This window comes from Stenella coeruleoalba, assembly GCF_951394435.1.
Source record: "Stenella coeruleoalba genome assembly, chromosome: 1".
In the NCBI taxonomy this organism is placed as follows: domain Eukaryota; kingdom Metazoa; phylum Chordata; class Mammalia; order Artiodactyla; family Delphinidae; genus Stenella; species Stenella coeruleoalba.
Window position 1 is genome coordinate 161,350,530 of NC_137169.1, and position 140,447 is coordinate 161,490,976.

Here is a 140,447-nt window from a genome sequence, read left to right on the forward strand (position 1 = left end):
TTCTGGAAACCTCTCTGATCCCCTCAGTTCCTCTCAGTTCTCTGTAGCCAGTAAGGATGGGGCACCTCTGGGTTACACTAGCAAAGGCTGACACTCGTCTCATCAAATACTAACTGCAGATTTAGTCCCCGGCTCCCTTCCAAGGCTGCAGCTACTGGAGGGCAGGAATCCCAAGTCCAGGACCACGCCAGACACATAACTGGAGTTCAGTGTCAAACAATGCTTTGCAGTAGCTGACACAGTCAAAGAGCCAGAAGGGAACTTTCCTGGGATGTAAATTTAGGAATATTCTATGCTCATTGCACGTTAGGGAGCCCTTCCCAATCTTTCCTTGCTAATTCTCATACTCATTCCTTGGGAAACAAAAGGAATGTTTGGAGCCCTCCATCTTTCCAGGTTTGACATTCTGAACCCCTACACAGTACAGAGCAGCTGATTTTCTCCCCTTTCCTATGTGCTGTTCCATTTGAGGCAAGGCAGTACTGTGGTCACAGGTTTTAGAATCAGATTTGGTTCAGTCACTTACTAGCTTGTGCCCTTGGACAAGTTATATAACCTCTTGGAGGCTTAGTTGTTTCATGTGCAAAATACGAGGATACTGCCTTCTCCACAGAGTTGATCTGAGGATTGAAGCAGGTGCTTTGCCAACTTGTGAGATGGCATTGTCATTGCTTTTGTTTTACAGATTGGGAAATGAAGACAAGAGAGGGGAGGGGCCTTCCGGAGACGGACGGGGATGAGAAGGCCTATGGCAGGCAGGGAGGGGGTTGAGGCCCGGAGCCAGGCCATCGGACCCCAGATCCTGAGCGACCTCTGCAGCACCATGAGGTACAGCCATGAGGTGTGCCGCTGACACCCCCTATTTCCCTCGCTCCTCTGTGAGCCACACCCAAAGTCTTCCCAGCATGGACCTCCAAGAGGTGAGTCCTCAGCAGATACCAGCTTGAGCCCTGAGCGGCCCTCACGGGTTGCAGCAGTCAGTCCCCCATTCTTATAATGGGAAGAACCTTTAGGGCTGGCTACAGCCCTAAGGTACCCCAACTATTTAAAATGCTTCAGTCCCATCCACACGTCTGCTGCCATTTTGTGTGCTTGGAGAGCCTCCTACACACAAAGCTAGGCTTCCTGTTAGAAGGGGTGGAGGCAGCCCATTCGTAAATGCCTTTCTTGGGGAGGGGTTGGGGAGCGTGGGAGCAGGCAGTGCAGAGACAGAAGTGGAATGGAGGGCTGGGCTTCGCGATGCTTCCCCTAACATGCTGCCCCAGCCTCTCTTTCTAACAGTCACTTCAGGGGGCTCAACGGAAATGGGCTGGGGGTGGGGGTCTGGAAGCAGTAGGGAAGGCCTCTCTGCAGTCTGCTCCGTAGGGGGCACCCGTGGTCACAGGATGCCAAGGTGGGAGGGAAAGGCTGGGTCAGCAGGTGGCAGTGTCCTTCCAGTGCCCAGGTAAAGAAAAAGATCAGGTACGAGAGAAAGGGAGGCAAAATGACTGTCCCGTAAAGACCCTGGTTCCACTTGTCTGTGAAGGTCCAGTGGAGGTGTTACCTCCTCCAGGAGGCTCCGTGTGACCCCTCAGACGGGTGTTCCTGCTTCAGGAGAAATAATCGTACCAGCACGTGGTACGTGCTCCCTGACCTCCCCCACCGCCCCTCCAGGGCATGTATTTTTTTCATCTTTGTATCCCCCGTGTTAGCACAGCTTTTAAAAATAACTTGGAATCAGAAAGCAGTGCTATACCAGCTAAAAGGAGGCACGTCCTTCACGTTTTTACATTAGTGAGCAATTCCCTTTCTACTGTGGGCAAGACAGAAATGAGCTTGAGCTGAATGAACTGAGGCCAGTCACAAGACGTAACCCAACGAAGAAGTCAGTTAACGAGTGCAGCCTTTTCCCAACACGCCTGTGGGGCGTCAACGCGCAGGAGACAGAAAGTGGGCTATTTTCCTAGGAGTGAGGTGACTGGTCAGGGCAGGGTGGTTTGAAGGTGGAACCTCCTCAGAAGGAACAGCCAAGAACAAGTGGTCCCTTGGGGCCCCGTTTAGCCTGAGAATGTCAGAGGGACTGTTTCATGCGGTCCCCTCCGCATATCAAGACACCGTCCACCCCACCCCTGCATCAGGGTGCCAGAGAAGATAGGAATATAGATTTTAATCATTGTGCTGCTGCTGTTAACCAGAGTGCAAGTAATCCACCCTTTGTGGATTTTGATGCCACAGTGTAAATAAGAAGGTTTCACACAGAAACACTCTGGGGCTGTCGGTGATAAAGGGGAGGAGTGCCTCTGTTGGGGAGGGGTGACCGAAGCAGAAATGAAGTGAGGAGAAGAGTGGGGAGCAGACCCTGGGCTGGGAGTCTGCTCCATTCCCATCATTACATTCCCATCAGGACCCCGAGAGGCATGGGTCCTTCCTGGCCAGGGCTTCTGACCTGGACCAGTGCACGTGAACCCGACTCCCCTTCCGAATCAGCCGCCTCCAGCTTCAGGGCCAATTCTTGCTGAGTAGATGAGGTCCAGGGCAGGCCCACAGTTGGCCACCAAAGGGGGAAGAGATGTAGACCAATGGAGAGAAGAGGGGTTGGGACCCCGCAACCCTTCTCCATCTTCCATCCCAAGAGACCTTCAGACTAGCGCAGATCCAGGGAAAGGATACCTACAAGTAGCTATCCTCTGGGTCAGAACTGCCCTGCGTACCCCCTATCCTGGAGATGGGAGAGGTAAACCCACAGGAAGGGAGGGAGCATATACTCCTGCTACCTACCTTGCTCTGCCTGAGCAGTAAGTGAGAACTCTCCCCAGAAGTCACCTGAGCCCCAACAGGGGAAGGGGGATGGCAGAGTCATCGAGACTTCTTACAGTTTTCTCGGATTGGTAGGGTTTGGAGGTGGAGAGGTCACCTAGAGCCCTATGGCCTAACCCCACTGGCTGCTGACAGGAGCTGGCGTCCGGGGAAGCAGCCCAAACTACTTTGATGAGATCATTCCTCTTGTCCAGAGTGGGGCGATCCGGTCCAGGACACGGTGGCTGGGCCCAGAGCCAGCTAGGAGTCAGAGACACACAGGGCTTCCACCGCATCGCTCAGACCCTGGTTGACGCCCCCCACGGCCAGGAGGCAGTTCTTGACAACGATGCTGGAGCAGGCACAGCGGGGTGTGGGCATGGCGGGGAGGACCTCCCACTTGTTCTTCCCCGGGTGGAACGCCTCTGCCGTCTCCAGGACAGTGGGTTGGTTCCCTGAAAGTGCCAAGGGAACCGGACCTTACAAAGGAGTCCAGTCACCAATCTGCCCCGGGAAAGTCCCCCCATCTTGCTCCCCGCCCCCCTCTGGAACCACAAGCAGAAGCCAATCAACCTCAACTTCCTTGGCTACAGAATTGCTCCTTCCCCACCCTTTTGTCAAACAGCTGCTTTGTCCTTCCTGCCTTCTCTGTCTTTTCATCTCAAGAGTAACTTTCTTTCCCCACCGCTGCTTTCACCAGAAGTTTCTAGACACTACTGCCTCTCTTCTGCCCTTTACTGAGAAAGCTGCTCACATGGTCTAGCTTACATCAAGCTGCTTTCCTGTGTGGGTAAACAGGGTGTCTGTCCACGCTGAGTAAACTCTGGGTTCCTGGAAGCTCTGCTGCCCATCTGTCTCTCCCCTGTTGATGTTGGGGTCCCGCCTTCAAAATACCCTAATCTCTGGGAGGTCTTATACAGCAAATCCTGAATTCATTAGAATAACTGATTTGATCAGACTGCTTTTCTACTCCATGACAGAGCTGGGTATCCAGCGAGAAGAGAAAGAGGACCAAGGCCAATCCCTGCCACACTTTCACCTCCAGTCATTCCTGGACAGGGGCCCAGGGACCTGTGCTTGGCAAGCCTGTGTCACATGGTTATCAGTATGTCCCTTATGCTCTCTGGGCCTCAGTTTCTCCTCTGTAAGAGGACAGATAGACCACAACTGAGGCCCGTCCATGGAGACACGACATCTAGGCTGGGAGGAGGGGAGTGCTTTGAAATTCTTTGGGCTAAAGCAGTAGGCAGGTGGTGTGCAAGGAGCCAGCACCCTCTCCTGCTCATGCAGAGTACCTAGAATCCACCAAGCACCAGACCACAGTGCCAGCCCGGAAGATCTATCCTTACCAAGTCCTCCAGCCACTATGACCCGTCCACTCAGAGAGCCGGCCACAAAGTCTGCCCGCCGCTTCTTAAGGAAGAATGAGCGCTCCATCTTCAGCCATCCCCCTACAGGCCATGGGTGATGGCAGGAGATACACAGAGAGAATTAGATGCTGACCACCCGCCCCTCCAAATACACATGAGTCCCAAACTGCTCTCACCCTAGGCAGCATCTCCACTCCATCTACCCTGTGTGCTCAGCGCATATACAATGTCTCCTGCTGTTTGAAATGATACTCTACCCTCTCCCATGCTTGCTGTAATCCAAGGAACCATAATCTCTTATGACAAATCACCTTGTTCCACCTCTGTTCTCAGGGGCTTTAAGCTGGAAAGGAGGCTGACTAGAGGCAGAGAGCGTCAGAGTCAGGATCCTTCTGTTTCTCCACGAGTAAAAAACAGGAAAAAGCCCTTCCTCACCTGGCCCTGGCTGGACGTTGTAAGAATGGACAATAGGTGGAAAAGGCTTTGATAAAAACAACTAACCAATCAAAGGGAACCCTGTACAGATGAAAGAACTTGATCCCAAGAGTAGCCCTGAATGGAGAAGGGTGTTCAGACTCTGAAAGGCTCACCCAGCTGGGTAAGTGAGCCTGGGTGGATGGTGGGGGATTCAGCCAGAAGGGAGGTGCGCAGCCGGGGACTGGCGCCCAGCTTACCCTGTTCCATGTCGAACACGTCCATCGTCCGGAGGAACTTGGGCTGCTGGTAGAGCCGACCCTGCCGCAGGCCACCCAGGCTGTACAAGCGGTCGTCTAGGGTCACAAAGCTGGAGAAGGCCCGCTTGCAGGGAATGTTGGGGAACTTGGTCCAGGAGCGAGTCTCGATGTCAAAGACCTCGAAGGCGTTGACCGCGTACTTGGACTGTCGTCCCCCTGGAGGCCAGAGTAGGGCGAAGGTTGGGCAGAAGAGTAAGTCTCTGAGGACTGGGGCTGGGTTTCCCCTTCTGACTGTTATCAGATCATATAGGAAGCTCCCTGAGGGGTGGGGCAGCGTGATTAACCCCCAGTGCCCCGGAGATGCTCAGCACACAGGCACTGCTTCCAATAGGAACTGACCCGGGGGAGGGAAGAAGGGCCAGACATGGGCCAACAACCATGGGTCCTTACCCAGCACATAGATCTTGGAACCTCGGAGGAATGAGGTGGCAGCATATCTCGGGGTGGGCATGGGTGCTAGAGACACCCACACGTCCTTGAGCATGTCATAGTGTTGGAGGTGGTTGTGTGGACGGAGGTCCAGGCCCATCCCGCCTGCCGCGTACACTCGGTAATCTAGGGAGAAAGGCCATACAGCAGACACTATGAGACAGGCCCATCGTACTCAGCTCCTACCATGGCCAGGCTCTGTTAACCCCTGGAATACAAGCACTGAAGCCCGGCTAGGTCCCAACCACCGCTCTGCCCGAGAATGGGCTGGTGGCACCATTAAAAGTTCCTGCCACAGTCGAGCCTGGGTCTTCTTGAAGCCGTGTCAGGCCTACATGCCTTAGCCTTCCTTGGTGGCTGGCCCTCGGTTAAACCCGAAATACTAAGACTTTCACAGAGGTATACTGCAGTGGAGTCTAGGCCTGGACACCCCTTTGCAGGTCTTATCCCCTCCATTCTCCTCCTTCCTGGGCAGCCAGAGGGATGCCAAAGAGAAGGGGTATTCCTCTGATACCCTCCTCTGATACCCTCCTCTGATAGCCTCTTCCTCAGGAACTCCCAGATCAGAACTCTCTAGACCTAGCAGGAGCCTTTGGAAATGAGGTCAGCCCTGCTGTCATTGGCCTCGTGGGACACTGGCTTGCTGCCATCTCTTTCTTGTCCGGATAGGGGAAGGCTATCCTCCTTCATGCACAGGAAAGCTCTGGGCTCCAGGAGGCACCCTGCACTGAATGCGCTAGGGGTGAATGAGGGAGAGGCTTTGGAGGAGAGAAAACTGGCCCCTATAAGAAGCCCTGCCCAGAGAAGTGAGTCCCCCCCACTCTCTACTGCTTTTGGCTGCAGGTGACAAAGTGCAGCAGAGAGGATGGGCAACGCCTCCATGTCTCCCTGGGCCTCACCCCAGTACCTCACGCAGCCTGTTAAGGACACAGCACTACCCCCAGGGCCCTCTTTTTCCCAGGGACTCACCCCTACCCGGGATTCTGTCTCCTAGTAGCCAGTCCTCACTGCTTCTGGCTCTATGAGACTTTCATTCTTCAAGGGGATTGCAGGGATGAGTACTACTTCTTTCTACTTTTCAATTTTACTAAAAAGAGGGAAAACAAATCCCAACCCTAGCCTGTGGCTGGGAGATGGGGCCTGCTAGTGAGAAATTTACCTTACACAAACTCCACCTCTTCTATTCCTGTTTTCACCCACACACCTCCAGCTGAGAACCCTCACATCCAGTCCACACTACCATTCCTGCACCCAATTCTTACTTATCCTTTCAGAGTCACCTGGGTGTCCCTGGACTGCAAGGCTGGGCTGAGAGCGGCGGCTCAGGACCTCCTGTGGCACCTGCATCACCCTACTTGCCACACGTTACTGAAATAACCTTTGTATGCTTCTTTCAATAGATTGTTAGGTTCTTGAGATTTGTTCATCTGTGGCCCCAGCATCTGCTAGAAAGCGTGGCACACAGGCGTGTAAATTCTTAGTAAACTAACTGTTGAACCCATTCAATGCCATAGTTAAGAGCACAGATTCGACCATCACCTGCTGGCTGCGTAACCTTGGGCAAGTTACTTAACCTCTCTGGGCCTCACATTGCTTCTCTCTAAAATGAAGATAGTAATAGCACTTAACTCATCAGACAGGTTGTGAGGGTCAAAGGGGTTCATACCTATAAGGCACCTATGGTAAGGACTCAATAAATGTTGGTTCTTAATCTTTCAGCCCCACTTATTGAGATCTGCGGATAAAGGACTACCCTTTCTCTCTCTATTTCCCCATGGGCCTCCACGCCTTCCATCTTTCTTACTGGGAGTTCAGGAGGCCCCATTGGCTACTCTGCCGTCAGGGATTTTGAGTTAGAGTTTCTCTCTCTGACCTTCATTGGTAAGACCTGGGCTCCTAAAGGCAGGGATCAGATCTTCTGCCTCTTTCCCTCCTCCCTGGGACCTAGAACTGTGCCAGGGACAGAGCAGGTACTCAAGAAACACTGGTTTCTGATCTACAGGAGACCTGACAGGCAGCTGAAATGGTTTTGCAAGAGAAGGAGAGAAGGTTGCATCCCACTAAGCCAGTATGATCTGAACTTGGGGTCTCCTAACTCCTGCTGGGCCATTTTCCATAAAACCCTGTGTGTTTTAGCAAAAGAGCTTTCAGAGCCCCCTCTGTGCTCTGGGCTGTACCAGGCCTGAAAAGAAAGAAATGATGGGCTTGGAAAAAGCGAAATGAGAATCAAAGCTACGTGATCAGCACACGCATGCCCTGAGAACCTAGTGAACCTGGGCAAGATGCCCCAGAAGCACGACCCTCAGGAACATTATGGTGTCCACTCATCAGTGTCTCTGAGATTAGGAAGCAGATGGTGGTGAGAAGGTCCTGGAATCAGGTCCCAAAGCCCTCCCAGTGGGGCCTAGTGATGGTACGAGGATGGTATGAACATCCCCAGGGCCCCAAATATGTGTCTGGAGGTCGTGGCACTTGCAAGGAAGATTTCAGGGGATTTGGTGCTGTGGGTGGAAGGCCCAATCACTCCGCTGAATGAAGGGATGTACAGGGACATTGCACTAGCCCCCTTTGGCTCTCCCCTCTGGCCCGGCCTGCCCAGTTTGCTGGGAGGAACCTGGTGGGGTGGAGTGGAGCTCTGGCATCATATTGATTTACTAGACACTTCACTTGCTGAGCCTCAATTTTCCCATCTGTGAAATAAGGCCAGCGGGTCTCTAGTTTCAGTGTCCATTGTAAAGATCAACTGGGGATCAGGAATGTGACAGTGGCCTCCAACTCAGGGTTGGCTTCCATCCCTTTCCCCGTGGCGCCCCACTCCCTTCTCTCTGCCCGCCCTCAGCCTTGGCCCCACTCGCCTTTGGCCGTGACAGAAATGCCCATGGCGGCCTCACGCAGCATGCTCCTCTTCTTCCACTTGCCTTCATCGATGTTGTACATCTCCACGACCTTCAGAGGCAGCTGACTGGTGCCCACACCCCCGATCACCATGATCCGCTTCCCCAGGGCGGTGACAGCCACCCCGGCCCGGGCTGTGGGCAGGGGCCGCAGGTCGGTCCACTGGTCAGCCTCGGGGGAGTAGACCTCAAAGCAGTCCACGGGGACGCCGTTGTCGTCACATCCCCCGATGGCATAGACCTGCCCCCCGGTTTCCAGCAGGGAGCAGTAGACCCGGCGGCTGGGCAGTGGCGCCAGGCGCTTCCATTGGAAGTCCTTGACGTTGGGCACCTCCATGGCAGCCCCGGGGACCCCGCCCGCCGCGCCCCCGCGGAGCGCCGTGGGAAGTGCGAGCCCGGGGGTCCGCCGGCTACTCCGCGCCCCCTCTCGCCGCCTCCATCTCGCTCCGGTTCGCCTGCTCCCGCCCGACCCCCAGCAAGGGCCCCGACGCCGGCCAGCGCTTCACCGTCCCTCGAGACTCAGCTGTCCGGAGGCGTCCGAGCCCGGCCCTGCGAGAGGAATGGGGCGAATCAAGGGCAGCCGGGCCCGGCGCCCTGGCCTCCTGGCGTGGGCGGGCGAGCGGGCTCCCAGCCCCCCGCCAACTTTCAAGGGAAGACGCGGCGGCGAGGGCGCCACCCCGCGGCGGCATCAAACCCGCACCGCTTTGTCCCCCGCCGCTCCCAGCCAGCTGGTCGGAAACCCGCGGAACGCGTAGGGGGCCGGGGGCGTTCCGGGGTTCATTGTGCCAGGCTGCCTCCCGGCGAAGCAAGGAGTTAACACCTTTCGGCGCCGCCGCCTGCCTCCCCCGGCTCTCCCTCCCCGCCAACTCCCGTCCCTGCCCCCGCGCCACTTACACAGTGCGGCGGCGAGGCGCAGGCAGCGCATTACCCGAGAGCGGCGCGGGGAGCAGGGGAGAGGGCGCTCTGTCCTTCCTCGGTCCGCACACCGCTGTCACACACCCAGAAGAGGAGAATAAATGAGCAGCAGGAAGGAGAAGCGGAGCCGCCGCCGGAGGGTGGGGTTGGGGGGAGGCCGGCGAGCCGGCTCCACGCACATCCCCACCATCAGCCGCCACACCTGTGCAGGAACCCGCGTGCGCCCCGCGGCGAAGCGAGCCCTGACCTCTTTACAGAAGCCCTGGCTGCGCCCGGCCTGCGGGGGAGGGAAAGGGCCCGGCGGGAGACGCTCACCTTGCCCACTGTTCAGGGAAAGCGGGGCACTAGAGCCAAGTACCCAGATGACGGGGACTAGACTCCCTCCAGTGTGGGGGTGGGCGGTTTGTGAGTGTTTGTTTTGGATGAGGAGGCAGAGAGTCCAATTACCCAGTTTATCTACAGTACACAGACCCAGTTCGCGACAGCCTGGCTCAATAGTCGACTTTGCTTTGGGGGAGATATTATCAAATGGTTTAACCTAATAGAAACAAGTTATGTGGGTGTGACACACGCAGACCTGACACGGGTGCATCCAATGTACACACCGACCTGCGCACATGTGCATAATTTACACATCACCTCACCCTCCGCCCGGAAATGCTCATATCTACGGAGAAACTGACAGAAAATGCACAGTTATGCGGACACACAGCCACAGACAAAAGTGGAAAGGCAAACACGTGAATGGTCCCTCCCACATCACACCTTAGGAAGGGAAAACCTGGTTATCAAATCTTGGCCCTCAGCACCAACCCACAGGTCTTGCCAGATAATTCTTTCAAGCCATTCTGTCATGGCCTTATCAGGACAGTAGTCCCCAGTGACAAAAGTGCCCATGACACCAGTGAGCCACCTGGTGTGATGAACTGCAGGCTTGTGGGGTCCTTCCACATGGTTCCCTTGAATAGAGCCAAGTGTTGAAACGCTCAGGCTTGGGAGTCTGACAGAGCTGGGTTTGAATTCTGGCTCTGAAATTATTTAACTACTCCGAGGCTCAGTTTCTTTATTTTATTTAGATTAAACTTTGTATTTTGAGATAAATTGTGGATTCACATGCAGTTGTAAGAAATAACACCTTTTACCCAATTTCTCTCAATGGTAACATCTTGCAAAACATGTAGTACAATAATATCATAGCCAGGATATGGAAATTGATCAGTCAAGATTTAGAATATTTCCGTCACCACAAGAACCCTTCATGTTGCCTTTTTTTTAAATTGAAGTATAGTTGATTTACAACACTGTGTTAGTTTCAGGTGTACATATTGCCTTTTTACACCCATACCTTCTTCCCTCTCACCCCTCTCTCTCCAACTCCTGGCAACCACCAATCTGTTCTCCATTTCCATAATTTTGTCATTTCAAGAATGTTATATAAATAGAAACTTACAGTATGTAATCTTCGGGTATTGGCTTTCTTTGCTCCCAGCATGATCCTGTGGAGATTCATCCAAGTTGTTGCATGTATCACTAGTTTATTCCTTTGTATTTCTGAGTAGCATTCCATGGTATAGATATATCCTTGTAGATTTTTGTGAAGATTAAATGAGATGATATTTTTGGGACTTCCCTGGTGGTGCAGTAGTTAAGAATCTGCCTGCCAATGCAGGTGACACCAGTTCGAGCCCTGGTCCGGGAAGATCCCACATGCCGCGGAGCAACTAAGCATGTGCGCCACAACTACTGAGCCTGAGCTCTAGAGCCCGTGAGCCACAACTACTGAAGCCCGCATGCCCAGAGCCCGTGCTCTGCAACAAAGGAAGCCACCGCAGTGAGAGGCCCGAGCACCACAACGAAGAGTAGCCCCTGCTCGCCGCAACGAGAGAAAGCCCTCGTGCAGCAACGAAGACCCAATGCAGCCAAAAATAAATAAATTTATTTTTTAAAAAAATGAGATGATATTTGTAAAGTGTTCAGTTCAGCTTCTGACACACAGCAAGGGGCTGGTAAATCACTATGAAGACCATTGCTACTACAACTACTATCAACAAAACCAAGAAAAAGAAAAACTGAGAACAAGCACAAACATTTTGCCCCTCACTTAGAAATGACTTCCTGTGAGAAACAGAGGTCACAGTACCTCTTAACAGCTCATAGGCCCACCGTAACATCTTGAGTTCTTGGCTTAGAAATTCCACTGCTTTTTAGTTTGAATTCTCTGTACTTACATAGTAAGTACCTCTAAGAACCTTCACAGAGGACAGTTGTGTTGGGGCTCAGAGCAGGCCACCCCAAGGTATACCACAATGGCATATTGATTATTTTAAGTTAAAGTTACTTGAGAAACAGCCGTTGGGAAAAAACATTTGATATTAAAAAAACACTCTGTACCCCTTCTTTCCCCCGAAAGTGGGAAATAAATCTCCCATGTGAAAGTATCCTCCCCATATCAGGAGAGAGAAAGCATCCTTACTTATCACCACAGTTAGGGAATTCAAGGCTAAGAAAACTGTATAAACAGATTTTGTTACTTCATTAGTCTGTACCTGAAGTGCAAGCCCCTTTGGTAAGTCTTCACAAATAATTGTTTGTCTAAAAATGACCTATAGGGCTTCCCTGGTGGCGCAGTGGTTGAGAGTCCGCCTGCCGATGCAGGGGACACGGGTTCGTGCCCTGGTCCGGGAAGATCCCACATGATGCACAGCGTCTGGGCCCGTGAGCCATGGCCGCTGAGCCTGCGCGTCTGGAGCATGTGCTCCGCAAAGAGAGAGGCCACAACGGTGAGAGGCCCGCGTACCGCAAAAAATAAAAAATAAATTAAAATGACACATAAACAGCCTGCTATGGCACTGCGGGGGTCCCATTTCTATGGGACCTCTGTGCATGTGAATGAAATTGGTTTGTTTTCCCCTCCTGATAATCTTGTCAATTTAACTATTAGACCAGCCAAAAGAACTCAAGAGTTACGAGTAAGGGAGGAAATTTCCCCCTCCCTGAAATTTGTGTTCTGTTTATTCAATAAGAACACAAATTCCAAAAAATGTGGTCTGAAGTAATGAAGTTGCACAGGAAACATCAAACATTTCTCTTCTTCCTGGAGATCACAGTCTGCCCAGAGGAATAGGGAACAAACCCTCAACCATCAATTTAAACTGTCTTCACAAAACCACGGCAGGGTGATCAGGAGGATTAAAAGCCATACGCATTCCTCAGAGGGGCTTGTTGAGGGTCCACCTTCAGCCTCTCTTGCCCATGGAGCCTTCTCCCAAAGCAGTGAGGCAAGGCTTCTTGTGCCTCCACCCACCCCAGCTGGGACAGCTCAGTGAGCAGGTATATAAAGTTCATACTACTTTATGTTTGCGTAACTCGAGCTAAACTAAGCCCTCGCACATCCGCTTTCTCGTAATCTTAAAAACCCTAGGAAAGGTTGTCAGGCAGGTATTAGCACTCTTTTTTACGGATGAGGACTCTGAGACTTAGTGACATGAAGTAACTGACTTATGACCGTGTGAGCCGTTCAGGGTGGGTCTAGTTTGTGAATTCCAAATCCAGTGCTCTTTCGCTTTATCATAATTAAATCACAAATGAAAGAATTGTGCATTATTAAGGACATCAGACTTCACTACTCTCACCTGGCTTTCTGTCCAATTACAGTGAAGGAAGGGGCCCAGACCTCAAAGGTTTCAGTGACTGTCCTCTCCCCGTTGCCATACTGTCTGTGCCAGGCAGCATAGCTGGGAAAAGACTAGAATCCAGGCCCAGAATAGGCCCCATTCTAACCTAATGTTCATGTCCTGCAAGCAACACCCTCTGTGAGGACTATGGGACTCAGACCCTTGGAAAAGTACTAAGAACAGGATGCCTTCCAGGCCATGGCCTAATTCCTTGTTTTGGAAGTCCTGGCTTTTCTCCATTTCCCCCACTCCTTCCCCCATAGCTCTTCCTCCCAGCCAGGTGACATCCTTTAGTCTTTACACTGAATGCACGTTGAGGAAGCTTGTAACCTAGCAACCACCACTTAAGATTCCCTGAGTCACCTGCGGTTTCCATGCCTGGGCTGAGTGCACCAAGCTGGGGACTTGTGGAGTGCCGAGCAGAGGTGGGGAGTCCAGTGACCCCCTTTAATTCTTCACCAGCTCGTTCCTGTGGGTAACCACTTTCCCCATCAGGAAGTTCTTCCTCATGTCAAGCCTAAATCCTTCTGCGTTAAAACCTTGTGTTGCATCGGGTCTGGGTTTCTCTGCTCTCTAAGAAAGTGTTTGAGTTTTTGCCTTGGTTACAAGGTGGTACTGGGAAGGTAGGAAAGTGGGGAGAGGAAAGTTCATGAAAGCCTCTAAAGATGAAGCCTTTGGTACTTTGGAGTCTTAATTATTGTGATATTAATGCATCAGTCAAATCGGTTGAGGGGTGCTCAGCCCCAGAAATACTTATTATTATTATTATTTTTTTTGCGGTACGCGGGCCTCTCACTGTTGTGGCCTCTCCCGTTGCGGAGCACAGGCTCCGGACGCGCAGGCTCAGCGGCCATGGCTCACGGGCCCAGCCGCTCCGCGGCATGTGGGATCTTCCCGGACCGGGGCACAAACCCATGTGCCCCGCATCGGCAGGCGGACTGTCAACCACTGTGCCACCAGGGAAGCCCCTATTATTATTATTTTTTAAGTCTCAATTTGGGTTTATTAAGGCCTAATTTACATACATGAAAATGCACAGTCTGACTCAGCATCGATTGAGTTTATTAGCTATTCAGGGGCCGGCCTTCCTGAACTCTGTGGTAGGTTTTGGGGAAGCTGAGGGTGTAGTGAGGTGACAGTCTCTTCCCAGTAAACTAGGCAGATTCCCAGTGTGGCAGACTATGGATGTAGTATCTGTGTGTAGGGCCTCAAGACACTGGTGGGATTCCAAATGTAGAGCACACAGGGGTGGGGGTGGGGAAAGAGGGGCTGTTTAGCTATTAAATTCTACAGTAGCTCCTTTCTCCCTCCTCAGAAATACAGTTTACCCTTCTGTCAGTGGATACCATGGAACTCCCTCTGTGGGTACCACTCTGGGGGAGGGGCGCACCTGGAGCCCCCTGAGGCTGGGTCACCTCCCCTGTGTAGTTCTCTCTGCAGTGCCCCACAGTCACAGGGCAGTGGGAAGGTGTGTGGAATCTGGAATCAGACAGATGCTTGAATCCTGGCTCAGCCGTCCCCTGGCTGTGTGACTATGAATAAATCACTTACATCCTGAATCTCAGTTCCTCATCTGTGAAAAAGGGAAGAAGAAAATCTACTTTCTAGCATTATGGGGGCAACGAGATGCCAGGCATGGCTCCTGGGCAGGCAGTAGGTCCTCTGTAGAGTACAGCTCTCCTCCCTTTGTGGCGGCAGGTTTCCATACCTCTGACTCTCTGTGCACTCCAGGCAGTGTGTCCAACAGCACGTGCCAATCTCACGCGGTAGCACCTCACCAGGGCCCACACCCTCCTGTATCCAACCATTTCTGGGCCTATGTCTTGGACAGGATATTTCCTCCTAGCTAACTGGAATTCCTTCCACTGCAGCCTAAACAGCACTGTGATCTGGAGAACAGCTGGTGCCCCTCCTTTAGATAAGCACATTCTTATTCCTCACCAGAAGCTTGGGCTTCTGGTATTCAGGGGCTGGGGAGGGAAGGTGACTCATCCAGTTAGGACTGAGGCTGCCAGCAGACCAAGGGAAGGGTAGATTCCTCCCCCAACATTGAAAAGCCTCATTAGAGCCCGCCCTGCCCAGTCCTGACATCAGCCCAGAGGAAGGATTTAGGGCTCAAGAGGACTTGATTGGAGCTGGTGCAACACAGGTGCCAGCAGTCACAACCATAATCTGCATCTGTTCATATGGCACTGCACCCTTAGGGTGTCAGTCTGAGGTCCCACGGCATGGCCTCAGACAACAGGGCTTCCCCTCCTGACCATGCAGCCTTGATTAGAGAGCTGAGTTAGCCACACTCCTTCCAGTACCCACCTTGCTCCCTCCTCCTACTCCAAAGTGTAGCACAGAGCACAGAGCACAGAGCACAGAGCACAGAGCACAGAGCACAGAGCACACAGCACAGAGCACACAGCACAGAGCATACAGCATAGAGCCTAGAGGGACTTACTGGGTATCAGTGTTAAATGCATCTGTCCACCCACGAGCAACTTCTGCCTATTTAGGTAAAATCGGGACATTTTACCTAAGTGTAAAATGGATCACAGGTAAGGGATTGGCAGGGCGGGGTGGGGGGTGGTCATCTTGATTTTCAGACTCACAAAATGCACGATTTAGAAGAAAGAATTGGGAAGCGCGTACTCTTCCGTTTAATGCATAAGATGACAATGACAGCAGGAAGAGAAACCTTCTTTGAAAGACCTTGACGACTTCCCTGTGTTTATTGAGGAAATTGTAAGAGGAAATGGGGCTTATAATAAAGCCTGAGGATCTGGGTTATAAAAAAGGAAGAATTTCCTGCCCGGGAGCATCAGAAAATTAAAACACCAGCAGGAGGTGAGGTGAGAGACCATGGTGTCACATCCCCTGGGAGGTACTGGAAACAGGAAAGACACGGGACTGAGAGTCGGGAAACCTTTGTTCCAGCCCATTGTCTTATCGTAACCGGGCTGTGCACCTCTGGGCGAGTCATATCCATTCTGGGGTCTGTAAAATTAGAAAGCAGAGGAAGCAGACGGCAGCCTGAGGTGTCTCCCAGCCGGAGTGTTCTTCCACAGCGGGCGTGCAGGGTGGCAAGCCCTAGAGAAATAATCGTTTAACCATAGTGACAAAGCAGCAGTTTCCAGAATGGACATCCTCACATTCTTCCAAGACGTGCAAACACACAGAGGTCTGGCGTCACCGACTCTCGTAGGCACTGCCCACTACCCAAGGTTCTGTCACCGGAAGGGACTTTACTGGGGGCCTTCCCCTGGCGCTGTTGTTGCCACCACCTGCATTTTCCCCCAGCTCAGCTGGGGACACAGGGACCTGTGATAGCTGCAGCTATGGCTAATGGGCTGCCTTTTTGTAGACCTTGGGCACCCACCTGGAAGCCTAATCATGCTTCCTGCTGGGTCCTGACATTTCTGGGGTGCCTGTTGCCCTCCCACAAGCTGCAAGAACAGGAGGCAGAGGACTCAGGGCTCAAGTCATCCCAGTTCTGGCCCTTCCTCTAAAAGCAAAAAATGGGCCCGTTTGTCCCAGGTCACAAGGCCAGGGCCTGACTGGGCACTGCGGGGGGCTTATCCCCTACCCCTTCTAATGTAGAGGATAGCAGAGCCTTGATGGGGGTCTGGGTGGCTCTGCAGAGGAGCAAGAGGCTGTAGGCTAGGGAAGGCAGGAGCAGGGCTCTCAAACACAGCTCTTTAAATGCCCATTAGTAAGTTAATAGCGCCATCTCCAGAGCCAACATCACCCTCCATTCTTCTTAATTAAAAAGAGCTCCATGTCCTGGCAGAGCTGAGAGAGGGCCCTGAATGATTTACACACCAGCCCCACTGCTCCAGCTGGGAAATCGGCAAGGAAGATTGATTGGCAGATGGGCCAGCCCGCCTGTCATGGATGGTGCCTGCGTGTGTGCACTTAGGGGGCAAGGTCTGGGGGGGCTGGCTCTCCTGCTGGCAGGCTCTGAGGGAGCAGGGTGGTGGACACACAGCCCAGTCCACAGAGCTCTGAGGCCCAGGAATAAGGCCTTCCTCAGACAAAAGCCTCACCTGCTCACCTCCTGCACGGGCCCCCACTTCCCGGCAAAGCTGTCTCATCCGGAGGACAAAAGCTCAGGCTGCAAGGCTGCCGTCTCATCCTCGTCCTGGCAACTCCCTGGAGAGCCCCCTTGTTTCCAGGTGGGTACTGCTCACCCGGTACATCACACTTGCTGGGTTCCTATTGATCATCACTGCTTACATTAGGAGGAGGGCTTCTCAGGGCCTGCCTCTCCTTCCCTGCCTCCCTGTTAGCAGCAGATACTGGCTGAACCTGATGTGCCGTGGGATGATGCAAGGCTCCAGGCCCTTTTACGGGGCTGGGAGGAGCAGGAGGGGGACCCGCAAGTTGGACTGGCGTGAGATGACACTCAGCCCGGGGCCTCTAGAGAGCCAGGAGCTGAGAGCAGTTACCCTCAGGGGTCCCAGCCCTCTGCCTCTGTCTTCCTGCCAGGCCTCGGGCAGCTTCTAACAGAGCAGCCTCATTCTCCAGCCTGTGGCTCTGCTCACCTCCACCTCCGGGAGCCCACGATCCTCCATGGGTGCCAGAGAAGCAGGTCTGGCTCATCCTCCAGCTGGAAAGAGGTGTCTGTCCACCCTGGTTGGGACCTTTATAGACGTACAGGGTGGTTCTCCCTCTGGCACTGTCTCTCCTCACCTCTCCCCCTTGTCCTCTGGTGCGTCACATCTCACACACACTCACACACACACACACACACACACACACACACACACACACGCACCCTCCTCCCCAGAGGTTCTGGAGAAGGGACCAGGCAGAGGCACATTATTAAAGAGAAAGGGGTGGGGACTGCGGAGCTGGCGTCATCCATTCCCCTGCTTTAACCCTTCCTCCCACGGGAGTCCGGCAGTCTGCCTCAGCAGCAAAGTTGCCATCTGGTGTAGTGACCTGTGTTCTCTCTGTGCTAGAGACAGAGAAGGGGGAGAGGCATGACAGGCTGGCTGCAAGTGGGCTCTGTGTGTGTGTGTGTGTGTGTGTGTGTGTGTGTGTGTGTATGTGTGTGTGTGTGTGTGTGTGTGTGTGTGTTTAACAATAGATGTAAGAGAGCCCAGGAAAGGGGAGAAACAGGCCGAGCCTTGGGTGAATCAGAGGTCCGGCCTGTCCTCAGCAGGTGTGCCCCTGGGAGGTCTGGGGAGCCCAAGGAGCTTGCACTGCTTTCCCAGTTGAGGGTACAGCCCTTGAGCACCCACCCCTAGCCTGTCACCAGGAGATGGCTGCCTGCTCAGTGCCCACGAGCCCTCAGTCCTTCCTGGACATCACTAGGCAAGAAGTAGAATGACCCTTCTATTCACGCCTTGACACAACGGCTGCCACCCCAGCAGAGACCGTCACCAGGGATCCTTGGAAGTCCTGGCCCAAAGGGCTATTTTCTTCCTTGGGTGACATCCCTCCCCTGTGGTCCCAGCCTCAGGAGTTATGTTCTGAGAGGTTCCTTGGTGCAGAGTCTCCCAAATCTTAGGTGAAGGCCTCTGTAATACTTTAGGGCAGGGGTGAGCAAACATGACTCGTGGGCCAAATCCAGCCCTCCACCTGTTTTTGTATGGCATGTGATCTAAGAACGGTTTGTACATTTTTAAATCGTTGGAAAAAAATCCAAAGAAAAATACTTTGTGATATGTGAACATTATGTGGAATTCACATTTCATCATCTATAAATAAGGTTATATTGGAACACAGCCACGCTCATTCACTCAGTCATTTATGTGTTGTCTGTGGCTGCCTTCCCACTACAATGGTGGAGTGGAATAGTTGCAACAGAGAGAGTATGGCCCGAAAAGTGTGAAATATTTCCTACCTGGCCCTTTATAGAAAAAGTTTGTGTCCGCCCCCGCCCCCTGCCCACTTACGTTACTTTAAAGGGAAATAGAGGTATACCACCTTTTCCTTGACAGCCTGCTTCTCGCTTACCTTGACGTGTTAAGTTTGCATAGCAATATCTTATGACAATGGAAGGAAACTAACATTTGCTGGGCACCTACTGTATACCTGACACATTTTCTCTGTTTCTCACATAATCTTGACAGCAATCTTGAGAGGAACAAGCACTAACGGCTGCTTACATTATGAAAGCATGGAGGTCAGAGGAATTCAGACACTCGCCCAAGCTCTTATGGCTAATCGGAAGAGGATTCTGGATTCAAACCCAGTTCTGTCTGAAAATATCTTCTTCCAAAGCCAATATCTTCTCCAGGCCACCATGATGCTAAGATGACTTCCAGCAGCCCAGTGAGGACCCGCCCAAATGGCTGCTGATTTGGGCATCCCCACAAACAGTAGACTTGAGACTCAGGCTCCAGCAACCCAAACCCCAGCTCAGGCTCCCTTAGCCTCGGGGCCTGGTCTATGGGTGTGGGCATTGTGGGCCGCAGGCAGCAGGTCAACAACACAACGTCAGCACCACCTCCCTCCTCCTGCTGCCTCATCTCTTGCTATCTACTTTCATCACGTATTAGCTTTCCTTCAGGAAGATTCAATTTGCATTTAAATAGAAAACCTCCGGAATGGCTCAGATATAACAGTTAAGGTGCTAATTACAAATTCATTCCTCTTTAAATATTAAAGCATTTCAGTTCATCTCAGGGGTGATGGAAGGCAGCAGGGAATGCACGGTATTTATAAGTAATGAACATTGAGCTGTTTATTGCGAAGCCCTTACAACTCCCCACCAGCAGAGGGCAGAGAGGAGGTGTTCTCAAGACCCATGGAGGGGTGTGTGTCTTAGGAACCTAAAATTAATGAAAAAGAAACATCAGCGGGCTTCCCTTGTGGCGCAGTGGTTGAGAATCTTCCTGCCAATGCAGGATAAGACACGCGTTCGAGCCCTCGTCCAGAAAGATCTCACATACTGCGGAACAACTAAGTCTGTGTGCCACAACTACTGAGCCTGTGTAACACAACTACTGAAGCTTGCGTGCCCTAGAACCCATGCTCTGCAACAAAAAAAGCCACTGCAATGCGAAGCCTGCGCACCACAATGAAGGGTAGGCTCTGCTCACCGCAAAAAGAGAAACCCCCCCCGCAGCAACAAAGATCCAAGGCAGCCAAAAATAAATAAATTAATTTTTTTTAAAAAAGAACACTGATTTAAAAATAAATGTCCAATAGCAATAATCCTTGAAAGAAACTAGAAGATGGCCAGCAGGATGGAAGCTGCTAGTATGGGGCAGAGGGACGTCCTCAGGTTGCCAGTTCCCTGAATTGCTTATAAGGGTCTCAGGGCAGGGTCTATGCCTCTCTTATATACCACTCTCTCCTATCACCAAGCCTAAAGCCTGACATGCAGTGGCGACTCCAGGAATACTTGTTGAATTAATGAATGAATAAGTTAACCAATCAGTCAGTTATGGGAGAGATCATTTATTCAACTACTGTTATGAGTCAGGTGTTATGCTAGATGATTTTCATGTCTCCTTGTTAAATGATTTATTCCTCTGCATTTCCCCCAGAGCTGTGCAGATGATATACTATTTGTTCTTTATCTTGAAGAATAGTACTTTGCATTTTACATATTGATTTATACTTTCACATTCATATGACATGGTTAATAATTATAACAAAATTGAGAGGTGTACCAAGTTTTATTATTCCCATTTCACAGGTGAGAAAACAAACCCAGAGGGGGAGAAGACATGAGCCTCAGAGCACCCAGCTCAACTGGGAGCTCAGCCAGGACCTGAACCTTTGTCTTGGGGTTCCCAGCCTGGATGTCTTTCAAGTGTCACACTCTCCCTCCTCCCAGGGCTGGGCTAGTTACTCCGGTATTCACAGTGTCACACCCCAAACTTGGCCCTTGTCCTCAAGATGCTGGGGCCCAAAGTCCAGCTCAGCCTCTCGGCCAGGCTCAGTGCCTGGTCTCCAGCCAAAGTGCTCTAGAGCTGACACCCAATAGAACTCTCATTTCTTAGTGCCGCACCGTGGCTTGGTGCTCTCTGCTACATTTATGCATCCCTGCTTGTTGAAATCCTATTCCCTCTTCAGTGCTCAAACTCAATGCCACCTCCTCCAGGAGCCTTGCATGATCCTGGCAGGCAAGAGCGATCTTCTCATGTTTCCTAGAACTTTATCTGTAACTGTGTGAGCACGTACGACTGCCTCCCATGATAATAACCACCACTGATATTCAGAGAACTATTCCAAATTCTTTACATATTTTATATAATTTAAATTTCATATGAGTTTAATAATTATAGTTAACAAAGATGTGGTGATTATTAATGTCATGAACGGATCTAAGTTTTATATATATATGTGTGTATAATTTAGCCTATAAGGTAGGCACTACTATCCCCGTTTTGCAGATGAGGAAACTGAGACTTAGAGAGGTTAAGTGACCTGCTCAAGGTCACAGAGCCAGAATAGGGTGTGAAATCAAGATTGTCTGACTCCGGAGTCCACATACCATTTGTGTAGAGGTTCTACTTGTCTTACCAGGTGGTAAGCATTTTGAAGGTGGGAACTGCTGTAGTGTGTCATTCTTGCAATTCCTTTGAAGCCAAGCACAGCAATTTGTACATAGTTCATATTCAATACGTTGAGCTTAATTCAGACCAGAACTAGAAGTTCTGGATGTTGGCTGTATGTTGGTCAGTCTGTGCCCAACACAGCGATCTTGGAAGATAATTAGGTTAGAACCAGCTGGGAAGGAAACTTTAACTGCAAAGCCAGAGTGGCCAAGCTGAGGAAGAAAGGCACTTAGAGACCCTCACCCTTCCCAATCCCATGCCAGTCTGTCTCTAACAAACACTGCTACCTGTCTCCCCAGCAGCAGGCACTGGGGAATGCCAAGGTGACACTCTGCACACATGGATTGAAATAAAACTTACCTGACCAGGGGAAAAGGACATCAAGTGATCATCTGCCAGAGACAAAGGAGGAGAGGGGGCTGGAGAGGACCCGGTAGGGGTCGGCTCGAGGTTCCTCCTCGGAGCAGGCTGGGGGCAGGGACTACAGTGTCCCCAGGATCCCAAGGGCTTTCTCCAGGATTACGAGTCCCCTGCTGCTGCCTCTGGCTGATGAACTGGGATGCAGCCAGGCCCTACGCAGGGGGCCCCATCCTGAATGCACGGAAGCTTGGGGGTCTCTGAGCTCAGGAGGCGTGATCCCCCCACCAAGAGGAGCTCACCCTGCTTGCAGAGCCCTGGCGGCTTTGCCTGCCTCTCTCTCTACCGAGCCTCAGCTGTGAGGGCCTGCTCTGTAGGGAGAAAGGGTGAGGGGGTGGACATGTTCACACACACAGACAATAACTGTCATGGAAACTAACCAACAAAAAGATTTAGGGAGCCAGACTCCTCTGCCAGATGGGAGAGAAAGGAGGGAAGAGAGAAAGGGGCCGTCCTTAGCCTCACTGCCAGGGCTTTTATGCAGAGAACAAATGTCTACCTCAGCCCTTAGCCAAACATTGCCGGTTTCCCTGTTCTGGAGTGCTGGGACTGTGAGTAAAAGGCAGAGGCGTGGGTGGACCTTTTGGTATTAGAGTCCCAGATAGCCACCCCACACCTTTGTCCTTCTGTGCATAGAGTGGGCATCAGCGTTCAGAGAGGGAGAGCAGCTCCCTCGAAAAGGTCAGCACTGCTAGCAAAGCTAGACACATTCTACCAGTTCACGCCCAACATTTTAGGGCAATTTGGATCACTTTGCTTGAGGAGATGGCTCACAGAAATTTCTTAGATGAAAAGCGCAGGGTTTCAAGGGGTAACCGAACAAGGCTGCATTTTAAGACCCATCTCCTCTGTCCATGAGGTTAGAGCAGACAGTCGGGAGCTTAAAGAAAGCCAATGGGGGGAATGGCAGAGATGTGGTACATGTGGCTTCTCCATTCTATGACTCTGAGTTCTGTTTTGGGGGGATTGTCTCTCTGGAGTAAAATAAAATCTAACTAGGGGAACATTTTTTTATTCTCTGAGGTAAGAACGTCAACTGAGCACCAGAAATCCCACTCCAATTATTCAGCTGTGAGACTTTGGACAAGTTTCTTCATCTGTAACATGGGACTAATAGGATTGTGGAGAGGATTAAGTGAGGTAATATGTGTGTAAAGTACATAGAACAGTGCCCAGCCCTTGGTGTTTACCATTCTTATTGCTACTGTTATTAATCTTTCTGGTCCTCTGTTTCTGCAGCTATAAAAGTGAGCCAAGGGGCTTCCCTGGTGGCGCAGTGGTTGAGAGTCCGCCTGCCGATGCAGGGAACACGGGTTCGTGCCCTGGTCTGGGAAGATCCCACATGCCGCGGAGCGGCTGGGCCCGTGAGCCATGGCCGCTGAGCCTGCGCGTCCGGAGCCTGTGCTCCGCAACGCGAGAGGCCGCAGCAGTGAGAGGCCCGCGTACCGCCAAAAAAAAAAAAAAAAAAAAGTGAGCCAATAACACCAATCTATCTCATGGGGATTAAATGTGAGTGTTATGAGATTATACTTAATGGTGTGGTGGTTATCAGGGTATACGCATTTGTCAAAACCCATCAAACTGTGGATTTTATTGTATGTAAATGACACTGATTTTTATATGTTTATATAAACAAGTATATCAGTAATAAGTGTCTAGAACATAGGAGATATTCTTATTCCCTGACCTCTCCCCACAAAGACAGGAAAGAGAGAGTGAAAGCTAGAAGTAAAAGAGGGGGATTGCATAGGGAGGAGGTGTTCGTACACAGGCCACATTGATTTTGCAGGTAGCGGGTCACCTGTGAAGATTCAGCTATTCTCGATATTTCCTGAGGCTTGAACGTCAATCTCTCCGTTACAGTGGCAACACCTGGGTAACCGAGTTTCCTTTATTAACCCAGCTCCTAATTTCATAACCTGATGTAAGAAAGTGAACTGCACTCCAGTTTGCTTTCTACATCTGCTCCAGGGGCCATCCCACCACCACTGCCTCTGCCCTTTGTCTCCCAAACTCCCTCCTGAGCTGCACCTGAGCCCCCGAGCAGAGTGGCATGGTGACTATTGGCTGCAGGCTGTCACACCTAATGAAGCATTGGCCCGGGGAGACAGCTGTCCATTAGGGTAGCCCAAGAATGAACGGTCTGCCGCATTAGAAGCGCCTGAGAGGGATTGCTGCAGCCCAATTAAAGAGGAATCGTGTGTGTATATGTATGTGTGAGCACACGGGCACATGTAGAAAGGGACTGGAGGGGGTGGAAAGTAGAATATAATTAAGAATCAAGTAAAACTGGTCCCTGGGGACAGATGATAGACCGCGAGCAAAGAGCCTGCCTGAACGATAGCTGCTCGGGGGATGCTGGAGATGGAAGCCCTGCTGCCAAACGGCCCCAGACCAAAGGGGAGCTTCCTTGTTTGTTTGTCCTATGGAGTGATGCCTATAAATAAATACATCCCATAACCCATAATCTGAGAATAATTTTCAACTCAATCTGTGGCTATCCATTCTGAGCAAATGTTCGGGGATACTGGCTCTTCTTCCTTCTCTGTATTGTTTGGGGATACAAGACTGAGTGAGAGACAAATGCAAAGATGATGATACGGTGAAGATGTTTCAAATGTGAAATCCTTTCAGGATTACTTCCCTCATCTCTCCAAAGCTGCTCACATCTAGGGACAGGGAAGAGAAGGGGATGAGTTGGGACTGTGACAACTAAGATAGCCATTAAGAAGATCATAGCTCTAAACTGCAGTTCTGAATGTGAAATCCTAGTGACGAGAGGGTCTAATGTTCACCCCGGAACCTTTCCAATGATGAAAATGAGCAACGGCTCTTTTGGCAGTGGTCTGATGTTAGGTGATGAACTAAAGAAAGAGTGTTCCAGTTGAAATTAACAGGCTGGGGTCCAGGTTAAAGAGCAAATGAAGGAAGGTAGCCCATGGGACAGCTGGGGTTCTGGGATACAGATAAGTCACAAAGCTGGGTTTATCTGCAGGTGTCAGGATTGATCAGCCCAGGGTCTATTTCCCAGGCTCTTCTCAACTTAGCCACCCTCCTCTTCCCAAAAAAGGAGGCCCAAACTGGAGTATAAAAAGGTGCTGGATCTGAAATCCTGCCTGATTTAAGCTCTGCTCACAAAGGAGGCCAGAGAGGACAGGGAGGGGTGGAAATCAAGTAAGTAAATGTCAGCTCTGCAGCTGGGAAGAAGCCATTAGCCAGGCAGAACCTCCAATAAGAAGCCATTGAATTAGAGCAGTAAAAGAGGGGGCCTGACATCAGAGGGCACTGCAGGGAAGGACAGTCTAAGTGGGCAGGAAGGAGCGCCAGGCGGCTGTATACAGAGGATTACTTAAGATTTGCAAATGGCAAGAGCAGATGCCTTCCCAATGACAGGCCCCCAATCCAGACACCCTTCACAAAATACCCACACGATTCCTTTGTCCTTCCCCAAATCCTGTCTCAGGGAGCCCAGCCATCTCATGGGCTATTTTGAAAAATATTTCTCCCTTCTGCCTGAACCCAGAGACAAAATGGGCAGCTCTCAGCCACTCTGGGATTAGTCAGAACAGACAAAGAAGGGGAGCAAATCCCTTGGCAAACAGTGCCCCGGGGATTTCATTTTTCCTCTTTTCAGTGCAAACCTACTCAGACAGATGCTGGAATACATCTGTCTGCCTGTGTACGCAAGAAAAGGGAACTTTGTTCACATGGAGACGTTTTCCTTTAACGCTGTAATTATTTTATTTTGTAACCAGTGGTTTGCCAATTCTGTCTTTTTGTTTTTTTTCTTTTTCATGAACTCTCATTTCCTTGTCCAGAGAAGAAAAAGATTAACATTCCTCCCCTTTATCCTAAATTGGAAAATTTCAGTAAAGTCTCTTAAAAGCCCCATGTGCCAGTGATACCCAGATTCCAGGATTTAAAAGGGGAAATCTACTCTGAAAATGAAGATAGAAAGTAGCTCTGATTTAGGACAATCGAGTCTCATTTTTTTCATTTAACAAATAGCTATGGGGCACCTTTGAGTGTAAAGCATGAGATGGCATACCAGGTCTGGTTTGTGGGCTCAGGCAACTTCCAGGCTCCAGGGGGAATAAGGCACAGGACATACATGTCCAGAGTAGGAGGAAGCGTGTAAGGGACACATGATCAGTGTGCTCTTTGCACTTTGGGAGTGGAGAGGAAGAAGAAAGCATAGTTCTCTAAGGGTGCCAGAAAAGACTTCTGGAACGAGGAGGTGTTGGAGCCAGTCCTGCAAATGGGTGGCAGATTTTGGCAAAGTAGAGAGGAGGGCATTCAAGCAGAGACACAGTAGATCCGCGTTTGCAGACTGGGGTGTGGTTGAAAAACCACACATCGGGGGTGGATGGATAAGATACAGAAAGCCCAGTTAAATTGGAATATTTAGGATTACTTATTCTAGAAAATTTTGGTCATTTATCTGAAATTCTGATTTAACTGGGTATCCTGTATTTTTATTTGCTAAATCTGGTAATCTTATGACAGAAGCAAATGACCACTCTCATATGTTAAGTCCCTGCAATATTCCAGATGCTTAAATGTATTATTTGTAACCCACTGCAACTACCTCCGTAAAGTGAGTGTCAGCACTCCCCCTTCAAAGGTGAGAAAACTAAGGCTTCTAGGGTTTAAGCAACTTGTGGCTCTAGTCAAGCAGTTAACACGTGGCAGTGACAGGATTTCACTCTAGGTCTGACTAGCTCCAAAGATGCCTTGGAGTACTGAAAGGTCAGGTGAAGGGAAGACTGGTAGAGCCAGAGACAGACCTTGCTTGAATGCCAGGCTAAGGAGCTAGGCTTCTCAGAAGGCAATGGAGAGTCCTTGAAGGTTTTTGAGCCAGGGGTGAAATGATCAGAGCAGTGTTTAGAATATTAACTTGGCAGCAGACTGTAAAACTGGTTTGGTCCAGCTGAAGTGTTTAGAGATGAGGAACCCATGCAGCCTTCCTTTCCACAGGGATGTGTGGAGCCCATAACAGGTGCCAGGCACTATGCTAGGCACCGAGGGCACGACGGTGAAAAGGAAAGACACAGTCCCTGTCTTATAGCCTAACAAATTAACATGCAACTGATTTCAATAAAGGGTAATGGGTTTTATAGGAGAGGAACTTGCTCTACGTAGAAGATTATCAACACAGTCTTGGGAGGGATGAGGACTTAGGGTCATGGAAATAGGAATGTTTAGTGCTTTTTGTAAACAAGATTTAAAAATATACTGAGGACATGACCAAGTGATTTAATTCTTAATTATAAGCATAGTTGGCGTGGGACAAATGCAGATCATTAAAATCCAGAGATAACTTTACCTTCCAATTACTCAGTTGCCTCATTCTTTCTACCCCCTCCTCCATGGGTTGTAGACACATTTTTGTCTATTCACACACAAAACAGTGAAGTGTAGTGGCTAAGAGTAAAAGCTTTGGACCTAAATATAAGAACTAAAACTATTCAATAAAAAACAAGTTTAATAAAAGAAAAGAAACTCTTAGAAGAAAGCACAGGCACAAATCTTCTTGGCTACGGTTTCTTTCTTTTTTTTTCAACTTTGTTGAGATATAGTTGATATATAACATACGTAAGTTTAAGGTGTACAGGTGATTTAATACATGTATAAATTGCAAAATGATTACCGGAATAAGGTTAATTAAGACTTCCATCACGTCACGTTATCTTTCCTTTTGTGTGTGTGTGTGTGTGGATAATATTTAAAATCTACTCTTTTACCAACTATCGAGGGATTGTTAACTATGGTCAGACAATGGTTTCTTAGATATGAGACCAAAAGCAGAATCAAAAAAAAAATCTTTTATATCAGAACTTCATTTCTTTTTTTTCCCCTAATAACATTCTGTTGTATGGATATGACACACATTTTTTAAAAAATTTAATTAATTAATTAATGTATTTATTTTTGGCTGCATTGGGTCTTCGTGGCTGTGCACGGGCTTTCTCTAGTTGTGGCGAGCGGGGGCTACTCTTAGTTGCAGTGCGCGGGCTTCTCATTGCGGTGGCTTCTCTCGTTGCGGAGCACAGGCTCTAGGCGCGTGAGCTCAGTAGTTGTGGCTCACAGGCTCTAGAGCGCAGGCTCGGTAGTTGTGGTGCACTGGAGTTGCTCCGCGGCATGTGGGATCTCCCCAGGCCAGGGATCGAACTGTGTCCCCTGCACTGGCAGGCGGATTCTTAACCACTGCGCCACCAGGGAAGCCCCTGACACACATTTTTTATCCATTCATTAATTGATAGAGTTTCTTTTTGGATTGATGAGAATGTTCTAAAATTGATTGTTGTGAGGATTACACACTCTGGTAAAAGCCATTGAACTGTATGCTTTAAGTGGTTGGATTGTATGGTATGTTAATCATATCTCAATAAAGCTTTTTTTTTTTTAAAGTAAAGTCTTTAGCATCAGATGGATATGGGTTTGTATCCCAGTTCTCCACTTGATCTTGAATAAATCAACTTTCTGGGTCGCAATGTCTTTAGCTATAAAATCAGTACTGTTATAATAATATATATATAGTTATAATAATATAATATATATTTATTATTATATTATTATTTCATAGGGTTGCTGAAAGAATTAAATGAGATAATGCATGTAAAATACTTAGCACAGTTCCAGGCATATAATAAGATTTTAGTTAATGTTACTTATGCCACTAAGTTTAGATGAGTACCAAATTTTGTGTGTGACCACAGACCATGCTTAATTCTAGCATCTTAATTTATACAAAAGTGTCCTCTGAAAGCTTCATGGGACTGTGTATACATCTGAGGAAGTTACAACTGTGCAATTCCATATAGCGTTTCAAAATTAGGAAATATACCTCTCAATTGTTGAAACACAATCCTCAGAATTAAAAACAACAAACCCAGAAGACACCCTGAGTTAAACTAATTTTGGTTAAAGGTTTCACAGCAAACTTAGCAGGCGATATTTATATTAACTTCACATCCTTTGAGTGGAACGCTATGAAGGTATGTTTGGTGGGTATGTGATTGACTAAAAGAGGGTATAACCAGGACCAGAAAAGCAAGGAAAAGTCCAACCACAATTTCTGTAGCCTCCACATAGGTTTATTTTTCTGTCATTTAAATGAACTGTGAAAATTAATTACCTGTCATGCCATGAAAGAATAACTGCCTATGAACATATGAAAAGATGTTGTTAACTAGTTCGATTGGAAAATAATGTAAAAAAGTATATAGCAAAAAAGAAGTCATCTAGAATAGCAATTTTAACAATTTAAATTTCTTCTAATCTTCCTTCCCAACTTAAATGGGGAAAGGCTTGCAAGTGGAGAAAAGACAACAAAGAAAAGCGTTCTCATCTGGCTAAGGAAGCACTGCCTGTGTTAATAATAACTACTACTTTTTAAAAAATATATATCCTCTTATTGTCTCCTTTTATTTTCTTAATTCAATTTTTATTTTATATTGGAGTATAGTTGATTTACAATGTTGTGTTAGTTTCAAATGTACAGCAAAGTGATTCACATATATATACACATATATATATCCATTCCTTTTCAGATTCTTTTCCCATATAGGTTATTACAGAATATTGAGTAGAGTTCCCTATGCTATACAGTAAGTCCTTGTTGATTATCTATTTTATATATAGTAGTATGTATATGTTAATCCCAAACTTCTAATTTATGGTCCCCCCACCGTCTTTCCCCTTTGGTAACCATAAGTTTGTTTTCTAAGTCTGTGAGTCTAGTAACTGCTACTTTTTGAATACCTGTTATGTACAGGTATTTTCTGTGTATTATCTACCGCACAAAACCCATTTTATAGGTGAGAAAATGGAAGCCCAGAGTTAGTTTCCCAAGATCTAGAGGTAGTAGGTGGCAGCACCAGAGCCCAAGCCCCGTGAGTTGATACCATGTAGAAGTTTCTTCTACTACATCACTGGGGCCTTCACGAATCTTAAGGTCACACTCTTTCCTCTTCTCTGAGCTCAATCATTTGAAATCTTTTAACCTTCTCTGCAGTGGTCTTCACCCAAGGCAGTTCATTTCCAACCTTGGCTGTACTGGTGCCTGTGTCCCTCCCCCAGAGATTCTGAGGTTGCTGGTCTGGGGGACAGCCTGGGCACCAGACGGCACTTAAAAGGTCCCCGGATGATTCTGATGGGCTGCCAGGTTGAGGACCACTGGATTTGGGGAATCTGTGTGGTAATGATTCTGAGAGGAGATGCTCCAATTTCCACTGAGCTATGGCCAGGTGAGTTTTGCACAGAAGCTGCTGGGCCTTTAAGATAAGGAAGAAATATACCTCCTTACTAGGCCTAAAGGCAGCCCAGAAGGACTCTTGCTTTGTAGGCTCCTGTTAGACAGATAAGAAGACCAAACCCGGGCCCCCAGCCAGCAATCCCAGGGTCAGGCAGTGTTTAACCAGTTTAATTGTTGTGTGAACAAAATGTACCACTGCAGCACTTTGTAGAATTTGATCTCAGAGGAGCCGTCTCTCCTCCCATCCCTGCCTGATGGCCTGAGCAGTAAAGAGAGCTGATTAAGCATCCTAGCTCTCTCTCATCTGGCTCCCGTCCGACTCTCCAAGAGCAAGAAACAACTCTGCCCAGAAACAGGCCGGGAGTATCTGTGTCATTTAGGCAAACAGACAAGGAAGACATCAAAGGAGAATGACAGGAGGATGATTAGGAGCTACAGGGGACAAACACCATGTGGCTTTTCCCTTGAGTTTCACTATTGTTTGCAAAACCCATAGTATTAAGACACTGTGCCCATCATGGGGATTGTGGAAAAGAAAAGCAGAATTTTAACATTCAGAATTTTAGTCCTCCTATTAACATTAATTGGAAGATAAAATTCACCCTCTCCTTTCCCCTTACATTGTCCACTTATGTAATAAAACCTTTTTCAATCTCAAAATCTTTTACCTAGAAATCTCAGCTATCCAGAACAAAAATGTATGGCCTTGACTTTGTAGCAGAGGTTTAGGCCCTCACTTTGACCCTCTTTACTTACATTTTATTTTCAATCCTTATTAAGAGTGTATTCCCACTTGAATTTATTAGATCCCATTTATTGGTTCTGCTGGCACTAGACTAGGTGTTAGAGACTGATGATTAAGACATCGTCCTCGAGCTCTAAGAGGCCACAGTCTAGTTGAAAGCTGCCCATCTACAACTTACCATGAGACGAGTAGACAGGCCAAGAAATTTAATAAAATAATAATAATAATAATAATAACCCAGTCAATTCTAATAAGTCTGGTTAGAGGTTTTCTCCAATCTATAGCAGATTAGTCAGAAAATTCAAATGCAGGAAAGAATTGTTCAAGATAGTTGACAGCCTGGGGCAGAGGAAAAACAGACAAAGCCAACGACTCAGAGAGCACAGCAGTCTGGGACCATGTAGTGTGGGGCAAGCTGTCTTATAGGCCTATTAAGTGTCCCTATTTTACTAGAGAAGTAAAATATTAGTAGTAATAACAGTATGATTTACTGCTAGGTGCTGCACCATGTGCTTCAGCATAGATTATTTCATTAGTCCTCACAACAATGCTGAGATAGATATCACTTCCCATTCAGCAGATGAAGGAAGGCTCAGCAAGGCCAAGCAGCTTGCAAGGACCCTCAGCTGTTAGGTGTGGGGTCAGAATTTGAACCCAGGTCTCTCTCTTTCCACTTCATCCCCAAAGTGATGCTTGTGGTTACAAAGTCAAAGACACATAAGATTTCGCAGAGAGAGCATCTCATTCAATGTCCTCATTTTACTGAGGAAACATAAGGGGAAGTCATTCCAAAATATGCAAAATTATACTTATATATATTTTACCGAGGCATAATTTAACCTATATTAATTTCAGGTGTACAGCATAATGATCAATATTTGTGTATATTGTGAAATGACCACCACAGTAAGTCTGTTCCTATATAGTTATAAAAAAATGTTTTTTCCTGTGATAAGTGCTTTTAAAAACTACTCTCTTAACAACTTTCAAATATGCGATATAGTATTATTAACTAGAGTCACCATGCCCATGACATTTATTTTATAACTGGAAGTTGTACCTTTTGACCCTCTTCACCCATTTTGCCCACCATGCACCCCCCTACACACACACAACTCTGGTAATGACCAATCGGTTCTCCATATTTATGAACTTGGTTTTTTGTTTTGTTTTTAAAATTCTACATAAAAGTGAGATAATACTGTATTTGTCTTTCTCTGTCTGACTTATTTCACTTAGCATAATGCCTTCTAGGTCCATCCATGTTGTTGCAGATGGCAAGATGTCATTCTTTATTACGGGTGAACAGTACTCCATTGTATATATATACCACATTTTCTTTATCCAGTCATCTACCAATGGAGATGTAGGCTGTTTCCATATCTTGGCTATTGTAAATAATGCTGCAATGAACATAGGGGTGCATGTATCTTTCCAAATTAGTGTTTTTGTTTCTTCAGATAAATACTTAGAGGTGGTTTCCTGGATCATATGGTAGCTCTATTTTTAATATTTTGAGGAATCTCCACACTGTTTTCCATAGTCACTGCACTTATTTACATTCCCACCAATAGTGCACAAGGATTCCCTTTTCTCCACATACTTGTCAACACTTGTTATTGCTTGTCTTTTTGATAATAACCATTTTAACAGGTGTGAAGTTATATTTTGGTGTGGTTTTGGTTTGCATTTCCCTGATGGTTAGTGATGTTGAGCATCTTTTCATGTTCTTCTTGGCCATCTGTGTGTCTTCTTTGGAAAAATATCTATTCAGATGCTCTGCCTATTTTTTAGTCATATTGATTTTGTTTTTTTGCTGTTGGGTTCTATTAGCTCTTTATATATTTTAGATATTAACCCCTTATCAGATATGTGATTCACAAATATTTTCTCCTGAAAAATTGTATACTCAGATTCTTTGCTTCAAAAGCAAAGAAAGGTATAACATTTCATGAAGATTCCTATAAAATATCGTCTTCATAACCCTGTCACAGGTTGGGTTTCCTAGAAGCAGAGTCTGAGGCCTGTAACTTATTGCAGAAGTGCTCTTCAGAAAACCTGTAAGGGTCTGAAGCAGGATAAGGGGAAAGAGCCACGTGGAACTTAAGCTCTTGTGGTCTCAGGTACCATCAAGCCCTGGCCTGATCCAAGGTGGATGGGTGGGAAGTGGAGCGCTCTGGAACACAATTAACATCACAGAGGTGTCTTCTCCCCACCTTGATGCCACAGGGCTGGCCTTTTGTTTTTCCCAATCAGTTAGTCTTTGGCTGTGGGCTACCCTGGGTGGGTGTGACTGGTCAGGAGAAGCAGCCCCCATCAGCTGAGGACAACGCTTAGGAGGAGAGTGGTACCCATGAGCCTTTGGCAGCCAACCCACACAGCAGGCGTGGGTACACTGGGCAAGGGAAGGGGACCCGGGCAGAGCACCAAAGCAGCATCCATTCACACAGACTCCGGACAAGTTATAATCCTCTGTTTATGACTCTGCTTCTCCCACTAGATCGTCCTTATAGCCCAGCTCCTAGTACAGGGCCTGGGACATAGTAAACCCTTCATAAATGTCAACAAAAAGACACACCATTAGGAAGGAAATTGCCACCGCTCTCAAAGAGGCAAACTGAAGTTATCTGGAAAAAGTTGCAGCTGAATGAGGAATCACTGGGCATAAGGCCATGCTGGACCACAGGAGTAGACAGGCAGAAAGACTCACTGAGTACAGAGCCCCAACCTTCCCATCACCAGCAGGATTTGCTGAGAATGCAGATCTGTTCATCTAAGCAATACTTCTGCTTCCCCACTTTGGGAGAGCACATCACATCAAAAAGAACCTTCTGATGGCTTTTCACAAGCGGGAGACATCTGTGCTGTCACTGAGAATTAATTGTAGAAAACCTTGCCTAAGGAAATGCCCAGACTTCTCCTTTTTTTTGCTACCAGTTTTGGTATAAGCGAGAAATAGACTGGCAGGTGATTAGCGATGTATTCCCTACACCTCTCCAAATGGCCTACTTTTGCAAGCAATGTCCCACCTTTAAATAAAGCTGCTAGCAAATGCGGAAAACTGCCTATGTTCTTCTGCCAAGTTGCAATATCGGGCTTATAAGTGAAATACAGTACAGGAAACCTCTAGCATCTACATGGCTGTTACTACTCTGATAACATAAAATCCCTTTACCCTGAGGTCTCACGTACTGGGATGTATCGATATTTTCCACAGTCGTCAAAAATCAAGAAATATGCATGATATCATCTGACTTCTGAATATGCTAAGGAGAACGGACACCAGATATAGCGAGGAAGTTGATCAGTTTCAAAACAGAAATGAAGAGTTGGAAGGCATCAAGTGTGATGGGAGAGTCAGGGACTATTTCACTATGTCTCCATTAAGGAAAGTAAACAAAAAAAGGATAGAGTTAGTGGAGTTTGGAGCTAGAATATGTACATAAGTGCCCCCCACATCTCTGATGGACCCTGTTAGGACCACCACAATGTTGACGCCGGCATACACGCCTGTTACAGGTGGAGTATATCCTGCCTGTTCTGGCATATTCTGGTTGGGTTTCCATGGGCACACAGTGGAAAGTCAAGGGACTTATCCAGATACAGCTTGTCTTGGCCACAATGTGTTATTGAGGGAGAAGCGGGGAATGGGATGCAAAGAAGAAAGGAAACCAGATGATGCAGATGGGCTATCCACATGGAGGGAGAACATTAGAGGCCTGCAAGCAGAAGAGAATTTGTCTGGCCCACAGTTTCGTGGGTTTAAAAACTTTTTTTAGATTAGTTGCCAATTTGAAGAATTCAGAGATTTCACCTAAGTATCCAGAATTTTCACTCTTCTTGAAAAATCTACCCACATTCCTACACGGCCAGTCTCGGCTGGGCTGGGGAGCTGCTGCCGCCTCCAGCGTGATGTGCATCCTGCAAGTCACAGGGCTCGCTCACTCATTTACACAATTTGCCTGGGCCTGTGGATGTCTGAGTTTGAGAACCCCTGATATTGTGCACTAATGCTGCGAAAAATCGCCTCGTTTCTTTCTTATTCTTTTAAATTGTGGCAAAATATACATAACACAAAATGCACCACTTGAACCATGTTTAGCTGTGTGGCTCAGTGAACCTAAACACCCATACTGCTGTGCAACCGTCACCACCATCCAGCTCCGGAACTTCCTCCCAGACTGAAACTCTGTACGCATCCAACAGCAACTCTCCAGTCCGCCCCCCTCCAGACACTGGCAACCATCATTCTGCTTTCGGTCTCTATGAACCTGATTAGTCTAGGTAACTCATAGAAGTGGAATCGTACAGCATTCGCCCTTTTGTGACTGGATTATTTTACTTAGCACACTGTCTTTCAGGTTCATCCATGTAGTTTCTAACTTAGAATTCTCGTGCTCATTTTACAGGGGAGGAAACTGAGGTCCCAGGAAAGCCCTACGTGTCCACAGGTAGCTGGGGACAGAGGTGGGATTGGAACTCGGATCCCCTGAGTTCCTGGTCAGTCACCTTCCCCTGTGCTGTCCTCCTTAGACTATGTTTCAACTCTCCAGCACCATCAGTTAGAAAGACGTGCTCTTCGTGGCAGCCGAGCCATCCTTACCCGGGCAGGTTGCAAACTTGCCCTTCTTTTTCGCTTGACATCAGTCTTATGAAAAGCAAAAGAGCTGCCCTCTAATCAGGACAGTAGTGGACATTAGTAACCCATTTTCCACAAGAGGCCAAAAAACCCTAGTCGAAACAACAAGAACCAAAAGGCAAACTCATCCTGTCCCCTCAACATATTTTTAGCTAATCCCTCAACTCCAAAGAGGATTTTAACAGTGGCTCTCTAGGAACTGGAGTCGTCACAGCATTCTCCCGTTGCCAGGAAATGAGGAGACGCGTCCTCACCCACATCGGCAGTATACCTAGAATAGCCCCCTTCTGGCTCTCCAGAGAGTGATTCATTAGGCAGGGTTGTGTTTAGGTTACACCCCCACACGAGAACATTCACGGGAGTCATCATTCTTCAGTGAACATGGTCCTGTAACGCCGGAGGGCCCGTGAAAGCAATGCTGCTTGGTGCGTAGCTACAACACCTCTGCATGTTTTTTCCTGCTCTCCACTCACCTGCTTTGCCAGCAGGAAATGGACAGGAAGCTGTCTGTGTGCACCAGGCAGGAAGAAGCCTGGATGGCAGTTGTGCTTACTTTTGTGTACTTTCTTAATGGGTGCATTTCTTCTGGAGCGAAGCTAGTTCAAAGCTAGCATGGCTTCACACAAGCTAATTGGCTTCCCTTTCATTTTCTGCCATCCAAGTTTCTTGGGGGAATCTTCCTCAGAATCAAATGCTAAGTTGCTTTGCCACTTTCTTATTTTAGTCTTGAGATTATTTCTTGATTCGGGAAAGAGTAAAGTTTAATTTTACTTCAAAGATCAGCCTCTTCACTTTAATCAACAAGACTTTTCTTGGCTGGGGGGTACGGGTGGGGTTTGAGGACAGAAGGAAAAAAAAGCAAAAAAAGACAACCTCCCAAACATCAGTAATCCTTTTTCTTGCATGTAAGAATCATTATCAATATTCTAGATGTGAATAATGTGGTCTAGCACTTCTTTATTTATGACTGTGGCAATGAATATAACTTGGTGCTTAACCAATTATTTTTAAGAGGTGGTAGCACACTGTTTCTTTGAATGTTGAAAACCAGAAATAGAGACTTTAAGAATTTCTTCCATCTGCCAGCCTGAATTTTGGCTGGGTAGAGATTTCAACAGCACACGTGATAGAATAGGCCTCGTTGCCCCATATGCAGAACACATGCCCACAAAATCCAATGCCCCGCGGGACGTGCAATTAGCTGAATCCTGTTTCGCCAGCCAGCACTTCCCTTAACTGCTTGGCAATCAGAGGGAGAACATCCTCTCTGGGTGGCAGGTCTTAACCCGAGGTAAATAGTGACATTTACCCGCATGAACACTACCCATGCCCAGGAAGGACAGACTGTTAAGGGATAAACACGCATAATGAGGTTGACGGGGACGCCTTTCAGCAGCAGTTTGCTCATTTTAGGAACTTCTCCTCATAGGAATAAGTAGGAGGTGATATCTAGGTTATTGGTTTTGTGGTTTCAAATGTCTATTTGGGTTGGAAATGGCTTGAAAAGGAAGTGGGCTCATTCTGGATGGAGTTAAGACTTTGAGAAGAGATTCAGAGATGATTAAGATACAGTCCCCAACCCAAGGAGCTCCAGAATTTGTAGGGAAGGCAGACAAGTAGTTAGAACTGGAAAAATAAACACCCTGATGGCTGGGAGTTTGCCCTTGACGAGAGAATAAATCACTATACCAATTCCCTTCCTATTGCTGAGACTAGTGGGGGAGGGAGCCCTGCCTGGGAATTTGATTTGGCCCAAAGTCAAGAAAATCTCAGGGCTTCCCTGATGGCGCAGTGGTTAATAATCCACGTGCCAATGCAGGGCACACGGGTTTGAGCCCTAGTCCGGGAAGATCCCACATGCCGCGGAGCAACTAAGCCTGTGCGCCACAACTACTGAGCCTGCGCTCCAGAGCCTGTGCTCTAGAGCCTGTGAGCCACAACTACTGAGGCCCTCTGCCACAACTACTGAAGCCCGTGTGCCTAGAGTCCGTGCTCCACAACAAGAGAGGCCACTGCAATGAGAAGGCTGTGCACTGCAATGAAGACTAGCCCCCGCTCGCCACAACTAGAGAAAACCTGCCTGCAGCAATGAAGACCCAACGCAGCCAAAAATAAAATAACTTAATTAATTTTTTTTAAAAAAAGAAAATCTCAGTGTCATGGCTTCTGCTTCATCAGTGGGTAGCTGAAGGTGGAGTGGGGGTGGGTAGATGACTATGTGTTGGGAAAGGCACCAAAGTAGGCCCAGTTCTTTCCTCCCCACATTTCAGTTTCCTCATTATGTCTAAAATTTCAGAAAAGCCTGTTACACACCCAGCTTCCCTGCACCAACCCTCTGCTGAGGTCAGCTTGGTAGCAGCAGCTTCTGAGAGATGGAGGACAGTGGTCCTGGGAGGACAGTAGCCCCACTCCCCATACACACTTTCCCCAGATTACCAGGGAAAAGTGAGCCTTGAAGAAAGGGTCAAGAAATACTTGCATCACATCATGAATATTCACAAGACATGGCAGTGCAGTTTTAGAGTTCTCTATGCAGAGGGGTTTCAACAGCTCGCCTTCACTCCCCCCCACAACCCTATTTGCACGGGGCAGTTGCAGCTACTCCTTCCTTCCCTCTCCGGGAGTCCCATAAATGTGCTTCATGTCTGCTCACCAACACCGGGGAGCATGTCCCGACTTCCCCTCTGCTGCCTTTGCTCCTGTAGCATTGCTACATTTGCTGCCCTTGTCAAGGGCACACATGTTGAAGAGCATGTCAGAGTGTGCTCCCTCCCTCCCACGGATGCTGAGCTACCCACTCCTGTTGCTGCCAGGGCCCAACACAGAGAACCGCCCTGCGCGCCCAAGGTCCCTCAGGGGGCTGGGCCACCAGCTCCTTAGGTTTGGTACCTCTTCAGAAGCCCTCTCTCCCCAGCTCTCGGGGGAAGCTGTGAAAACTGATGCGGAAGACAATCAGTGAGGCAGGGACGGTTAGTTCTTAGGAGAGTTCCTCTTCTGCATTAGCCTCGGAATTAAAGTTAGGACTCTTTAATATGGCCCCCAAGACCTGCCATGATTTGAACCCTGCCTTCATTTCCAGCCCTATCCCTCACCACCACCTTCATTTTCCCTAGTGGTTCCAAACTCGCCTGTTCTCTTTCACATACCAACCTCTGTAAACACTGTGCCCTTGGCCTGGAGACAGTCCCTTCACCTTTAGCCTCACCCACCTTCCTCCCCCTTCTGTTGACTGAACGCTACTCATTCTGCTGGATTCAGCTATGATATCACTTGCTCTAGGAAGCCACCCATGTCCACTCCCAACATCTGAGAAAGTTGCCCTCTTTTGCTCCCAGGGCCCCCTGTCCTACCATCAAGGAGATCACTTAACACTGCAATGTCTGTTGGCATCTCCATCTACCCTACCAGTTCTTTAAGAGCAGGGATTGTATCTTATATTGATTTTATTTGCCATTCTATTGAGGGTATACAGGAGACAAATTATTGGATGGATGAATAGTGAAACATTTACTGTTTACAAACAAACTTGTATGCCTGAGTGTCTTCCTTTAAGACACACTTTTCTCAAAGAGGGAAGCAGTCCCCAGTGTGCATAGACCCCTGATTGACCTACCCTACTGGTCCTCTGGCCTGACACTCCTAAGTGGACTCCAGGTCCTCAGGCTGGCTTAGGCTTGAGCTAGGATTCCTCCTACATAAGCATCTGATGGGCAGGGACCACAGCAGTGCTTCTCAAGCTTTTATACATATAGGGATCCTGGGATCCTGTTAAAATGTAGACTCCAGCTTGGTAGGTTGGGGTAGGGCCCGAAATGTTAATACTACCGGTTGGGGGACCCACACATTGAGTGGTAAGGCACTAACTAGAAGTCTTGTGCAGTCTCTTTAAACTGATTCCAGGATTCTGATTTAAAAGAACTAATTGGCAAAAATTCAAAGTACTGAAGAACCCTGTCTAGGAGGTTTATTTATTTTTTATAATGCTTGATCTTATTAACAACTGAACATGTGGCTGTCACTATAGGTTGCTTTCTCCTATTCTTATGCCCAGTCCTCTTCTCCCTTGTCTGAAACAGATGCTGCAAAAGCTCAAGTGCCCACTCTTCCAGCCTCTCACTGTTCTGGATGAAATACGTAACACAGAGCTGGTGATGGGATGTGGTGAGCCCTTAAGTTCTGCCTTAAATGCTAATGCAATGGTCTGAGTTGCAGAACTAATTTCAGGAGTTCAAAGATAGCAGGCCAGGGAATTCCCTGGTGGCCCAGTGGTTGCGATTCCATGCTTTCATTGCCGAGCGCCTAGGTTCAATCCCTGGTCAGGGAACTAGGATCCCACAAGCCTCGCGGCATGGCCAAAAACAAAAAACAGAACAAAGATAGCAGGCCAATGTCTTTGTGATTCTCTTTGCCTTCCTCTTATGCTTTTTAACTCATGGTCACAGAATAGCTGCTGATGCTCAATGAGATCCAACATCTCTAAATATCACCAAATATCTAGTCAGTTTCAAATTTTCTTGAACATAATTTTTCTACAGTTCGTTTATTTGAATCAGGCTCATATTACATTTAGTTATTTTTAACAATATTATATGCTTAAACCTCAAATTTCTTTTTATGAGATAAAAATAAATCCCTGTCTGTTTAAGCCAGTTTTCCCTGCAGCCAAACTGTAATACGGTATACAATTTGTTAAAATTAAAATTTCCTCACATTAGCAAATTAACACACCCTGCTTATAGAAATCTTTAAAAACATGGAAACGTAGAAATAAGGAAAAGAAAATCAGAGTCCCATCATTGAAGTATTGTTAACATCTTGACATATTTTCTTCCAGTGTTGTTTGTATAGTTGCGATAATACAGTAGTAACAAATTTCTGTCCTTTTTTGCTTACCATTAAAAAAAAGCGTTTTAGGTGTGATGAAAATATTCTAAAATTGATTGTGGTGGTGGTTGTACAACACTACGAATATTCGAAAAATCATTGAATTGTACACTTTAGATGAACTGTATGTAAATTGTATGTAAATATGAGATGTAAATTACATCTCAATAAAGTTGCTATAAAATTTTTATATAAGCATTTTCTGTCATGATAAACTAATATTTTTAATTCTTGCATAGTCATCTATCAAGAGGCTATACTTCAACTTATTAAAGCATTCCCCTATTGTTGGATATTTGGGTTGGTTCTACATTTTGGCTGCCATGAAAATTGCTACAGTCAACTTCCTGGTACCTAAGACTTCTCTGTATCTAGAATTAGCTCCTCCCAGAAGCCAAAATATTATGCCAAAGTGTAACATTGCTTAAGCATTTATTGAGCATTTATTGAGGGTTTACTACCAGTCAGGTGTGGACCAAACTAAGTACTTTATATGCATATCATTTCTTCTAATTCTTCATCACCCTAAGAGGTCTATTTTATCCCTATTTTCAGAAGTTGAACTGAAGCTCAGAGAAGAATCTAATTCACCCAAGGTCACAAAGCCAATAAACAGAGGAGCTCAGGTGCCTACTCAGCTCTACCTGCCCCCAGGGGCCATGATCATTACACTCCCTCATCAGGCCTCAATTTTTTCAAACCTTGCTGAGTTTCAAAGGCAAATATTTGATCTGGTTCTAAGTGGTTTTCCTTTCATTACTGGTGATGTTGGCTAGTTCTTTGTGTTTGCCAAACCAGACAATTCCTTTTTTGTTAATTACCTGTTGTGGCCTTTCCCATAATTGACTACACAATTTGATGAGTGAATAAAATGTGATCCACGGCTTATTGCCATGGTTAAAGAGAAAAACTCCAGGCACAGTGTCCTTTCTAGAGGTCTGCACAAACATGAAAGTACCTTTAATGGTAGCCAACCTGACTCGGGGAATTTCCTACTATCAAGCCCTTTGACACAAGTGCCTTGTTCTCTCCCTCATTGCTTCTACCTGTCTGAGCCTGGCTACAGATCCTTGAGAGCAACACAGTGCAAGGGAAGACTACCTGGCTATGGGGCTGGGCCCACCCCGTTAAGAGTAGCCTCTCTTCTTTCCTGAAGCAAGAGGGCTTGGAGCAGTTCTCAGGCACGCGCTCATCACTCTGCTTCTAAAGCACTTAACCAAAGAGTGGCTTCCCTTCCACAGTTATGTAGACAAATATCACAGTGATGAAGATGCCAAACACAGCAAGTTTCAAGCCTGCTGGAAACATTTCTATATTCCTGCTCCCAGCGCTCCTGTTCACTATGCAGCAGGCGTTCTCTCTGATGTTATTCCATGCTTTGAATCTGACGTTTGATGCTCTCGCAGCACACCTGTGAAAACAGTAGTGGCTCTTAGGATTGTGTACAACTGCTACTTGAGCACCCCTTAAAATCTGTGGGCCTTTGGGCCTAAGGGAGTAACCACGGTGGGGCTTTTGGGAAGAGTGCCACTCATTTAAAACCTGCGCTAATTTCAATGAGTAATGTTAACAGGGTATCACCAGGATGTGAGATCTCTAAAATCCCACAGAGCATTTATTTATCACCTGCTGTGTAACGTCTTTCAATGCTGGTGCAAGGCCAGCTTAGGGACTTACAGATCCCCTGGTCCCCAGTGGGGATGGGTACAAGCTGATGGGGGGCATCAGTTCACTGGCCCTCTTCCTTCTCTCTCCACAGGTATAAGCACTGCCTTTCAGGGTGGAGATGGGAACTATTTTTGAAATCTGTTTATTTTGCATTTAAAAGGGCAAGGGGGTACTTTCTGATCTGCTAGTCAAATCCTGGAAATTGGCCCAAGTTTATTCAGAAGTAAGGGAACTTTCCAGAAGGCTTTACTCTCTGAACCATAAAATGTCCTGTCTTGAGCATTTATTTCAACTACTTGCTCTTTTGTTTTTTCTTCTCTTTTCCCTTTACCACAAATAGGAATAAATGACTCTAAATGACTACAAATCAAGAAACTTGGGATGGTCTCAGCTCACCGTGATTTATGGCATCCTCCTCAGCCTCTCTGGCTTGTTTGCTTATCTCTAAACATGGGTGGTGAACTGGACAGTAAGTAAGGCCCCTTCGGCTTCGAAATTGTGAGATATCACCAATCTTTCTTCTTTCTCAACACGTTCTTTACAGACTCAAACCCTTCACAGAAATCTGAATAATGAATTTTTTCCCCGGAGTTACATAAGACAATAATATCTCCTCATATGTTAAGAAAAGTATTACCTTCTTCCCTCAGAACGCTTAGAATCCAGGCAGAAGCCTTCTAGGGATTTTGGTTTACTGGTGGGAGCCTTGGGTCTCTAATGAATCAAAAATATATATATATATATATCAAGAAGAATTTATTGTTTCCAATGTCTTGTACAAAGAATCTTTTTTTTTTCTAGAAAAAGTCATATACTCTGAGAACTGATAAGTTTTTGGTATATCAGGTTGTTTAGTACTTCATAGCACAGACTTTCACTTTGCCTTCTTTTATTCAGTAATTAGTAAAACATCCAAGTTCCGCAGAGTAATATTTTACCTCAGTGATTCACACACAATAGACATGCCAGTGACGAAGGTCACATATTGCCAGCAGCATTCTGTTCTTAAATAACTCTTTCTTTTGCTCTCTTATTTGTACTTTTTTATTGCTTGGAACTTATTTTTTGAGCCTGCGCCATTCTTATATAAAGAATAAAGTTATTTTAAAAAACAAGTTGGCCAAAAAAAACAAAAAACAAGTTGGCAATGAACAAGGACTAGAAAATAATTTAGGAAAGTGAAAATGTTCTGTACAAGGGGTAGAAAGAGAGACAATCGTGGCTTTTTTCTTTTTTCCTTTTCCCCCAAATTTCTTTCATGATGGTATTTTTTTCAGTAAAGTGAAAAGGTATAGCTCTTTAAGCCTTTGTTTCCTCCCTGTGAAATACAGTTGCAAAGATTAAATGATTTAATATATGCAAAGTGATGAAAACATCTCCTGGCACATAGTAAGCATTCAATAAACATTAGTCATAATGATTGTAATAATGATAATTGTTATTAATTTCATGTTGCTGTTTCTCCTCATATGTCTAGTTTTCCTTGACAGTCCATTCATATTTCAGATTCAGACCTTATCATCCTCAAATGTCTGCAGTGTCCAGGGTGACCCCTAAGAATGTAAAGATGTGGTATCAGATGATGTTGCTGACCGCTGTTTATCAGGTTCCAGGTCCCATTTCCCATGAATTCACTGAGCCTCCTAGACCACCCTGCCCCCAACTGGTAGGCACTCTCATTGCTCCATTTTGAAGATGATGTTTGAGGCACAGAAAGGTTAAGTAACTTGTCTAAGGTCATACAGTATTATCAATGGAACTCTACACTAGACTCCTCTCTACCCTTCAGTTTCTAAAAATAATTTCCCTCCTACAAGAAGTCTTCTTTATTACTCTACCCACTCAGATCACTCATCTGGTCTATATTTCTTTGGCACTCATATACATGTTCTGTACCTGACTTTATTGACCTGAAGTTTTATTTATTCATTCAACAAACATTTGTACCGTGCTGCTGAGTACCAGTCCCCACGCTGGCAGTGAGGATTTCTGAAGGGACCACCACACCGTCCCTGTCCTAAACAGCTGACCATTGAGATTTTGTTAAGTATTCTGCACTGACTTCCTTCTCCCCAATCAGACCATCTGTTGGATCTCACAGAGCTGTTTTCTATTTCTCTTTTTCCCCTGTTTTATTGAAGTAATTGACACACGTCACTGTATAAATTTAAAGTGTACAACATGATGGTTTGATTTTCCATTTCTCTTTAATCAACCCATAATATCTACCACTGTGTGCAGATATTTGCGCCCCTCCCAGGGGCTCAGGACCCCTAAACACAACAGGAGCCTCTGACACCTGCCGTGCTGCTGTAGATAATGCCAGAGGCTGAGGGCAAAGGAGACAGGCACCAAGAACTCTCTGATATACAGGAGCAGGATGGGACTTGCCTCAGACAGGGAAAGGACGGACCGACACCAGCATAGAACAAGAACCAGAAGGAAAATCAAAAGGAGACATTCTTTTTTTTTTTTTTTAATGTAATTTAAAAATATATTTTTATTTATTTATTTTTGGCTGCGTTGGATCTTAGTTGCAGCACGTGGGATCTTTCGTTGCAGTGCAAGGGGTTCTCTCTAGTTGTGGTGTGTGGGCTCCAGAGGGCCTGGGCTCAGTAGTTGCAGCACACGGGCTTAGTTGCCCATCAGCATGTGGGATCTTAGTTCCCTGACCAGGGATTGAACCCACATCCCCTGCGTTGTAAGGCGGATTCTTAACCACTGGACCACCAGGGAAGTCCCAAAAGGAGATGTTCTGACAGCAATATTGAGAAAGACTGACTAGGGTGTGATGGAGGGTAAGACAGGACGGGGGGCACCTGGGCATTCACGTGAGTCACAGAGTTACCAGGAGAAAGGAGAGCCCTGGTCTTAGCAAGTGTGTCGTCAGGACACCCCAAAAGAGCATGTAACTCTAATGAGTCTGGACAATCACCTCCAGGGTGTGTTGTATCAGCAGGTGTGATGGTCTCAGCCCAAGGTGGGGTAGAGAGGGCATGGCCTGCTCTACAACCATTTACTACCGGTCACCCCTTCCCAGCCTAGGCCAGCAATGATGAGTCAGCTACTGCCTCCACCCCTTCCCCTCTACTCTCTGCCCCACCCTCTTAAAGATGTTCTCAACGGTGGTTTAGTGATACCCGGGCAGGGTCTCTGCAGATGGTGGGAGCTGTGCCAGGCACAAGAGTGCCACATCTGAGGGAGCACTGTTCCCAGCATGGACATCTCTGCACATACACTATATCAATCTCCTGGAAGAAGGAAGCAAAGACTCTTGAGGTAGAGAGACTTTGAAAATTCCCACGTGTGTGGGCTGTGGGGATCTGCTCACCAAGAGACACCTCAAATGATTTCCAAGAGTGTCGGAAAAATCCTTTATAAGCACATTCTTTTCTTTAAACCTTGTTAATTACAGAAAGTGTCAAACATATACAAAAGTAGACAGTAGTAAAATGAACCTCCACGTACCTGTCACATGCAGCTTCTTTTTAATTCTCTTAAATTTAAAAATAGATATGTTAAGTAAGGCATTAGGGTAGAAATCTGTTGCAAAATCAAATTATAGGATTTCACAGCTCTTAGGCAATCAGATACTCCCTCCCTCTCTTTCCTCCTGCCATAAGGAGGTATAGGTCTTTGATTTCCTTTTCTTCTATAATTTATTGCCCTTACTAACATTCCTAGAGTTCTCCTACAGTATGTAAAAGGTAGACATTTTGATTTTCAAAAAAAGAGTAATTATGGCCTATCAACACGACTCTGCAGCCATCAATAATAATAATAATTATAGGGGCTTCCCTGGTGGCGCAGTGGTTAAGAATCCGCCTGCCAATGCAGGGGACACGGGTTTGAGCCCTGGTCTGGGAAGATCCCACATGCCGCGGAGCAACTAAGCCCGTGTGCCACAACTACTGAGCCTGGGCTCTAGAGCCTGCGAGCCACAACTACTGAAGCCCGTGTGCCACAACTACTGAAGCCCATGCGCCTAGAGCCTGTGCTCTGCAACAAAAGAAACCATCACAATGAGAAGCCTGCGCCCCGCAACAAAGAGTAGCCCCTGCTCACTGCAACTAGAGAAAGCCCGCGTGCAGCAGCGAAGACCCAATGCAGCCAAAAATTAAATAAATGAATAAACAAATAAATTTATATAAAAAATAATAATTATAATGACTATTTAACAGGGAAAAGGTTATCGATTAATGTTAAACACAGTAAACAGTATAAAATTGTATGTACACAGTGATGGCAACTGTGTAAATACATACTGCATATGCACATAAACAAAACCTAGAGAGAAAAAAATTAAATCAGAAAAAATTAAATCAGTTTTTGCGTCAGGTGGCATATTTGTAGCTGATTTATTTTTCATCTTTAAACAATTCCTTTAATGTTGTTGTAATATGATTTTCACTATAAACACCATTTACAATGGCACTAAAAAATATTGGCGTTCATTAAAGTAATGGCTTAGTGAGAGTAAATGGCACCCATGGGGAAATGGAATACTTCTGCTCCTTTCTCCCCATGCTGAGAGCTAGATTCTGCAAACATAGCTGGGGTTTTTTTGTTGTTTTTGGTTTTTTGTGGTACGCGGGCCTCTCACTGTTGTGGCCTCTCCCATTGCGGAGCACAGGCTCCGGACGCGCAGGCCCAGCGGCTATGGCTCATGGGCCCAACTGCTCCGCGGCACGTGGGATCCTCCCGGACCGGGGCACGAACCCGCGTCCCCTGCATCGGCAGGCAGACTCTCAACCACTGCGCCACCAGGGAAGCCCTCCAATCTGAACTTTTTATGGAACTTGATAAACATTCTAAAATTTATATGGAAGAACAAAGGGACAAGTAAAATAAAGACACCATTTAAAAACAACGACAAGGTGGGGGAAGGGGTGCTATGGGAATTAAGACATTCTGCTCTCAGCACAGGCTAGATGAATTAATCAGAGACCCCATTGTATTAATCATAGTTTTTATTTTCTGTATTTTATGCTTTGACATCTTGGGGCCTTGCTAATCCTTGAGAGACTGCCTCTCAAAGGGCTAGCTAGGGCCTCCCTGGTGGCGCAGTGGTTGAGAGTCCGCCTGCCGATGCAGGGGACGCGGGTTCGTGCCCCAGTCCGGGAGGATCCCACATGCCGCGGAGCGGCTGGGCCCGTGAGCCATGGCTGCTGAGCCTGCGCGTCCGGAGCCTGTGCTCCCCAACGGGAGAGGCCACAACAGTGAGAGGCCCGCATACTGCAAAAAAAAAAAAAGGGCTAGCTAATTCCTAGAGATAGTAAAGCAAGCCTTTCATATGCAAACCAAACAATCCAAAACGCATACCCCAAACACCTTCCTACCTGACTCTCACACACCAAGCCATTATTTCTCCTAGTTGGCCAGATATTGGACAACTAGGGACCACACTTATAGCCCAGAGCCCACTAAAATTATTCAAACTAGCTAATCCTAAAATGTTTGCCTTGCTTGACCCACTCCTTCCTGCAAACATCACACTAAAGGCGTGAGCCCATGCTTTCTTTCACTCCTACCTCCTGCCTGACCCTGATACTTCCCCACGTGGCCCTGCGTGGCATGATGTGCGGGTTCCTCTTGGGAGCTGTAGGTAATAAACTCTTCTTTCAAAGGCAGTTGTCTCCATGTCTATCACCTTACCATACTTGATTTAAACAAATCCTAGGTACGTATTAAAACACCCATGTATGTATAGAAATTCGATATATGACAAGAGTTAACACTGCAGATAAGAAGAGAAAGGACAGACTGCTCAGAAATGGATTTGGGAACAAGATGGCTTAGATGTGCTTCTCCCAGTTTCTTTTGCTAAGTACAGCCAAAAACCTGGATGTTATATACAAAGCAAACATAAAAAGACTCTGAAAGATGGAGAGAAGCAGATGGGCTAGGGACCTTGGGACCCGAGGGATGACATGTGGTGAGTGCTCTGAGCTTTCTTTTTACCTCACAAATCCTGGACTGGGTGCTGGAGAAGCCGTAACCTGGAAACATCAATGGGTTCAGACAAAAAAGCCCCCCAAAAAGCCAAAGGACAAAGAAAGGGAAAAGGAGCAGCCTAGCAAGACAGAAAACTTTTTGACAGTAACTGCTCGACTTCAGCCAAATGGCACACTCCACCCCCAACATAAAGGCACATGGGAAGCTTGGATTTCCACTTCCATGTGTCAGAAGCCCCCTCCCCAGCTGGGTGGTGTCAGTGGAGGCCACGTGGGAGCCCCTGCAGCAGCCCAGCAATAATAAGGCACACATACACACACCAGGGCATCAGTGGAGGCCCAGTGGGGGAACTGGACTTCTACCCCCACGTGAGAGCAAAGAGTTGGCACCCCTCTTCCCCACCAGTGTGGAGTATGAGGAGGTCAGCTAAAGCAAAAGATTTAAGTAAGATCTAGAGTCTCATAACTCAAGTGAGAAAAAACAATAACAGATGCCAACACCACGATGACAAAAATATTAAAATCATCTGACCAGGATTTTAGAGCAACCACCATAAAATGTTTCAAGGAACAATATGAGACATGTTTGAAACAAACGAAAAATATTAATTCTCTGCAGATAGTACAATATATACAGAAAAACCAAATGTAAATGTTAGAATTGAAAAAAATTCAACAACCAAAACAAAAAATTTATTTAGATGGGTTTGACAGTAGAATGTAGAAAACAGAGGAAAGAATCAATGTCCTTGGAGATAGACGTATATAAATCATCCAAACCAAACAAGAGAGAGAAAATAGACTAAAAACAAAACAAAAACAGAGTCTCAGAGTCTTAAGGGATTAGAAGATCTAACGTATGTAATCAGAGTCCCTAAAGCAGACGAAGATGGTCAGGCTAAAAATGGTATTTGGAGGGCTTCCCTGGTGGCGCAGTGGTTGAGAGTCCGCCTGCCGATGCAGGGGACGCGGGTTCGTGCCCCAGTCCAGGAAGATCCCACATGCTGCGGAGCGGCTGCGCCCTTGAGCCATGGCCGCTGAGCCTGCGTGTCCGGAGCCTGGGATCCGCAACGGGAGAGGCCACAACAGTGAGAGGTCCGTGTACCGCAAAAAAAAAACCCAAACAAACAACAACAACAAAAAAAGGTATTTGGAGAAATAATGGCTGACAACGTTCCAAATTTGGCAAAAAGCAGTAATCTACAGATTCAAGAAGCTGAATGAATTCCAAACAGGATAAACCTAAAGAAATCTATGCCAAGACTTGTCATAGACAAACTTCTGAAAACTTTTGTGATCTCAACGGACATCATGAAGAAAGGCAACATACAGAATGGGAAAAAAAATATTGGTAAATCATATAGCTGATAACAGTCTAGTATTCAGAATATATAAAGAACTCTTACAAGTCAACAACAAAAAGACAAGCTAACTTGTTAAAATATAGGCATATGGCTTGAATAAACGTTTCTGCAAAGAAGATACACAAAAGGGGAATAAGCACATGAAAAGATGTTCAATATCATTAATCATTAAGGAAATGCAAAGCAAAACCACAATGAGATACTACTTTACACCCACCAGGCTGACTTTTAAAAAAAAGTTGGAGTGGAATAAGAAGTGTTGGCAAGGATATGAGAAATTAGAATCCTCATATATAGGTAGTAGGAATGTAAAATGCTGTAGCCACTGTGGAAAACAACTAGCCATTACTAAAAAAGTTAAACATAGAATTACCATAAGACCTAGCAATTCCACTCCTAAGTATATATCCAAAAGAACTGAAAACACGTACTCAAATATTTGTATGTGAATGTTCAAGGTAGCACTATTCCCAATATCCAAGAGGTGGAAAGAATCCACATGTCCATCAATGAATGAATGAATAGCAAATTGTGGTATATCCATACAATGAACTGTTAGTCATAAAAAGATACAGATACATGATGCAACATGGATGAACCTTGAAAACCTTAAGCTAAGTGAAAGAAGTCAGTCATAAAACATCACATACTGAATGATTCCATTCAAATGAAAAATCCAAAAGTAAATTGACTGAAATAGAAAGTAGATTAATAGTTGCCAGAAGGGAATTGGGGAATAACTGCTTAATGGGTACTGAGTTTTATTTTGGGGTGATGAAAATGTTTTGAAACTAGATAGAGGTAGTAGTTTCACAGCATTATGAATGTCCTAAATGCCGCTAAAGTGTTCGTTTTAAAATAGTAAATTTTATGTTATGTGAATTTAATCTCAATTAAATTTTTTTCTGATTCCTGTCATTGTACTGTGAAGGTCCTTATGTCTTTAGTCTAAGGAAATACATAATAAAGTTTTGGGGAGGGAGTAAAAGGTCATGATGTCTACAATTTAGTTTGAGAAAAAAATAATAGATAAAATTACAAAAAAAATGTGGTAAAAAGTTAAGACTTGGTAAACCTAGGTTAAGGCCACACAGGAACATTTTGTTGGAATCTTTCTGTAAGTTTGAAATCATTTTTTTAAATTACATTAAAAAAAAAAAAAAGACACCAAGGGGGAGTTCCCTGGTTGCCTAGTGGTTAGGATTCTGGGCTCTCAATGCAAAAAAAAAAAAAGTCACCAAGAAAAGAGTGAAAAGATAAGCCCACTGGTGAGGGTTGTTAGTAATGGGAGAGACTCTGCATGTGTGGGGGGCAGGGGTTATATGGGAAATCTCTGTACCTTCCTCTCCATTTTGCTATGAACCTAAGACTACTGCAAAAAAATCTTTTTCTCAAAAAAAAAAAAAAATCCCAAGCTACTAGAAGATATGTTCTATACTTAATGACTAACAAAGGATTAGTATCCAAAATATATAGAGCTCTTATAAATTAACAAGAAAAGGGTAAACAATAGAAAAATGGGCAAGAGAAATGAACAGGCATTTCACAGATGAGAAAACACAAATGACCAACAAACATGTGAAAAGATGCTCAACTTATTAATAATAAGAAAAATACAAATTATAATCATAATGAACTACCGTCCTCCAACCACTACATTGACAAAAATGAAATCTGGCAATACTAAATTTTGAAGAAGATTTAGAACAATGGAGCTCTTAATGTATTGCTGGTAGGAACATAAAATGCTGCAGCTTCTTTTCAGAGCAATTTAGCATGCTATGTTAAGTTGAAGAGAGATATATCCTTTGATTCTACTACTAGTGCAGCAGTTCCACTCCTAGATCATTCATTCAATCAGAAGAAGATTTCTTGTACATTTACACAATGGATCATTTGTCACAATGTTTGTAGCAGCATTGCTTGTATTAGAAAAACTTGGAAATGATCCAGATGTCCAATAAATAAAGAATGGATAGATATATTTTCATAATAAGTATATAGCAATAAAAATGAATGAACTAGAGCTACAAATATGGGATGAAGCTCACAACATAATACTGAATGATAAAGGAAAGTTACAGAAGAATACTTACATTACATTATAATTTAAATAAAGTCCCAAATCATGAGAAACTAATGTCTGTGGATACTGTAAAGAAAAGGAAAAGAATGAAAACTAGAAAATTGAGATCAGTGGTTACCTTGGGGGAAAGGAAGGAAGGGAATATGATCAGGGAGGGATACATTGGGATCTTCAACTGAATTAGCAATGATTTTTTTTAAATCTCTGGAGTGGGACTCTACTCATTCTGTGATTCTTTATAAATTTTTGGATGCGTAAGATATGTTATAATAAAATGTCAAAAAAAGTTTTTCAGGTTTGAGATTTTTTTTTGTCCACTTGGGAGAATTCCAGGTACCCATATGCATATGTGTCAGCCCATTTTAACTCTCATTATTTCTGTAGCATGGTTTAATGTGTGAATGGAAGAGTCACCAACGAGTGCCTCGCAAGGACTTTCTTTGCAAAGCAATCATCAGAAAGAAAGTCTTTGCTTCCATGGGTGAACAGATGTTCTGGAGTCCTTCTGCGATATAAAAAAAAGGGACACTGGGGGGAGCTGTTTCACTACTCAGGTGCCTGGTTGTTTTTCCGCCCCTCTGGCAGCTTGATATACTGGAAAGGGCAATAGAATGGAAACTGGGAGACTGGAATTCGATTCCAATTTTTCTTCTAACTCTCTGTGCTTTGGGCAAGTCATATGCCCTCTCTGCTTGTTTCCTCATCTATAAGATGAACCATATAGCCTCCTCCAAGAAGGCTTTCAGATAGTAAATTCCATAATCAATAATTATCTATAGTAAATCATGCCTGGACCCATGAATTGCGACGAATAGTGCCTGGTGCTCACAAAGCCCTAACAAGTCCCAAGAGATTAAAATAACTCAGGGGTCCTCATGTGAGAGGTACAACAGGAAATTCCTCTCCCTAAAATGGATACATGTGTCTATACTCATAATGCAAATTATAAATTAGCTAAAGTCAGTAATGGTTATATTAGATGAAAGGGAAAGGAAAGCTGTGTTTCCTAAACAAATTAATATTTTTCCTACAGAAAAAGACCACCACTGCTCATAATTCAGTTTTATGAAAATAAATAAGTTTACCTTTATTATCATCTTAGAATCATTGTAATCAGAATTTGGTTTCACTATCTCTTCCTGCTGCTCTTGTATTTCAAAGCTGGGTTCTACTACACAGAAAGAATCAGCATGTAATCAATAAGATAAAGGTATATTGATCATTAGGCATATTTAAGCATATCTACCAGGAGGTCAGTATTTTTACAAGAAGAATGTTAAATTACATTCCTTGTAAGGATGGCATTTAGCTCCCATTAGCACATGTCATAGGTAAGAACAAAGGGCTTATTAAGTAGTTATAGAATATGTAATTTACTCTTCACTTTGATCCAACTGTAATATATAACTACTGTTGGGAATAAAGATGCTTTTCAATTAATTAAGAAACTATTGTAGAGATGTTTAACCTGATCAGGTCTCCTAAAATCTTGACATGCAACTCAAACCACACATTTAATGGTAGTCTTAATGGTAGTATATTCCCTTGGTACATTGGGCCTTCTGATTGCACCACTTGAGGTAGGCCCTGCACATGATAATTATAGGCCTACAAGGTATATTATCAGCAACAATAGCAACTGAGACACAGAGAGTAAAAATCCTATTAAAGTCCTGGCACAAAGACAATGAAACAGACCTCAGAACTGGAAACGAAAAAGAGACATGAAGCTTTCTTTCTCTTCCTTTTCCTTCCCTGGAATGTCAGTGTGTCCTGCACTGGAAGTGTGGCAGAGGGGACATGGACTCAGAGTGTCAGCATGCCTGCAGGACAATGAAATGGGGTAGGGAGCTATGGATATGGAGGGGACTTTGGGGCGCCTGGTGGTTGAAGAACAAGAGCAGTAGGGGAGGGGACCGCATGGAGGCTTTAGTGTGCCCTTTGTCCAAGGAGGACAGTAAGGGGAGGGCCACATAGAGGTGCTGGCATGTCCAGGGGTCAAGGAAGTGATGATGGGGACCATGCAGAGGAGAAGCAGGCTACTATGATTGTGAGATTGGTTACACTGAGAAAATTAGAAAATTGAGCAAAAATGTAAACATATTGAGGCTAATGGAAGGCAGGTTTCTCACTGTCAGAGAAGTGACTTACAAACACAGAAAGGGGAAAGGTTAGAAAGAACACTGCAACGCTGGATTGTAATTGGAGGTCAATATGGACTCATGGTTTAAAAATACATAGAGAGAGAGATATAAAAATAGTGATAGATGCATATGTGTATGTGTACATATACACAAACATTTATTTTCTAGCTCTGTCCACTGAGAGGGCCTAGAAGCAACAACTCTCCAGCAACCAGGAGCTCACTGAAGGCCTAGATCTTGGTTTCTGAATTGATATCCTGCAGTAAAAGGAACCAGCGTTCCTGCGGCAGAAAAAGCCCAAGATGGGTCTGAAACATCTTGTTGGGCCAGAAATTAAGGAAATGCTCAAGGAATGATGAGGACACGTCAAAAGGACACAGTATCCATCTTTTTTTTTTTCTTTTTTTTGCCACATGGCATGTGGCATCTTAGTTCCCTGGCCAGGGATTGAACCCACTCCCCCTTCAGTGGAAGCGTGGAGTCTTCACCACTGGACTGCCAGGGCTCCCACTAGCCAAATCTGGGACAAATTGAGCATTAGGATAAATAATCATATCAACAGATACAACCACTGAAATGAAGAGTCAATGAACTCATACTAGTATGAATGAATGAATGAATGAACAGACATATGAACAAACCAACCAACCAATCAACCAACAAATAAATAAATAAATGAGGGTGAAGGGAAAGTCTTCCTCACAATAGAATACCAACTAATAAACTTAGAAGAAATAATAGAAATAGAAACTTCCAATGGGCCATCATGATGATGGAAGTTGAATTAGGCAGTCACTTATCGGTACTGGGCTAATGGATAAGGTTTGATGAGGTGTCATTTCAGAATATCTCCCCACAAAATACTGTTCCGTTCCAAAGGGGAAAATGATGACTTTATGGAGGAATCTGAGAGACACCAACTTTTCCAGGTGATTAAGGCTGGCATTACCAGCAGTGAAACAGAATGAGAAGAGCACAGCATCATTTCTGAGGAATTCCTGCCTGGATGCATGGCCTCTATGAATAGTCAAAAGAAAAATCAGAAAAATCACCTGCAGAATGAAGGGCCTATGCTCTTTAAAACAGTCAAGGGCATTTGACAGGGAAAGACTGAGGCACTGTTGTTCCAGACTGAAGGAGGCTGAAAAGACCTGACAATTAAAGGCAACACATGTTCCTGGATTGGCCTTGGACCAGAAAGCAAAAGATATTATTGGAACAGTTGATGAAATCTGAATGGGGTCTGAATATCGGATGTTAGCATTGAATCAATGTAAATTTCATTATTTGGAGTGTTATACGGTGGTTATGTGGGAAAGTATCCTTTGGGGGTAGCAGAATACATGCTGGAAGGCTGAGGGGCTTCATGTCTACAGTTTGCTCTCAGTGGTTCAGAAAGACATAATGGTAGGGTACCTGCATGCGTGCACACACACACAAACACACACACACTAGGGACCTACTGTATAGCACAGGGAACTATACTCAATATTTTGTAATAACCTATAAGGGAAAAGAAGCTGAAAAAGAATATATATATATATATATATATATATATATATGTATAACTGAATCACTGTGCTGTACACCTGAAACTAACACAACATTGTAAATCAACTGTAGTCCAATAAAAAAAAAAGTGTGGTGAAAGGTAACAATTAGATTATCTGGGATATGGGAATTCTATGTACTATTCTGGCAACTTTCCCTAAGTTTGAACTTATCTCAAAATAAATTGTTCAAAAAAGTGTTTAAAGGGGCACAGGATGGATTTAAACCTAAGATTGAGAAGAAGGAATCCTATATACTGGGAGGGCACATATGACTTTTTTTAAATGCTTGGTCTGCCTCATTCAACACACGGCGCCCACAGAGAACAATCTTTAGTTACATCTGTATATTTAACTATATAAACGTATTTGTAGGCACCTGTAAATCACATTCTATGGCACTTGGGAGTTCAGTACTAAAGATTCAGTTTCCATTATATTATTTTTCACTAATTATATTGCTTTGTATTGCAGATAATTAAAGATCATGCTTTTTATATAATAATAATATTAATGATAGAATAATACTTATTGCACTTATACAACTCTTATTATATGTCATCACTACTCTATTTTACATATTTCTACTGAATCCTCACAACACTCTATGCAGTTGAGACTATTATTATCCGTATTTATAGATGACGAAACTAAGACACAGAGAGGCCAAGTGTCTTGTCAAAGTTAGTGGCAGAACTGGGATTTGAACCCAGGCAGTCAGACTCTAGAGTCCATATTTTTGGTACACATATTCTTTGTTTCCAGAGCTCTATTTAAATTTCTTCAGGACAGAAACTACGGCCCCTTTTGCTCCTATTTTCTTCCTCAAGAAGGTCTAGCACAATGCCCTGTACACAATAAATAGTTGTTAACTCACAGGCTGAGATCCAGGAGTGGAAGCTCTGCTACAACCATTCCCTGGATGGTCATCAATTTGTGATGACCTAAGCATTGTCTCTCAAGAGAATACATCAAGGTATGTCCAGGAGATGCCACAGACTAGGAAGTCAGAAAGCGAGCTCTTCAACATCAGTGTAGGGTAAAGTTTCCTTTCAGTTTGGCCAACAGGGACTGAGTAACTCCCTCTCCCCCCATATGTTGAATTAAACATAGAGGATTCAGACATAGGTTTTTACCCTCAAAAGTTTACAGCCTAGAGCAGAAGCTCCTGGGCAGAGGGTGGAAGTAGGGGTTGATTGAAAAGGCAGATTCCTAGAACCAGACCCACAGAATCCATTTTGAGAAACTCCTAGTGGAATGTAGTATAGGACAGGTGGCAAGATGAGAAGAAGGCATTCCAGGATGGGAGAACAGAATGAACAGAGGTTCTGGCAGGAAACAGCATGCTCTGTCTGGGAGAGAATAAGGAAACACCCAGATGGGACCAGGAGCACACACCTGCCCGGGTCAGCTGCCCTCTGGATATTGCCTGCATCAGTCCTCCGCAACCAGCATGCACGTCCAAACACTTCACCCTTTGGAACCACTCCCAAACCCGGGGTGACAATATGCCCTGTTTCGCCAGGACAGTGCTGCTTTACTTCTGTTATTCCAGAGTCCCTTCTGGTTAGTCTCCCCTTTCATTCTCAAAAGTATCCTGTTTGGGATGATAAATTATATGGTCCCTACTGCCCCCAAACCCTATTTTTTTTCCTCTTTAGGGGAAGGGGACTTAGAGCCTGAGTTATACACATTGGCTTAACTCCCTCCTCCATCAGTGGAAACATAAGCTGTGTTTAGAGTCTATCTGATGAAAAAAAAAAAACAATTAAAAAAAATAATGACCTGGCTTTCCGGTGGTCTTAATCACCAAATCAAATGGGCCATATATGTGATTTGATAAAGCACACAGACTATGAAAAAGTGTCCACAAATCGACTTAATCCAAATCTCAAAGTGGTTTGTATTCCACTAGAAACCTACTGAAATGAGAGGAAAATGTGTGTTCATTGGTGTTTCAAAGAAATGCAAATACTACCTTTGCAGGTACTTAGAGGACTGTTAGGTACAGACCACTGCTTTTAAGTAATTAAGGTCTATGGTGTTCGACAAGTGTCTCAATAAACACATGTTCTACCACCTTTTACATGGAAATTTAAGTGCTTATTTACATTTACTTTCAGATTTAAAGTTGAACAGATGTCTTGGGGTCCTTCTGAGAATCAAAATGGCTTATGTAAATCCTTCAGATCAAAACATTTTATGCCATCACAAACTTTCTATTAAATTCTATTGCCAATTCAAAATATTGATGTGGTTTTATTTCGGGTTTATGTAAAGCAAAGACTGAAGGGCACTGGTCCCACCTGATGCGTTTTTAAATACTCAGGCTGCTGTTTCTCCTGTAAATGTCTTTGCAGGAACTATACAAAAGGGTTTTCTGTGGAAACGAGGTTTAATGAATGGAAAGGATTCCTTTAATGAGCCATTTAGAAGATTTTTAAAAACCTTTTAGAAAATTTATAAGATATCTGAATTCCTTCATCTAATTTGAATTGTGTTTAAACGGGAAGTTAAAGCTAGAGCGTACTGCAGGAGTGTTTACTTGGGGGCTCCTTTTCATTTGGTATTTAAGCTCAGCAGGTAGTTTAAATACTAGATCACATTTGTAAACTTAACCTGTTTGTCACTAGAGTGTTTGATGAGGTGAGCTTTGGGATCCTACTATGTGCAAGAGCCCGTGACAGCCAATGAAGGGAATAAAAGGCAACTGTAAAGGGATGCACAGGATTGGCCTTTGAGACGTTCCTTAAATGATCACAATATTTTAACAGGAAGAAAAATGGGGAGGGGGTGGGAAAATGAAAGGAATTCCAGGCATAAAGAACAGTTGAGGCAAAGGCACGTGGGAAGAAAGTGTGAGAGATGCAGAAACAAGTAATTATGGTTTGGATCCGACGATGAGGGAGATAAAGTTACAGGAAACATTGGTGTCTCCTCATGGTGCATAATAAGTTTGCCTCTTGTTGTAAAGTCTCCAGGCAAATTAATAATGTGATTCAATCTCTGCTGATAGATTTGGACCTGAATTGGGAAAAGCTGGAGGAAGAGAGGCCAGTTAGGAGGATTTTGCAATTGTTAAAAAAAAAAAATTGTTTTTAAGTAGCTGAATGCAAGCTAAGATAGCGGCAGTGGGAAGAGAAGGGGGGATAATTTTTTAAAAACTCATAATTCTAATCCATGGGACTTGGCAATTGTTTATACCTAAGGAGCTGAGGGGAGGCTTTGAGCCTGGACAGTGGGAAGGCAGTAAAGCCATCAGGATAAACAGAGGCCACAAATGCAGGTTGGGATGAGTGAAAATGAGCTTGATCCTGGATACCCTGAATGTGAGGTGCTGGAATGTAACCACAGGGGGAAGTATAAATACATATATACATATATCTAATCTTTGAAATGTTCATGATGACAAACATTTGTTGGGTGAATGCGGGAAGGAGGGAAAGCAGGAGGGGAAGAGAAGGAGAAGGAAGGAGTTCTCCAGGACAGAAAGCAGCTGGATATGCAGGCCTAAGCCTAGGAGGGGTGTCCTGTGTGGAGGTTCTATGTGGAGTCACGACATAGAGGCGGGAAGTGAGGAGACAGCAAGGGAAACGATGCAGAGCGGAAGGGAAGAGGGCTGAAGACAGACCTCAGGCACAAGCTTCTTTAGGGGCCAAAAGACAAAGACTCAGCACAGCTGAGTAGAGGGTAGAACCAAGAACCAAGAGAGCACAGAGCTGCCCAAACCGAAGAAAGCAGGTGTCTCTAAATAAGGAGGGACAGTGGTCAGAAGACTGAGAAAGGCTCCCCAGAGTTGACGACCTGGAGTTCATTATGTGAGCTAATGATGTGCCAGGTCCAGGGCTAAGAGCGTTACTGGCCTTTCCCTTCCCAGCCACCCTGTAAGCGGACGCTGCTGTTAAGCGCTGCACTAGGGGAGGCTTAGATCTGTTAAGGTCGCACAACTAGCAAGTGGAAGGGCAGGGTCTCTAAGCCAGCTGGGCTTACCCAAACCTGTTACTCTCACACACCTGGTCTTGTGCTTCAATGACCGCAGTGTCCGAGAGAGAGAGAGAGAGAGAGAGAGAGAGAGAGAGAGAGAGAGAGAGAGAGAGAGAGAGAGAGAGAGAGAGAGGGAGAGAGAGACACGGGAACAGGAACTCACAGTTATTCCATGCTCACTGTGGGTCTATACGAGACCACGGGCGGCAAAAGGAGAGAGAGGGGACAACAGCTGGAGGGGAGAGAGGGTGGCTATCTCAGGGTGAGGAGATGGCGCAGGGGGACACTGTGACTCTGGGTCCTATGCTAGAACGTGGAAATAGTTTCAGAAAACAGAAACCTTCATTAAAATGAGCTGTTTTAAACCAGGATTTTACCATTGTAACAGAATGTAGTGACTCTCTATTTCCCTTCTTAATACACATGAAAAGTGCTATTTTCTATATTTAATATATGTGTAAAAGTATTCATGCATTCGAATTGTACATACTTTTTTGGGTCCCTTGTTTTTTTCTGATGAGAATATGATATTTCCTTTCGAAATGATAGTGGCATTAAGCTCTGGATCATGGGAAACAAAAGGAAAATAGGCCATGAGAACATATGAGCTAGCAAAGGGAATACACACCAATGGTAGGAGTGAATTCTCTCAACTGTAGGGCAAAGATTTTTGTGAGGGGAAGAAAATTCACTTTGCCTTTCTGAGGGAAAAGAACATTTCTGCAGTGGCCTTTGTGGAACACACAGGCCTTCCCCTGGGAGCACAGGGAGGGCTTCTACCAGGGAGGCTGTCACATTTGTACGCCTCTGCGAGAAATACATTGCAGAGCCTGAGCTGGCTGCTCATCTGGGCGCGTTTTTAGTCTAGTCATTGCCCCTTCAAAGCAGCTGTAAGCCTCATGCATCCCTGATTGTCAAGATAGGGAAGGAGGATTTCTTCTGTATCCCAAGAAGCATGCAGGGGAGGGCAGGCCAAACCTGTGCAAAAAGGCTTTAAAAGCAGGGGAACCGCCAGGAGCAGAAAAGGTTGTTGATCAACCCTCGGCTTCAGTCTGTGAAGAAGCATTTTGATAAACTTGGAGCAGTTGTGTGCTGTTGGACATTCAGCAGAGGTTTTAATGCAGGGGATTTTATTAATTTATTTATTTTTATTTTTTGCTGCATTGGGTCCTCTTTGCTGCGCACAGGCTTTCTCCAGTTGTGGTGAGCAGGGGCCACTGTTCCTTGCGGTGCACAGGCCTCTCATTGCGGTGGCTTCTCCTGAAGCATGGGCTTCAGTTATTGTGGTACGCGTGCTCAGTAATTGTGGCAGGTGGGCTCTGGAGCGCAGGCTCAGCAGTTGTGGCGCACGGGCCTAGCTGCTCCGCAGCATGTGGGATCCTCCTGGACCAGGGCTCGAACCCATGTCTCCTGCATTGGCAGGCGGATTCCCAACCACTGCGCCACCAGAGAAGCCCTAATGCAGGGGATTTTAAATGAGTTCTCCATGTCACAGATATTTGGGAAGTTTGAAAAGAGGTGAGATCATTAACGCTATGTCCACCTAGTGACAAAACAATGAGTGAAAATGAGAAAAATCGAATCCACCCATTGTTTGGATGACCTAATGCTCAGCCTCAGGTCTGGAACTGCCCTGCCCCTCCACCACAACCCCACCCCAGGCCAGGATGTCTCTGTGAAATGCCCAAGGCTGAATTCCACAAGATCCCATGAGTTCCATGACAACCCCTCCACTCTAATGGCACTAGGGTCTTATTGAGGGTCCTCAACGGGCAGATTCAAACATCCAATTCAGACCTGACCTTGAGAAGCAGGTTTTCTGTTTGTATTAACCACCGGCCATTGACATTGCAGAATAGCATTACAAGAGTAGGACTGAACCAGAGCTTCCCCCTCTGACCTGACTGCCCGCAGTTGGCTAGCATCAGGTAGACAGTCTAAAGCAAACCGAAGGACCAGCTTTCTCCTAGCCCTCGCATAAATGCACCTCTTCGGAGGGCTACATGCTGGGAACCGGGATGGCTTGAGACCACAACAGCTTGCTTGTGCAGGTCTGACCTGCAGTCCTGGGCAGTCGTGAGCAGTGAGTGTACAAGCCTTCCTCTCTGGAATCTTCTAGTCTGACACTGCTTTTCATCAGAGGGCTGGTCTAGTCCCCTCAGCTCGTATCTTTGGCAGGGAACAGAGGCAGCCCCAGGTCTGGGTCAAGACTTTGAAGGCATCTCACATCCAGAAAGGGTCTGGGGTCGTCACTTGCCTTGAGGTACCCCCATGCCAGCTGTTCTGCTCAGGGGCCAGTGGGGTCTGTCCCCAAACTTTGCTGCCATTTCCAAATGAGGCCATGCCAGACTCTCGGGGAAAGCTCCCAGTGCCTGCGCCACCACCAATACCAGGCGTTACAGGGGACTTTTCAGAGGGCCCCAGGCACTTACATTGTTTGTTGAGCTCTTAATTTGAACTATATGAAACTGCCATTTTTTGTCCAGACATGGACAAAAATGTCATCTGTTCATCCTCATAATAGAAATTGTGAGAAAAGTGTAGAGTATGTGGTTGAAAGAGCACAATTATGACAGCCAGACCCGGGTTCAAATCTCAGTTCTGTCACAGTATATTCAATATACGCAAATTCCTGCTGTGTGCCTAGTACTGTTCTAGGACCTGGACACGTGATGGTAATGAAGACGGACGGACCTCACTCTTCATGGCACATTCTAATGGAAGCTTATCTTTGGGGGCTACTTCCTAGCTATATGATGTTGGGCCAGTCACCTGGCCTGTCTGAACTTCACCTAAGTATTGTGAAGGTTAAATGAGATAATGCCTGTTAGGCCAGAAATGCACTGATGGCCTTCAATAAGTGATAGTTTCTGTTATTTACTGCGGCTCACATAGGACTCCTAATAAATATTTATTGGATGAAAGAGCCTCGGAATGCATTGTGGGAATCTTCAAGCCCACCCTTAAGAGCCCAAACTGGACACCCCTGCAGGAGAACGGTGCACCTGGGGCAGGGGCCACTAGAAGGGAAACCCACGGATCCCAGAGTTCACCACTCCCGCCCTCCCTGGGACCTGGAAGAGACCAGCTGTGGTCAGCCCAGATTAAATCAGGAAGGCAGTAGGCACAGGAGGAGTTTGGGGAGGTGCAACCTAGTTCATATTTCATTTTTTTTTTAATTTTTAAAAAAATTTATTTATATTTTATTTTTGGCTGTGTTGGGTCTTTGTCGCTGTGTGCGAGCTTTCTCTAGTTGCGGCGAGCGGGGGCTGCTCTTCGTTGCGGTGTGCGGGCTACTCAGTGCGGTGGCTTCTCTTGTTGCGGAGCATGGGCTTTAGGCGCGCAGGCTTCAGTAGTTGTGGTACGTGGGCTCAGTAGTTGCGGCTCGCGGGCTCTAGAGCGCAGGCTCATTAGTTGTGGCGCACAGGCTTAGTTGCTCTGTGGCATGTGGGATCTTCCCGGACCAGGGCTCAAACCCTTGTCCCCTGCATTGGCAGACGGATTCTTAACCACTGCGCCACCAGGGAAGTCCCTAGTTCATATTTCTTAATGGATGTGCAATCGTTTAATCTGAAGAAAATCATTGTCAAATTTATTGATTGAGGCAAAGCAGAGGTTGAGACCTCAAAAGAGACCTGGAAATCACCTGTAGGAACTTCCGGTTTTAGAAATCAAACACAGAGTTGGCTCTGTTTAGTAAGAGAACGTGCAGAATGACCAGTCCTTCCCCTGACAGTCTGCCCCACTGAGGCACTGGCATGAATGTAGACATGGAGTCAACAGATTCCTTTTGCAGCCCAAGGGCCTATTTTCCAGGCTCTGTGTGCAAAGAGCCCGTAGGGATATTTCACAGGTCACCCTGCCTACCATTTAAAGCTGCATAAATCATGCCGGACAAGGTATGAGTAAGCGCACAGCTGCTATCTACAGTACAGCTTCTGATGGTACCTTCACTGTCATCATAGTCCTGAGCCCTGTCCAGTTCTCTGGGTCCGTTCATCTCGGGTGATGCACAGGGAGTTGAGACCAACAATTGCACTAACTTCTTTTCCTTCACTTTTCTGGTGGAAGCTGAGAAGGAACGTGGAGAGCAGTTAAGTTGCTCTGTTTGTGTATGTGATCTCACTGGATTCAAAATATTTCACAGTTCAGGTCCTTATTCTTGTATCTTACATTATTGGCTAATTATGGCTTTTACAATAAGGTAGACCCCACAACTACTCAACTCACTCCTTTCCTTCCACCATCCCTTAAGGTGGGGCCCCTGTGGATTGGCCACGGAGTCAGGCATTGGGTACGTTGGGGAACAAGACAGAAGAAGTTGTACATCCTATGTGCGGGAAATATGGACAGTAAGTACATAAACAGTGAACACAGTGCACATACTAGAAATGCATAAAGAGCCCAGGGTGATATAATCAAGAGTAAGTGGTGTTTCACTCCTGTAAAAAAACAATCCTTCCTCTTTGGCACCAAATTTACTAATCTGTGAGTAAGAGCTGGGTTTTAAATTTTTTTCCTCTTTCTATTTTAATGGTTTTTATTGCATAGGTTCCTTCCACTGTAAATAATTCTCAATCTTTGGAGGTAGCTTATAGGTAATCATTGGCTAGTCTCTAATACTTGCTGCATACATACATAGTATTGGGCCAGGTGAAAATCCAAACTTGTCAAGTTCGTTCTGTAATTCGTCGTCACTCAGACACTTCACATCCACCATGGTGATAAAAGTTTGGTCTCTTTTCTGACAGTGGAATCCTTGAAATAGCAAAACATTAAGTTCCTTAAGACAGACTTACAAATGAGAACTAAAACTTGACCGGTCCACAGAAGTGTTTACGACCCCAGCTCCCCAGTCTTGGAGGCACACAAGCAGTAAAGCAAAAATCACCATTTTCTGCCATTTTTCTGTCATAAATCTCTTCTGGATTTAGTGGCCTCAGTGAAAATCTTTGGATGGGTGTCACTTTTCCCAGCATCTTTGGGGTTCAATTATATCTAACTTTTCTACTCAACTAATGGAAGAAAAATCTTCTGCACAAAATGAACAAATATTTCCATTACTGTTTAGGAACTCTAAGTTAAGACCCAAGCTCTGGGAAGAAGTTAATTAAACATGAAAGAGCTGAGAGAGATTTTTCAGTGAGTTAAATAAAAGTTATTTATCCCTGCCCTCCTTTTGATGAGAGCACAGAGAGTACAGAGCATTCAGTTATTGCAAACAGTAGTCTTTTCACACTTGTAATTTAACTCTGAACATAATGAGATGGTAGTTTTTAATTAACCACCAGCAGACTTTGTAATTGCTGAATTGGCATTTGAAAAAAGTCAGCTCTTCATTCTCTGGCACACAAATTGATTTATATAGATTTAGGCAAGTCTTGATATGGCTTTCCAAATCTGCACAGCCTCAAGTTCAATCAGTTTTATTCCGTTGATCCCTTTATCCCCTAAAAGTGACCCCTCCACCTACTTAACAAGATCCTAAAAAGACAGACGCATTTGTCCAACCTTTTAACAAACCTTTTAATTCAGGAGTTTATTTATTGTACCTCGTTTCTATTACGTTTCCAGTCTTTTAATATTGCAGTGAAAATGACTGCAAGACAACTACTCAGCATAGGAGGATCTGGACCAATTTTAAGTGCTGACTTTGCCTTTATTGGTGGTCAGTCAATGTCTGATTAGGAAGAACATTGTATACAAGCTGGAAAAAGCTGCGAATTGTCGTGTGTAACAGGGTTGTTCAAGAACACCTAGCTTACCAGTTCTCCACCTTAAAGCTATACTTTGACCAGAGTCACATCCTGGCACACAGTAGGTTCTTAGTAAATGTAAGTTACCTTCTTTCCTAGGTGTTTGGGAAGCTGAACTGACACTTTCAGGCCACTAGTAAACAACCTAATGTTATGAAGGAAAGGACAATGCACCTCAGACTTTTTTTTAACTGGAAGCTAGCTTAGGCAGATCCTATGACACTTGTTCCCAAGAACAGCTGTCTGTTGTTTCACCACCTTCCCAAAAATAACCTCCAAAAGAGCCCTCATCAGTTTCAAGTGACACTAGACGATTGCTTAAAGGGAACACACATATGGAAGAAAAATATTCACATGGCATCCAACTGAATAATTAATGATTAATCCACTTACCCATGGTTGTCTAAAGTCTATGCAGTTGGGTTGGTTACTAAAACTGTGTGAGTTTCACCCAAGGGTTTCCACTAGCAACCAATCCCTTTTTGCCTGTCAGGTATTATGGTAATCATAATACTGACAGTGTGACATCAGAAGCCCCATGGCAACAGACTGATGTGAAAGTCAGATGATTCATTTAACCTGAGTTCAAACAGAAGGAGGCACTGGTCGACTTCACAGGCAGACTGCCATGGTAAAATGTCAAGAGACACAGAGAAGTTATCATTATGCACAGGGAGTAAGAAGGAGCTGCTACCAGACCAAATGGTGCCAAGAAACTGGGAAGATAAAGGAGAAATCAAACAGACTCAAGTGACTAGGCCATTATCAAAAGACTTACAGTAGTAGTTGGGTAATTTGGCCGTATTACTCTAGGGGACAAAAGAAAGTGGCAGAAACCCGTATTGACTTGTTAAGGAACTGCTCATGTAGGAATAAGAATCAGTATAGACTATAGATAAATAATAATATGTCACAGAATTTTGATGGCTTTGGTCTTTTCAAAGCACTCTCATATCTTCTCATTTCATCCTCTGCACACTCCTGTAAGACCTCCAGCACAGATATTATTGTCCATATTGCAGAGGCTAGTTTCTGTTATTGTTGCTTTATTTTGTTTAAGGAAAATCCCTCAGACAATTAGCTTGGGTATTTCAAAAAAGACTGCTAAGACTTTAAAAACAATTATGCAAGACAATATAACTTTGTGAAAACACAATGCTTTCATTAAATATCAGAGATAGGAGGAAATCACGGGAAGGGGTTAAGGGGACAGTGGAGCCAGCCTGGCTAGAGTCAAATCCCAGCTCTGTCTCTTACCGGCTGGGTGACATTGGGTGGGGTAAGTTACTAACCTCACTGTGTCTCCTTTACTTCGTCTGTAATGGGGATGAAAACTGTACCTATCTCACAGGGCTGTTATGTGGATTCACTGAGTTATAATACACATAAAGTGCTTGGCACATAGTAAGTACCATATAGATGTTTTCCGCTGTTCTAATTTTTCATGAGCCCTACCCTCAGAAAAATTCTACATCCAGTCTCTTTCTTAGGAGGCTCCATCCCATTTACACTTGCCCATGGGAGTCTATCATTTCAACACTTTCCAGATACTGGGAAAGGACGGACCATCTTTGCATGCATAGTCAGGGAGGCTCATTGGGTGATCCCAGGCTGTGGTTCCAAGGGCTATGGCTCTAGAGTTTCTGAATAGAGCATCAGTTTCCAAACAAACATGCAACTCGAACATTTGCCAACATCTGAACACTGGATTTACCAAACAAAGACTTTGAAAATTGACACATTTGTTTCAATCAAAGCAAACAAATGATAGGCTTGGGTTATTAGGATGCACAAGCGTTTTATCCACATTTCCCAGAACTGCTTTCAACAAAAAAGCAGCCAGCAGGTGGGACTGCTTCCATTTCAACAGACTATTGGGATTAAACTGGCATTTCTAAAATATTTTCTTGGTCAGGCCTGTGGGGTTTAATACCAAGCTAGGTTGACAAAGGATTCAATCAGATGATCTGATTGGGTGGAGCCCCCTATTATTTGCAAACCATTCTATCTGAAGTTATTCTCTTGAGGATCCCACTGGCATATCCATGATTCTATTCTCAGTGTTATTCTGTTTAAGAATTCCTGTACTCTGCAGTATTCTGAAATACTTGGTTTTGATGTTTATAGCACCCGTTTCCCTTGGTTTTATCTGTGAAGTCCTGGTCATTAGCTTGTTTTTTGTTTTATCCTCTCCACTGCTGCAAAGATGTTTTATTCCATTTCTCCAGGGAAACAAGTTTTAATTGCCAATTGACTAGGTATTCAACATGATAAGGTATCTAAACCCTGAGAGCTTCCTCCTTTCATTAAAATGTAGATCCAATTTCTTTTCCCTTAATGCCACATGCTGTTATTAAACTGAAATAACGGAAATAGTAAAAGCCAGATGTCACTTCAGTCTCAGGTTTGACATGGGGCACAATTTCCTCTCCTCAAGTTTAATCTGCTGTTATTTACTAACCCCATCCTTTGGAAGAATGAACAATTTAAATGTAAATGCAATTTACATAGGGGAGCAGATAGTAGATTTGCAGTTTCAATTGCCAATAACCATTTGCAAAGGGGGAAATTAACTAAAGCAAAGACCAGCAGCTGTCAGGCTGAAGTCTGCATGGCTTGCAGAGTCTCCTGCAACTTTCCTCCCGAATCCACCGGGACCTCTGAACCTCAGCTGGGCAGGTACAAGGAAATGGAGAACTGAGGCATTTCCCCAGATATTTCAAGCTGGACTTACTATTGACTGGGGGAGAAAGAAGGAAGTTTGAGTTTCGGTGAGCTAATCCAGTTGGCATCATTGTTGAAACCATCAACTGACCAATTTATTTCAACAAATATTTATTGATCATCTCCTATGGGACAGACTTTATGCTTGGCCTAACTTAGGGGAGAAAGAAGAGAATACAAAGATACAAAAGCTACAGTCCTTCTTTTAAGGAGCGCATTTCCTTAAAGAGAAAAGAAAGCAAATAACTACAAGAAAATAAGCTGTAGTGCTCCAGGAACCCAGAATTGGAAGGTTCTAAGGGTTGAAAGTTTCATTTGGGCTTAGACTTCTAGAATGAACAGTAGTTTGCCCTGTAACAAGGGGGCTGGGGACAGTCATTCTAGGATGTGGTGAGCGAGAGGGAAATCAACCAGGTGGACAGGTCTGGCCACTTTATGAAGAGCTCTGTGGGCCAGGCTAAGGACTTAATCACCTCTAGGCACATTTGGACGTTTGTAAGTGGCACATGGCATGACCAAATTTATGTTTGACACTAGGTAGAGGACGATGTGTTTATGCGTTTGATACAATTTCAGTTTGATTCTGAGTGGAGAATGAGTTGGTAGGGCAGAGTCTGGAGGCTACCTGGGGGAGTTATTGCAATAGTCCAGAAAAGAGTTGACTCCGACCTGGACCAGGCCAGTCTGTGGGAGGACAAGAGAGGAAGACACATGATTTGTGAATGATTTGGGAGCCGGAACAGTCCAGACAGGATGTCTGATTGGAGGTTTCCTCTTTGTCTCACTTGCACAGGCACCACCTCCGTCTAAATCTTTTGTCTCAGCCATGAGCCCGCTTCAAGGAACTATCTGGAGTTTAGTCGACACAGCACTGACACTTAAAAAATTATTCTGTGCTCATTTAGTCAGCCCTTGATTCTCCACACTCCTTTAAGGCAGCGGCAATGCAGATAAGCTGTAGCTCTCTTCTCTTCGGCTTTGGAATTAATTACACTTTTAAGAGCAAATTTGCCTTCCTAATTAATCTTTCTTAGGCTAATATTAAAATTAACTAATATTCTCAGAGCCCGTGACAGTCGGGCAGGGGAAGAGGGGAGCAGGGGAGGGGAGGGGAGTGTGGCTCAGCTCAGTCTCAGGCTGAGCAGCAGGAGAAAGCTACGCCACACTAAGATCCCACGTGGACCTTCCACGGAGGCCACAAGCTGGGCCTGGCTCATTGAGAGGTGGCTGTGTAGCTAGAGAGTCAGATCCCTTGGGAGTTCAGTGACTGAGCACCTACTACACAGCCGGCACCCTGCTAAGACTGAAGATGAGCAGTTGGATAAAGCGGAGTGTCTGCTTTCAAGGAGCAGCCTGTTTAATGGGGACAACAGAGGAGTGAACGGATTGTTTAATCAAATGCAGTGAGGGCTCTGGCAGAAGCATCTTCTCAAGAGAATAAGGCATGAACAAGGTTAATGGAAAAAAAACAAAACCAAATTTGTGTGAAACAAAGAGAAGAAAGTCGCTTAATTGCCATTTTATAAACACAACAGCAAATACGCTTTCAATAAGATTGAGTGCATACAGTTTCTTCTTTCAGCACCCAAATTAGTAAATGCTGCTTATGTGAAGTACAATAAGACATGATCTTCCCTAGTGGTTTTCAAGCTATGATACTCCAGCCCCAGGATTTCCTCTAACCTGCCATGGAGGGGTGGGGGGCACAGGACAGCCCCACTCCAGGGCAGCCGGAACTACTCCACCTGTGCCAGCTTTACATATTGGGCTCCTACGAGGATTGCCTTTAAAGGCAGAATTTCACTGCTACTCAAAGTTAGGAAGCTACCCATCTACCCTGTTCTCTGTGCTGCTTCTTAAAACCAAAATGGATCTATCTTCTAGTCCTGTTATGAAGACAAACCAACCCTTAGATGCTGACAAATTATTATCTCGAGGGCTCCCTTTCTGGTATCCTATAGGTCCTGTACAGGGAGATTTATTGTGCATAACCCAAGTGCGAGAAACTTTGGATAATCTGTGGACAATAGAAAGACATCTAAAATGTGGTTTTTGTTCTCAAAGAGATTACGTTCTAAGTGGAGAAACAAACAAAAAACACGTAAGATAAAAGGTAAGAAGTCAAAGTTCATAATCAGATACCAACACAGTACCCATAAACGCTGTAGAAGTTCAGAAGCAGAGAAAAAAAATCACCCCTGGTTAGGGGTGGGAGGTGTTCAGGGAGAGCTTCCTGGAGGAGGTGGAACTCGGAGTGGGACATACCGAACAAGTAAAGTCTGGATACGCAGAAGTAGGAGGATGGGCATTACCCGCAAGGACAGACACATCATGAACAAAGACCTGGAGTAGTGACGGGGATGAGAGCAGTCTAGCTTCAGCAAAGGATTCGCTTTACATAAGTGGATGGACACGCTTGGCCCAGATGAGGCCTAGGATTTCCTACGAGGGTGTAGGGCCTCAGGTCCCTTATGCCTCCAGGATCCTCCCATTCTGGGGCCCTCTGATGCCAATGATGGGTTGCCCCTAGAGGCCTCTGACAGGGTGCTCAGTGATGACAGCAGGGCCATCAGAAAAACTAATCTGACAGTGCAGGGCAAGGTGCACTGCAGGGGAAGAGAGGCCAGTAGGGAGCGAGACATGGGGGTCCTTCACCCTAGTCTCCCCATGGAATGATAATAAGCAGTAGTAGAAGGAATTCAGGGAGGCTGTGGACTGCCAGAGTCTCAACGAGGAGCTCAGGACCCTCCAGAGGACCTCAGAGGCAAATGCAGAGTGGTTCAGTGCAGACTCTGGGGCCAGACTGCCTCTGTCCCTATCCTGGACCTGCCACTTACTATAAGCTCTGTTACCCTGGGCCTTGGCTTTCACATCTGTGAAATGGAAATATAATAATAGTGTACTCTTCATAGAATGACTGAGGGCTGAGTTAATGCACCTCAAGTGCTTAATACACTATTTTCAGCAGTGCCCATAGTAAGGCCTCAAAAGTGCGGGCTGTGAGTAAAACCCCATTATTCTGCCGCGGCACCAGTGTCCTATCCCAGGGTTCTTGGTGGGGAGGGGACACAGGTGTGATAGGGCATCTCTCAACCTTATTTAGTATCATAGCCTACCTTTCCCTGTGAACTAGGGGAAGCTGAAAGTATATAGCTTGTCCTCCTATAAAGACCAGTCAGGGACCTGCTTTTCCTCTAAGGACATTTGAGAGAGAGAGAATGCACTGGAGGGAATGGGCTCACACCGCAGGAGGAGAACAACCCACAAAAGAACAGTCAAATTTAATAAAAGATGACAGGCCAAGATGGAGAGGGCATGGTGGGACATCCATTTCTGCCCTTAAAACCCAGGAGAAGTGAATTCCCACGGCTTAAAGGAGAGTCTGTACCAGCAAGGGTTTGAAGACAGGCACAGAAAGATCACCAAGGAGAAGCAGAAGAAGAAAGAACAAGCAGGAGCATAAAATGGAGCCAAGAACGAGGCTAAGAGAGACGGAGACTCCAATGGCCTAAATGTACATTTACTGTCCTTGCAGGAGGAGCTCCAAGCTGACCCAGCTTTCCAGCAGCCACATGCACACAAATCTACAATTCTATACTCATAAAATGAAAACAAAACTACCGTTCCAGAGAATTCTAACTGTTCCTGGTGCTAAGAAGTGTGGATGGGGACTTCCTTGGCGGTCCAGTGGTTAAGACTCCGCGCTTCCACTGCAGGGGGCGCGGGTTCGATCCCTGGTCGGGGAACAAGGATCCCACATGCCGTGGGGCATGGTCAAAAAAAAAAAAGAGAAGTGTGGATGTTTCACAGGGATCCTCTCAGTGTGCAAAGCAATGGGGTGACCGGCAAAGGGTGAGGCTGGAAGACTCAGGGGCTGGTGAGTGAAGGGCACGAGAAGAAGGACCTCCAAGGCTTTACCCTGAGGACAGTGGAAGCCACTGAAGGTTTTATGATGTGTTTTTGCTTCCACAGTTTTCAAATTCAATTTATTTTAAACGGTTTCCAGCAGGAATAAATTACAAGCAAGTAGAGCGAAAGTATAATGAAATCCACACATACCCTTCACTCTGCTTCAACAGTTGCCAACATTTTGCCTGTCACCGAAGGGCTTTGAGCCGGGGAGTGGCATGAGGACATCTGTTTGAGGAAGATGCCTCTAGATGCGATGGAGAGAATGACAGGAGTGGCGCAGGGACAGGGTACCATTAGGTTGTGGCAACCCATTCATTCATTTACTCGTTAATTCCTTCAACGAATATTTCCTGAGTCCTACCACGTGCCTGGCACAGCTCTTGGTGCTGTGGATTTAAGGGTAAATAAAGCAGAAGGGGTTCCTGCCCTGCTAGAGCTTATGCCTCTTAAGGGGAAAGCACACAGACAAGCAAATGAAGTGAACAAGAGAATTTCAGAGTGTGATAATGAGACTGACATGGGACAGAGAAGGACTTGGGAGGGAGGGGTCTAATTTTTAGAATGGGTGGTCAGGGAGGGTCATCTGTACCTGGAACAGCAAGAAAGTCAGGGTGGCTCGAGCAGCATCAGTGAGAGGGTGGTAGAGATGAGACCTGAGGGCAAGGTGAGAAGGGATGACAGCTTGGACTAAGGTGGTAGCCGTGGAGATGGAAGCAAGTAGATTTGAGGGAGATTTAGGAGGGAGAGCCAACAGGATGTGGTGATGGATCGAATGGGGGGTGGAGAGTGGGGGGGTGTCAAGATGACTCTCTGGCTTGAATTGAAGGATGATTTCTGGCTCGAATATCTAGGTGGTCAAGGGTGCTGTTCACTGAGTCAGGGAAGAGGAGTAATGGGAAGGGTCCAGACCCCCAGGTGGCCCCCTCACAGCCTTTCAAAATGAGGGCCTGGCAAAGTGAAGCCACTTCTACCACCAGCCCCAGTCAAGACACCAACTAGCTGTGTAACTTTTGGATGAGACAGTTCCTCGGGCAATTCTGAATGATCATCACCTCCACCCCTCACCCTCCAAAGCAGGACCAACCCACCTTCCCCTCCAACACACAGACAAGTACAGAAGGACGCTTGTGAGCCCAGCTTAACTTGCTTGGCCAGTAAAGGAGACGCCACAGCGATGATATAACACAGCCGCAGGGGAAGGGGGAGCACTGAGCCCACCCAGTGAAATACGGTACCCGTGGTGATGTTTCTATCACGAGAGCAGGGGTCCTCTGAAGCCATGTCAGTGTCTCATGCCATTCTGAGGCTTGGCTCATTTCAATGTCCCCTGTCTCAGGAGGATATTAGGGCTAAGGCTTAAAGGGAGCAGGATTTTGCTGGGAGGCAATATACAGGTCTGCCTAGAGGGAAGTCTGGAATTAGAACAGTGTTACACCCACACCCTGTGACTTTGCCTGGTGCATCGATTTACCAGGAGGGACATAAAAAGTGGCCTGTGAAGACAGCTGGGTGGGGGAGGGGAAGACCCTAAAGTGCAATCTGGACAGGAGACCACGGGGGCTAGGGCAGGTGTCTGTTTCTGGAAATGACTCCTCCACTCTCTTTTGCCTGCTTTTTAGCTATTATCTATCCTTGCCGCACCTTGCCCTAGAAGGGCATTTTTCCCAGCTGTCTCTTGGGGGAGGGGGCCGGCAGGGACGGGCATTCGGGGTCATTGTCTGGGAACGAATCCTGGACAGCAGGAGGCCGCTGTTCTCACTCCTCATCCCGTCATCTGTCACCCAGCGAGGGCAGCCGGCCGCCAGGCTGCGGATTGCCTAATGAAGACAGAGAGGTGGCTCCGGCTGTGTGCAGGTGCCGCTTCCCCATTAACAGAGGTGACATTCCGAAACAGTACTCATTACAGAGCAGACATTGGACAGGGCTGGGACACATACTGATGGCAGCAGAGCCAGCCAGCGTCTGTCTCAAATCCCACTGCCCCTGAGAGAGCGAGCGAGAGCCAGAAAGAAGCGTCACAAGCGTCAAACCCACAGGCCCTTCACTTTGCAGAGAAAAATGAATTCTTGCCTTCCCTGACATTTAACGCTAAGTCATTCTCTCCACGGCTTGCAGACCCAGGGGGCCTTAGCTTCAGGCCCACCCAAACGTTGACCAGTCCTGATGAATGCCCCAGCCCCTTCCTTCCTGGGAAGGGCTCTGGTATGGATGGCTGTGTGTGGATGGGGGAACTGGTCCTCAAAATGATACCTAGATCCGGAGCCCGTGAGGTCTTGCTTTAGAGTTGGAATGGGCCCAAGGTGTAGCTAGGAGAGCTGATGGTAGGCTAGGGAGAAGAACTTCCAGGCTGAGGTTATCAGGGACTGGGGAGGGTGGACAAGCAAAGCCGTGGAATCTCCTTCCCACTGAACCGTAAGAACAGGACAGATCTCCATCCTGGCTACGATAGGTTGCGCGGTTTCCCTTGAGACTGGGGGAGCCTTCCCATCAGCTCCGGAGAGGCAGAAATGGCAGATTTGGGTTTCCGCGCCTACCAAAGCTCGGTGCAAAGTGGCGACAGGAAGAGGCTGCACCCACGCACGCACCGCCTCATGTACAAGCATCGTCAGGGAGCCCCAGCACCCCGAGCCGCTCTGCGCGAGCGCACTAGGCCCGCCGCGCCCGCCGCCCCCGCTCCCCAGCAGGGCGCCCCCGCCCCCGCCCTGCTTGATTTTAAACCCGCAGCAGACGGAACTCGACTTAAAATAACTATTTTGACAGTTCAGATGTAAATATGTGAGCGATGCGTGGGGCTGTTTTTCCTTCACACTTCCCCTCACCCCTCGCTCCCTACGGCAGCCCCAACTCTGTTGAGGCGGAAATGATGGGAGAGCGCCGCCTGCAGGATGCTCCCCAAAACGTGGCCAGGGAAGTGACTCGTCCTAGACCGCTCAGCCCTGGGGGGACGGGGAGAATCAGAAGTTAGAGGAACCCTTGCTGACTTTCACCACACCACACTACTGTGCTAGAGTCAGTACGATATGTGAGATATGCAAAATCCCCTGCCACTTTTAATTCTTTCAACTAACCCCTTCACTTAACTCACTGAACTCCTGCTTTGTGCCAGGCACTAAGTAAGCATTTTAGCACATGCTGTCTTATTTGATCCTCAAAAAACATGGGGCGAGCATTATTATCTGTAGTTTACATATGGAAAACAGAGGTTTGGGGAGATTGAGTTCTCTAGGCTGCCATAGCTAGCGAAGAGAATTGAGATCAGAACCCATGTCCTGTGCTCTTCCCCACCATAGCCAGTTGAGAGGAAGGAAGGTGGAGGCAGAGATCCACCCATTCTATAAGGAGGGAAACCAGAGTTTAGACAGTCGAAGTCACACGTCTTTCTGGCCACTAACAAGCATCTTAGCTGGGGCAGATCCAGGACAGAAACACAGCATCTTTAGGACAGCCAGCCCATGCCTCTCTCCCCAGTCTGGACCCAGGCAGTGTGCTGGGACATGATGGGACATCCTTTGGAAAGAGGGTAGGAGAAAAGGTACTTGGAGAAAGAGAAGAGGAGGAAGGGAAAAGGAGGGAGGAGGTCTAGAGAGTGAAGGAGCTTAAGTAGGCATAGACTGCATAGCCTGGCCAGGCAGAGCTGTGACGTAGGGGAAGTTCATTGTCAGAGCTCCCAGCTACCCCTTTCTTTGCCCCCTTTTCCCCACCAGGTGCCCTCTCCCCCCACCAACCCATGCCGCCCTGGGGCCAGATGCCCACTGATACTCCCATGCTTTTCTCCCATCCTAATGAAACCTGCTCCGGGAGGGAATCCAATGTATTCTTTGATGCTGTGGGGCAAATGCCTGATAACTGCCCAGTGTTCACCATCCTCCTGGATGACAAGCCCCAGGGAATCAAATCCTGAAGTAAAAGAAAGGAAGCACTACTGAAATGTCAGACTCCTGGAGAGAAAAGGAATTTGGGAGCAATAGGGCCCACCTGTGACAGGAGAGGCTATGTATAGCACCTGTTTGCAAGGTGATTGCTGGCTTTGCATGTGCATACAGCTATGGGCAAATGTCGTAGAGGTTAGCAAAGTGGAGAGAGGGGTCCTGGGATCTGTGCTTTGAACATGCCTTCTGCTCCATCCTTCAAGTCTCAGCTCAAATTCCACCTCACTGCGAAACCTTCCCTGATCCCTCCCCACTCTCCAAACACTTTGCTTGTACTCTACATCTTGCATGTCACATCCTTCAAGCCCTTGCATGTTGCTTTTTATTAAATCGTGAGTTCCTCAAGGGGCAGGAATGTCTGATTTCCCTGTGTTTCTCCTACAGCTCTTCCCAGAGGGCTTTGCACAGTCAGGACTCAATATTGATGGGACGGATTGAATTGACAGGCGTGCACAGCACACATTTCCCCACACAAGGGGTAAGGACTGGGATACTGACAGCAGAAGGGCCAGGGGCAGGCACCCCAGCTGACTCCTGGAGACTGAAAGGTGTGGGGCACTTATTTGTCCCAGACCATCAGCGACCACTATTGAGTGCTTATGTACTAGCACTGTGGTGGCTGCTCCGGGAGAAGGGGCAACCCCTCCCAGGAGCAGCCAATCCACCCTCTAAACTACGGAGCAGCATGTGACACTTCAGCCTCATCCTGCCCCGGCTACTCCATGCCTTACAGGATGCTGGCTCTGGGGTTAAACCCGATGGCTCTAGCTCTCTGGCCCCCTCAGAGCCTCTTGCTTCAGTGATAATTTGGATTTGCTGGCCCTCCAGTCAAAGTGGAGTTATGATATAATAATTCTTTTAAAAGATAGTTTTTAGGGGTAAGACAGGAATAAAGACACAGACCTACTGGAGAACGGACTTGAGGATATGGGGAGGGGGAAGGGAGAGCTGTGACAGGGCGAGAGAGAGTCATGGACATGTACACACTAACAAACGTAAGGTAGATAGCTAGTGGGAAGCAGCTGCATGGCACAGGGATATCAGCCCGGTGCTTTGTGACCGCCTGGAGGGGTGGGATAGGGAGGGTGGGAGGGAGGGAGATGCAAGAGGGAAGAGATATGGGAACATATGTATATGTATAACTGATTCACTTTGTTATAAAGCAGAAACTAACACACCATTGTAAAGCAATTATACTCCAATAAAGATGTAAAAAAAAATTTAAAAAAGATAGTTTTATTGATATATAATTCACATACTGTATGATATAATCATTCTTGTTCCTAATATTATGCCGTCTTACAGCATCTGTCTCTCCTTTAAGTCTGAAATTTCCCATTTGTTACATCACTAGTCTTGAGAAGTACAACTAAAGGTCTTTATTCTCCTGTAAAAAATAAAAGCATCTTTATATCTGTGTGATCATATTGTAGTCCTAAACCACCTTCCCTGTTCTCCACCTCATCTCCTCCAGCCAGCTTTATCCCACTATTTCTCTGAGGTGCTAGGAGGCAGGAGGCCAGCCTTCCCCCAGTTTCTAGATAGCACAAGTGAGGCTCACAGCCCCAGGGCTCAGCGTATCTCCTGAAGCCACCTCCTAGGCCCCATCACCTCACTTTATGTTCACACTCTGCTTCCTCCCAGTCTCCCTTCTCCACAACAGAGTTGGTGGAAATAAATGTTTAGCTTCTGCTGCTGCCGTGTATCACAGTGCAAAATAAACACGAGGGTAGAGGCCCCATCTACTCTGACAACATAATTCATTTACTGCAGAGGGATATAATAAAGTCTTTATTACAGCAATTAACAGAGCAGCATTTGCCAGCATGCTTTTCAGAGGCAACCAGAAAAGCGCTTACTCCAGGTGCATAGATTTCGGAAACCATGCATCTTGGGCCAAAATGAAACCGGTTAGAGGCTTGGTGAATGGGTCCCAGCCCCCCTAGAAAAATTAGCCATCCAGGAGTCAGTTCACCTCAATGCAGGAGCCCGACACAATATGATTGTACTTTACTGGGTGAAGACCTGGACCTGTCTCCAGGTTCATAGTCTTAAGGACATGCATGAAATGCTCCCTCCGAACCCACCCACCCCAGCTGTTGGGCTCAAATCTCACTGACCATCAAAGCATATAGGTGGGGAAGGTTAGCACCATTGGCTCTCAGGGGTACCTTGCCACTGAGGTGGGTGGTGCATAGGGAGAGGACCAGAGGCTGGGCCAGGGAGGGAGGCTAAGAAATCCTTTCATTAAACCCTGCTTCAAGAGCATCATCAAAGTTTAAGACCTCAAGCCTCTGGAAAGAAACGGCTGTTGGGGGGTGGGGGGAGGGAAGGAGAGAAACTCATGAGTCTGCTCTCCGGCCTGGAGAATATATGCTAACTGGCTTTGGGCATAAAAACTGGACAAAGGCATGAAGGAAGCCCAGTTGCCCCAGTTCTTTGGTGGAGGGGCAAAGGAAAGGGAGGTACCGGTTTAGGTTCCTTAGTGATGTTAAGTACATCTGATTACTAATAAACCAAACTTAGCTCTCCAGCCCCCTTCAAGGGGCCAGGGGTTGGCTTGTACCAACAGGACATTCTTCCAGAATGTCCTGTTGGTACAAAACCAGAACCAGCTCTGGTTTTCCCAAGAAGGGCAGCAGCCCCAGTGTCATAGCTTTGTGGGAAAAACTCATTGCAAGCAGCAGCTCTTCCTTTTTTCTCTGGAGCAGACTATCAGGAAGACGATGTGGAGTTTTGATCTCCTTAAAAACATAAAACTGAGCACCTAAGCCACTAGAAAACCAAAGGCTCAAAAGTGCAGAGGCAAACCGCTGTCAGACAGTTCCCCTGGTTGAGGGGTGACCCAGTGGGTTCCTGTCTCCTCCGTTACTCTTTTCCCCTCTCAGGCCTCTGGGAGAAGGTACTGCATTGAAGGATGAGGGCAGAAGCCAGCCTGGCCTCTCTGGAACAGAGAAAGTCAGACCTTTGAGCAACATGAACAATGGGATAAAAATAGCAGTGTTGCCATGGCAACGAAGGCTGGGAGAGTCCTGAGGATCTCTGGGTCCTGCCATCTTCCCCTTCAGCCTTCCTCCCGCCTCTCGGATGGAACACAGGAATAAGCTGAGGGAGAAGGGAAGACTGCCCAAGGGGAAGGAGACAGACCAGTAACCCACTAGGAAACCCTTAAACTCCAAAGCCTGAGGCTTCTGCCAGAGCCTGGGCTCCCAAGTCTCGGGACTCCTGGGTTTTAGAATTTCTTCCTCAGTATAACAAGTTCATCCAGGGATGTCCAGGGTACCCCCCACACTTCACCCTCCTGGTGGATGGTCCTGACATCCTGGGCTCCCCTGTGAACAGCCAAGGTCACTGTTTAGTCTTCATGGTCTGTGGTTCTGATCCCAGATAGGACTGGCCACAACAGCCCAGCACAGGGCGCACTGACTTGGGAGTATGGCCTGAGGGATAGAGGATTAACTCCCATGTCCCTCCATTGCTCACAACTTGGCCTTAGGGAGCAGTTTGTATTGGGAACAGGGTTATGGCGGGGACAGCTATCTCTTGCTCTTGCTTTTGTGTCCGGGGATGGAGCATTCACTCTTTGGGAACAGCTTCTGGTTCTTGGTTCTCGTGGTGTCAGCCCCATCACCAGCTGGACACAGCAGCCACCTTCAGGGTGAACACCACGCTTTCTGGGCCAGCGTGCAAGGAACCCACCAAACACAGCAGCCCGAGATTTTCTTCTCTGGTGCAATCGCATCTTCATGGTTGTGGAAGACACTTGTGTCTGTCTCCAAAAGTTCAAGCCACACCTGGGCACATCTGATCCAATGTACCCTTGCAATGTATGCCTTCCTGTGAGGTAGGGAGGAAATGGGTCTTGTCGCCACCTTTTACAGGGGCTGGGAGAGAGGAAGCAAGTTGCCGAGGTCAGGAGTCAGCCATGGGGGAGCTCTGGGAGACTGGGGGCTGCAGCTCTCTATCCAAAGACGGTCATCAGCCCATCCCACCCCCGGCACATCCCAGACCACCGGGCAAAACGCACATTCAGTCTGTAGATAGCAGATTGCAGCCTGAGGCACTTCCCCTTGCAGAAGGCAAGGTAATAAGGTGGGGTGGGTCAGTCAGCTTGGAGATGGGCTCACCAGCAGCTGTGCAAAAGGGTTACATAAACTGGGGCAGGGAGCGGGTCCTTGAGTTCCATCTGCTAGGTGTGTGTGTATGTGTGTGTATAAGAGAGACCGTGCACAAAAGTGGCACTTGGCATGGCCCCAACAGGGCCTGGAATTGGAGTCCTGGCTACAAGAAGGAGAGACAGAACTTCAGGGCATCCTGGTTCCCTGAGCGGGGAGTGCTGGGTAGGATTCTAGCAGGAGAGGCTCTGGGTTCCTTGGCTTTCCTTCTCACTCCTCCCACCCTTTCCTGGATCTACCATATCACTCCCATCCACCCTCCCCGCGCATTTGCTGCATGCACAAAGCACACCAGCTGGGGCACAGGAAACCTGCAACCCCTCTGGTTCCATAGCCTTGAGCCCCACTGAGGTTCAACTTTCCAGACCCACAGAGCCCTGGACTCTGGAGGGGACTTAGAGGACATTAGTGCAGTCCCTTCTTTATAGTTGAGGAAATTGAATCCCAGAAATAGGATATAATTAGCCTAAGGTTACGCCATCAGTGACGAAGCAGGGCTAGAACCCAGGAGAGCTGGTTCCCGGCTCAATGCTCTTTTCATCCCACTGTGCTACTTTGTGCATAGTTCGGTTAGTTAAATTATTGCTGTTGTTTTTTTTTTTCCAAAAATAACAATCTTCCTATATATTCCCATTGACCCATATGCTACATGCAGAAAGCCCTTCTCTGGGAATGGAGAAGGAAATGACATTCTAATAAAAAAAGACCTGAGACAAGCAGTTCCTCGGGACCCCTCCGGCCAGGGTCCCAGACAACACTCAAGTCGTAAGAGCCTCAAGCACCCTTCACGTCTCTTTATCCCGCCACACAACAGCCCACATAACTAGAGAGGAAATGAGCCGGCGGCGTTCTCCCTTTTATAGATGGGAAAGCGAAGCCGTCTCACCTGTCTGCGAGGAGGACTCAGTGCCACGCAGCAAGACCGGGAGGCCCGACCCCTCCTCGGAATCGTCTACTCATGTTGCCACCTGCCTCACCCCTGGAGCTCTTCGTCCCCACCTCAAGGCAGGGTCTGGGAGAGAACATTGGAGTGGAGGAAATTAGAAACAGGGAGGACAAAACAGTGCAACCTGACCTCTGGGAAGGCGTGAGACTCAGGGCAGGAAACAAGGCAGCCAGACCCCACCCCCAGCCCCTAAAAGGAACGGGAGGAAGAAAAGCCTGGGCTACAAGTCAGGTGCTTGGGGCACGTGGTCTGTGGATGCGGGGGCTGCTTCTGCCTTTTTGGGTTAAACTTCTCTCCTGGGCTCCCCCTTCGAGATGCTGAGAGGGGCCAAGTCCCCATTTCCCTGAAAAGGAAACTGAGGGACGATAGATTGTAGGGTGAGTTGGCTAGAAGCTGCTGCCGCCTCCTACTCAGCTGCAGTGTTGGCCTCAACCTTCGCCCTGGATGAAAAAAGGGGCCACAGCTTGGAGGCCAAGGGCAGCTGTCTGCAGATACAGCTGGGCCTTGACCTTGGGACCTCTCCATGTTCCCATAGCAGGGGCTCAAGATATCCAGTATCCCTCCGGAGCCAATGGAGTTCCCCTGGGGGAAGCAGCTCTCTGAGCTGGCTCACTGCCAAACCCCTGCAGCTGAAATGCCTGCCAAGCCTGAGAGCACAGGGGAAAGCTCTCGTTCGCCACCCCTCCCGCATATGTTTCCCACTCTCCTGACCTTTCCTCCAGGTGAGCCCATGTGGTCAGGACAGAACACCCAACACCTCTGTCTCCAGGGATACAATTTCATCCTCCACCACAGGAGTGACTTCGCTGGGGCTGCAGCCTCGCAGGCAACTGCTAGGGACGTACCTGGTCTCCAGGTGGGCTCTCCCGCCCATCAAGGAACCCTTGAAAGCGTTTCTGCCCATCTCTTTGCCTCACCGAGGCCTCTGCTGTCCAAGAGGCTGAAGAACCAGGGGGTTTTTCTTCTGTCCCTTGTGACCCCACTGGCCTTTACTGCTCCTTCCTCGAGGGAAGGACTTCTGTTTATAATTCTTTGGATATAAAAGGAAATAACAGATTGCAGAAGGTTGGGGCTGGGCAGTAAGGGCAAAGGAGGGGGTTGGAGGATGGGAGGAGAGAAATCTTAAGCTGTGCTCTAGCTTTGCAAAGAGGACCTGGATACCACCAAATCCGCCAAAAGCCCAGGAAATGCCCCTGCGTGTGGGGCTTGAGGGAGACAGGCAAAGGCTGCCAGGATAGAATGTGCCCTTGCTTCTGCATGAAACAGTGGAGGAGGTGTCCTGTCCTCCCTAACTACCCAGAGAGGTCCACATTCCAAGGAGAGGGGTACACAGCCCCTCCTGTCCTGGGGCCCTGACCTCCTCTACCCAGGTCACTTGTTATGTTTCAGAAAGGTTATTCTGTCCCTGGATGCCAGAGGGGCTGTGACTTTGTTCCTGGGCTGAATTGTTCCTGTGATGAAGTAGAGGACAGACTTGCTAAAGCTGCAGAATCTGCCTAAAGTGTCTCTGCCACTGGCGTGGCTGCGTGACCCTCTAGCACCTGAGAGGTCCAGGCACAGTGACAGAGGCCGAGTTTCATCGAAATGGGAGGCAAGGAAGGAAGCGAAGGAAGGAGATCGTTTTTTGTTTGCTTCCTACCTCCTGGAAATAGGCTGGGAGTGGAGACAGATTCTGACCCTGAAGGTTGCTGGAGGTAAGGAGATTAGGGGACAAGTCCAGGAAGGTCTTAGAGGGCCCCCTCCTCCCAGAGTGTCCCCTAAAGGCACCACATGCCAGCATTTCCCCCTCTAGGGCTTCTGAGAAGAGAAGGAAGGGGCAGGTGAGTGAGGCAGGAGATGGGAGAACAAAGGGAGGGCTCAGTTTAGTCCAGGAAAGAGATCACCCGGTCTGGCCCCGGAAGGCAGTCCCTGAGGAGGGGAGTCAGGGCCTGGGAAGGAGGCCGCCCACATCTGAGCTGCTGCCGAGGAGACATAGTGGAGATGAGTGGGCAGAGAGGCCGGGCTGGAGGGAAGGCTGCTTTCTGGAGTGTGGGAGAGAGCAGTGCAGAGGGAGACACAGAGCCTGCTGCGAGCTGGGGCAAGGTGAGGACAGACGTCTGCCCGGCCTCTCGCTGGCCCTGCACAGCCACGCTATTCACAGCCAGGTGGCCTCCCTCAGGCCTGGCCCAAAGGGACGCTGGGAGGGGACAGACGGTAAAGGACTCATCTCCTGGCCACATTCCTGTGGACTCGGCTCTGGGCTCTGGAGGCTCCCGCCTCGGGTCCTGGCATCCCAGGAGAGACTCCATCCTGGGCTTGGAGCAGGTCTGTCTCACACATCTACCTGCCTGAGGCCTCTCCCACGGTCAAGGCTGCTGGGAGTTTCTCTGGCAGAGCAGCCAGTTTCCCATTTAGCAACAGCTCCCCTGGCCCAAGGCAGCATGTCCCTCATGGGAGTGGTTACCCTGAGCAGAGTCCCAGAGCCCTCGGGACCTCAGGACAGAAAGAAGCTCCGTTCCTGGGGCCTCCCTGGGGCTTCTCAGTCTCTGGAAGGCACACGGCAGGTCCTGGGCTTCCCCTGGTGTGACTGGGGCCTCTCTTCAGGGAGGTCTCAGGATTGGAAACCCAGGGGCAGGAGGAGGCCAGGGCACACAGGAGGCTGATGCTCACAGGTTAGACGGGGTCAGGTGGTCGGGTCGCCTGAGAAGAGCCCTGGCCAGATGGAAACTTCCTGCTCCAAGCCTCAGACAGAAGCAGGCGCCTCAGGCCTAGGACCTGCTGGGGGCTGAAGAAGGGGCCCTGGCTCCGCTCACACCGCCGTTTCCCGCTCTCTGTGAACTTCCTCCTTCTTCCTCTTCATCTTGCAGAAACCGTGGAGGCCACAGAAGCAAGCGAAAGTGAACTGGGGCATGCCCTGGGCCAGGCTGGGGGCTGCTCACCAGAGAAGATCTGCAGGGAAAGGCAGAGGAGGAAGAGGGGGCAGGAGAAAGGCAGGAGAGAGAAGCAAGCTGGGGTTAACATCCTGGAGCCCTCCTGAGGCTGCCCAGGCCCCGCTAGACCTCTCACACCACTGGCGGACGGGGCGCGCCACCAAACAAAGGCCTCTTTGAAACCTCAGTGTTTCCCGGTCGGTGGAGTTGATGTCATTCCTCAAATTGGAGCCTGGGTGAGTCCAGGGTAGAGAAGAGAAGGCCCCGGCTGCAGCTACCTTTGTCCCCCTCCCGCCCTCTGCCTCCCCTCGTCACCACACACCTATGCTTGGGAACAGGAATCAAGCCAGCTCAAAATAACTGTCTTGTGCCACCTTGCACAGGTTAGAGGTGGGGGGGGGGGTTCCCACTGGATCCTTTAGATCACACAGTCCGATAATCCAAGTGTGGGACTTTGGGGACCTTGAAGGAAGTCCCTCATCCAGCACAGCCTCTACCCTGACACCTGGAACTGAGTCTCAGATTCCTCCCTTCCCTAACGGCCCCAATTTGTCTGAAACCCTTAGGGAAATCTATAGGGAACATAAGGCACTTGCTTTAACCACTCCGGGCAATACAAATCCCCATCCTCCTCAGTAGAGAACAGACAGCACAGAGTTCTTTTAGCCAACAGGCTATTTTATTGAGCACCTAGGCTGGGCAAAGGGCTTGGGAGGTAAGAATGTAAGGGTAAGGGTATGCTTTCTTCCCTGGCACAAAAGTCAGTCTGAGGTAGGGGCTGAGTCTGGATTTACCCCAGCTGGGCATGTTGTCCCCCACCTCTGGCTGACACGACCCTCATCACAGGCAGCAGGGGCCCCTCTGGTATCTGCGGCATGGGAGGGGGCTTCAGAAGACCAGCTCTCAATCTGTGAAAGTATCCCTTTCTCCAAACACTCACTGAGGTCTCCTTGGCCTCAGCCATCCGCAGATGCCTCCAGCTCACTTCTCTGCCCTTCCTCTGCCCCTGGGCCTGCCCTGGAGGGAGCAGAAATACATTCAAGTCAGCTCCAGCAGGGCAGCCGGGACAAAAGAAAGCACACTGCATTGAGGTCATGCTTGCACCCTGAGCCTGGTTTGATCACTTGTCTCTCTGGGAAGAACACCAGGGACAGCCCAGATGCTGAGAGGAAGGGGTTTGGAATAAGGAAGCATGAGCCGTATCCCGGGCCCAGCCCCTCCTACAATAGAGATTGCATAGAATGTCCAATGCCCCAGATGCTAGGCACACCTGCAAAGTGTTTCCATTGTCTTTGAGGAACTTGGCAGGGCCCGGCTGGTGGCTCTCTGAATAGTTCCACAGGCTTGGCCAACCTGGCTCCTTTGGACAAACTTCCTTCATGTTTCTCCAGGCAGAGCAGAGGGCCCAGCTGGTAGTCCCTCACCAAGCACAGTGCCCACAGTGGAGTGGGTCCTGTCAGGATTCTCCCCTCCCTCCCCCTCTCAGTGTCCTGGTAATCCAGCTAATGACTGTAATTAATAGGTGCAATGCATTTCCAATGGCCAGCTGGGTGGGCAGGAAGCCCAGCTTGAGTCAGCATGGGTAGGTAGACTGGTTATTTAAATACCCGCTTTCTAGCACCATCCACACACCCACTCTCCTGGAGTATATATAGAGAGCAGAGAGCAATCTCCGGGATATATATAGACAGAGCCAAGACACAACTACTATATTTCTAGATCTATCCACTGCAGCTGTCTCTGGATCCCTCCCGTGACAAACCCAGAGCAAGACCGGGATCTGAATGGGGGCTTAGGTGGCCTGGGTTCTATCCTTGGCTCTGACGCCGGCATGCTGTGTCACCCTAGGCAAGTGACTGTGCCTCTCTGGGCCTTCATTTCCTCATTTCAGTGTTCCAGGAGATTAATCAAGGTTTAACGCTTACACCCCAAAGCTAAGGCGCTGAAAGGGCACTAGGAATCCTAGCCTGATTAGGAAGAAGGGAGGGAGGGCTGTGGGTTTCCTTGTGATCAGTAATTGTTAATGCATACACTTCCTTTGCTGCAGGAGGTGGGGTATATCAAGGGTACTATCGACAAAGCATTCCCACAAGTACAGGAAAAGTATTTGGGGAGGAATCAGTAGGCACAGCACGTTTGATCTGGGGAAGGAATTCACAACTAAAACAAGTCCAGCAGGTAGCTGTGACCATCAGGCTCCCATCACCACCCTCACAGTCTCTGGTCCCAGGGTTCAGAGATCGTCTTCCGTCCCCACCCTACTTCCCATCCAATGCCTGCTTTCTTAAAAACAGCAAAACGTACACAAAAACACCCCCTACATTCCCCTCCCCCTTGCCAGGCCAGTGACTGTGCCTCCCAGGGATCCTTCGGGAAAGATGAGAACGTGCCGAGTTTTCTGTTCACTGTGACGACAGTGGGGGCTGGGAGAAGGAACCAGGACCTACACATCAGAGGAAAGGAGGGTCAAGTGAAGCCGCTCAAAGCTGGGCTAGGGGCTGCAACCTGGCTCCCGAGGTGTATCTGAGAGGTGTGTCTGAAAGCCAACTGCTCACTGGCAGCGCTGGGTCCCTGTTTCTAAGGGCAGAGAGTATACCCAGGGGAGCTCAGGTCTTTGACCTGAAGTGCCTGGCTATCCTCCCACTCTCTACCAGGGAGTGACGGGAGTGACAGGGTCTTCACTGCAAGGTGCACGACTCCAAGCCCTGGTGGCACACAGGTCCCCGGGTCAGCCCCTGCACTGGACAGACCTGGGGCAGAGAGCCCCACCCCACTTTCAGGCCTGCTGTGAGCCCCCTTCCTTCTCCCTCAGAATCCCTCTGCCCTACCAGCAGGAACCTGGGGACCCCCTTTGCCTGGGCTGTGGTCTCTGCTCCTCTCTCTGCTCTGGGCCCCCTGCCTTATGCTCTTCACACTAGCTGGGGGGGCTCCCTGGAGAAGTCAGATCCTGAAGAAACTCCTCTAACTGTTTCTACTTGAGGGGAAAGGGGTCTGAATGTCTGAAATGAACAGTCTGGGAGTCTCAGTGAAGCCAGTGGACTGACTGGGGGCACTCCCCACTCGCCCCCCCGCCCCCCGCTCATCCGTGGTCCATGCTCGCTATGGAAACTTCCCCTCCCACTCTGCAGCTTTCTCCTTTAACCTTAATTTCCATGCCCAGGAGGGCCTAAGGATTTGAAAAACAGCCCCCCAAAACCCAGAATAGGAAGGAAAGGGAGGTGAACACTGAACAAACGGCTGCTGTCCCACGGTTGGTTGCATCTGACTGCAAGCTGTTGGCCCTGGTTTCTTTCACATCCTCCTCTCTGGCCTGGCCCCAGCTCAGGTCCAGATGAGATGGTGTGGGGTACGGGGTCATTAAATACCCTCTGCCGGTCAGCTTTGTGGAGGCCAAGCAGAAGCGCTGTCAAGCCACAGAGGATCATCCCCAGCCTCCCCGCTGCCCCCTCCCCAAGCCTCTCACCCCCACTTCTCCTCTCTTAGAGGACCCTGCAGACACCCTCCAGGGTCCTCCGATTCTAGCCCCTTCAGCAAAAATGGGGCAGTGGGTCAGAGACTGCTTGAATGGTGGAAGAACCAAGAGGAAGAAGGGAGTCAGGGCTGGCTAGAAACTAAGGTAAGGAAGAAGCTGGGGCTCCAGGCTTGCAGACCACAAACTCCTAGGTGTCTCAAATTTTGGCAACGTCCTTCATCAGAGTGGGCGGCAGTAGGGGTTGGAAGGCTAGGGAGATATTTACAAGTGTTGGGACAAGGCTGGGATTCTCTGACAGACAAAAAAGGGACATACTCCTTCCCCTGCCCCCCACCCCGATCCCCTCACCTGCCGAAGCAGAGTAGCTTCCAGCAAGGCCCTCCCATCTTCACTCTGCCCCACCGCCACCTCAGGTAAAGGGCAAAAGAGAAGTGACCTAGAGAGGAGGGGTGCCCTCAGCCTCTAGGACAATGCTGAGCCCCCGCCCCCTCCCCAGCTCCCCTTAGCACCGCGCCTCAGTAATTAAAATATGAATTCACCTTCCCTCCCCGAGCCATTCATCACTGCGAAGGGAAGCAGCTGCGGCTTAGGAGACCGGATTTGGGGGATTAGCTCCGGCGGTGGAGCAGACACACCAGGAGAAAGAATTAAAAAGGGAGTGAATTGGGTTTTCTCTCCCCACCTCCTCCCCTCTCCCTCTCCCTCGGGCCTCCTCGGAGCCTCACACCCCACCCCTTTTCCCCAAAGCCTGGCCTCGTTAGGTTTCTGGGAACTGTAGTCTCCAGCACTGTGTTGATAAACAGGCAGGCCAGGGGTGGGTGGTGGCACAAACTACAGATCCCAGGCCTTCTTCCCAGGGTTGGCAGCAGCAAAACTGGGCACAGGCTTCCAGTCTGGGAGAAGCCCAGTTCTCCTTGGAGATTAACTCCTTCTTGGCCTGCTTGAGACTGAGTTCCAGCCTCTGGCTTACTGAGTGCCTGGAATCTGGAGCCAAGGTCCCCTCTGCATCTGATGGCTTGCCTAAGCCAATCCTCCCCGCTTTTCTCGCTTTGCCCACTTATGGAGAAAGAGGGAAACTGCCCCCACCTTTCAAAAGTACAAGGGCAGCCTCGCATTTACCAGTGGTTCTGGGGGACTTGGGGGCTTTGGGAGCTCAAGGGGTCAAAACACTAAAAGTCTTGAAATGTCTTTACCCTGGCTTCCAGGGTCTTCCAGGCCTGCTTGTCTGAGGCTGGCCCATCACAAGGGTCATCACAAGCATGACTGGGGTCATCAGCTTGACATGGTGACGTGGTGGTCCAGACCATCGGTGCTATAAGGGCCCCAGAAGCAAACGTTAGTGCCGTGCCCTTCTAAAGATGGGACAGAGATTTTTTCAATAGTCTCTGCATTTAGAAAGCAGAGTGTTAGCAGTCCAACTCCATTTCCATGGGACGAATACAACCAGAGAGATTCACTCGAATCACAGCCGTGTTAAACACGGGTCCACTCTCCCAAGGCAGGCCTTATGCTGGGTATCTCTGAAGACTGTGAAAAAGACTTAGATGGCTCAGAATATTTTAGGTTTCAGCTGTCCGCAGGCAGGTGACAGGATATACACAGCCCTCTGATCTGTGAATCCTCCGGGAGGGGGCATGAGGACAGCTTGCCTATTCAATTCAGTTCAACAATTATGTGACATATATAACTGCGTATCTCCTCTAGGCCTGTCCCAGCGGCAGTGGCCAAGAGTCAAAGAAGAGGAAGGAGCTGCAACTTTTTAACCCCAGAAGCACCCCAGGCCCAGGCGCAGCAAGGTAGGACCGTCTCAGGTGAGTTGTGGGCTTGGTCTTGTGCCCCTGCTTGCGGCAGCTGACCGCTTTTACCCCACCCACCTGTTCTCCCAGTTCACAATTTATTCAACAAACGTTTACCCAGCAACCCCTACTGAGAGCCTTGCCTCGCTGGAGCCTCACAGGACCATAATAATCCTTGAAGGGGTCATCTGTCCCCTCCTTCCCAGGCCCAGCCCAGTGCCGGGGCCTTCCTGGCAAACTGTGCAACAGGACTCCTGGGAGGGACTCAGCTGTAGGCAGGAAGGGGGCACTGCTTCAACCTGGCTTTTCAATTAGGACATGGGGAGCTAGGGGAGCAAATCAGGTGCCTGGGTGTCCTTGTAGGAATAGGATAGGCTCATTCTGAGCAGGGGTGGGCAGCGGGACAAGGAGGGAGGTGGGGGGAGGTACCAGCCACCTCTGATCTCTGGCCAAGAGAACCCAGAGGGAAAGTGGGAAACCCCGGCAAATTCTCATCCCTGTTCTTGTACCATCTAAGCTGGGGCAAGAGGGGAAATGGCTTGGATGAGCCCCAGCGAAAACCCAGCTGGCTCGGGCTCTTTGCTTCTCCTGTTGTTTTCATGTTCCCCCCTCTGCTCCTGCTGGAAAAGGAAAACCTGTGATGGACAAAGGGTGATTAGAGTTGGACCACAGAGCCATTTGTGGACATACATCAATAGAGACCTGGTGAGAAGAGGCCCTGGTGTGAGAACAGCACTTTCCCATGCATCTGCCTGTTGGCTCTCCCAACACCCAGCGTGATGTGGCAAGAGCAGGGATTCGAATTCCAGCCCTGCCTCTTTCTAACCCTGTGAACTTGGGCCAGTTTCTTAGCTCCCTTGTGCCTCAGATTTCCCATAAGTAAAATGGGATAATGATAGTATCCTTTTCATAGGGCTGTTTCCAGGATTAGATGAGTTAGTACAGGTGAGACAGATTGAATCATGCCTGGTAAATGTTGGCAGGGGAAATTAAGAGCTCTGAGACATTCTAAATCTGATTCTCAATACCAAATATAGTACCCTCTGATTCTTCAGTGGTCTTAGGCAGACCGGGGGCTGGAAGGAAAGGGGAGGCGAAGGTTGTTCCTCTGCTGCTCTAGCCAGACTGCCTTATTTGCATCTGCTAGGGTCTTCCAGGATGGCTGGGAAGGAGTTAGGCAGATTTAAACGTGAGAGCAGAAATAGGCATGGGGACCTCGGCCAGATGAGTGGCAGGCAGGCAGGAATAGGGAGAGCAGGTACCATTCACAGAGCCAGAAGGAGGGAGGCAAATGCCTGGACTGGGCAGCAGACCAGAGGCTGGGGACCCTGGGCTCCAACTTGCAGCCCATGGGGAGCAGCTGCCTTCCTAGTTTCACTCCGTTGCCTGAGCGCTTTCATTTCAGCCACTGAGAAGTCCCGAGGTCTCTCTCACACAGAAAAAGGTTGAGGATTCCGAGCTGACCACAGAGACGTGAGCAAGGCCGAGAAGCAGAGGCTGTCCGGGAGGCACCGAGCAAAGGCCTGAGTGCTGTGCTGTGTGGTCCAATGCCCCCGACTCCAGCCCCCAAAGCTCTGATACAAGACACGCCTCAGTAACTTGGCAAGGGGAAAGGAACCAACTCAGAAATCCCAGCACCCCCTGAATGTTTCCCTCCATCCTAAGGGAATTTCCCTCTGGAATCACTCATCCAGCCTCTTCATCTCAGAGTGAGAAGCCAAGTCCAGAGAGGGGAAGTGACTTGGCCAAGGTCACACAGCTAAGCCTCGATCCCGGGTTACCAGATCCCCTGCATGCACAGCCCCCAAGCGGAGCCCCCTTTGGTGCCCCCCTTTGTGGCTGCTTCCTAGCCTGGTCCTGGGGGGAGATGTAGGTGCTGCAGGAGTAGGAGTGCGCCCCTCACTGTAGCCCATGGCTTTTAGCCCTACATGAGTTTGGAACAGTAATCACATAGGAATGAAAAGCCATAGGCCACAGCAGAGCTGAGGGGGTCCAGCGGCAGGAATCTCAAAAGGATGCAGGGAGCTGGGGGTACCTGGGGAGCCCTCACTCACCTTCCCACCAGCCCCACCCACACACCCACACTGCCTCCCAGGAAGTACCGGGCCCCCCAGGTCACATTCTCTTACCATCCCCCACCACCTGCCGGGGCCCCTGAAGCATTAAAGCCACCGCAGTAATGAGTTTCCAGTTCTTGCCCTACAAAAGCCCCACACAATGGGCCTCACTCCGGGGTATGAGGAGGGGTGGCTTCCTGGCCATAAAGGACCTCCTCAAATTTCCTTAATTAGCCTCCAGCCCCCCGCCCAGGGTCCTTAACTACCTCCTCCTCTAGAGAATAAGGCCGGATCTTTTCAAAGCTACTGCTGCCAGTGCCCAAGACCAGCCCCATATTAGGCTCTCTCCTTACAAAGCTTAACCCTTTCTAGTCCAGCCACAGGAAGCAAAGAGGGCCGAGGAAGGCCTGGGCCTAGAGGGGTGAACGAGTGTCCTGAGCACCCCCAAGGCTGGGGGCTGGCCTGCACTTCCTAGACTAGTCCAGGTGGCTACCAACTGCACCCATTCTTGCGTGACACAACAAGGGCGGGAGTGGTCGGAAGGATCTCTGTCTTCAGACCTAAGTAGAGGCAGGAAAAGGGCCTGACCTTGAAATCCCCACCAGCTGAGGGCAGCAAGCTTTGGAGCCATCCCTGGGCAATGCTGGGGGTGGGGGAGGGGGAGGGGTGGGGGAGGGTGGGGGAGGGGGAGGGGGCCTCTTGGCGCTCCACCTCCCTCATTGGCAGGATATGGTGGTTGGTACAGGCACCTCTAGGACTAGGGTGAAGAGCTGGGTCGAGGTGAACCAAGGTCTCAGGACCCTGGAAAAGATGTGCTCTAAGCACAAGTAGTCTCTTCACTCCCTCTCCTATGATGCGTCAGTTGTGGGCATGCATCAGCCTCGGAGAAAAGGAGTTCAGGGAAGCCCCAAGGGATTCAGATCCCTGCGCATGGCCTTGACCTCTCTCAGGGACCCCCAACAGAACGGTAAGAGGCCTTAGGACCAGATCAGGCCCCGGCTCTGCTAGGGAGCAGCTGCAGTCCCCACCTGAGCCCTCCCCCCACGGCTCAGAGGCCCTGGATCTCTCCCCCCACGGCTCAGAGGCCCTGGATCTCTGCAGGACCCTGGCTGGAGCAACCTCCTTCAACTGGGCCATGCACACTCCCCAGCAACAGCACACCCCAGTCTTGCCCAAACTTAGGGCCAAACTTCCCACCTGAACTTTGGGTCATCGGCCCCCAACCCCAGAAGCCTTTAGTTTTCCTTCCCTTCCTCTCCCATGGGTCCCCAAATCCCAGACTCAGGACTTGTAAAAAACCGTGGGCTCCAAGCAGGATGACCACAGTCCCCTCCCAAGGGACACTGGGCTCTGGGCGGGGGTCCAAGGGCCTGCTCACCTGGTGGGCCCAGCGAGGGCCCCTCTCCCTCGCGGTCTCCCTCACATTCCCGCAGAGCCACTTCCTGACTTCCAGGCAGCCACTCACTCCTCCACTTACCCCCAGAAGCTCCAGGCCCAGCCCTGAGAGGGCAGGCCTCCTCCCTCTTCCCGCCCACCACTGGCCTGGTCTGAGCTGTGCCCGACTCAACTTGACTCACTAGTGAAGACCTGGCCGCCCCTCCCCCAGCCGGTAGCCGGTGGGTGAGGGCAGGCCGGGCAGGCAGGGGAGGTCAGGTATTCCTTCAACCCTGACTTGGGCCTGGGTAACAAAGGTCTCATTGAGCCTGTGGCTGTCTGGTTGGTGAAGCACAAACCTCTTGTATCTACTCGCTTTTGATCTCACTCCCTCTGAACCAGCCATGTATTACTCACGTCCCCCTGCTGGGCTATTGGTGTGGAGGGGCTGTTTTGTCTCCTCCCTCCCTCCCCATCTCTTTTCTCTCCTTCCTTCCCCTGCTGCTCCCCTCCAGCGTTTTTATGGTTTAATTTTTGGCAGGAGACCTGAGGCGGCTCCCTGGAGGCCCCCTCTTCTGCCTGACTGCCCCTCCCCATCTCTGCAGGCCTAGCTCCTCTCCACGCTCCCCCCGCCCCCCACTCTGTGTCCGTCCACATCCTCTGCTCCCGCACTCGGCCCCGCCTTCTATTTCGAAGATCCTCAGACCGGTCTGGTCCTTCCCTCGGATTCCTGGCCGCAGCTGGGATCCAATCCTGGCTTCCTGGCCCCGAGCACAGGAAAGGCTCAGCCTGCCTGCCGGCCCCAGCCCACCTGACAAGCCCAGGGAAGCTCCAGAGCGGGGCAGCCTCTCTCCACCATGTTCCTGGGGCCAGAAGGACCGGAGGGTGAGGGGTGAGAACAGCTCTCAAGTCTCAGGTATTAGCCTGTCCGAGACCTCCTTGGAATGTGGAGTAAGGGAGAGAGGTCACCAGGCCTCACCTCCTTTTCTGCTTCCTCCAGTCTCGAGAATCTGGTTTCTAGTGAAAGGCCACCACTTGGTGAGAGCCCCAAGGATTCACCCTCTCAAGCTAGGACCAGCCCCCACCCCCCACCCGCAATTCCTGTCTCCTCCGTGGCTGCCTCTGAGCCTTCCGCAGCTCTGCTGAGGGTGAGGACCGAGTGGGGCTCAGGCAGCTCAAGGAGCAGTGCCTATAGGCCACCCCACAGGGTCACTGGTATGACGTCTCTCTGGCTTCCCTGGTCCTGTTCCCCAGGAGAGGCCACTCCAGGGAAAGAGACAGTCACCTCTGAGGTCTGAGCTCTCCCTGGAAAAGCCAACAGATGCTAAGAATTCCCATGCTAGTGACCCCAGAGAGCCCTGCCAGGTCCCCCATGCCTACCAGCTGTGGCCACCCCTCCACCTCTGGGAGTTTCCACCCCTCCCTGGCCCCCAGGTACTCCCATTCAGCTGAGCTGAGGATTCGGGAAACTTCTCCTGCCCTGACAGAGGCCCCATTCTTCCTGCTGCTGGCTCCCATCGTCCCTCATGACTCCACACATTCTTGGGCCTCTAATGAGAAGCCGAGACAGCCCTTCCAGCCCTGCTGTTGCTGTCAGCACAGCCTGGGCCCGGCCACCAGCCTGTGGCAGGAATTGGGGGGTGGGGGTGGAAATAGGAGGGAGTAAATGGAGGCTGGAGACGGAACAGAGGAGGGGAGGAGACACGTGGGAGAGAGAGAACAGAGACGCTGAGAGAAATTATGAAAGAGGAAAGGAAGTGATATAGGAGAAAAAGGGAAAGGAACTAATATGTTATTGAGTGGAAACTATGTGTCATGCACGTGCTAGGCCCCTGTTATTTATAATCACTAGGTGAATGCAAACACGATCATTATTATTCCCATTTGGTAGATGAGAAAACTGAGGCTTGCAGAGGTTCGGTGGGCATTTTGCTCTTAGAGAAGAGGGCAGGAGAAGGCTGAGAGAGAGAAAGGAGAGAGCTGGCAAAGGAAGAATGCTGACCATGAGGAAAGTGGAGGATTGCAGTGGAAAGCAGGCAGAACAGGAGGAAGCAGAGAGGGATGGGGGAGCCGGCTGATGGCTGATGGCTCGTGAAAGCAGACCTGAGGTATTCCTGACCTCCTGCCCTCCCCTCAGGGTTGTCTGCCTGACTGGAGAGCGGACATCCGGAGGCCCTGCAGGTGTGCTGTCCCCTCTCCACTAATAAGTTCCTTGATGCCCACATATGCCGGAGAACAGAAGTCCAGCCTGGAAACTGATGCCTGTTTCACTGGGGAGTAGGCTGCAGCAGCTCCCGTTCTGGAAGCCCCCGGTCCCACCATTCCCTTTGAGGGCACACAGTCACCCTGGATCTCAGCCTACATCAGGGCACTGGGGCTGGAGATGGTTCCAAGCTGAAGGTAAGCCAGCTGGGGGACGCACTCTTTTGCAAGGAGAGGAGTGGGGACGGGGCTGGTGAGCCACTCACTCTCCAGAGAGAAAGCCACAGAGGAAGGGGCGAGCGGTGCAGACTGGGCTCAGCCTGAGAAAGGAATGGAAAACTAGAACTGCTCCAGTGCGGCCCAGTGTGCTCCCTGCCACAGAAGGATGTCAAACACAGGGTGTACAACCACTTCTCAGACCAAGGCCAGGCACACAGCAGGTGCTCAGAAATAGAACACTAGCGTGGAAGGGATTTTTGCACCTGGAAGTAAGTTAGAGCAAAACTTACGTCCCGTCAACTCCAAGACAATGACTCTACATTGGAGCTGACTTCGCCTCTCAGAGCTTTTCATAGACTTCTGTACTTTTGGGGGGCAGCGTGGAGCCCAGCAGCCCTGCCTCTTTATCCATAGTGGCAACAAATCGGGATGTTAGGCAGGTACTGAAAAGGAGGCACTCACTCTCACCTGGAAGAGAGTAAACCGGAAGCATATTCACGATTATAAAGATGTTGGTTGAATGACATGGTTATGGATTTGTTGAATGAATGAATGATGAAGCTTGGAAACAAGGGCAAGAGATATCTAGGTTGCCCCATATTTCAGGCTTTGTGTGTGCCTGGAGTGCCCTCATGCCTGTACTCTCTGGGAGGAGGGTCCTTGTACCAGAGCAGGTTGTGGGTAGGAAACACACCCTGGCATCTGACTCTACGCACAGAGGATGGGGGGCGAAGTACTGTTGAAACTTCAGAGGAGCCTTAGGGGGTTTGATTCTGCTGCCTCTGTCCTAAATAGGCCTCCAGATTTGGAGTTGCGATTGGACTGTTGCAGTCCCTGGCGCAGAACTGACCCAGGAAAAGACTAGTTCCAGATGGACCTGGAAGTCTCCCATATATTGTCCTCCAGATCTGAGCCAGACGAGTGGTGTGATCGCCACCAAGAGCAGGATGACCATCCTATTTCTGGACCCTAGGTAGTAGCCTTCCCCATGGCTCAAATTTCCTGTTTCCCAGCTCCATCTCTACTTCAAAGTATGATCAGCTCAGGTTCCTGCTCAGTCACTGACTTAGGAGCCCTGGCCCCACTCCGGGAGGGGGGCGGGGCACAGGGGGTGCTGCTCTACTGAGCAAGAAAGCAGAGAGGTCAGGCAGGAATTCTCTTTTTCCCAAAGGCTTTTTCTAGTTGTCTCAGGAGCCTCAGTCCTGAGCCTTCTCAGGCAAACAGAGAGAGCTCCTTGCCTGGCGGCAGGGTCCCTGGGCTCTTAAGGAAGGAGAAGGGAGACCTGGTGATAGCCTCAGGCAATGAAGGCAGAGAGAGACTAGGGAAGGAGAGAGCCTGGGCAGAACCTGGGGTCAGGAGGTGGTCCCTACAGGCTTAACACCTCCAGCGTCTGCATCTGATCTCCACTAAGCTCCAGTGCTGGGCTGTGAGAGGGAGAACACAGGGAAGCGCTTGTGTCACCAGAATCCAGCCTCCCCAAGCACAGGACCCCCGCCACAGTTTTGCCTCTCAGAGCAGTCAAGCTGTTAAAGAAAAATACAATAACACGGGTCATTGGCAAACTCTCATTCATTTCAACCTGAGCCGTTTGTTAATGTCAAAAGGTTCCAGTGCCTTGCCCAGGCCCTATTCCTCCCTTGACCCCTTTTCTCCTATGCCCTCCTCAACTCACATAGGGCAACTGTGGTCCAGTCTAAAGAATTACACAGCTGGGCTTTTCCAAGCCCCAGTGGAGTACCTCTCAAAGGAGGAGGCAAGCAGAGATAAAGGGTGGGGAGAAGGTCTTTGGGCAGCCCCTCATTTAGCAAACATGCACTGAGCACATACAATGGGACAGGCACTGTGCTGGGCACTGGGAGACAGCACTCACTAAGGCACGGCCACCAAGCAGGCAGTCCTGTGGCAAGACAGGCCTAGATGTGGATGTACATGATTGCATTCAGAGCAGTCCTACCGCCCTGCCTCTGGTCTTCCCCACCAACCAGAACCTTCACAATGCCTTCTGGGGGTTAAACTGAACTTGACCCTCCCCCCTATTTGATGGTCAGTCCTTCCTCTTCATGCCTTTAGGAGAGTGGCCTCAGCTGGGTATTCTGCGTGTGTGTGTGTGTGTGTGTGTGTGTGTGTGTGTGTGTGTGTGTGAGGTAGATCTTTTTCTTTCTCCTGACAGTATCAGGCCCCATGGGGCGATGGGGAGTTGGAACTGAGTGACAGAGACAGAAGCGGTTCCCAGCCCCAAGCCCCAGCTGTGTCCTCCTGGAGGATGTAAGCAGGGTTTGCAGGCCACCAAAACTGCTCCCCAAGGGGGCTTCTTAGAGGACAATCAATTCAGAGCTTTCTGATCCTGGGGCTCCCATCTCGGCCTCAGAACAGCCGAATTTCTCTCCGAAGTCAGCTTAAGGGTTACTTAAGTTGGGCTAGGTTGTTCCCTGGCAGATGAAGGTACATTGAAAAACCACCAGGAAAAAGTATATTCAAACCTGAAGAAGAATTTGTCAATGAGGGTTGAGAGGAGAAGAGCAGGATACTAGTGCTTCCAAAAGAAGGCTGTGGAATGTCGGTCAGGAAGGGAGGGCTCTCCCTCCAGCCCCCAGGCGCCCTCTCCTGACCAGTTTGGTAGAGGCAGGGGCTGGTGGCCAGCCAGGTTCCCTAGGGGCACCCTGTCACGGACCCTTTCTCAGGAAAGGGAGCAGCCATCCTCTCCATAGCTGCCTCCCCCACCCCCACCCAGGCCAGCATTCCTGCTCCCTGGCTCGCCTCCAGCTCCAGCCCCTCTAAGGATGCCAGGGCCCTAGGTTGAGGAAGGAGGTGGGAGAAGGACTTAGGGCTAAGAGTTGATGGTTTTGCCCAAGGAAATGGCTTCTCCAGCCTCCCAAGCTGGTTCCTGAGGACTTCTGCCCCAGGGGTACCGGACACCTCTGCTTTTCCCGTCTTAGTGCCAAACAAATGCACAGGTGTCACAAAGTCCTGATCCCCGCCTCGTTTATAGCCCCTTCTCCGTCCCACCCCGTACCACGGGGTAAAGGAAAGCGGGGAGTCACCCAAAGCGGGTTTCTCCCAGCCGAGAGAGGGAGACTCGGCTCCCTCCTGAACCAGGGCTCTAGCTCCCTCTTACACTCCCCCCCTGAATCCCACCAGCAGCAAAAACCTTTAAAGCGAACAAAGACAATGGGGTCGGAGTGGGGGGCTTCCTTTCGGCGGACCTGGGGTGGCAGGTTGACGCAGGCTGAGGCTTGTCGGAGCTGGCTTTCAGGTGAGTGCCTGAACCCGCGTCCTGGGGTCCGCCCAAGGCTCAAGGACACCTCATCGCCCAGCCAAACCACCCCCGGCGAAAAGGAGGGTCCTCAGCCGCTCGGCCCTCAACCCGGCCCAGGGGTTTGCAGCACTCTCGGCCTATTTGTTTTCGCTCAGTACTCACAGTTCGGATGCTAAGCCGTCTCCTCTCTCGCACTCACTTCCTTTGTCTCTTTCTCTCTCTCTCTCTCCCTCTCCAATCTCTTTCTCTCTCTCTTCACTCCTTGTCTGATTCTCTGCTGTAGCTTCCAGTGGAGAAAAATAATTATTCTTCTCAATGGGTTCGCACGGGGCGCACGCACACACACGCGCGCGCGCACACACACACATACACACACCGCCGTGGTACCCAATCAATGCACAAATCTTCGGGGTCCCTTTAACCTCTGCGGATGCTCCGGGAGTTAATTATGAAGCCTGTTTCGGCGCAGCATAAATATGCATTAAGGTATGAAATGACAACCGATGCGCTGAACTTCAGGGAATTGGCATTTAGACAGACTTCGTCTCGCCGCCTCCCATTCCCTCCATAGCCCCACGAGCAACCTTCGCAGCCTCGCCCCTTCCCCGGGCTCGCAGTAGCCATCGCGAGCGCCCACCCCGGGGCCAGGGGGCAACGTAGCGGCGTCGGCGGCGCGCTCGGTGCCCGGAGACTCCCTGGTGCGCCCCCTGCGGTCGGGGCAGATCCTTTGCGGGAGGTTCCACTCCCCCAACATCCTCGGGCCCGGCCCAGGCCAGCGCGCCCCCCCCCCCCACCCCCGCACAGTGCCTGTCTAACAACAAACTCCGAGCTCAGTCCTTTGAGAAGCTGGCGAGAGCGGGACGGCTACCTGCTAGCTCGCCCGAGTTCCGGGCAGAGCGAGAAAGACCCGGGACGCGATTCAACTCCCCTTCGGGCAAAGCAGCCTGGCGCCCTCGGGTCCCGCCACCCCCGGCCGGTCCCGACCCGCACACGCAGGCATGCATTTGCACACGCGCGCGCACACAGGCACGCACACACAGATGCACACACTCGCGCACAGACACTCCCGCGCGCGCTCACGCCCGCACACACTCAGGGTTATAACAAAGGAAGAGGGGCAGCGCTGCCTTACTTTTTTCTTTCTCTTCTCCTCTCTTTGGCAGCCCCCCAGCCCCGGGGTCGGCGTGCTCGACCCCCCCACACCCCGCCCTCCGCGCCCCCCGACGGCAGCAGGCGGCCGGCATTCCGGAGCAGCGCGTCCGCAACTTCGCGCCCAGGCGCCCGCGCCTCGCAGCCCGGCGGGCGGGAGACAAAAGCTGCGGCGCCGCCAGAGGCCGCGCGGCCAAGGTGTGCTCGCTAATTGTCAGGAAATGTGTGTGTGCGCGCAGGGAGCCGGCAGGGGCGGGGAGGGGGCGGCCGGCGGGAGGGGAAGAGAAGAAGAGGAGACTCCCCCCTCCCCAGCCCCCGCCACTCGCCAGCGCCCGGCACCCGAACCGGGATTAGAGAATAAATTATCTGCTCTCTTCTCATTGGGCTGTGGCTGAGGACGCCGTCGGCGGCGCGGGGCTGGGAGCTCGCCCGGCTCTTTGCATTCACCGCACAGCTCCGGCTCGCCTCGCTTCGCGGGCGCCGAGAGCCCCAGGCCTCGGCTCCAGACGCCAGAGGACACCAGCCGGCTGGCCGCGCCGCCCCTCCCCCGCCGCCCGGCTCGGCCCGACCCCTCTCTCATCCCAGTTCTGGCTGGTGTCTTGGGGACGGGGAGACTGGGGAAAAGAAGCCCAGAGGGTGGCGATCTCCGAGTACCCTACCCCTTCGCTCGTTTCATCTCCTCCCCAAGGAGAAAGGCGAGGGCAGCTGCCGTCAGTCACCTGAGCCAAGCCCACCTCAATGAGAGAGGACTTTGAGAGCCCTTGGAGAGGATCCCTTCGATGACTAAGTCCTCTCCCTTGGGGCCATCTCCTGCCCTCCACACGGCAACAATAACACGGAGGAGCTGGCACTCAGGCTGTTTGCTTTCTCCTCTCTCCAGCCCCATCAGCTCCTGCCTAATCCTGCTCCCCGTTTCCTGGACCTTCTGTTGGCCAACCTGGGAAGACAGCTCATTAACTGACTGCAAAGGAAATGCCCTCTGGTTCAAAGCAGCTCCCTGTCAAGAATTCGTTCATTCATTCCTTCAGCAAGCAAGCAATGTTCAGGACCACCCCTGTGCCACAATGTGGGCTAGGCACCAGGAATATAAAGGGAAAAGATTCAGATGAGACAGTCATGTAAAAAAAATAGAACCACAACTGTGTGAGAGGGGCTGTAACAAGACAGAGGCAAGTTTTGAACCCAAAGGTAGGAGTGACTGACTTCAGACATTTATTCAACCAATACTTTAGCATGTCGTAAGTGCTAGGCTCTGTGCTGGGCATTGGGGATACACAGGCGAACGGATGGGCTTGGTGCCCACTTCCCTGGAGCTGACAGGCTGGTGGACAGGATGGGTACTGACTGGTGTGATGTGAGTTAATCAGGAGACACTGGGGGTAGGCTGGGGATGGTGAATAGCAAGGGCTCTTAATCTACTCTGGGGAGTCCAGAAAGTCTTCTCTGAGGAAATGAGATCTACGTGGAGGTCTGAAGGATGAAAAAGAGGTTAAGATGTGCTGGGAGGGGCACCGGAAGAATTCTGGGCAGAAGGAACTTGTAGAAAAGCCCTTGATCTGCTGGTAAGAGGCCCTGTAGAAGGCAGGTAAACGTCCACCGTGCAGAGAGGGAGGTGGGTCTGAAGACTCAGCCCCTACAGGCTAATGTTCTGGAAAAGGCTCACTTGTGTGTTGTTTCTCATTCTAGGCCAACCCCACACCCTACCCCCATTTTACTTCCAGTCACTGTCTGCTGCAACTGGACTAACTCTATGCCTGCTAAAGACAACGCTGAAATAAAGAACATAGTTGGTGATAACTCTGCTTCAGTCCATCACATCCCAGCCGCTTGTATCGGGTTGGCTAAAAAGTTCATTTGGCTTTTTCCGCACTATCTTATGGAAAACCCGAATGAACTGTTTGGTCAACCCAATTCCACACTGCCCATAGGAACCCCCTAAACTCCTTCCCGTATGCTGGGATTGTATGTTATGCTTTCTAAGAACTTCTGCATTTATTACCTCTAGATTCTCACAACAGCCCTTTGAGTTAAGTTTATTGGATGGTTAAGCTTATCCCCATCAGACAGATAGGGAAACTGAGAGTCAGAAAGGGAGAATGGCCTGCGTAAATGCCATATAGAAATTCCGTGGCCAAGCAGCATTTGTGAAATTTCCACTAGGCTTCAGGTAATTTGTCGGCCTCTTCAAGCTCCTCCGTGAGCCTGGTGAGGGGAGGGGCTAAAGTGATCCCCTGCCTCTACAAGAGCCTTCAGCACCTAGGACAGGGCCCTGCACACCCAGGCTCTCGAGCCAACCCTGCTGAGAGAATGGCTGTGGAAGGGAAGCGAAGGGAAGGGAAGGGTGAAACGGCAGACTGGGAACATGTTAGAACAGAAACCGTGTGGGCTTTGGACTCACACATACCTTGAGTGGAATTGCCACTGTTACTAACACACTCTGTGCACTTTACTTAGCCTTTCTGAGCCACAGAGCCCTCATCTTTCAAAGAGGATTCGCAGTACCCACCCGAGAAGGCTGTTGCGAAGATTAAGTGAAATTAGATATAGGTAGAATATCTATAGAAAAATACACAAGACATTGGTAACAGTAGTCACTTCTGGGAAGTGGATCTGCGTGGATGGGGCACAGGAATAAGTAGAGATACTCACATTTCATGGTTTACCCTCCAGTAGTTCTGATATCGCACCCTGTGTGTGTATTACCTGTCCAAAATGATTGATGAAATATCTTAATGAGATAATATGTGAAGCAACATAACAACAACAATCAAATAGGCACTCCGTACACATTTGTTGAACTGAATTGAGTTTTACAGTGTGAAACACCGGGATGTGTTATCAAGGAAAACCACAGAGTCACTTTCAAAAAGTGACTCTGGCCTGAAGGTTTGCACACTGTTCTGTCTACAGGCAAAGGCGAAGATGTCTAACTGGGTGAGATATTTTCCAGCCCAGAAATTCTGTAGTTCAAACTCTCAGTCACAGAGGGAAACAGCATCCCAGCAGGCTCATTGTTCTACTGGGAGACCAAATCCCTGCAAGAAACATGAGATGGATAGGGATGGAGCAGAGGTGATGAGGGGGAAAGGCCATGGAGTCTGAGCAGCCTCTCGGCAGGCCCCATTCCGTCCAGAGAGGACAGCGCAGGAAGGACTCCTGGACCTGCTTCCTAGCGTTGCTCATCTAAGGCTTAGCAAGCAAGCGAGCTACCTGCCCGGCCACCCTGTGGCCCCCGAGGAAAGCTGAGAGCAGCAGGTGCAGAGCCTAAGGAGGGGAGTGGGCTTTCTCCTGTTACCTTCCAGGTATTGAGGTCCCGGACAGGACAGGGCAGCCATTCATCAACCAACACAAAGAGACACTCTCTCAGCCACACAGAGACCAGGCCAGGTCACCTCAGACACTGGGGCATAACATCAGTGGGAACTGTAGAGGCCTCTTAGAAAAAGCTTTGGACTCATACCTAGTGGTATTGGGGGAGGGGTTGGGACAGGAGGGAAGCATTCTGTGGGATATTCTGGGGAAGAAAAGACAGAGACAGTGGCCCCAGACTCAATGAAACAAAGAGGAGGCAAATGAGATCAGAGAGGCTAGAAAAATAGGAGTAAAAAAATAGAAATCATTTATTCTGGAGGAAAAGCACCTAGAGGGAGAAAGAAGGAATGCCAAAAGCCCAGGGCTGGAATGGCCATCTTCACTCTAACGGAAGGATGTGGCTACTCTTTCTTCTGCGCTGAGTTTCCAGAGAAGGACCTGCAGTGATGGTGCTGGGTTTTAGTCTGGGACAGGGGCTAGGGGACAGGGATGTCCTGAATCTCCAACTTGGAACAGGTCACCATCCTATCCGCACCTCTGCCTCCTGTCCACACCTTGCTAATTAAGGCAGAACGCAACTACACTCCAGCCCCTGGTCAGTCTAAATACAGGAATGACTTTCATCAGAAGGGACAAAGTGCAAACTATTTCCATATTAAGCAATCAAAGGTACTTAGAGATGAGCATCACCCACAGGATTCAGAGCACCTACTGTGTGCAGTGCTCTGGATTCTGACTTGCTCCTATTACAGTCACCAGAGCATCAAATATATGCAGTTTTAATCAATGAATATGCCATGTGCCTGGCACAGCACTGGCCATCTCAAGGATACAAGAGTTCATTTCATTCATCTTTTTCTTCTTATACTTGCCAGCTAAATACTCTGGACTGTATGTAGCTTTGACTGACCGCCCATATTTCCTCAATGACAATGTCAGGACATGCCCCATCACGCCTCATATCACAAGTCCTAGGTTCCCATATCATCCATAATCCCATAGACCAGAATCCCCAAACCACTCTGCATAGCTACTAATTTAATCCCGTCTCCCACCTCTCCCCACCCTCCTAAACCTTTCCCCTGTATCCTCTGGCACTCAGTCTGCCACCAGTCAATGCCCCCCTATCCTGAAGCCCTTGCCTGAACATCCCTTCACTGTCTCACTCTACTGACATCTGGCTGTCCCCTGAAGATACTGCCTCCTCGACAGCCCTACCTACAGGCAAAGACGAAGGGAAAAGAAAACAGTGAAGGGTGTTTTTTTCTCTTGCACCCCACGTAACTCAGGGTCTATGGAGGTGCTTCCAAATTACTTCTTCCTCCTGCAAAAACTCCAGCATCTTTGATATGAAGGGGGTTAGGCCCCATCCCTTGCTACGTTTTCGCTATCTTCTCCACTGACTTACATGATCATACCCTAAATGTTGCCCTCACCAATACCTGCACCTCCAATAATCTCATTTCAGGCATCTCAGTCACTGATGCCTCCTACCCTTCCAATTAACTTTCTGTGGGACCCTCCTTCCAAATATTCTTTGACCTCATAGGGACCTTATCCACCAAATAAGTTTTTATTGTATTCTATGCTCTACATGTGACCACTTCTTCCTTATCGAGCTTAATCTCCATGGTTCATTACTATGATCTGTCTCTTACAAACACCCTCATCTTCCTCGCCTCTCTCCATTTGGAAACTCCCTTGTACTTATCTGGTAAAACTCCAATCCTAGTTAAATCCTGCTAGCCACCTACCCTTCACCCGTACCTAAGCAATTGAACATTACTGAAGAAAATCGCACAACCATGCCTATTGACTGGTCTCACTCGAAACTTAGGACTTTACATCTCAAAAAAGCACTCAACTCTACCCAGCAACCTTCTACATTTCCAAGGTGTGTTCATCTTCCCTTCCTCTCAAAGGACTGTTTCATACCTCCTCTTTCTCCTCTCTCTCTTCAAACCTCCAACACTATCCCTCCATATGACTCTGCCCCATACTTCACTGATGTAATAAATACAAAGAAATGCAGACAAATGAGAAGTACTTCATCTTCCCACCACCAAATCTGCCAACCCACCCGCATGATCTCTACTCCTGTTCTCTGCCGTCCCTGCAGTTATAAGAGATGTAGAGGCTCTGTTCTTATCTAAGGCCAGTTCCCCCATGATTGCACTGGACTCCATCCACTCTTGCCATGACTTTGCTCCTAGCAATTCTCCCGTCTCTCTTCTAAACCATTTGTCTTCCCTTAGATCATACCCACCAACATAAAAATATGCCTTAACATTGCCTGCCTTAAAAAAAAAAAAACCTTCCCTTGACCCCTACACCTTTTTTCAAGTAAGGCCCCATTTCTTTGTTATTTCATAGCAAAATTCAAAACAGTTCTCTATAATTACTCTGGACTTCTTTACTTACATCCTCTCCTCAGGTCTTTCCAGCTTGGCTTTTGTTTCCACCACCTGCTGACATCTCTCTTGTCAAGGTCAGCAGTAGCCTCCCTCTTTTATTACTATTATTTTTTTTCAACTTCTCTCCTACCAGATCCAAAGGCCAAACAAAGCCAGTCGGACTTGACATATCATCAGTCTTTGACACAATTGACCACACTCTCCTCCTTGAAACACTCTCTTCCCTTGAAACACCTCCACACCCCTCCACCCCACTGGCCACTCCCTCATCTCTCCAAAGCTTCCCTTCTCTCAGCTCTCTCTAATTCACACTCAAGGACAACTCATCTAGTCCTATGGCTTTAAAAATGCTGAGCTCCAGGTCTGCATATCCAAATCCCCACTTGACCTATCCACTTAGTTGCTGTATTAGTTTCCTAGGGCTGCTATAAGAAAGTACCACAAACTGGGTGGCTTAAAATGAGAGAAATTTATTTTCTCACTGTTCTGAAGTCCAGAAGTCCAAAATCAAGGTCCATGGGCCATGGACCATTCCAAGGTCCATGGGCCATGCTCCCTTGGCATCTTCTAGGGGAGGACCCTTCCTTGCCACTTCTGGTTTCTGGTAGCCCCAAATGTTCCTCGGCTTGTCACAGCTTCACTCCAAATCTCTGCTTCCATCTTCACATGGCCATGTTCCCTCTGAATCTCTGTCTTCACGTGGTGTTTTCCTCTGAGCGTGTTTGTCCCCAAATTTTCTCTTCATATAACACTAGTTATATTGGAGTAGGGCCACCCTAATGACTTCATCTTAACTTATATCTGCAAAGACCCTATTTCCAAATAAGATCATGGGTATTGGGGATTAGGATTTCGATATATTTTGGGGGGGAAAACAAAAGTCAACCCATAACAGATATTTACCAGATATTTCAAACAGGTCCACAGTGGAATTCTTGATTTCTATACCTCTTACTTCCAAACTGTTCCTCCTCCGTTTTTCCCATATCAGTTAACAGTGCCATGAGCTCTGTCCAAACACCTAAAGAACATCCTTGATTCCTCTCTTTTCCTCACACTGTATATCTAATCCATCAGCAAGACCCGTTGCCCAAACCCAACCCTCTCTCCCTGTCTCCCCCTCCTGCCTGCTTCCACTTCTCCTTCCCACCTTGGTCTACTTTCCTTCTCAACACCAGAGTGATTATTTTAAAGCATAAATCAGATCACATCCCTCCCATTTCTTAAAACCTTCCAAAGACTTCTTACCGGAATTATAATAAAATCCAAGCTTCTTAACTTGGCTTACGAGGTTTTATATGATCTGACCCCTCTTCTCTCTTTCCTACAACTCTCCGCCACACTGCCTCCTCTCTACCGCACAAGCCTCCTTCTGCCTCCCTCAAACATTCTGAGCTTCGTCCTGCCTCAGGGCTTTGCACTTGCCGTTCCTTTTGCCTGGAACACCTTTCCCCCATCTTGGCACGAAGCGCTTTTTCTCTCATTCCAGTCACATCACAAATGTCACCTCCTGAGAAAAATCCCCACTGCAACAGACACTCTCTCTCCCTTTACTCTGCCTTTTTAAATTCAGAACTTTATTCCCATCTGAGATTATTTTATTTGCTGGTTTCTGTGTTTAATACCTGATTCTCCTGTTGGACTGCAAATGTCATAAGGGCAGGGGTCTAATCTGCCTTTGTCACTGCTGAATCCCCAGCACGTACAGCAGAGCCAGTGCAGAGTAGGTGCTCCGTATTTATTAAATAAATGAATGTACTACTGTATGCCAGGCACTGTACTAGGCTCTAGGTATTCAGTGATGAATGAAAAACAAAATCTGTTCCTTTTCCATGTGTTGGACAGTGACCGTCCCTCCGAGAAGCATATCACAGAGACAACCAGTTCCTGACCAACCTCTTAGCAACACAAGCTATAAGGATGGGTATGCACCCTCTCTCCAGCTAAAGAAGCTTCTACAAACCTACACCACTCCTGAGACTTCACTGCCTCCTCATTGCAGTGGCTGACTTTGTTTTCTATTTCACAGAGAAAATTGAGGCCTAGACCAGGAGCTCCTGCCTTTACCTTCCCTTTCCTGCCTACCCTTCTGGAAAGAGTGTGGCTTTGCATTTAGGCAGGACGTGGGTGCCAGCCCTGGGTCTGTGAGAACTGGGGACAGATCACGTAACCCACGAGTCTCAGTTTCCTCGTCTGTAAAATGGTCATAATGACACCAGCCTCATTAGCTTATCCTGAGAACTAAAGGACATCCTATGTCACATGCCTGTCTATTCATAGATGCTCATTAAATGTTTCATTTCCTTCCCAGCCCCTCTCCCCGACACCCTATGAGGTAAGTGTTATCGTTCCTGTTTGACGGATGGAGAAACTGAAGGCAAGTCTACTGCTGTTCAAGCGTGCTGTTTAATCTACCCACAGTCACACCCTGCTAAGTGGCAGACCCCAAGTGAAATCCCAGATCTCCGAATCTGGGCCCAGGGCTTCTTGCTCTGCTGCAAGAAGCAAACATAAAGACAATCTTGTGACTTTTTAATAAAGCCAAATTAATTCAAGCTAAAGGATTGTCCTTCAGTCTGACATTTTGTCCTCTCTCTTCTTCTCTCCTTTAGTGTTAGAATGTCCTGCATCTTAAGACATTATTGTTGTATTTTTTTTTCCTCACTTGAAAAGAAGCCAGCTACACACACTATTACAAAACTGCCTCAAATAGGCCACGCAGGCGGCCCCTCACTCCCCTCTGGCAGAGGCGTTCGATGGGGCTGAAGGGGATAGTTTGGTTGGAGGGAGGGGGTTTAGGAATTGAGTCGAAGCTCGTTGCTGTTAACTTTGCTTTGGAAAGATTAACGGAGATTTCAGGAAGTTAGAGTCCCACCCCAGCCACCCTCTGTGACTGCGGTGTCGTACTTACACAGGCACAGACCCTCTGAGAAGGAGAACCAAGCTGCTTGGACGTGCTGCACCCTCCCTGTAGTCCTCCTTCCCTGGCTGGTCCTAGAATGGTGTCTTCCTTTTTCCTCTGAATGTTTTCCAGCCTGTCCCATGGGGAAGATTTTGGATTTCCATGAGCAGCATAAAAATGGAGTCAGCATATTGGCCCTGGTATTTTATTTTCTTTATTCCAAGCAACCGACCCCCGGAGGTGACTGACAAGTTGGGCAAAGTGCACGGAAAGCCCGGTCTCTGTGAGCCCATAACTCCTGAGCCGCACAGACCCCTGAGGACCCCACAAGGCGGCAGAGAGCCATAAATCCAGCAAGCTGGAGGATGGGAGCTCACTGATGGCACTGGGGAAAAAGCAGCCCTATCTGATTGCTACGTGAGCTGGAGAGAGAAAAGGTGGTAACTGGAGTGCTGGAAATACAACCCCTTTGGAACAAAATGAAGCAACAGAGGGATGGCAGGGGGGACTGTGGTTTTTTCATCTGCAAAACAAAGGGGCTGCATTAGACTGCATCTAAGGCACTTTCATCACGAAATTCTGGGTTCCACTTTGTGACCAAGGTCAAGTGTGATCAAGCAGATGTAGGAGAGGTCAGGGCAGGAAAGCAGAATTGGGGGACCCAGAGAGGACAGAAGGAGGCAAGGAGGAAGAGGAGACATTGTTAACGAATTACTATCACTTTTTTTTTTTTTTTGCGGTACACGGGCCTCTCACTGTTGTGGCCTCTCCCGTTGCGGAGCACAGGCTCAGGACGCGCAGGCTCAGCGGCCATGGCTCACGGGCCCAGCCGCTCTGCGGCATGTGGGATCTTCCCGGACCGGGGCACGAACCCGTGTGCCCTGAATCGGCAGGCGGTCTCTCAACCACTGCGCCACCAGGGAAGCCCCTACTATCACTTTTAATCCCCCAGATAATAAGGAAGTTAGATACAGTTATCCCCACTTTACAGGGAAGAACCCTGAGGCACAGAGGCTAAATTAATTTTCCAGGGTCACATTGCCAAGTGCTCAGGCTGGGATTCTAGCCCAGCCAGTCTGACCCAGAGCATGGAGCTCTGGGCATGGAGCTGTCTTGCCCGAGTATGTGGTGTGACCAGGAGAACACTGGAAGAAGCGTGCTTCTCCACTCTGCAAAAGAGGAATGGAAAACAGACGGCCACCAAGGAGTGGACTGTCCAAAATGTGTGCTTGTCTTCTAGAGGACAGGAGTGTGAGCGTGTGTGTGTCTGTCGGTCTGTCTATGAGGGATATGGCAGATAGAACCACAAATGATACAGGTGAAAATATTCAATAGGGATGAATGTAAACTTCTGTCCCTGGGCACAGCAACCTTATTCTATAAGAATAGGATGGGGACGTTAGGACCAAAAAACATCAAGTTAGGGGTTTCACCTGGCAGGGATCTCAAAATGAGTCACCAGTGTGGTAATGCTTCCAGAAAAGCCCACCATAGGGCTGCATCAACAGAAGGCCAGTGTCTTGAACCAGAGAGGTGAGAGCCCCCGTGCTGGGTTGAGTCCCAGACCCCTTGCTGTAAGAAGGGCAGGGATGGGCTGTGGAGAATGCAGAAAAGAACAACTGGGACCAAGATGGATGCCTAAGGAAGTGGTAAAACACCCACCAGTTGAAAGAACTAAGTGACCTTGTGCAAGTTATGCAATATATAACAGTCCCAGCTTTCTTTTAATTTATTTATTTTATTTATATTTATTTTTGGCTGCGTTAGGTCTTCGTTGCTGCGTGTGGGCTTTCTCTAGTTGCGGTGAGTGGGGCCTACTCTTTGTTGCGGTGCGCGGGCTTCTCATTGCGGTGGCTTCTCTTGTCGTGGAGCATGGGCTCTAGGTGCGCAGGCTTCAGTAGTTATGGCACATGGGCTTAGTTGCTCCGCAGCATGTGGGATCTTCCTGGACCAGGGCTTGAACTCGTGTCCCCTGCACTGGCAGGTGGATTCTTTTTTTTTTTTTTTTTTGTGGTACGCGGGCCTTTCACTGTTGTGGCCTCTCCCGTTGTGGAGCACAGGCTCCGGACGCGCAGGCTCAGCGGCCATGGCTCACGGACCCAGCTGCTTCATGGCATGTGGGATCTTCCCGGACCAGGGCACGAACCCGTGTCCCCTGCATTGGCAGGCGGACTCTCAACCACTGCACCACCAGGGAAGCCCGCAAGTGGATTCTTAACCACTGCACCACCAGGGAAGCCCAGTCCCAGTTTTCTTATCTGTAAAGGGGTTTAACAATAGGAGTGGCATAAAGAATAAGTGAGGTAATACATGTAAAGTGCTTAGCTCAGGGCCTGACACAATAAATGTTAGCTGCAGGAGCTGTTATTAAACACTGAGCATGCTCATCTCAGACAAGGGGAACCATCAGAGACAGGCTGGAGGGTCAAGGACAGGGGTCTCCATGTCATCAGTGTGTTCAGAGACACTAGCTTTGTGGAGCAGATGAGGCTATCCAAAGGCCTGGGGTCTTGTTTCTCATGCTCTGACATTAGCCCTGTTAAACCTCAACAGCCCATCCTTCTTTGTGGCCTGGTGAGCCCTCGTGGTGATTAAAGCAGAGAGGTGTCTAGGTAGCAGTGTTCCCTGTTTCCAGGCAGGCTGTTTGGGTGGGCAGGGCAGTGGGAGGGCAGGGGACCAGCAGGCAGCCAGTTACTTCCAGGGTCTGAGTGCCCCTCCTGTTTGCCCACTCAGCCCTTCCCACCCTGGTCTCTCCCCAGCCCCAGCCCACTGCCCCATCTCACCCTCAACTCCGCCCTCTCCACCTTCTTGCTGGGAGCAAGGACAATGTTGCTAGTCTACTCTTTGGCTAGTCCCCTGAGCCCTGGTTGAGCTTCAAGTCTCCTACTTTGGCAAGAGCGAGGCACACAGTAGGCTCATAATGGCTAGGAAGATAGAGACTGAATGCTTACGAGATGGAGATGTATGTCACAGGCTGTCGCATTGGAAACACCTATGGGATCACCTAGTTTCCTCCTTAGTCTGGATGGTTTTCTAACTTTACAGAGTGTAGGATTATTGGAAAATATTGTTAAAATGCAGATGCATGGCCCCCACCTGCCTCTTCTATTGAAATACAATCTCTTGGGTGGCTACCTGGGAAGGTCATTTGTAACCAGCTCCAGCAGGAGGTAGTCCATGCAGGTGGTCTGGGTGGATACTTTGAGAATCACTGCTCTCATTCATGACTCCTCTCTGTATTTCTACCACATACCTGGACCCATGGGGAAACCATAGCAGTTACAAAAGGCACCATCCCCAAATGGTTCACAGTCCAGTTGGATAAAGAAGACAGCCACAGGAGCAATCAGTGCTAAGGTCCTGACTGGTGGCAACTGCTGTGAGAGTTTAGAGGAGGCAAGGTTTGAGTGGGGCAAGGACAACCAGGTACAGTTTCCTTCCCCAAGCAGCTAAGATGTGTTCCACCGTGGAGGTGCTCAGCTAGCCACACTCATGAATTCCGTATATCTAGCCTGACTTCCATCGGCTGCCCCTCCTCCCTTCAGATGGGGCCCTCTGCTCCTTGGGACATAATTACAATATCCAGCCTGTTTTCTTCAGGTCTTTTGTTTGTTTTTAGGCCACACCTCGGGGCATGTGGGAACTTAGTTCCCTCTGACCAGGGATGGAACCCCCGCGCCCCCTGCCTTGGAAGCGCAGAGTCTTAACGACTGGACTGCCAGGGAATTCCCTATCTGGCCTGTTTTAATGAAAGCAAACATATTCAGTATCTGTATGTGGCTTCTCCTGTGTTGGAGAGGGTTGGAGGGGGCGGGGCAGGCAGTTCTTTGGGAGAACGAGAGACTGATGACCCCACCTGACACTTCCATCAAGCATCTCAGTTCACGAGCCCCATTCACATAGATCTTCTTTTTTTTTAACTTTTCATTCTGAAATAATCATGGATTACAGAAAAGTTGTAAAAATAGTACAGAGAGTTCCTGCATAATCTTCACTCAGCTTCCCCTACTGCTAACAAATTACATCACTACAGTATAATTATCAAAACCCAGAATTTAACATTGGTGCAATAACTAAAAAACTATAGACTTATGGAGAATTTTACTAGTTTTCCCACAAATGTCTTCCTGTCTTGGGATTCAATCTAGCATCCCACATTGCATTTAGTAACCATATCTCCTTAGTCTTCTCCATCTGTGACATTTCCTCAATCTTTTCTTGTTTTTCATGATCTTGATACTTTTGAAAAATAACAGCAAGTTATTTTGTGAAATGTCCCACTGTTTTCTTTTTTTTTTTAACATCTTTTTTGGAGTATAATTGCTTTACGATGTTGTGTTAGTTTCTGCTGTATGACAAAGTGAATCAGTTATGGATATATGTGAATCAGCTATGTATACATACAGCTGATTCACATATATCTTCTCATCCACTCCCCCACCCTATCACTGTGGCCAAGCATTTTACAGCCATTTGTGCCAGCAACATGTGCCCACATGGTTTTTACAATGATGTCGAAGTTATGTCAGTTGAAGTAAATCAGTATTTCCATCTCAATTAACTTTTTTAGCTGGGAGTTCACATACCAGGACATGGGTTAACTCACATGACCCCACCATCAAAAGTAGTCATTAAGGAGTCTGGTTTTTTTTTTTTTAATTAATTAATTTATTTTTGGCTGCGTTGGGTCTTTGTTGCTGCGCCCGGGCTTTTCTCTAGTTGCAGCGAGCGGGGGCTACTCTTGGCTGCGGTGTGCGGGCTTCTCATTGCGGTGGCTTCTTTTGTTGCAGAGCACGGGCTCTAGGCACCCGGGCTTCAGGAGTTGTGGCTCGCGGGCTCTAGAGTGCAGACTCAGTAGTTGTGGCGCACGGGCTTAGTTGCTCCGCGGCATGTGGGATCTTCCTGGACCAGGGCTCGAACCCATGTCCTCTGCATTGGCAGGCGGATTCTTAACCACTGCACCACCAGGGAAGCCCAAGGAGTCTGTTTTTACTTCTATTATTGTTCATAGTGATATTCACCAACCTCTGCCTAGCATACTATGCAAACCTTGGACCACTGATTGTAATGAACACAATTATTTTACAAACCACTAAGAAAATAAATAGCACTGCCAAGTACTACACAACTGGTGCGTGTTGATCTCAAAGATACCAAAATCTGAAAAATAATGCATGTTAAGACCAGTGAAATGGAATGAATGACAGAGGAAACAACAGTATACATCAGTCCATCCAGCCATGGCATATAGATTTTTTTATTGACCATGTCTCCCAAATTCAATAGCAAATGGGTAGTGGGTACAGGAAGAGAAAAATGAGAGGTGGTGCTCCCCTGGTGGCACAGTGGTTAACAATCTCCCTGCCAATGAAGGGGACATGGGTTCGAGCCCTGGCCCGGGAAGATCCCACATGCCGCGTGCTGTGCAACAAAAGAAGCCACAACAATGAGAAGCCCGCGCGCCGCAACGAAGACCCCACACAGTCAAAAATAAATAAATTAATTAATTAATTAAAAAAAAAAAGAAATGAGAGGCAGTTTCCAATTTTTCAAGCTAAAGGACCAGCTCATTTTTCTTATCCTCTGAAAGGGCATGAGAGATTTAAATATTTACAGTTCCATTTTACAGGTGAAATTGTCAAGGCTCAAAGACATTCCATGGCTTCTTAAGGCCACACAGGTAGGAGTGGTGTGGGACTCAGTGCAAGGGCTTCTGTTTCAAAATTCAGTGCCTAAACAACCCGTGTCCCTCAGCTGATAAACAAAATGTGGGATAACCATATGGTGGAATATTATTTAGCCAGAAAAAAGAATGATGTACTGTTACATGCTCAACATGGATGAACCTTGAGAATATGCTAAGTGAAAGAAGTCAGATACAAAAAAGCACATATTGTATGATTTTATTCATATGAAATGTCCAGAATAGCAGATCTATGAACACAGAAAGCAGATTAATCGTTGCCAGGGGCTGGGGGGAGGGCAGAGAGACTGTTAATGAGTACAGGGGTTTCCTTCTGGGGTAATGAAATGTTCTGTAACTAGTGGTGCTGGTGCACAATCTTGTGAATGTACTAAAGGTCTCTAATGATAAATTTTTATCTTATGTGTATTTGACCACATTAAGAAAGAAATAGAGAGAGAGGGAGAGAGGGAGGGAGGAAGAGGTACAATTAGGCAAAAAATAAAAATCCGTTCCCTTTCTTCCCTGGAACTGCTGTAGCCACAGTCTATAGGCTGGCATGGCCAGTGCCTAGCACAGAGTGGGCACTCAGTAAACTGTGATAGAATGGGGAGAGGGGGTGGTTTCTATTTAGGGAGTTGCCAGGGGACAGGAAACCCCAGAGAGAGAGCTGCACACTGTTCTGGAGGCCACAGTCAGAGAGGCTGGGGATGAAGGCGGCAAAGAAAGAGAGAAGGGAGAAGGGAAAGCTGCAGAAAGATGGGCAAAGGGAGAAAAGGGGAAGAGAGAGGAAGGAAAAGTGGAGAAAGGGGAAAGGGACTTGTCCCAAGAGTAAGGAGAGGAGGAAGGACTAAGGTGAGAGGAGGGCGGGGGCAGGGGGGTGGCAGAGAAGGAGAGAGGATGGGGTGCTACGGGCTAGCCACAGCGCCAGAGCAGAGGGCCTCCCCCGCTCTCCCCAGGGCACTCGGCAAGCCCTCCCACCCCCTTCCCCCCACCTGGTTGTAACTCTCCCTCCTCCAGCAGGAAGATGAGCTGAGCTGGCCTGGGATCATCTGTCTTCATTACACCATCCCCACCAGCTCCGTCACTTCTTGCCAGAAAGTTCATCAATATTCCCCTGTGGCTTGACAGACTCAGCCCCCTCCTCTCCTGCCCCGACTCTGGTTCCTCCTCCGCCTCCTAGGCTGTGTGTCTGGACCAGCTGAGGAGCACTCCCCCGTCTTCCACTCTGGGGTCCCGCTGCCTCCTCGGAGATCCAGCTGTGCCCTCCCTCCAGCTGCGAGGTCCCTGGGGACATTCTCTGGAGGCGGGGAGGGGGGTTCCAGGAGCCAGGCTGAGAGTGCTGTCACAGTGTCATCGGCCCCTTCAGAAGCCATACTGACCCTTCGACTTGAAATATCTAAGCCGCCCAGCACTCTGTATTCCTTGTGTCCACTTTTCCCTGTAGCCTAAAACCTTGATCATTTTCTAATGTTATATGTTTATAACTTATAGTACATATTCTTGTTGTTTACGTGTCTCCTCCTATTAGAATGTATGCTTCGTGAGGGCAGAGCTTAGGTCAGATGTTCGCTGCTGCACACTCAGCGCCTAGACCAATGTCAGGAACTAATAAGTGAATGAATGAATGTTTGGGGCCTGGGTTTGGATGCCCAGCAGTAGGTGTCAGCACCTTTGGGAGCCTAACAGGCTCACTAAATGCTGGGTTACGCAGTTTCAACCCAATGGCTTTGATAGAAAGGAGCAAGTGTAAATTAGGTCAGAATTCTCCTGCTCTCACCCATTCAGTGGCCTCCGTCTACCCTTAGGACAAAATCCAAAATTCTTTCCCAGCTTGGCCCCCCGGCTGTATTTCTGTTTTTTCCTGCTGCTCTCTGTCTGCCTCGTTCACTCTGAATCTCTTGCTGTTCCTCCAGCATGCCAAGGTAATTCCCCGCGCAGGGCTGAGCACTTGCTGATCCCACAGTCCAGATTCCAATGCTCTTTCCATCAGACATTTAACTGGCCTCCAGATAGCCTGTCCCTCGCTTCATTCAGGTGTCAGCTGAAATCTCTTCTCCTCTGAGATGCCTGTCCTGACCACCTGAGCTGACACAGCTACCTTCATCCCCCTCCATCCCCTTACCCTGCTTTATTCCCCTTATGGTGCTACCTGTGTGCGACATATATTTGTTAATATCTCTCTCATTGAAGGGTAAGCTCCGTGAGGGCTGGAACTTTGGTTCACCCAAGGGAGCAGGTGCTGTCGATGCCCCTTCTTCCCTACCACAGTCATTGGCCAACAGGCTTGACTCCAGCTGCCAGCATCTGCATTTCTTTGCTTTCTCCTGCTGCAGTTCCTTTGCTTGCTTCTGCATCAAGCAAAGGGGAATTGCCAGGAAATTCACACACACACACACACACACACACACACACACACACACACACTCAACCAAGGCTGCTGGGAAGTGGTATATACATACCCCTTCTCCCTTGCTCCTCAGGTGGGATGACTCTAAAGTGCTAGTTCTGTACTGACTCCCAGACTTACCTGAAGTGGCCTGAAGCTTCAATTACTCTCAGTGGTAATTTGCTTGATAATGATCCTTTATTGGCTGCCTTCTTTTCTTTTTTCTGCCTTCCCTTTTTTCCTACTGGTGTTTCCCGGGACCACTTTCCAAATAAAATCTTATCTCAGGTTGGAATGCTCATGCATTGATGTTGCGGATGTAAAACGGTACAGCTGCTTTAGAAAACAGTTTAGCAGTTTCTCAAAATGTTGAACGTGGAGTTACCATATGACCCAGGAATTCCACTGCCAGGTAGATACCTAAGAGAACTGAAAACATATGTCCACACAAAAACTTGGACACAAATGTGCATAGCAGCATAATATGTAATAGCCAAAGAGTGGAAACAACTTAAATGACCATCAACTGACGAATGGACAAGGAAAATGTGGTCTATCCGTACAAAAGAATGGTATTCAGCCACAAAAAGGAATGAAATGCTGACATATGCTACAACATGGGTGAACCTTGAAAACATTATGCTAAGTGAAAGAAGCCAGTCTCGGGACTTCCCTGGTGGTTCAGAGGTAAAAAAAAATCCACCTTCCAATGCAGGGGACGCGGGTTCGATCCCTGGTTGGGGAACTATGATCCCACATGCCACGGGATAAATAAGCCCATGGGCCATAACTAGAGAGAGAGAAAACCTGCACACCACAACTAGAGAGAAGCCCGAGTGGACCACGCGCTGTAATGAAAAGATCCCGCCTGCCTCAACAAAGGTCCCGTGTGCTTCAGCTAAGACAAAACGCAGCCAAAAAAAAAAAAAGGGGAAATAAATAAATATATTTTTTAAAAAGCCAGGCGCAAAAGACCACATACTGTATGACTCCATTTATATGAAATATCCAGAAGAGGTAAATCTATAGACGAAACGTAGATTCATGGCTGTCATGGAGCAAAGAGGAAAACGGGGAATGATTGCTGATGGCTACAGGGTTTCTTTATGGGCTGATGAAAATGTTCAAAAATTGATTGTGGTGATAGTCGCACAACTCTGTGAACACACTAAAAATCACCAAATTATTCCCTTTAAATGGATGAATTGTATGGTATGTTAATGATATCTCAATAAAGCATTTTTATTTTTTAAAGCCCTTGTCTCCATATCTACCTCTTGGGAAAACCAGCTGAGATCCCCAGAACCTAGAATTGTGCCTAGTACCTAGGACGCATTCAGTCAATACGGAAATACACAGTGAATGATTAAATGAATGGAAAACAATTGCAAACACCGGCTGGTTGACAATCACACAAACAACTTCAAACAGAACTACAGCCACCATTCCCTCAAGCTTGTCCTCGGCTATCACTTCATTCCCCACTGGAAACAAGCTCAAATCTCAAAGGCATGTCTGAAATTGTCTCAGCACGTGAAAGGGGCAGAGTGGTGTGTGTATGTGGTCAATGGGACAGTGAGGGTGGGAAAGGGGTGTGTGTGCATGCGTTTGTGTATGTGAGTGGAGGTGTGCGCATGTATGTGCATATGTGACTGTGTAAGTGTGTGTGTGAGAGTGTGTGTGTTTGCATTACAGTGTGTGGGGTGTTTATGTGTGCATCTGTGTGTACGCGCATGTGTGTGGTGATGCAGGAGTCGTCATCGTAGTGTAGGAGCTGCCAACAGAACCATGGATGGTGGTGAAGGAAATCTCTGAGCGGCAGGAGAGCACTTCCTGATAACTTAAAGTCAACCAGTGCCCTCCAAACCCACTTCTTGTCTCCCTCTGACCCATGAATTGCCTCCTATTGGAGTCCCTGCCCACTGGGGTGTTTGCAGCAGGTCACTGTCACTACTGCAGGATGTTCCCAGCCAAACAGGGCTTGGCCAATATTCCCAGCTGGTCATTTCTTGGCTGGTCCCATCTGTAGGGGTCAAGGACTAAGACGAGAAAAAGGAGCCCAACCCTGAGCAGGTTTAGAGAGCAGAGGGACACGCCCTTCCACCCAGAAGCCAACACTTCAGGCCTTTTCTTCTCCACTAGCAGTAAAGCTAGTTCTTAATCGATTAAGAACATAATCTCCATTAGGATGTGCTTCCGATCATCTGTGACTCATCATCCCACTCAGCTGAGTGAGGCTGTCAGGGTCCCCTGCTCCACCTGTCCAGGACTCTGCTGAGCTTCAAGGGCTGAGGTCCAAGAGGCCCGTGAGCGTTCTGCAAGGCCACGCCAGTGAGCGGAGTGTGAGCCCTGGCCCTGCACTGAGCCCTGGGCGGCACGGAGCAGGCCCCAGTTTCCCTACAGCGTGGTCAGGGCATGGGGCTGGGCATCTGCTGACCATCCTGTCTGACACGGGACGGCTCTCCCTTCCATCTTGGTGGCAGACAAGTAGCACACGTCATAGTAAAAGCAAAGATAACGCTCATAAAACGCGGAAAGCTTATCCGGTGCAATCACTGTTTGTTTTTCTGTGATTACAGTTTTAAGCCTTTACATGGCGGTGGTCTTCCCTCACACCCTTGGCCACTTCAGGGGTGCCCCATCTGTTCTGCAGGGCCACGTGGACTCCCTCTAACCATCCTTGGTCCAGGAGCTCAGTGGCAGGAGCGTAAATCCTCTAGGCTAGCTCCAGACTCTACCTCCCTGGGCACCTGCCCTTCCTGCCCCCAGCAGATGGTCACAGCACCCCTGGGAGCTGCGAGCAGGAAAAGAAGAAGCATAGCACCCGGACCAGGCGTCCCCTGACGTTGCCTCCTGTGACTCCGGCAACTTCCCTCAGGTCCCTCCCCAGACAGAGAGCCCCGCCCCTTCCTGGAAGCTTAGTCTCTCTCCCCAGCCCATCCCAGCACTCCTACTGACCTTTTAGTCAGTCGTCACTCTACAAATATTTTTGGCCTGTCTGCTCTGAGCCAGGCGCTGTGCCAGGTCCTGGGGATACCAGGATAAATGAGGAAGTCAGAGGCTCCCTGGCCTCAAAGGCTTCGGGAGAGGCAAACAAGTAGCACACATCATGGTAAAAGCAAAGATAACGCTCATAAAACAGGAGAGCTTATCAGGTGTAAACACTGTTTGTTTGTTTTTCTGTGAGTACAGTTTTAAGCACTTTACATATATTGTCATGTAATCTTACATGTGTGGATATTACAAATACAAAAGTTGAGGCTCAGAGAGGTTAGGTAACTTATCCAAGGTCACCCAGCTAGTAGTAAAGTGAGTGAGGAGGGATTCAGACCCAGGCAATCCAGCTACAGAGTGGAGCTTGTGAACAATGCTAGATTGCTTCTGGATGAGTCCAGAGGGAGAAGCACGGGGCCCGGGGTGTCCCAGCTGCCCAGAGGGGTCGTGAAGGATTATGGGTGGTCTACCTTCTCTTCCAGCCATCCTGAACTACCTTAAACTTGAGTCTAAACACAAGGGACTGGAAGGAGACTTCGAGCTTCACGATATTAAGTCCTAAAAGGTCAAAGCTCTTTCATGCACTGAAGGGCAGCAATGGCAGTCCTTGGCATGGGAGGGCAGGGAGGCAGTAGGGTCATCGTGCCAGAAGTCTGTGACCATAAGAGACCACAAGACCCCACGTCTCTGGCACCGGTAACCACCACGTGAGCAGAGCAGTCCGGGGGGCCCTAATGAGGCCTGCCCCCATTTATTTCATTCCTTCCTGTTATACTCTATTTCTCAGTCATAACTCGCCGCACTTCAACTTCGTGGTTTCATTGTCTGTTTCATAACTCTCCAAGTTCCCCGGGAGCAGGAACTGCGCATGTCTTAAGCAAGGTTGTGTCCCCCACAACCAGTGCCATGCCTGGCATGGAAAATATTTATTAAGGTTATTGAATGGCTGGCTGGCTGAATAATAGGTGAGTGGATGAATCTGAGCCATTCGATAGGGGGAAGGTGGAGTAGGTATTATTATCCCCATTTTATGGGGTTCAGGGCAGTGGCATGGCACAGCTATGGGACCATCTCCTTGATCTGACTCCAGGAAAGGGAACTTTGTTGGGTCACACTAGGGGCAGGTCCCCAGGGTCACAAGAATCCCTGAAGACCCAAGGAAAGTTGGGGGACAGCAGACTTCTCGCCACCTCATGTCCTGTTATCCTTTTTCTTTGCCTCTTCCCTCTGCTGGTCCCCTCCAGCAGCACATCTGTAGACCCCAGAAGGTTCCAGGCCCTTCCCTGGGCTTGGACCATCGTTGTGTTTTTGATGCCCATTACCGTGTAATAGACGTGCCTGGGGGAGGGACACAGATATTGAGGTGTATCTCTGGGACCACGGTGATGTCGCAATATCCCCCTACCTGAGCACCCCTCACTGCGATGAATACCCAAACCCAGCACTCTAGGGGCAAACGTTTCCTTCATTCAGTCAGTCAGCACACATTCCTTGGGGGCATGCTGGGTGCCATGCAGAGTTCTAGGCACCAGGGACCCAGGCCTGCCCTCAAGGGGCTCATTGCAGCTGGGAGACAGACAGGATATCAGGCAAACAAGCCAGTGAGACAAGCAACAAGCACGGTGGGTGCACGAGGTGGGGAAGAGGAAGTTACCTGTTTGAAGTGCCCAGACGCTGAGACGAGAAATAGCAAGATTTGCCGGCGGAATTCTTGTAACTAATTCTACAAGAGCCCAGCTGCCAAAGCGAATGTGTGAGGCAGGGAAGGGCAGAGAGGAAGGCGGAGGAGGAGGTGGGAACAATCCCAGCTCTAACTGCTTTGCACGGAGAAACGCACTTCATCCTCACAAGTCTATGAGGCGGGTACTCTTCACATTCTGATTTCATAGGTAAGGAAATGGTGGCACAGAGAAGTTTAGTAACTTGCCCTTGGTCACACAGCTAGAAAGTAGCAGGCAGGATTTGAACCCAGGAAGTCAGACCCTAGCAGCTGTGTTTCTGCACTGCTTTGGCAAGATGGAGTCAAACCACCTCCGTCCTTTTAGTCATGCTGAAGAGCCCAAGATGATCCCTCAGGGGATGGGGAGACCCTGGAGACTTAAATGGAAAAACTGCTCAGCCTGGCCCTTTAGGGGGACGGGCATGGAGGCCACATGGAGGACGGATTTTAGGGACAAGGCAGAGAGAGCTGTTAGGAGATTGTTACTTTGATCAGGTGAGAAGAGAGCAGAGGGGGCTGGTTGGAGAGCAGGGGGTGCTTCTGAGAAAAACTGAGAAGGTAAACTTGGCAAAAACGTGGTGACTGGCAGGAAGTGAAGAACTGGGAAGAGGGAGGCGTGAAGGCGGACCTCCTGATTTCTGGCTAGATGCCTGGGGTGGTGCTTCACTGGCCAGGATACAGAGCCCCGGAGGAAGGCTGTCAGGGTGATGAGTGGGCGGGGACAAGTTATCTTTGAGGTGACTGTGGGACACCCAGGTGGAGATGCACAGCATTTATGTAGGTGCCCCACAGCCCTCTGCCTGCCTCTCAGGGGCCACTTCTCCCATCCACCCTGCCCTCTCCCCCTGCCGCCCACCGCCCAGCGCTGTGTTCCTCAACCACCCAGAGCCGCCGGCTTGCTGGAAAGCCCCAGTGCTTACTCTGGGTTCCCAAGGCCCCCTCCCTGCGGCACAGACACTCCCCCATTTCCGGGGGCCCTCAGAGACTGGGATGGGACTTTTCCACTCTGGTTTCCCCTGGCAGCTGCGAACGTTACCTGCCTCCATGTGACATGACCATGGCCTGTGACTCCACCCCTATAAGTGAACCAGCGCCAAATTGAGAAAGACCCTGTGCCGGTCTACACCTGGGAGCTGCCAGTCACCCATCAGGGCTCCCAGAGAGCAGCCCCTAGGTCTGCGGTGGGAGATGGAGGAGAACTGAGTGTGAGGGGCAATGCTTGGGGGTGGAAGGACCCCAAGGTGCACAGGAGTGAGCCCTCACTGGGGGCCAGGAGACCTAGTGCTAATCCTGACCCTGCTGCAGACCTGCCGTGAGACCTTGGGCCACCGACTCACTTGCATGGGGCTCCACCATACTATTTAGGCTGAAGGACAAAAGCTTTCAGCTGTGCCCTTCGGCTCTCACCCTCCTGAAGGGCCGCCTCTCCCACCTTTAGGAGGAGAAAGCCCTCTGGCCCCAGAGTGAGGTTCTGGAGGGGAAGAGGCACGAGCAGAAAACTCTGCAAGGTGTTTTAGCAACAGGCAGGACAGTGGAGCGGCTTAGCGCTGGGAGCTTACTCTGCTCATTTTCCTGTCTGTGTGTCAGGACACGCCGGGGCTGGGTGTCTGCATTTCGGTAAAAGCCCTCGTTACAGTAGCATTCTCGGCAGCTTCGCCCACTTAGACCGCAGCGGTAATCCGCTCAGGAAGAGCCTGGCCCCGCCACAGGGGCCCCGTGGGTGTTTGGGGCAGGGTGCCCTCCTTCCCCTGCAGCCACTCCTGCCTGCCTGCCTCCTCTCTCCCCAAGCCCTGTGTGTCACCTTCAGATGCCCTACAGATCCACCAACAAGCCCTGGTCAGTGGGAGGGCTGACGGGTCCTTCTCAACGGAAAGGAATTGACTCAGACACTAGGAAGAACTGTCCCAGTGTTGGCGTGGTTGAGTTAGGAGCCATGTGGTCTTTCTTTGTCTAAAGAGAGTTTAAAAAATATGAGATATTTTCTTGTCTGAGGTCAACGTTAGATGAGTAGAGGTTTGGCATGAGGGTAGGGAAATGGCCATTAAATCTCCAGAACTTTCTGGAAAGGAGTGGGAGCTGGGGGGACTACACCAAAGCCATGGGTGGGGAAGACCCCCTGGAATAGCTCTCCAAGACATAGCTCCCCTTTCCCTCTTGAGGTAATGAATTGTGAAACCTGAGTCCTGGGTGTGGGTCTGACTACAGGAACCTCTGTGACCCACTGTTTCCTCTTCTGTCACACAGTTTTGGGTCAGTAAGACATCTCTGACCTGACACGCTCAGCATGTGATACTATTCACTTCTCCAGCCATTTTGAAATCTTCTCCTCCCTCAATTACCAAGAAGTGACTTTCTTCAGGTTTTCCTTCTTCCTTGGTATGAGTTAGGAATATTCCATTTGCAGGAAACAGAAAACCCTACCTCACAGAACAAAGTGCAGTTATTTGTTCACCGATGGTTCAGGCGAGGACTGATGGAGCAACTCAGGGGTGTCACCCAGGGCTAAGTGTGTTTCCATCCCTGGCTCTGTCTCCCTCAGCCTAAGGCTGGCTCCTCTTGGGGACACAGAAACTGCTTCCTTGTTCAATTGCTGATGGAAAGAGCTTTTTTGTCCATCACGTCCATCAAAAGTGCTGTAATTCTCTGACTGGCCTGAATTTAGGATAAATGTCCCCCCTCCACCACCCAATCATGGTTGCTAGAGGGGTGCCACGTGCTCCACTCGAGAGCCTCTGGGATGGGATAGGGGGTGCCCCAACATACACTCTTCCCCTGGGCCACCTCTTCTAGTTCCTCTCCCTCCCCGGTTGCCTCAGCCTCTCTTCAGCTGCTCACCTGGCACCCAGACTCCCTCTCATGGCTTCAGAGATCATGTCCCTGTGACTGATTCCCTCCTTTGCTGCGTCTTGAGCTCTGACTCTCTTCTAATATCTCATGCTGTATCCTGATGCATTCACAGAGCATTTCTACTTGATGTCCTCAAATTCATCCTCATAGAAAAAGAATTAGCCATGTTTCCCTACCGTCACCCACTCTCACACATACACACCCTAACTCTCCAGTTACTGCCATCTTGGGCTAGTCCGTCTCCTTCAGCCTCCCACATTACATCAAGCTCGACACGCTGGAACCCATGCCCTCTCCACTGTGTCTACAGACACCTCGAGCCTGGACCACAGAAACATCCTCTTCTGCTTCCTTCCCAAGGCGCCCAGTCTTCTTAACACTTTCATATCAGCCTTCCTAAGACACCATTGGGAATTCCCTGGCGATCCAGCGGTTAGGACTCTGTGCTTCCACTCCACTGCAGGACTGCAGGGGGCATGGGGTCGGATCCCTGGTCGGGGAACTAAGATCCCGCATGTTGCGGTACGGCCAAAAAAAAAAAAAGGAACCCTAAGACACCCTCCCTCAAAAGCCTTCTATGTCTCCCCATTGCCCACATGACCAAATCCACTTCCCTGAGCCTGGCATTCAAGGCTCCTTGTGAAGCAGCCTCCTCTAACTTTTGGGCTCACACTTTGCCCTCTACTCTGCCTGTACTTTGCCCTGTACTCGGTCTGGTACACACCTCTGTCTGGTTCACTGCTTACCCTGAAAGACCGTGAGCATTCCTGCCTCTTCACTCGCCTTCCTGCAGCTTCCCAAAGGCCATCGTCCCAGCAGTCTTCCCTGACTACTTCCGCCCAGCAACCTCTCTGTCGCTGTCCCCTGCCAGCACACATCTGGGTGTGTATGTGCCCATCTGCCCTTGTGTGCCTAAATGCATCAAATCCCCCGGACAGAACAGTTGCTGCTGCCCTCGAATCCCCTGGGAGAGCCGGTTCTCAATAGAAATGAGCTCATGTGTACGGAAGCACTTGGAACATTCTGAGTTCTGTTGGGTAGAGGTGTGCTTTGGTGTTTCACCAGCCTGGAGGGCAGCGGCAGCGACGCTGGAAGAAGCTGCAGAAGGTGGAGCCTCAGGGAGAGCGTGGCCGTTAAGGACAGCCTGCCAGTCCGGCGAGAGCCACACCCGGCACCGGAAGATATGACATGAGCAACGATCCCAGCTGGCCTGCTAACTAGCTGTGGGATTTTGGGCAACCCACTTAACCTCTCTGAGCTTCAGTTCCCTCACCAGAATGAGGGGCATTATTCCACAGCTCTGCCTGCATCCAGGGTCGTCGGAGGATGATGTGAGGTGATGTACGATAGACTGGAGAAGGAGTGTTTATCCAGTGAGTGACCTGGCCTCAGCCTGGCCTGCCTCTGAGGGACAAAGAAAGGGTCAGAAGGAAGCCTGGCCCCACCTCCCCCAGCGGGAAGCTCTGCCACAGTCTGGCCCTCAGCAGGCTGTGGGGAGAACCGGAGCAGATCAAAGGCCAGGGTTGTAAACAGCAGGGCAGGCACCTCTCCCCAGGCCGGAAACCTGCGGACCAAGTCCATCTGACACCTTCCTGGCCGCCAGGAGGGCCTTCCTGCCCTCTAGTGGACACAGTTAGGAGGTGCACGCACTTATGAAGCCGAGAGCAACAAGGTCTTCAGAAAGCCACTGTGCGCTGAGCTCTAAACTTTGTCATCTTATAGAAGAATTCTCTACAGTCCTTCAAGGTCTGCCTTATCATCCCCATCTTACAGACGGAGATCCTAAGGCGTAGAGGTTATGGAATTGCACAAGTCCACACAGTTCATAACGGCGGAGCAGGGATTCCCAGGCCAGAAGGTATGTGGAGGGGTCTGGGACCCTCTAAGACCCACCCTGGGGAGAGCTGGCTAGCGGCTGGAAGATGCAGGTTTATTGTCGAGGAGTTTTGTCATAGGAAAATCGGGGCAGCTGCCTCTGCAGAGGCCTGAGAGGTCCCTCCGCTCTTTCGGCTCCTTGGTTGCCCCTCCGTCTGCAGCCTCAACTTCCCCCAGGCAGCTTCCCCTCCAATAGGGGGGCAGATCCTGTGACCCAGGGCCCTTTTTCTCTAAGGTAGCGGTCCACAAACTTTCTGTTAAGGACCAAAGAGTAAATATTTTAAGCTTTGTGGGCCGCATGGTCTCTGTCATGACCCATTCTGCTGCTGCAGCAGGAAGCAGTCATAGACGATACATAGTGAATGAGCGCGCGGCTGTGTCCTAATAAAACTTTATCTGTAGGCACCGAGGTTTGAATTTCATGCAATTTTCAGGTTTCATGAAATATTGTTCTTCTTTTGAAGTTTTTCAACTATTTGAAAATGTAAAAAAACATTCTTAGCTTGCAGGCAGTGCAAAAACAGGCAGCAGGGCCTGAACGACCCTGCCCCTGCTCTAAGATGAAAGTCTGTCTCTAAAGCATTCGGGCTTCAGCTCTTCCATCTGATTCCTCCTTCATTGTCCATTGTTCCATTTCTCCTTCTGATCCCTCAGTCAGGGCCAGAGCCCAGGAGTCCATCCCTCCTCCTGTTCTCTCTCTGTTCTCCTCTCCCACCCCTCCCCATGGACCCTCATTCTTGCCTCTTGTGCTCCATCTCCCGAGTCCGGGGCACGAAGTCCCAGCATCCACCCCCTTCCCCCCTCTCCTCAGCCACAAAGCCTTTGTCTAGCTGCCCTGGATTGCTCAACCCCCTTCAGCTTCACACTTCCTTACCTGTATGGCTTATCCCTTCTCTAAACCCCCAGCAGGGACATGGAACGCTCCAGAAAGCCCCCCCCCCCGCCCCCCTGGGTATTGCTGCCGCCCTGATGTGGGTCTAAATCCTGACTCTGGCACCAGCCAGCACGTGATCTTTGTCTTGTCCTTCTCCAGGCCCTCATTTTGTCTGTGTTTTCTGCTGCCTTGTTGAAGAAACAGTGTGGTGCTGTGATGTGAGAACTGAGTCAGGAGCCAGGAGCCCTGGGTTCTAGTGCCAGCTCTGAAGTTAGGGGAGTTACAGGGTGTTGGGGTACGAAAGCCATACACATCAGAACACACAGACCTGGGTCTCAAAAGATAAAGATTTGGGCAGAGAGTTCTCACCACCAAGAAAAAGCTAACTATGGGAAGTGTTAACTAAAGGTACTGTGGTAACCATTTCACAATATGTATGTGTAACAAATCATCACCCGTGTATGCCTTAAACTTACACAATAGTGATATATATATATATATATATATATATATATATCTGAATCACTTTTCTGTACGCCTGAAACGTTATAAATCAACTATACTTCAGTTAAAAATGGGGGAAAAAAGCTGGTGTTGACAAGGGTCTCTAGATTGTGTTTCAAGCTACGTTATGAGTCAGTAAAAATAATCCAATCTTAAAAAAAACTTACACAATGTTATATGTCAGTTACATCTCAATAAAGCTGGAAAAAATCTGGAATAACAAAAAATATATATATTTGGGAATCAACAGCTGAAAAACACCCGCAGGGGCTGTCTTAACACTCTGTGGCCAGAAGGTGGCAGCATAGGCCACTAAGGGGTGTTCTCATGGGGCAGGAAAGAGGGGCTTGAAGAGAGAAATAGCTCCCCCAACTGTAGATTTACCTCCTGGTTGGACAACAGTGCCTGGCACCCAGGTGTGGGAGGAAAGGGGAGCTGAATCAGAGGGTAAATGTATATGTAAATAGAAATATACATAGCTTTTTCTAACTAAGACCTTACTGGATGGGGATCAAGCAGGTGTTACACTGCCAATGCAGGGGACACGGGTTCGAGCCCCGGTCTGGGAAGAGCCCACATGCCGTGGAGCAAGTAAGCCCGTGCGCCACAACTACTGAGCCCACATGCCTAGAGCCCATGCTCCGCAACAAGAGAAGCCACTGCAATGAGAAGCCTGCGCACCACAACGAAGAGTAGGCCCCACTCGCCGCAACTAGAGAAAGCCCGCGCGCAGCAATGAAGACCCAGCGCAGCCAAAAGTTAATAAATAAAATAAATAAATTTAAAAAATAAAAAGGGACAGTGAGAGTATCTATCTCCATAGGGTTGTGTAAGTATTAGATGAATTGATACATGAAAATCTCTTAGAATGGTGCCGGCATATATAAAGTGCTTAATATATATTAGCAATTAATGTTATTATCTTTAAAACCCACACTAAATGGGAAACTTTCCTGGTCCTTCCTTACCATGAAGAGGCCCCAAGATCTCAGCCTGGGGACTCAGAAAGGTAGCAGCCTTGTCAGATCAGCCACTGGGAGAAGGGTCCTGGCAGAAGCATAGCACATCATGCCACCCCAAAGCCTCAGATTCAAGAGGCCATGCCAATCGTATGGTCAGAGGGCACGTACCTCCCTACACTGATGCCCTTTTTACCTGACCAGGGTCTAGCACCTCCCTTTACCAGTCTTCAGGAGGAATTAGTGTTTGTTTGTGAATATATGTGTGTGTGTACAGAAGATGAGGGGAGTTGTCTATTTTTTTCTCTCACTACCCCAATTTGTTTCTGAATCTGAAGACAAATGATGTGATGGAAAGATCCCGGGCATTAGGAGACCCAGGTTCCAGTCCTCACTGTGTGACTTTGGGTAACTTACTTTCCCTCTCTGAACTCAGTTTCTCAAAGGTCCCTTCTGACTCTGATATTTCATGGTCTTTGGGTGGGCTTATGATTCCTCTCCCTGGTTGTGCAGCTGCACCCCAGACTCCTCTTCCACTATCTTCTCTCTCATCTTCCCTCACCCTGCTCCAGTGTTCTTGTAAAAGGCTCCTAGACCTAGAAATGGGGTAAGTCTTTTGAGAGCGAATGAGAGATGACAGACAGCCTCGCAGCCGATCAGTTTCTAGTTCCCCTGCAGGATGCTTCTCAGAGTTCAGAGGTGGGCCCAGGCTGCCAATTTAGCAAACGGCTGGGCCCCTGGGAACTGGAGTCTAAAAACAGCTAATGGGTAGAGCCTTGGAGGTCAGAAGCCTCGGAGCAGTCTGCACCGAGGGAGAGTGGCCTCTGGCTCCACCTCGGGTTCCAGTCCTGGGAACTGCTGTGTCTGGAGGTCTGCCCTGCCCATCATTTCCTGACATTGCTCAGAGCTCTGCTTCTGCCCGGACCAGCGGCCCTCGCCCCAGGAGTTGGGTAGGGGATTAAAGCTCCCAACCTTACGGAGCTTTAATCCTAACAGGGCTGCTGGCATCAGGGAGACGATGCTGATTCCCAGGAGCCCAGGCTCACGGTCCTCCTCAGAACGAGGAGGGGGTGACCTTCTCCCACCACCCTAATGGTGCTGGAAACCAAAGTGAGACACGGTTCTGTCTGCTCTCTCTGAATTTCTTGTAAGCAACAGCACGGGCAGAAAGGGTAGGCAGAGAAATACTTCCCGGGGCCTAGAAAACCATGAAATGATGAAACGGAATCTTTTTCCAGAGCACGGGATCCAGGAAACTGAACCCAGACCAATAAGCAGGATTGGGGGACCCAATAAAACATGAAAATGCTGGGCCCCTTATTCAAAAAGTATTAAAAATTTCAAGAAGGCAACAATGAAGCATTAAACCAAGCCTCCTAAGCGCGGGGCCATTCTGAGCACGGGGCCCCGGGTGATGCATGATTACATGCCCGAGAAGTCAGCCCTGCCAGAAACTCTACCATTTATTAAGCACCTACTATGTGCTAGACTCCTTATAGCCAGTATCTCATTTAAATCTCAAATAGCCCTATGAGGTAGCCATGATTAGGTCCTCTTCATGGATGAGAAAATCTAGGCTCGGAGAAGTTAAACCACTTGCCCAAGGGCACAGAGGCTAATGAGTGGTATCTGAATCAAGATTTTTCTGAGCTGAGGCCGGAACCTGTGTTCTTCTCCTGAGTGGTGCTGCCTCTGACGCACAGTCTCTGGGGGCTGCCGGGGTCACGACCTCTGCGTGTGGGCACTCTGAGGTGTGGCAGAGGCTCCCTCCCCTGGTTTGACCTGCCCTGTTCTGGGCTGTGTTATCTGGAGGGGGCCTGGAGCCTGGCTTGAGCATCAGGGCATTGCAGAAAGCACACATGCTCTGGACTCAGTCAGACCTGGATTTGTATTCAGCTATGCCTCTCACTAGGTAACTAGGAAAGTCACTCGAACGCTCGTAAGCTTCAGTTTCCTCACCTGTAAAACGGGATAACAATATCGACTTAATGTTATCATGAGGATTAACTATGATCTGCATGAAGTGCCTGACACACAACAGGCACCCAGTAAAGTCAGCTCCCGTCAGGAAAACACACCGGCTGCCACCCCTACCCCACCTTTTCTTCCTTCAGCAAGCCCCCCCCACCTCGCCCTCCTCCTTGCCCTCTTTTTTTTTTTTTTTTCCTTTGAATCATCTTCAGTTTCCTTTATTAGTGTTTTTTTTTTTAAACATTTTTATTGGGGTATAATTGCTTTACAATGGTGTGTTAGTTTCTGCTTTATAACAAAGTGAATCAGTTATACATAAACATATGTTCCCTCCTTGCCCTCTTTGAAGCAGCCTAAATTCACTCTTATCTCTAGGGCTCCTCCAGGCCTGGCCAGTGAGCGAGATCTCTGGCCCCTCTTCCTTAAAGAACGTGGAGTTTCGAGGTTTATTGCTAATCATGCCAGGGAGAATTACAATGCCTAATGTGGGGAAATTACCAAGTTTCTGGATTCTTACAGAGTCTCGGTGGGGCTGACTCCTTTCTGGGGCGGCAGCCCAGCCCTGTTGCTCAGGCACCACCTACTTTCATTCTTCAGAGGGGCCTCACCCCAGTTCCCCACTTTCCTCTTCCCCGCCTCCTTTCAGGGAAAAGCAGGACCTTTCCTCCTTCCATGGAAGCCTCCCACTGGGTCCTGGGCAGGACCTGGGGGCTTTCTTATCTCAAGGGAGAGGTTTGGGTTTCTGACAGCTCCTGGCTGAGGTCCCTCATCTACTCGACTTTCACCCTCTTAGGGACAATTCCCTGGAGACAAAGTCCCCTTCCAGTCCTTCCCAGCCCATGCCAGGAAGAGGAGGGAGGTGGTTGACTGGGGGCTCACCTGAGGTCTGAGAAGCCCTCTGGTACCCAAGAAAAGACAGCACATCCTCCCCTCCCCTCCCCTTCCCTCCCCCAGAACCCAGCCAACTGCAGCTTCAGCTGCCTAGGGTGACGCCTGCCCTTTTGCCCTCTCTCCAGGAATAAATATTGAATCAGGTTCAGTCATCAGCGGTTTAAGAGCGCAGCCGTGGGTTCATAAATGGCTGGGATCCTGAGGAAGAAATGCTGAGTGCTATTAACGTCTCAGAGGGACCAGGGGCAAGCTCACTGGGGCAAACTGTAGGCCTGGGGGTCCAGACTGTTCCCAGTCCCTTCCTTCCCCTGGCTGCACCAGACAATGCCAGGTACCAACCTATGAGTCTGGGCTGTCACCTGGAGTAGCCGGTTCCCTGGAATAGGTCTTTCTTGCCAGGCCATTTGGCACTCAGGTCTGATTTGGGGCAGCCTGGTATATTCAGGTATTGTACCCAGTCACACCTGTTCACAAGGAGACACTTAACCACCACTCCCTGGCCACTCAGGTGCATTTTCACCTGGTAGTACCTGGCACAGTCAGATGTATTTTGATCAGACATTCCCATTCATTCAGTTGTAGGGGCCCTGGACCTAGCTGATCATTCAGGTACACCTGAGCTGAGCAGGCCTAGTACCTGCTCCATCACTCAGACAGGGAGTGTTCCTGGGAGGCCCTGCTAATCCACACCATTCTGGTCATGGGCTCACCCCAGAGAAAAAGGGATTGTGGGTATAGCTCCCTACTTCTTCCTCACTCCTCTAGGCGTGCCCCCCAACCCGGGGCCTGTCCAGATTGCGTCTGGTTCCTGACCCATGGTGACCCTTCCTCTCTGCCTGGCTCCCCTCCCACCCCTCAGGCCACACCTGGCTTCTCTGGAGCCCCAGCCCCTCCCAGGCTGCAAGAAAAGGGGAAGCTGGCCTGGGAGGCGCCCCCAGGAAAATGAGCTGTGGCTCCAGGGAACAATGGTCACCGGGCTGGGTTCACAAGGTGTGGTGGCAAAGGGCTCCCAGCTGGTCCCGGCAGGATAGGCTGGGTTGGGAAACGTGGTTCCTCCAGGCTGAGGTGGGAATGGGGCAGCTGCTTTCCCTCTGCCCTGGGCACCTGCCCCAAGCCTGGCCCAGGGCTGCTGATGTGCTGGGATTCTGAGAGGGGGTGAGAGGAGCACGGCCTGCCTTGGCATTTCTCTGGGCTGTGCCAGCACTGTGAGTCACCACTGCAAGGCTGTCCTCACCCTCCTGCCGTCCCCAGACTGGGGAGGGCTGGAGGGGCAGCAGCCTTGGTCTGGGGCCAGTCAGAGCCAGGAGGACCACCACGGGGGAGGGGCTGGCCCGGGGTTTCTGTGCACTCTTCTGACTCTCAGCAGAGTTAGCTCCCTGGGCTCTAGCTGGGCACTGGCCACCAATCCAGCTGCCCGGTTTAACATGAAATGCCTTGCAGATGTATGCCACGTGGCATCTACCTCTATTCGTGCCCCAGTTTCAGCAGCTCTGGCCTCTGGGTCTCCCTGTCTCTGGCCCCAGTGAGCTGGCCATCTTGCCTGTGCTGAATGTTTTCTCTATGGCGCTGTCTTTCTCCCTCAGGATCCAGCTGCCAGAGCTGGAGCTTGGAACATCACACCATCCAGGCCCAAGCCGCTCAGGCAGGGGGAGAGGGGAGAGGACTCTGGGGGGCGTGGTGCCTCCTCTCCAGTCTCCTCTCTCCTGCCCCACCCTCAGTGCGGGCCCTGCGCGGCAGCGCGGGAAGAAGGGCTACAGGAGCCTTGCAGCGTCTTCTCCGTCCTCGGCTGGTGGTCGTGGTTGGCTGGAGACGTGTGGGCGTCCAGGGCAGGCCGGTGGCCTGGCACCCCTTCATGAGGATATCTCTTCACTTGTTCAAAGTGGATTTAGAAGAGAAGCCAGGGGCTCCGTGGGGGTGGGAAGAGAAGAACTGCTGGGACCACGCTTGGCCCCTCTTGCCTTCCCAGTTGGTCTGTGCTCCCCACTCAGCACAGCAAAAGCTCTGCTGTTTAGCCCACCCCACTCTCTTGTCACTAGAGCCTCCTTGACGGTGAAGGGTGCTCACCTGTGCCCTAAGTGGCTTGTCAAATGATTTCTCCTACACATATCTTGTTATATTTCCATCTTGTGCACCTGTCTGCTGGCCCAGCCCTTACTCCAGTTCTGGCTACAAGGGCCTCTGGGGGCTGTATTGTCCCACCCCCTGAGTCCTCCCCTGCCCAGCTACCATCCCCATCAGTCCCTGGATGACTGAGAACCAATGCTGTGTGTGTGGGGGGGGGGGGGGTGGGGTGGGGGGGTGTGGTGTGTGTGTGGTGTGTGTGTGGTGTGTGGTGTGTGTGTGGTGTGTGTGTGTGGTGCGTGTGTGGTGCGTGTGGTGTGTGTATGTGTGTGGTGCGTGTGTGTGTGGTGCGTGTGTGGTGCATGTGTGATGCGTGTGTGTGGTGCGTGTGTGGGGTGCGTGTGTGATGCGTGTGTGTGGTGCGTGTGTGGTGTGTGTGTGTGTGGTGCGTGGGTGTGTGGTGTATGTGTGGTGCGTGTGTGTGGTGCGTGTGTGTGGTGCGTGTGTGGTGTGTGTGTGTGTGGTGTGTGTGTGTGTGGTGTGTGTGTGTGGTGTGTGTGTGGTGCGTGTGTGGTGTGTGTGTGTGGTGCGTGTGTGTGGTACGTGTGTGAGTGGTGCGTGTGTGTGTGGTGTGTGTGTGTTGGGTGGTGGGGTGCTTAGATGTTTTCAGACACCTGGAGCAAAGACCTCACGGCCACCCCCCACTCCCCACCTTTCCCAGACTTCCTTTCCAGAAGTCCAACTCAGAATCTCCTGGGAAGCCAGTTTGGCCCATTTGCTCTTGGTCCTGGGTGTCCAGGTAGAAGGTGGGGTCCCTTCCCTTGTTCCATGCCCTTTCACTTCCTTTCCCTGAGGACTTCCCAGATCTCCTCCCAAGGCCATGGGAGTGACTGGGACTCCCCACTCACAACTCACGCCCCTCTAGTTTCCCTTCCCCTGAGCAGGGCCCATAGCCAAGCCTTGCCCTTGCCCTGCCCTGTCCACTGCCTCCCTGCCCCCAGAAGGGGCGGGCGGGTGCCTTGAAGAAACTGGGATTTTTTGTTTAATCATGGAGCAGGCACTTGGCAACGAGTCGGCTCCCGGCAGGGCGTGCAGCGTCTCTGGCACCCTGGCTAGTGACATAGTGCCGAGCCAGCTGACAGAGGAACCCCTGTAACTTACAGGGCCCTAATTGCTGTGGAGGTATTGCTTTTTAATGTGATCGGGAGCAAAGGCCTTCTTCTTTTCTTTCCCCCCTTTAATCCGTCCAACTGGGAGAAAGGAGTTCTGGTCTCTCCTCACATGTTGTTCCCACCTGAACATGCTACTCAATGGCCACAAGGGGGTCCATTCAAAGTCTTTACTCCTGAGCCATTGTTTAGAGCAGGGTCCTGAGCCGCTTGGTGCTCCGGAGATTCAGAGAGGAAGTTCAAGGTGCCATGACTGCCCCTCAGACTAATGCCCCTTTAGCACCCGTTAGCATGCCCCGCACAGGTCAGCACGCAGGTCAGCCTCACCCACTGGACCACTCGCTCTTGGTCTTTTCTGGATCATAGAACCCTTTGAGAGTCTCACAAATGCTTCTCTTGCTCTCTTTCAAAAAGAATAATAGCTAACACTAATTGTCCTCTTATTCTGTGCTAAGTTATTTACATACATTTCCCATTAAACCCTCAGTATGACCCTATGAGAAAGGTACTCTCTGATCACCATCTCACAGATCAGGGAATTGAGGCACAGAGTGGAGAATAATTTGCCATATCCCACAGTTAAGACTTGAATCCAGCAGATTGATTCCACTTGAATACGTTTGTTTGTAGAGTCTCTCTCTTTAAAACCGTGCAGTCTCTGTCTCTGTCTCTCTCTCTCTCTCTCTCTCACACACACACACACACACACACACACACACACACACACACACACAGTCAGTATCAGCCTATAACAGTATAGATTTTCAGACTCCCTGAAGCTCTCCTCTGCTCCAGGGTATAAAATTCCCCACATTCAGGAGCCCCGAACCCAGACTGTGAGACACCTGAGAGCAGGAACTGTACCCATCGTCACGACTGCTGGACAGGCAGAACTTAATTAGCGTTTACTGAAGGAAGGAAAGGGGGAGACAAGGGAGGCAGGGAGGGAGGACGTGATCCCTGCCTCCGAGAAGTTCAGGATCTAGTTAGTTGGACAAGATACCCAAGCTCAAAGAAGACTTTTAAATAACAACTCAGAAGAAGAGAGGAGCCCCGACCTATCCATGCAGGACCCATTGTGCTCACTGGACAAAATACACAGACACAGAGAATGGGAAGCTGCTGGTGCTGCGCGGATCTCAGGGTGGTGGGAGGAACAGCTGGGTGACAGAGGTGGCAGGCTCGGAGCCGCTCAGGAAGCAGTCACCCAGATGCCCACAGTGCTCCTAACACCAGCTCTGTTTGCTTTCTCTCCAGAGTGGCGGCACCAGGAGAGCCCCCCAGGCTTCTCCTGCTCCCCACTCCTGCACAGCCTAACAGCCCAGCAGTCGCCAGTACCCCCAATCTCCCTTCCCTACCTTCCAGTCACCCCTCGGCCCTCCACATCAGGCTTCTGCCCACCCCACCCTCCAGAACTGCCCTCGTCAAGGTCACCAATGTTGGGTGACCAACCACCTCCATTTGCCCAGGACTTTTCATCCTAGAACTAGACGAGTCCCAGGAAAACTGGGACTGTTCACTTCCTAGTTGCCAAATTCAATGATGCCTTTCAGTCCTTAACTACCTTGACCTCCAGGCTCCTCCTGACGCCTGTTTCCTTCTCGACACCCTCTCTGCTCCTGACTCCTGGCTCGTTCTCCACCTCCTTTGTCAGCTCTGTTTCCTCTGCCAATTCGGTCCCACCGTTTTGGTTCTCCAGGCTTATTATACACTAGGTTCTGGGAATACAAAGGCTAAAGATGTGATCCTTGGCCTCAGGAAGCTCATACCCCAGTAAAGAAGACAGACACGGAGTCCCCATGTATTGGGGGGCACTCAACGAGAGAAGTGTGTAGACAGAACAGAAGCGCTTCACACTGCTGAGTGATTAAGGCTGTCTGGACAGCATCGAGGACCCTGTCAAGGAGGTGGTGACTCTTGAGCTGGGCTTTGAAGAATGAATAGGAGTTAACTAGATACCAGGAGGAAGCCCCTGTAGTTGGTGAGAACAACATATGAAAGTCATGAAGCAGGGAAACACAGTAGGTGTGCAAGGGAAGCACATGCAGTTTGATGTGGCCGAAATCAGTGGGGGAGGTCGAGATGAGCTGACGAGGCAGGCAGAGGCCAGGTCACAGGGGCCTCATTGGCCATGTCTCCACAAGCAACTCCATGAATGAGATTGAAGAGGCCAAGAGCTCCCAAAAATGAATGAAAAATAGTGTGCATATGTGTTTTTGATTCTAGGAAGGAAGTTCTTCGGCGTTTGTCAGATTCCGAAGGAGGTCTTAGGGGCCCAAAGGGCCACTGTTGGGGCGCTATCAGATGCAGCTGGGCAGAGGAGCCCATTGTCAGCTTTTCCTTTTTAACTAAGATAAACGCTGTGGTAGCTGAAAGGAGGATTCTGGGGTATGGAAGCGAGAAGCCAGTTTAGCAGTGGGGCACACAGTGTTCCAGCCTCAGCTTTCTCGTTGGCCCTGAGCAGAGTCTCCCGAAGGCGGTCTGCCATCCCTACCAGCACCTGCCTCCAGGTCCACCCAACGGGTCTCCTGGACTTCCAGACTTCTCCACCAACACGCTCTGCAGGCCTCTCAAAGTCCACCTGGCCATAGCCAAAGTCAGCATCTGTGCCTGGCAAACGGTAGATACCAAGTAAGCTTTTCAAGTTGAACTGAGTTCCAACTCTATAATCTACTCATGAGCTGAATTTTAGGGTTTGATTTTAGATCTTTCTGGGGACCAATCAACTTTCTTTTTCTCAGAAGATTCAAAATTCTTCAGGTTTTCTGAAAAGAAAATGTATAGTTCCCATCCTTATTTATTAGTTGAAAAGTAATTACATGCTCTGAGCACATACTATAATACAAGCAGGAGCCTCTGACCCCATCTACAGATGAGCAAACTCAGGCCCATGTCTTAAAAAAAACTATTTAGAAAGCCTAGGTGGACCAGCTGCCTCTCTTCTCCCTCATCCTGCATGGGGACCCTATTCAATGACCTAACCCCAGCCAGGGTTGCCTGCATGCTCACCCCAGTGACTGTCAGTCTCGTTGCTGAGGGCCACTTTCCCATTTTCTCAGCTCTGTGTGGTGGTTTCGTTGTTGTGGTAATGCAGCGACCTGAAGGCTCTGTGTGTGTGTGTGTGGGGGGGGGGTATGTTTGGGAGGCACTGCTGGATACAGGGGTGGGGTTCTAATTGGCTTGATGGTTGCTAGGGTCAACAGGGCTGTGATTGGCTGACTCTGTTTGCGTGTCCGCCCTGTCCTAGAACCCTCTAGGGATGCAGCTGTTGCCCGATCTGAGGTCTGGAGTGGTCGTGCATGGGGGGCGCTGTGTGTGTGTACATGTGTACACACATGCACAAGTACACACGTGCCTGTACATTTGGCACAAACAGTGAGGAGAGGATGCTTGGTGCAGTGATAAAGTGGAAACTTCCAGGCTCTCTACCGGAATTACAATGGAATCAGGTAAATGATATTTTTCTCCTACTCATCCTCACTCTCCACATATCATTGGAAAACAATGGCCTGGGTTTCTTCAGTGGAGGAGTAAGAACTGGCTGAGTCCAGCCACATCCTGCTTTTCCAACTGACTAGTACAGCCTAAGGAGCTAGGCCATAGGGGATTGGTACATGGGCTCAGGTCTCTGCTGCCACTTTCCCCCCTCCCTGTCAAGGACATACATGCTCTTGGGGAGAATTTCTCTCTGTTTTTACTTAGTTTCTCATTTCTCTTGTCTTCCCTTGTCTCCTAGAACCCTAAGAAGGGCTCTTTGGTCAAACACTAATGATCTCACACACATGCAGATCTTTTTATAGTTTACAAAGCACTTTGACATTCACACTCTCATTGAATCCTCCTGAGAGGCAGGCATTCACGTTATTCCCATTTTGCAGAGGAGTAAAACTGAGGCCCAGATAAAGAAATGACTCCTGCACCTTAGGGGCAGAGTCAGGTCTCTGGATCTCCCAAGGGTTCCTGCAGTGCTTCTGGAGACCATGCCTGCCTGGGTGAGGGAGGGACCAGAAGGGAGGAGAGCCTGCGGCAGTGTCGCAGGAAGGAGATTCTCTGTTGGCTGAACTCTCCGTCTGGATGCTGCGCCTCCCAGGAGAAAGTGGGGCGGGCTTGAACTTTGGTTTTTCAGAAGCTATTCAAATGCGCTGCCCACACAGTCTGTGAGGGAGAGCTGTTTCCAGCTTCCCCACTCAGCCCTCAGGCACCCAGGGATGCCTGTCCTAACTGCAGAGCAGCAGCGTGTCACTGGCAGTGGGGAGGAGGGACAGGATCAGAAGGAAGAGTGGGTTGGGCTGCCCCTGGGGCCCCCATGGTCATGCTGCTCAGGCCTGCCAGCCTGTTGTGCTAGGGCCAACCAGAGCCTCCCAGGAATGCAGCAGACCCTTTAGGCTAGCAGAGGGGAGGGGCCTGCTGGGGAGAGGTCCCAGGAGCTGGAGCACCAGGGGGAACCCCCAGCTGAGAGAGTCTCATCTGACCCTCTGCAAGGAGCCAGTTATTGGGCTGCAGAGAAGGGAAACAAGCATTGATAGGCGCTAGATTTACATCTCATGAAAACCTCACAACAGCCCCGAGAGAGAGACTATTACCATCTCCATGTTACAGACGGGCAAACCAGAGATGTGAGTAACTGCCCAAGGTCATACCGTCTATGTGACTTTAGAGCCTGAGGTTTTGGTTCGTGGGGCAGCAGCGTGGGAGTCCCTCCTTAGTGGAGGACACAGGTAGCGCTGCTTCTACTAAGCTGGGCTTATTGAGAGACATATGGAAAGAAAATTGGCCTGGGAGAAGGGTGGGGTCACCAGAGGATTTGGAGGTAATTTTCCGAAGGGCAGAGAAAGGGAGCCGAAAAATTAGGATGAGTCAAACACACACACACACACACACACACACACACACACACACACACACACACACAGGCTCTTTATCCTGCTAGCAAGCTCCACCCACATGCCTATGGTCACTCTTACCTGGCTCCCCCTTCTACCTGCCCATTTGCTCATGCCCTTCCCTGGGGCTGCCAAGGCTCCATTTGCCATACAGACTGCATATAGACACCCATCTGCAGCCCATCCCCCTCCCCCAACCCCAAGGAGCAAGGCGTTGCCTTCAAAACTGAAGATTTCAAAGATTCTGAAATGCAATCCCATGTCAGGGGGTGGGGGGGCTGATGTGATAGTCTCTGAGCAGGTAGCTGACCCTACATCATTTAAGGTGTCACCTCTCCTCTGTGAAGCTGTCCCTGATTCTCCTGGGCACAGTTAAGGGATTCCTCCTGGAAGTTACCTTTGCCTCGCTAAGGAACTCTTCCTCTGCACATCTCTCTCCCTGGGATGCTGACCTGCATAAGAATGGGGACTGAGATTTAAATCCCAAGGATCCATCCGGTACAGACCCTGGCATGTAGCAGGTGCTCAGTAAATGTTTGTTGAATAGATAAACAACAGTAATTACATCTCCTATTTATTGAGGTCCTGTTACGAGCCAAGCCCTGTGCCTTGGCATACATTATCTTTAACATGCACAACAAGCACACACATCGATTTTAGCATCTTTGATTACAGATTGCAAAACTTGGCTCAGAAGGTTTAAGTCACTTGCCCAAGGGCACACAGCCAACACAAGGAAGCTCTGGGAATCGAGGCATCCCTAAGGAGCTCCCAGCTTGGCCTATCACACCAGTGGTTCCAACCTTGACACTCTCCACTCCCTTAACTTCTAGGTGTGAAGTTCTGTGACCCTGTCTCCTAACTATCTCTCCTCCTCTCCTCCCTGCCGCCACTGCACTAGTCTAAGCTTGCATGATGTTTCACCAGATTCAGCCTTGAAATTGGGGTCCGCATGTTCAGATCTGACCCCACCATCAATCCTCCACTTGACTGCCAGAAGGATCGTCCTAAATCACAGACCTGGTGATACCTCTTTCCTCTGAAATGCTCCAGGTCGCCTTGTATTGTCAGGGGAGGGTCCTGGCTCGTTAGCCATGGTGTACGTAGAAGGGTCTTCAGAATCCAGCACCTGCCTCCCTTTACGAAGTCACCTCCAGCCCTACCAACTCTAAGCTCTGGCCTCACAGAGCTGTGTAGCCGTATTTTCTCACCCCTGCACTGTGTACATCTTATCCCTGCTGGAAAAACAGAAAAGCCCTTCCTCCCCTCCATTGTCCTCTCATCCTGTAACCCTCAGTTCAAGCAGCAGAACCACCCCTCCAGGCAGCCACAGCTCTAACCTTGGCCCTCCACCCCGGAATTGGTCACTTACTGCCCCATGAGACGGTGAGCTTTCTGAGGGGGAGGGCTGCATTTCATTCTTCTTTCGTGCCCAGTAAATTGGCCGTTATTTGGCATATAAGAGATGTTCAGAAAACTTTGTTGAAACCTCTTGACCTCATCCATCCCCCTGGTTCCTTTGGCTTCATTCTCTCTAATCCTCTAAAATACAGTTTCTTAGCATAGCTCCTTCCCTGCCTCTGCATGGACTCCTCCCTGCAACCCTAGTATTCTTATCACACACGTGGATTACGGAGCCAAGAAGGTTGCTTCCTTTCCTGAAAGCCTGGAGACTCTGGATCCATCCGCTCTTTGCAACCCTTCAACACTCGGCAGTTTTATTCTTAGAGTGCATGTGCCCGGGAAATCTGCATGCCCCGGCAGGGAAAACATTAGGTAGCAAAGAGTTGGGAGGCCCTTTGCCAGGTGGCCCTGCAGACTCCCCACAAGTCACTCTCCTGATGGGCCCAGTGTCTTCCTTCTCCCTCCCGAGTCCAAGCCCTGTGGTGTTGCGAGAGATCTTGTGCTACAGGTTGGATGCAGGCTGATGTCGGAGGGCAAAACTCAGGCCCATGTCTTCCAGAAAGAAAATTTTCCTATCCTCAACAACTCATTCTCTCTAGGGAAAGGGCCCCAGGCTCAAAGCCTAGGACTTAAGTGGCATTCACTTTTGATCAATCGTCAGAAAGTGTTCAACAGAAACACATCCCCACTGCAGACTTCCTTCCTCAAGAGACCCCTGACAGGGCCCCC

At 49.0% G+C, this 140,447-nt stretch overlaps 3 protein-coding genes across 3 annotated transcripts; all 3 read right to left on the bottom strand.

The window, feature by feature from the left end:
- Positions 1 to 2,163: 2,163 nt before the first annotated feature.
- KLHDC8A (kelch domain containing 8A) lies at positions 2,164 to 9,270 on the bottom strand. Its single transcript, XM_079931024.1, has 6 exons — positions 9,131 to 9,270; positions 8,164 to 8,751; positions 5,270 to 5,434; positions 4,820 to 5,035; positions 4,125 to 4,226; positions 2,164 to 3,230 (listed from the first exon to the last, which is right to left on the bottom strand). The coding sequence occupies exons 2-6, from the start codon at positions 8,537 to 8,539 to the stop codon at positions 3,037 to 3,039; spliced, it is 1,053 nt and encodes a 350-aa protein (XP_079787150.1). The 5' UTR covers positions 8,540 to 8,751; positions 9,131 to 9,270; the 3' UTR covers positions 2,164 to 3,036.
- A 32,182-nt stretch (positions 9,271 to 41,452) lies between these two features.
- LEMD1 (LEM domain containing 1) lies at positions 41,453 to 63,710 on the bottom strand (the record flags this gene model as incomplete). The annotated part of the gene is given in 6 exon segments (XM_079904576.1): positions 41,453 to 41,651; positions 47,870 to 47,907; positions 52,311 to 52,478; positions 59,478 to 59,551; positions 62,939 to 63,061; positions 63,629 to 63,710. Coding segments are annotated over 6 exon segments (684 nt in total).
- A 19,510-nt stretch (positions 63,711 to 83,220) lies between these two features.
- BLACAT1 (BLACAT1 overlapping LEMD1 locus) lies at positions 83,221 to 83,322 on the bottom strand (the record flags this gene model as incomplete). Its single annotated transcript, XM_079935735.1, has 1 exon — positions 83,221 to 83,322. One exon carries the CDS (start codon positions 83,320 to 83,322, stop codon positions 83,221 to 83,223), a length of 102 nt encoding a protein of 33 aa, XP_079791861.1.
- Positions 83,323 to 140,447: the final 57,125 nt, after the last annotated feature.

Coding starts and splice junctions, on each gene's coding strand:
- KLHDC8A (XM_079931024.1), bottom strand. CDS start 8,539: ATGGAGGTGCCCAACGTCAAGGACTTCCAATGGAAGCGCCTGGCGCCA. Junction 5,435..8,163: donor CATTTCTGTCACGGCCAAAG/GCGAGTGGGGCC, acceptor CTTTCTCCCTAG/ATTACCGAGTGTACGCGGCA. Junction 4,227..4,819: donor CGTGTTCGACATGGAACAGG/GTAAGCTGGGCG, acceptor CATGGCCTGTAG/GGGGATGGCTGAAGATGGAG.